At 60.6% G+C, this 136,148-nt stretch overlaps 5 protein-coding genes and 3 long non-coding RNA genes across 18 annotated transcripts in view; 5 read left to right on the plus strand and 3 right to left on the minus strand.

The window, feature by feature from the left end:
• Positions 1-29,815: 29,815 nt before the first annotated feature.
• LOC120886789 (uncharacterized) lies at positions 29,816-37,328 on the plus strand. The gene is made up of 4 exons (XR_013439352.1): positions 29,816-30,015; positions 30,384-30,541; positions 34,187-34,285; positions 35,194-37,328. It is a non-coding gene; the product is annotated as an uncharacterized LOC120886789 (long non-coding RNA).
• LOC144377974 (uncharacterized) lies at positions 30,511-39,656 on the minus strand. The gene is made up of 2 exons (XR_013439353.1): positions 38,150-39,656; positions 30,511-32,256 (listed from the first exon to the last, which is right to left on the minus strand). It is a non-coding gene; the product is annotated as an uncharacterized LOC144377974 (long non-coding RNA).
• Positions 39,657-45,495: 5,839 nt separating this feature from the next.
• Inf2 (inverted formin 2) lies at positions 45,496-72,272 on the plus strand. 5 transcript variants are annotated; one of them, XM_078051035.1, is made up of 23 exons: positions 45,496-45,914; positions 56,331-56,730; positions 57,820-57,935; positions 58,002-58,161; positions 58,588-58,621; positions 59,593-59,734; positions 60,331-60,472; positions 60,651-61,475; positions 62,009-62,154; positions 62,229-62,290; positions 62,698-62,800; positions 62,965-63,050; positions 63,459-63,559; positions 64,651-64,721; positions 64,795-64,902; positions 65,300-65,370; positions 65,583-65,703; positions 66,012-66,176; positions 66,367-66,469; positions 66,576-66,734; positions 67,197-67,838; positions 68,332-68,388; positions 71,488-72,272. In XM_078051035.1, exons 2-22 carry the CDS (start codon positions 56,340-56,342, stop codon positions 68,385-68,387), a joined length of 3,804 nt encoding a protein of 1,267 aa, XP_077907161.1. In that variant the 5' UTR covers positions 45,496-45,914; positions 56,331-56,339; the 3' UTR covers position 68,388; positions 71,488-72,272. The 5 variants fall into 5 exon arrangements, with proteins under 5 accessions (XP_077907161.1, XP_077907160.1, XP_077907162.1 ...); XM_078051034.1 differs by lacking the exon at positions 45,496-45,914 and adding an exon at positions 46,479-46,633; XM_013362582.4 differs by lacking the exon at positions 45,496-45,914 and adding an exon at positions 54,770-54,789.
• On the minus strand, positions 60,123-76,428 carry LOC144377973 (uncharacterized). Its single transcript, XR_013439351.1, has 2 exons — positions 76,243-76,428; positions 60,123-60,510 (listed from the first exon to the last, which is right to left on the minus strand). It is a non-coding gene; the product is annotated as an uncharacterized LOC144377973 (long non-coding RNA).
• An 83-nt stretch (positions 76,429-76,511) lies between these two features.
• On the plus strand, positions 76,512-94,711 carry Adss1 (adenylosuccinate synthase 1). Of its 3 annotated transcripts, XM_078051037.1 has the most exons (14): positions 80,886-83,521; positions 83,680-83,736; positions 84,983-85,085; positions 87,878-87,940; positions 88,382-88,432; positions 88,737-88,803; positions 89,369-89,476; positions 89,592-89,673; positions 89,766-89,892; positions 90,368-90,522; positions 91,545-91,669; positions 92,429-92,526; positions 93,732-93,881; positions 94,351-94,711. In XM_078051037.1, exons 1-14 carry the CDS (start codon positions 83,174-83,176, stop codon positions 94,401-94,403), a joined length of 1,587 nt encoding a protein of 528 aa, XP_077907163.1. In that variant the 5' UTR covers positions 80,886-83,173; the 3' UTR covers positions 94,404-94,711. The 3 variants fall into 3 exon arrangements, with proteins under 3 accessions (XP_077907164.1, XP_077907163.1, XP_040130306.2); XM_078051038.1 differs by lacking the exons at positions 80,886-83,521; positions 83,680-83,736 and adding an exon at positions 76,512-76,703; XM_040274372.2 differs by lacking the exon at positions 83,680-83,736 and having other exon boundaries at positions 80,888-83,521.
• Positions 94,712-99,641: 4,930 nt separating this feature from the next.
• On the plus strand, positions 99,642-104,966 carry Siva1 (SIVA1 apoptosis inducing factor). 2 transcript variants are annotated; one of them, XM_078051043.1, is made up of 4 exons: positions 99,642-99,828; positions 101,769-101,963; positions 102,597-102,753; positions 102,926-103,272. In XM_078051043.1, the coding sequence occupies exons 1-4, from the start codon at positions 99,711-99,713 to the stop codon at positions 103,032-103,034; spliced, it is 579 nt and encodes a 192-aa protein (XP_077907169.1). In that variant the 5' UTR covers positions 99,642-99,710; the 3' UTR covers positions 103,035-103,272. The 2 variants fall into 2 exon arrangements, with proteins under 2 accessions (XP_077907169.1, XP_005334695.1); XM_005334638.5 differs by lacking the exon at positions 102,926-103,272 and adding an exon at positions 104,802-104,966 and having other exon boundaries at positions 99,644-99,828.
• A 5,613-nt stretch (positions 104,967-110,579) lies between these two features.
• On the minus strand, positions 110,580-129,236 carry Akt1 (AKT serine/threonine kinase 1). Its single transcript, XM_013362580.4, is given in 14 exon segments — positions 110,580-111,467; positions 111,695-111,797; positions 112,874-112,961; positions 113,249-113,463; positions 113,572-113,700; positions 113,768-113,893; positions 114,127-114,195; positions 114,845-114,910; positions 114,986-115,117; positions 115,420-115,567; positions 115,915-116,021; positions 116,023-116,027; positions 118,204-118,332; positions 129,096-129,236. Coding segments are annotated over 14 exon segments (1,443 nt in total). The 5' UTR covers positions 129,142-129,236; the 3' UTR covers positions 110,580-111,387.
• A 6,739-nt stretch (positions 129,237-135,975) lies between these two features.
• Positions 135,976-136,148, plus strand: part of Zbtb42 (zinc finger and BTB domain containing 42) — a 4,194-nt gene continuing 4,021 nt past the window's right edge. The window contains exon 1 of one of the 4 annotated variants that reach the window (XM_078051041.1): positions 135,976-136,148. This exon is cut by the window's right edge and continues 1,863 nt beyond it. The gene's annotated coding sequence lies outside the window, so the exon portion shown is untranslated. The other 3 variants (XM_078051040.1, XM_078051039.1, XM_078051042.1) reach the window with 3 other exon arrangements.

A 136,148-nucleotide genomic window follows, 5' to 3' on the forward strand; every position in this document is an offset into this window, starting at 1 on the left:
AGCTGCCACACCTCCCTTGGGCTGACCGGCCGGTGCGCACCCCATCTCCCGTCCTTGCCCATCGCTGTAACCGTTGTGTTCCTTGTGACCACCAGCACTTGGTCAAACTGGTGCAAGAAACTGAATCTTATGCTGCACATGATGTAGACTAATTTAGATTTAACCAGCTGCTTGCGTGTGGCTAGTGGCTGCAGGGTTTACAAAGCAGGCACAAACCTGGTCTCTTCAGCAAATGACACTGGGAACGCTGCCTTCCACACAGGAAGGACTTGCACATTAAATCCCAGCTGGTTAAAAAAATGGGCAAAGGCTCTGGAAGGAGGCATAGGAGAGCCTGAGTATGGCACTGACCGGGAGCAGTCGCTTAAACCATAAGATCAACAGGCCTAAAGGAGCACATGAGTGAATCTGCCTAGCGGCAACTATCAAAGTCTGAATGTCAAAAATGTACCACTAACAAAGAAAAAGACCTGGAGAAATCTCAGTAGTGCCTGTGGATAATTCAAAATCGGAGTCCAGAATACCTAGGAGCACCTGTAGGAATGCAGGTGAAAAAGAAGACACAGACAGCCCAGGTGGACACCTGAGCAGAGGGTGTGGGCCAGGGTGCTGTGTCCCAGCTCCTCCTGCTTCTCTCCCTCGCAGGGATGCCCCCTCCAGAGGACTGGCCTCTGGCCACCTCCAGCCCTCTAACTCCTCAACAGACAGGATGGTGGGCAAGAGACGGCACGGCCCTTCTCAATGTCCATGATAGAACCAATTTATTATAGGGCTGCAAGGCACAGTCCCTGGGCAAGCTGCCCAGGGGGAGTGGAGGTGACCACAGAGTGCCCAAGCCACACACTCAGGTAGGCCTAGCCCGGCCACCTTCCCTCTGACAGGCGGAGGGTCATCTTCCCAGTGCCCACGGAGCCCCAGGTCCTACTCACACCGCTCCCTGTCTGCTCGCCCCCGACACCCCAACAGGAGGAGCCAGCAGGTACGTCCAGGAGGGGAAGGCAGGACGGCCCACCTCAGGTGAAGGGCTGCCGCACCACTGGGCAATGCCCGCAGGAGAGGGGTGCTGTTCCCAGCCAGGGCGAGCCACTTGCTCTGGGGTGCCATGAACACAGCGGTCATCTTTGACCACGCCAATGCCAGTCCTGCTGGGCCTTGTCGGCGAGTGCTGGACACGGCCTGTCTTCAGCCAGCAGCGTCATGGGTGGGATGCCCCCTCTGCCAGAGCGCCGGCCCCAGGCACCTGCTGGTCTCCTGGGTACACACCTGCACTCAGGTGTGAAGGTGTGCGGCCCCCCCAGGGCCAGCTTCTTCCCAGGGGGAGGTGAAGCTGCTCTGGAGATCACAGGGTCCAGCGCAAAGCAGCCTGATGGTGGGCCACTGTGCTGGCGGTCAGGCTCCCGAGGAAATGGCAACAGCCCGGGGCCCAGGAGTCGAGGCTGCTCTGTCTTAGCCCGAGACCCTGAGGAGCCAGGAATGGGGCCCCTCAGTGGAGACAGCCAAGCCCGAGGCCAGATCCACAGAGACCTAAGTGCACGGCCACTGGCCTCCCACCTGCTGTCCTGCTGCCTCTGCAGCCCATGCGGCCCCACCTGACTGTGGGCACAACCTCCCCTGAAGCCAGGCCTCAGGCTGTGCCCAGCAGGATGGCCACTGTCTCTTCCCAGCATGGAGCCTGCCTTGTGACCCCTGCGGGTCCTTGACAAATCCAGCCCAATCCCTTTAGCCTGTTAGAGAGCCCGGGAAATGGCACCGTTGGGAGGACTGCGCTCGAGGACAACCAACAGGTGGAACAGCTGCTGCAAGTTGTCCCCCAGGCTTTCCAGGCAGCCAGGGTGCCTACTACCAGGACAGAGCCCCACACCACCCCTGCCTGTGTCCCACAGTCCCCAGGCCACATAGGGCTAGAGGGCTGGCCAGGAGCTGTCCTTGCTCCTCCCACCTGGGGGGCCCTGAAGGCAGACAGGCCCCTGCCTCCATCTCCCCCCTCTGAGTGCCCCCCAATCACATCCACCTAGGACAGGACCAGGACCTGCCCCTTCCCTTCTGCCCAGCACTGCAGCTGCACTGAGCCACGTCCTCCAGCCCAGCCTGGCCTCCCTGCCCAGCCACCCCCTGGAGACAGAAGGAGCTGGCTCCAACTGAGCCCCTAACCATGGCCCATGGCCACTGTCCACATATGACAAGGAAACCGAGGCTCAGGGAGGTGACTAAGCAGCAGTCCAGCCTTGTGACCCCCAAATCTGTGCCCCTCGGGGGAGAGAAGATCAGGGCAACGCCCCCCCTACAAAGGGCAACTTGCACGGAGGCTAGGCCTGGCGAGCAGAGGCACAGGCCTGCCCAGCACCTCCCGTAGCCCACTGAGCCCACAGGGACGAGGAGCCCCCACAGCCAGCCCAGAGCTGCCCCAAGGGGGCCCAGAGAGCCAACGGCAGGGCTGGGACACCACACAGGGGAGTCCGAAGGAGCCACTGTCCCTCTGTGGGACCAGTGGGACCTGGGAGTCCAATGACACCTCTAGGTGAGTGTCTTCCCTGCAGAGGCTCCTTCTCCGTGGGGACAAGCCCGTCCACACCAGGATTTACTGCCCTCTAGGGAGGCGGAAGTCCAGGAGGAGGGGGCTGCAGTGGGCCACCTCTCACCCTTGGTGACCCAGACGGCAATCCAGGAAGAGATTCCGAAATATTCTGAAGACATTCCCCTGAGATGGACTCCAGACAGGTGAGATAAACCCCACAGGTGGACAGTGATGGGCTCTGCGTGCCCCTCAAACCCAGTGGCCTGAAGTGGGACAAGGTGTCAAGGCTCAGCAGTCACCAGAAAGAAGGGCACACCAGGGGTCTGGCATTCCAACACCTCAGGAGCCCCGAGGGCTGGTCCTGGTGCCCGGAGGGACCTGCAGCTGGAGGGCCACGACATGCCCAGGTAAGAAATGCCTCCATGAAGACACGGAGCCTGCGGAGACCACCCGCCAAACCAGAGGTGCTGGGCAAGTGGGGGGAGCAGTGAGGTGGCGGGGCGGGGCCTCCCCTGCATCCTCAGGTGAAGGGCATCAGAAGGCAGAAAACCTGGCCCGTCCTGGCCAGGCCAGCTAGGACATGGCTCAGTCCCCGGATTGCTGGGCCCTGACCTGAGAGGAGAGGGCTTTCCAGCCTGTGGAGAATGAGAAAAGGGGCTCCGGTCAGCTAGGCAGAGTGCCTGGGCTGCCTGCCCCTCCTGAGGCACAGTGGCCCTCAAATGCACCCCACCTGCCCCCCACTGACCCAGAGTACACAGGTCCCAGCCTCGGCTCAGCCCCACCCCTTGCAACCCACCCTCTCCCCTCCCCACCTCTCCCTGCTTAGTTCACAGCAAAGCGCTGTAGACAGGCTTCAACCAGAGGCGCCTCTCCTCTGAGACTGGGTGGAAGCCGGGGTCTCCTGCAGGGGTCTCCTCCGGGCTGGCAGGGATGTCCAAACACGGCAGAGAAGGAGCCAGCCATCTGGGGTCTCTTCTTACGGGACCACTGATCTTCCTGAGCCCACCTCTCGCAAGGTGTGCACACACCCCACCTGCCGAGGGACCCTTGGGGCAGCCAGGCAGGGAGGGCCCAGGAGAGGTCCCTGCAGGAGACAGCTCAGCAGGGCCTCAGGGGACCGCACAGACTGCCAGGGCTTCCGGGCCAGCCCTCCCTGTGACATCAGGTTCTGGGAAGGGCCACTGCACCATGGCCCTCTCCTGCGAAGCACTGAGTCCCCACGTGAGGACGCCCAGGCCCACAGAGGACCTGCACTGAACGTTAGCCCCCCAGGAGGCTCTGCAGTGACCCACGCAGGAGACCAGCAGCCACTCGGTCCACAGCACAGCGCCCTCCCAGGACGCGCGAACTCCATTGGGCTTACCCGGGTGCACAGCACGGAGAGGTCAGGAAAAGTGTGGAGTCCTGCCACGTGTGGGTGGCCACTCCTGGCTTTTCTCTCCTGGGGACCTCCGGCTATTCTGCCCAGCAGGGGAAGCGCCACCTGCCCCGTCCACGCACAACCCCGACCTCCAAGGGACGCAATGGCATGGGCCACTCTCCCTGCCAGGATGCCCTCGTGGGCTGGGTCCTTGTCCACCCAGACTCCCCCCAGCTCCGAGCTGCTCCCACAGTAGTTCCCAGGCCGAGGGTGGCCAGGCCCCACCTCCATGGACGTCCCTCCTCCCCCACCCGCAACGAGAACTGCGAATCCTTCACACGGCGCTTTGGTTTAATGGTGCACACGGGCTCTCTGAGCTGCTGCCTTTTATTTTACGACTAAATTAACATTATATACACAAGAGCACGTTTAAGACACACAGCACAGGAGCGGGAGGAACCGTCACAGGGGAGGGGATAAATTTTTACACACACTTGTCTCTGGGCCATTAACAGGACGTGTCCATCCGTCTTTCGCGCTGACCTTTATTCCCAGCCCAGTGCTCTTGGCCACCGCTCGGGCTTTTCCGGCCCACTAATTTGCCCGTGTTCAGGATATATTGAGTTTCATAACTTTCATATGCAAATAAAAAGCCCTTTGTTATCTCACTTAAATCATTGAATAATTAACCAGGTCAAGCCCCACCCCAAGCACCCCATTCCCGGCAAGTGAAAGGGTCAGCACCTGCCAGGAGGACTGGCCCCATGGACTGCCCCCACCCCAGAATGGCAGGGGTCCTTACCGACCCCAGGAGCCCTGGGGCATCCACAGCAGCCTGGAATGGGACCACGCTCCGGGATGTCTCTGAGAGGCCCTTTACCCAATGTGACCCCAGATGTCACCCCCCTGGGTCTGAGAGAGACCACTACAGGCTCTGGGAGACCCCTTAAGTGACAGGCAGGAATGGGAGGTGGGGACAGAGGCCTGTCCACTGGCATGAAAACCCACAGGCCCTTGGAGGGCCCCATGCACCCCTCGGCTCCATGCGCCAGCTGCACCCCAGTACCCTCCTCGCCTCCCTCACCCCTGCAGCCCTCCCTTCCAGCCCCTCCCTCGCCTCCATGCTCTGACCCCCTTCCATCCGTTCTCTCTCCCAGCTGCCCGAGGCCCACCCTGCTCCTGGGCCTTAGAGAGCACAGGAGACGCTGAGGCGGGTGAACCAGGCCCTCGACACCAAGAGCTCCCGCCCCGTCCACGCACACTGCAGGTCTCCACAAGGGCCCAGGTGTGTGCTGGAGAAAGCTGGAGGAATCTGGGACACGGTGCCAGGCCCTCGTGTCCCTGCCTTCGCGGAGCCCTGGGCCCCACGGGCACAGCAGCCAGAGCCTTCCTGGGTGGAAGGCGCTTGCTGACCCCTCAGGGACTCTTCCACCGTCCCTCACCTCCCTGCCTGTGAAGAGGTCCCACAGTTTTCCTGCTTTGCAGGTGAGACGCGGGGGTAGAGAAGCCCAGGGCAAGCCGCAGGCGGCCAGGGACAGCGCAGGCCCTGCCCACTGCCCTGTGCAGACCAGGAAGGAGGTCTCTGAGAGCCAAGCCAACACCAGAGGGCAGGGCTTGGGCCAGGATCGTCACTGCCTGTCCCAGCTGAGTGACCAGCAGGGACCAGACCTGAGAGGCCAATCCAGGTGTTGGGGTGGGGACGAGAGGGCACCAGGGACCAGAAGAGGGCACAGGTGGGGTCCTGAGTGGTCTGGCCACCTGGGGCTGGGGTCCCAGGCGAGAGCTTCCAGGCACAAGCTTCCTAGGCATGAGCAGGTGGGAGACAGTGCCTCTTCCTCTCCTCATAAGGACACCAACCCATCATGGGGCCCCACCCTCAGGGCCTCACTGAAGCCCATCACCTCCCCAAGGCCCACCCCCAAATGCCATCGCACTGGGGGTCAGGGCTTCCACAGGCAGCCCCCTGCAGGCCACGGACCACGGTCAGGGGAAGCCAGCGGGTGCCACAACGAGGCCCAAGCTCTCCAGGGCAGACCAGAGGGGCAGCAGGTGGAGGAGAGGCGGCGTCTGAGGGCCTGCCCCGCGGCAGCGATTCCATCAGTCCTGACTACAGGAAGCAGACCCATGGAGGCTGGGCCAGGGGGGCCGTGCAGGACGCCACCTCACCTGGTGCCTCTCCACAACAAGTTCCCACCAGAGGGGCAGCACTTCCCCAGTCTGCAAACCGGGCTCATGAATGATCAAACCTGAGGGGAGTCTGGACCAGTTGGTCACAGTGCAGGTGGCCTGGGACCTCAGTGGGGACAGAAGCCAGGGACTGTATCCCTCAAACTGTGGGGTCGGCCCTGCCTGTGCGTGGCTTGTGCAGAACTGAAGCTTGGACCACAGTCGAGGGAAGCAGAGGAGTCTGCACCCACCAGGTGACACTCTCCGGGGCATCAGGCCAGATGGGACTTCCCCAGTGGGCTGGACGGCCAGGGTGTCCTGTCCAAACCCTGAGGGTCACCCGAGGAAGGAGCTCTGGCTGTGACCCCAGAGACTTCCCAACATGTTTTGGTCAGACAGGGAAACCCCAGTGTCACACACCCAGACAGGTGTCAGCAGCCTGGCGGGGAGCCCGAGGGACGTGGGCGTCTCCTTGGGAGCACAGCACCCTAAGCACACTCCCAAGGCCCAGGGAATGACTCTAGATGGAAGAAACAGGACCCTGGTGACACAGAGTTGAAATCCGACTGAGTTCTGAGAGTGAAGACATTTTAGGATCACCTTAACTCACTATTCTTGCTTTTATTTCCCTTTTTGCAAATGCTTAAGAGCAAGCTCTGATAACAGGCTGTGATCACGTAAGTCTGCGGAACCACGCTTCGTGGAACGCACAGCCTCTCCGTGACGAAGCATCGTGACATGGCTTTACTGGCAGCATTTTTTCTTTCTTAGAGGTTCATAAAACAAGTGTGCACCTTACAACCCACGGCATTCAGCAAAGTGAGAAGAACAATGCCACAGTCCCGTGTGCTCTCTGCAGAGAGCAAAACAGCTCCCATTCCATCAGTCCACCAGAGAGCCACCAAGTCCTCTGGAGGGACTGAAGGACCAAAGTCCCACTGGTCTCACAGACACAGGAACGGACCACACAGAGCCCCGCACATACCTGTAATCCCTAAAGCTCTCAGAAGGCCACAAATAAACGAAGATCCTTTACTTGGTAAAACAGTTTCCCAAGACGCTCAGGAAACACCAGACATGAGGAGCCTAAGCCACAATCTGCAAGATCAGAAGTCAGACAAGAACGTCCCTTATCACCCCTCTGCTGATGCAATCTTGAAAGTCCCAGCAGGCACCACAAGCCAAAAAATGAAGGCAGAGGTGTGAGGATGGGGAAGAGAGAGACAAAACTACTGAGACAGGGCCATCTCTGCAGGAAATGCAAACAGAGCAGCGAAGTACTGGATCGGGAACAGTGCAAGGTAAAGCTGCAGAGCTCGATCCTCGTCCTCTACGCCAACGGGAGTCAACCAGAAATGAGCCCGTAGTCCAGACAGCAGCCAAGCAATTAAGTAGCTGCCGATTAAACTACCAAACAATGGCCTGGATTTTCAGGGAGAAAATGTTGGAGCTCCGGGAAAAGGCTGAGGCCAGCAGCAGAGAGGAGAAAGTGCCGTGATGGGGTGACTCGGAACTGTCACCCACCACTGTCCCCAAGTCTCTAGATTAAGGCCATGCAAATCAAAGTTCCCGCAGGCTTTTTTTTTTTTTTTTTTTTTTTTTTTTTTTGAAACTCAACAGCCCCATTCTAAGCACGTTGTGGAAGAAAAAAATCCCATGAAAGCGAAGCTGAGCAGAAACAAAGCAGAGAAAGGGCTGGCTCCCCAGGAAGACGCCGCGCTGAGCCGGGGCAGCTGAACACGGGAGAGCACAAAGCCCGTGGTGCCCGAAAGGACCAGAGGACTCGGAGGAGGCCTTGGGGAACTCGTGGAGGTCGGGTGACCCCACGAATCCAGGGGGCCCTCAGCGTCAGGGAAAGTGGATCCTCAGAGGGAGAGAAATCAAGCTAGGTCCTCATGCTGTCCCCTCTAAAGAGCTGGCTGCAGGTGGAGTAAAGGGAAACAGGGAACCTCCCCCTGGAAGGAGGAGGAGGAGGGTTCTTTTGTGGACAGGGATGAGTGCACCTCCCCCTGGACACAGAAGGTCAACCAAAGAGGGTCCAGCCGCAGAGCACAGGGTGGGGGGAGCCTGAGGACACAGTCACTGTCCCCAGGGGTACCCACCAATGTCAACATGCCCACCCCCCACTCTGCCAACTAGATCTTACTGAGGCACACATGACTGCTAAACTCCAAGAGGGAAAGCTGGAGGCTCTGGCTTTGCAACTGGGGGCAAGGGTGGTGACCGTGGGGACTTTGCAGGTGTCCTCACAGGTCAGCAGGAGCCACTATCTGGGACTTGGGTGCAGATATCAGGCAAGCACTGGCTGGAGCCACCAGCTGGCAAAGGGAAGCTCCTCGGGGACAGACTCAAGTGACAGGTTCCAGCCCCCTCCCTAGAGACCCCACATCCCCGCCACCACCACCACCACCAGCTTCAAACAGGTTCTTTGAGGGGGAGGAGAAGCAATCTCCTTCATATAAATGTTTAATTGGGAATAAATATTTATGAGGCTCTTGAAGGACAGGGCTGTGGGTTTAATAAATATTAACATGAAATGGGCCTCCCCCTCCTCCTGTGTTAATACCCCTGTTTGCATAGCATGCATTATTCAGGGCCCCTCTGCTAGGACACGGTGTGGGACCTGCCCCCTTCCTCCTGGCTTCCTGGGAGAGCTGCCCCTTCTTCCTGGCTGTGGAGGGGATTGCCCAGGTGCGAGGACAGGAAGCCAGGACTGGCTGAGGACTCTGGTGGTCCTGCCCTAACTCCAGGACGCCCACCCCCCCCTCTCTCCTGGGCACAGACACTCCCGCTGGCCCCAGAAACCAGTGTCCAGCCAGAGTTCACCAGGCGTCCTCTCCCCCAGGAGGCTCCCAGCCTGTGGCCCCCGCCACAGGGGGGGGTAGGGGGTAGGCAGCACCTCTTCCCCCCGGAACCCGCAAGAGCTCCGTGGCCCGGGCGCCCACCGGCAGGCGTGAGGACCCAGTTTCCCGAAAGCTCTGGGTCGGACCAAGCACCAGAGACTCCCTCCCAGGCCGTGGGCGGAGCTCTGGCGACCCCGTGTGGCCAATGTGGGCACGACCTCCACTGCGTCTGGACAGCGAGGACCTGGATCCCGCCAGGCCCTAGCTCCGCCCATAACCACCCTGCCCAGCTCCCACAGAGAACCGTCCCGGCCACGCCCATGCGGAGGGACTGGTCCTCAGCCCGGATCCGGACCTACCTTGCAGGGATTACGGGGCGGAGCACTTATGGCCACCCCACACTGGGCACAGGGAGAAAATGTTGGAGCTGTGGGCACAGGACTGGCAGCCTGGCAGCCCAGACCTACCTCTCCTTGGCTCAGACCCCCCTCTCTATGCCCCTCCCAAAGATGGGATGCCAAACCCCTCTAGTGACGCCCCCAGTGACCAGGCCCAAAGCCCTGGAGCCCTGCACTCCCCACAGAGTGGACTGCCGTGGGAGGGCCCCAGCGATGCCACCCACCTGGGCCACACCTCTGGGTTTCTTTGCCTACCCCATCCCTCCATCTGCCAGTGCCTCCCTGGGCCCCACCAATGCCCAAGAGGAGGGGGAAGCAGGGAAGAAGCCAACGGACCACCCAGAGCAGAGCACCCCACACTGGGAGCTGGAGGTCCCCAGAGAGGCCAGCTCTCCTAGGGCTACGTAGACCACCCTGCGGGCTGCTGCCTCCAACCCAGCCAGCCTAGTGACAGACAGGGGCTTGGGACCCCGGCCTCAGCACAAGGCTTGGGAGGTGAGCCATCCCGAGGGCAAGGGGACTTCCTGGTGGTCAAGCCTTTGGGTAAGAGATTCTAGGAGCGAGGGGCCAGTTCCCAGTCTTTCCCTAACCCTTGCCATCCCTCCCGGCCCCAGGGGTCCCAGGAGGAGGCAGGCTGAGACAACAAGGAGGGGACACCGGTAGGGCTGTGGGCACAGGACTGAGGTCCCAGGGCTTCTGATGGCCCCATGACCCTCCCTCCCACAGCGCCACGGGAGACTGCCCTTCTGGCCTGGGAGAACTGTGCTTGGGGCTCCGCTCCTGACTATACTGCCCAGCCCAGGCCCTGGCCCCAACCCCTGGGGCTGCCACAGTCCACCCCCACCTCCTCTGCAGGCCCCTCCCTGCCCAGTGACCTCCACCCCACTCCCCCTGGGGACCTGCCCAGCCATGAGCTTGTCACCACCAGGACCCTAACCACCACCTGTCTTCCTGCCCTCCGTCCCTCCACCCTGCACTCAGCAGGTGCAGACCTCCTGAGTCCCCGGCTCTCCCATGAGGCATCCCTGCAGCCGTCTTCCTCCCCTGCCCAGCCCCGAGGCCCAGTGCCATGGTCCAGGGAGGCACAGGTGTGGTGCACGGGAGGCTGACAGCTCTGGACCTGAGGTCAGTGCGGGGCCTGGCCTGGCCATCTAGGGCATTCTGCATGGGCACATGACCCAAGCCTGACCAACCGAACCTTCCTTGGGTCTTGGCAGGAATGTGGGAAGCAGGGGATGGTAGAGAGGCCCAGGTCCCTGAGATGGGCACCGGGGACCAGCCATGGCTACACCTGCCCTGCACAGTGGGCCCACACAGAGGCACCACAGGGAGTCCTGGCACACTGAGGCTTGCCAGCAGGTCTCCCTGGCAGGACCACAGGCCTGCGCTGGGGTCACACCCATCTCTCCCTGTCTGGGCTGTCCCCTGACCCCACCTTCCCCCTGTGCTTTCTCCAGCCTGTCCCTTCTTCCCAGGTCCAGCCCTCGATGCCCCTGCTTCCATCCTGGGCCATGCCCTGGCACCCCTGCAGCTGCGGCTCACAGCCCCACTGCTGATCCTGCGGGACACACAGAGCCCCTCCCCACGTGCAGCCCCCAGGACTCCCAGAGCCTCCAGGGCTCATGGACCTTCCTGTTTGGACCTTCCTGGCTCCCGCTTGAAGGGCATCTGAAGCCCACCAGCCACCCCCGGGGTGTGTGACTTCTGGGTGTGTGCCCAAGACCCAGTGCTCTGGGGCCTGCTCTTTGTCCTCTGAGGTCTGGCAAGGCTGCCCTCTTTGTCCCTCCCAGGAGAGGAACTTAGGCTCAGAACAAGGCTGCCTGCCCAGGGAGGCCACAGGCAGGAAGCAACCGTGATTGTTCTGCAGGAGCTGCACAGCCGGCCCTCCCCACTGAAGTCCCATTTCCTTCCTTCCTGAGGCCACAGCTGGGCTTTGCATCCAGTCCCACCACCCTGCCTCGCCCAGCCACACTCTGGGACACTGCCGGGACCGTGTGGGGCTCCACCTGCTCCCTGCCGTGGGAGTCTGCTGGGATCCACTGGGAGGGCCTGGGGGAGAACCAACCCTGCGGCACACAGTCTGGGGCCAGGGCAACTGTTCCAGCACAAGGCCGTTCTCAGGGCCTCTCCGGAGCCAGCCCTGAGCACTCACTGGGCCTCCCTGAGCCGGGGGCCACGAGATGTGCTGCTCTGCGCCTGCTGGACAGGCTGAGGGCCGCAGACCACCGTGCTCAGCCGCGCCTGGTAGTCAACCTGGCTGAGTCAATGGAACCGCCACCTGGGCTGGTGTAGGGGCTGCAGCTGTCCCGAGTGAGAAGAGCCCTGGAAAACTTCCAGAAGGGCTTGGGCCGTCTTTGTCTGGGACAGTTGGGAGGGGCAGGGCTGACTGTCTGAAGTGTGGTGCTGCACAGGGCTCCAGACAGGAGGGTGCCACCCCTCTGCCACCCCAGGTACTCCCCCACGGCCACAGCTCAGGCACTGCAGGCCGAGGCCTGGCATCCACTAATGGAGACCCACAACTCAGTATCCCTCACAGGGTCAGTCCTCCAAGTCTGGCTCTGCAATCACTGGTGCTTCCGGGGGTTCAGGGAAGATGGTAAAGGTGAAGAGAGTTTCTGCTGTTTGCAGAAAGTCCCTGACTCCTGGTTAAAATATCTTTATATTTTAAAGAGGCTGTCGGCAGGGAGCGCATCTGCAGAGCTCCCACTCAGATCTGCACTGCAGAGTGGGAGGGGCTCCACACCCCCACACCCCCCAGCCCCTGGGCTCTGGCAAGCTGGCCCTGGGGAGCGGGGGAGGTATGGTGCCCACCCCAGGTCAGTGCAGAGCACTGGGAAGATGGGGAGGGACAGGGCCCCAGGCTGGGGAGAGCTCCCCAGCACAAAGTCCTCCCCATGGGCCAGGCCCTCGACATCCAGCAGCCCCGCTTGCTCTGGAGAAGTAATGGGCCTAAGGCCCCAACCAGGGAGGTCTCCCTGATACGTCTGAAGAGGGAGAAGAAGAGACAGAGCCAATGGCGGCATCCTATCAGATGGCGGATTTCAGCGCAAAAGCATGCAATGGAATAAGCAGGATGTTCCTTCAGATAACGCACGCACCCCACCCATCAGCAAGCCCTAGGAGAGGTGTGCTTTGACCAGACATTGATCTCCAAGCGGAGAGCAGCCCCTGACCCCCGTGAGCAGCAACACCTTGCGCACCCCCGGACAATGCACACAGCCAGCCACTCCACACCACTGAGGAGGAGGCTCTGCACGCAGGAACACCAGAGCCGCAGGACAGGACGACCTGAGGGTCCAGTGGTCCCCAGCAGTGCCACGGGCATGGTCGGGGTCTCCAGAGAAACAGAGCCAACAGGACTGTTACAGTCTGGGTGTGAAGCGTCCCCCAAAAGCTCACGTGTGAGACAGCGCAAGAAGGTTCAGAGGGGCAAGGATTGGGTCCTGAGAGCCTTAAGCAATCCGTGAGATTGAGTGGGAACTGAAGGCACGTGGGCGTGGCTGGGGGGTGGGCATTGGGGTGTGGCTGGGGGGTGGGCATTGGGGCGTGGCTGGGGGGGTGGGCATTGGGGCGTGGCTGGGGGGGTGGGCATGGGGCGTGGCTGGGGCATTTATTTGTATCTGGAGAGAGGAGTCTCTGTTCCGTCTGATCATCATGTGAGCTGCTTCTCTCCACCACACTCTTCTGCCAGGATGTCCTGCCTCACCTGGAGCCTGCCGTCACTGGACTGAGGCCTCTGAAGCCACAAGCCCCTAAATAAACTTTTCCTCCTCTGCAGCCATTCTTGAAGTCACAGCAGCAAAAAACCTGACTAAAACAGGGACGGGTGATGTCCTGGTCAGTTTTCCATAACTGCGACACCTGACAGGAGTTTTATTGTGGCTCCCAGGTCCAGAGGCTCGGTCCATGGCCTGCTGACTCCACTGCTCTGGTGAGAAGGAGCGCCCTGGCAGTGTGTGGAGCGTCCTGGTGTGTGCAGGAGAGCTGGGAAGCACAGCGAGGGGAGCCAGGGGGCCAAGATAGAATCCCCAAGTCACACCTGGTGACCCACCTCCCCCAGCCACCTGCCTTCGGTCACCACGCAGCCCAGTTGTCCTCTCAAATTGCCGACCCATCAGATCCACCACTTATGAGGCCACGGCTCTTGTGACTGAGTCCCTTGTGCCTAGGACACCCCTGCATTCACACGGGAGCTCTGAGGACACCTCACACCCAAACCACGGGGGGCACAGACGCACTCGCAGGGGAGGAACAGTCAGCAGGCCGGAGACCCAGGAGTCCCCGGTGCAGTTCCAGCCCGAGGCCAAAGGCCTGAGAAGCAGGGAAGCCAATGGTGAGAGTCTCAGGCTGAGCACAGGAGAGGGTGGAAGTCCTAGCTCCGGCAGACCTGCAGGGGTCCCTTTGCACGGCCTCTTTGTTCTAGTCAGGCCTCCCACTGCCTGGACAAGGCTGCCCACCTAGGGGACAGCAGTGTGCTTCGCCCTCCTGCTTGGAGAGACTCCCCAAGACCAGCCCAAAGCAGGCCCCTCCCAGGGATGCCCCCACCACCTTGTGCTCAGGGACCCACACAGCCTGGCCCTGGCAAAGCTTTGTAGCCACCCCAGGTCCCAGTCCCATGAGAGCCAAGCCCAAGAAGTCCCTGCTGGTCATGGATGAGGCCCCAGCCCTCCTCCCTTTGCTAGCCAGAGGACACCCCAGCTCCACTGTGGCACATGCAGGTGGCACTGGGCATCGTGTCTGCCTGTTCCTCAACTTTCTTTCATGTTTTGTCTCCTAAAGTCCTTAAGGAGCAAAATCACACACCGTCTTGGAGGAAATTAAATTTAGAAATTAGATGCTAAGCTTGGCAGGGACCTTGGCGGAGCCCCAACAGGGCCAGCCTGACACATCCGCTGAGACCACATCACACTTATTAACCTCGTGCTCCAAAGCATATGGAGAAAAGCTGCCAGAAACACAGGGGGGCGGGTTCCTAACCCACAGTCACAGTGGGAGACTTCAATGTACCTCCTCAGTAATTGCAGATCAAAAAATGAGTAAAGGAAGAGAGGATATCAATAAAACAATTAGCCACGTGCATTAATAGGCAAACAGGACGTTGCACTCTACAAAGGAAGAAGGCAGGTTCCTCTCAAATACCAAGCAAACAAAGGACACGGGAAGGACCCAGAAAGCCCGAGGAGGTTCCAAGAGGGCAGCCTGCAAGCTGCTCAGCGAGCACAGTGCGCTAAGTCATGCAACTTACAGAGACCTCACCTCGGAAGTTCTCGCCTCTAGTCAGCTCAGCATTGCCTCAAAGACAAGCCCACACTTGCCCTCCTGTGCCCTCACGGCCAGGTGGCGTCTGCCTTGTGTCTGTGGAATGAGGACCACGCTGTCACACACTCTGCCTCTGGAGAGGACAGGCAGCAAAGCTTCAACATGCACAGCACAGGGGACACAGAGGGTGCTCAACAAATGCTAGTGTGAGACAAGAAGCATGACCTTCTGGATGTCTCTGACTCAAGGAGGAAATGCAATCCCAGATTGCAGGCTCTTGGCCCAGGGGTTTAGCCAAAGCCGCTCTCAAAGGACAAGGTGTAACCTTAAGGAATTCAACAGGAAATAAGGACGAGTGAGCCCACGCCTGCATTCAGGAAGCCTGGCCAAGGTCGCGTTCGCCTGGACGGAGCCGCTTCCCTCCCTCCACCTTGGAGCTGCGTCTCCTGGGTCTTTATAAGGAGCCCGTGTTGCTCCTGCCTTCCGGAGAGCAGCAGCAGGCTATTCCTGCTGCAGTGGGTCCCAGGCCCACTCGGCCTGCACGAGTACGCTTTCTGGTCCACCCCCCGCCCTTCCCAAGACCAGGGACGCTGCAGGGCAGCTGGCCTGAGCTGGGCAGCAGGCATGCGCCAGCCACTGAGGCCGAGGCTGCCCGCCCTCTACACATTGTCCTCATCTTCTATTAGGAAACTTTCAAACACAGAAAAGTTGAAATCACAGCACAGAGGCCACCTCTCCCACCCGGTACATGGAGTCCTGGATCTGTCCCCTCGCCTCCTGTCCCCACTGGCCTCCATCCCTCTGCTGCTGGAGCTGCTGCTGCTCCCCTGAGCCTTGCAGGTGAGTCATGAGCTGGGTCAGGGTCCGTGCGTGCTCACCATTCTCTTTTCACTTGAAGTAAAATCTGCACGCAGCCAACGTCATTGGGCCACAGCCAGCTTGAGGACAGGGTGCTGAGGGAGAGGAGCCATCACAAGAGCAGACAGCAAGTCCACTCGTGAAAAGTCCAGCACAGGGACAGAACGTGGATCTGGGTCGTCCAGGGCTGGGGGACTCAGGGGCGGGGCCAAGAGCTCTCCTGAATGTCCTTAAGGAAAACTGCCCACCCTGGCAGCCCACACCCTTCACCCCAGAACATCCCTCCCACCATCTCCTAGTCAACCCCCCCCCAGGCAGCCATGGGGTGACTTTGGCCCTGTGACTTCTGCTCAAGGGCTGATTTTGGCCATTCTGGAATTCCACATCACAGCACTCCACGGGGGTCTCTCTGGCATGAAATGTCTCTTACTTCGAGAGATGTCTTTGAGATTCATCGGTGTTGTCCTCTGTATCATCAGCAAACACTGACCTGCTTTCAACCACATCGGATCTGTCTTTTAAGAAGATCTAAACCGCAGGCCCGGGGTGCCCGCTGTCTCCCACTGTAAAAGGCGATCCTGAACAGGCACCAACCTCTCTTTTACCTCCTACGTCCATTCCACTTGGCCCACAGAGTTCTGAACCAATGTCTATGCCTTACACCTGAAAAATATTCACTGACTACTCCTCAAACAGCTATCGTTGGGACCAGCTGAGGGTCCCCAGGGTTCCTGTGTTGAAATTCAGCCCCCACCTGAGGTAGTGGGGGTGCAGAAAGAACCGACTATGGAGTTGAGTTCAGAGGTGGGGCCGCGGGGCGATTCAGACGGATAAGGGAACGGGTGGGGCCCCACGACTGAACCTGCAGGCTTAGGAAGAGGGGACAGAGAGAAACACCCTCGCGCACTCTCCCCTTCTCTTGCGGGGTGAGGCCCTGCACCACCTGCCGGAGCCTGTCAGCAAGACTGCCCCTCGGCCTGGCCTCCCCACCTGGCACCTGGAGTCCTGGATCTTTTCCTTCAGACGTGCCCACTGTAGGGCGGGGGTGAAGCTCAGCCGGAGTGCTGCCTGGCTTGTGCAAAGTCCTGGTTCAGTCCTCACCCCGCACTAAAAGGGGAGGGAGTTCACCCAATCACTGTGTAATTGGCCACAGAAAACAGAGCTATGAAACATCAACTACAAGTGGAAATGCCACTTCCCCGCTTTCTGATCCCAGGGCTGGGACTGAATCCAGAGCTCTTGATGGGGGCAAGTGCTCTCCACGACACCCCCACCCCTCCCTGCCTGGCACTTGGATTCTTTACCTCCTTAAGCTCTTTGTTAGTCCACATTTCTCTGCCAGATTTGGCTATTTTTACAATTATCAGCTCACAACTCGTCCAAACCACAATTTGGATGTAAATGATCTATGTCATACGTTTTGACACAAAGGTATTATGCACAAAAAGCCCGTCCCCGTGGCCCTCCCGCTGCCGACGGGGCGGGTGGGGTGTAGCTCACGTTTCCATGGATGAAAATTACTTATTGTTAAAAAGACACTGCTCAGCATCCAATTTACTCCTACTTTGGGGTTTTCAAAGATGTTAGCACCAAGCAACTGGTTCACATAAACGAGCACAAAGGGACAAAAGGAGCTTTGTCACAGAAATTCCAAAAACCACAGAGATCCATTATCAGAAATTACAACAGTGGTCAGCTGATGTGCAGGGCCATCTGCCTGGGCGCCTGCGTCTCCCACTGTCCACAGCGGGCTCTGTTGGGCCCCCAGGTAGGGGCAACGCCCCAGGCCGAGGGGCCTGTGGGCAGTCTGGACACCCTTTCACTGTCCGGCCTGGGGAGACCGGGCCCAGGGAGACCCGGCCCAGCTGCCCTGGGACAAAGAGGAGCGGCACCGCCTCTCACCAGCAGAGGGCGCACAACACCTCCAAACGAACTGGGGCCGCGCAGACCGGCTCCTGTATCTGCCCAGGCTGGTGCGGGGACAGAGGGCGATGCTGCCACCTGCATCTTGGGTTCCAACAGGAAACCCTCCTGCCTGAGTAGGCGTGGGGGACTCTTACCTATGTGAGCCCCCAAACCAGACCAGAACTTGGAGGCACCCTCATGTGACTGGGCGCCCCCATACCCAGCAACTCTGCCTCCAGGGTGGGGAAGACCAGCCAGCACCCCCAGCCTAGGTCTTGGGCCTGGAACCAAGTCTGTGGAGAAGAGCCAGGGGTGCCTGGGCATCATGGACACCCTTTCTCCCTTCTGAAGGCGGCTGAGCACCTGCCCCTGCTCCAGGGGACGAGGTCCTGGGCCCTCACAGGGAATGGCTCAGGACCCTCCCCTGGGGATGGCCACACCCAAAGCAAGCCCTGACTTGGACAGTAGGAGCTGGATGGCCTGCTGCAAGTAAGGCTTGCCCCCAGCCTATGCCTAGGCACTCCTTTTGTCCCTTTGTGCTCGTTTATGTGAACCAGTTGCTTGGTGCTAACCCTTATGTCCCCTGCCAACCCACCTGTGACACAAGGGCTCAGCATGATGCCCAAAAAGAGGAGGGCCCAAGATGCAGGTGGCCCTGGCTGCCCTGCCCTCCCCTCCCCTCCATCTCAGCCCAGCTCTTCCTGGAACTCACCTCCCAGGCCCCAGCTTCCCCCTCTGCAGAGCAAGGGTGTGGACGGCTTCCAGATGGAAGACTGGACCTGCGGAGCCAGCCCAAGCAGGCCATCAGAGCAGGGCATTTCTGGCCCAGGACACCCCAGGGGCCACCAGCACTTCTTGCTCTCCCTCAGTGATGTCACTCCCAACCTGTTGACTGCCCTCTGACCAGGCTGGGCCCCACACAGCCCCAGCTTCAGCTCCTGGGCAGGGAACAAGCCCGGGGCATTGCTGGCCTCAACCTGAGGATAGGGGCCCTTCCTCCAGCCCCAGGGCATGTTCAGGCTGCCAAATAGGCCCCGGGCCCTTCCTGCTGTCCGGCTGGAGAACTGGCAAGGAAGCAGTCTATCAGGACTACCATGGGCTACTGCTGTTAGGAAAGTCTTGGTACAGACATCACACCTGGCTTGGGGACCAGGAGGCTTCGGGGCACTGTCAGGGTCAGGAGAGGCTGGCACTAGCCTGGGCCCAAGTGAGGGAGACAAGGCAGAGTTCACTGTGCAGGAAGAGCTCCCCAAGGCCCAAGCTCAGGAGGAAGGACACCCCTGGGGCAAGTGGGCAGAGGCTGGGCCAGCTGTGAGGTTTCTGCAGGGCTGCACCTCAGAGGAGGGTACCCTGAGCAGCCAGAGCCCCTTCCACTCCAGAGGAGGCTTTTGTATCCAAAGGCACAGGGGCAGATGGCCTTGTAAGTCAGCTGACCACTGCCAGTCTTGAGTGCCTCCAGAGCCCTGACCACCAGGCCCACCCAGAGCATCACTCAGATTGGATTCGGCAGTGCCCAGAGCACACCCAGGAATGCAGGCCTGTCTGTTGCCTTAGCTCCAGCCAACACCTGGCTTGTAGCTGCCTGTCTGCTGGCTTCTCTGAGCACAGCTGGAAAGGGCAGACAACCCCTCAGGGAGTGGCAGGGTGAGCACAGCTTCTCCCCAGAGCTCTGGCCCTCTTGTTCATGGTGGAGTCAGAGACCTGGGGAGAGGTCTAGCAGCAGAAGGTGGGTGTGAGAAGCCAGAGGGCAGGATTTGCCAGAGGCCCCCAGCCCTCTCGAGATAATGAGAAGGGGAATCCCAGAATCAGGAGTGGACAGAAAGTTCCCTGGCTGGGAGGCAGAACCTGGGATCCCAGCCCCACCCCTCCTAGCCCATCCACCTGTCTGCACCACAGAAAGGAGGTGCACCTCGCAGGCCTGCTGAGCTCAGTGCTCGCCCTGGGCCTCCTGCCTGTGCTGACATCCCAGCTCACTGTGGAAATAAAGGCCACAGAGCCCAACACAGAAGATGAGGGGCATCTGCTGGTCCCTGCTCATGTGCAAGACACGCCTCAGCCAGGGGTCTGCAGGGCCTTACCCGGCTGAGCCGGGACCGTGGCCTGGACAGCCCACCTTGTCAAGGGGGGACTCTGGGGACTCCTGGCAGGCAGGTGTGGGCCAGATGGGAGGCTGACACCAAGGGGGAGGTCAAGTAAGAGCAAGGTCCCTAATGGCCCAGGAGTGGGGGACAATCGGGGCCAGCCACCTCACAGGGAGGCCACATGAGGGGCTCTGGCTGGGAAAGGCCAGCTGAGGGGAGTAGGACCCAGGCAGGGGAGGAATGAGGAGCAAGAGCCACTCCTCAGCCACGCCTGGGAGGACGGCAGGACATTGGGACGGCAGGACAACGTCCTAGAGGCAGAGGCCAGGGGCAGCCAGGCGACGGGTGTCAGGAAAGCCAAGGCCCAGGTGGCCACTGGCACAGGAGCTTCCTGACTGTCCAGAGCAGCAGGGCGTGCCGTGCCCTGACCATGGGCTCAGCTCTGCCCACACTCCGGGAGGCCCTGGCTGCAGTTAGTGGAACATGCACTTTAAGAGCAATCTGGGCCTCAAGGACGCCTGGGCTCCTGGGCTGGTCAGTATCTTCAGGCAATGTGAAACCACTCCTCATGCTAAGGTGAATGACCACTGTCCAGTGCATTTGGAGCCCCGTTTTACCTCCTGCACCTGCGTCCAGTACTTGGGACTGTGTCAGTCAGCGTCCTCCAGAGGAAGAGACCCAGGTGCGGCTGCAGACGGCGGATTGATTAGATGTCTTACACCCCACGACGGCTGGAGAGCTGGAGGAGCCCGGAGCTGGGGCCCCAGATGGACCAAGATGTAGCCCAGTCCAGTACCAGAGGCCGGGGGTGCCTTGGAGAACCGGGGGCCAGGGTCCACTTGGGAAGAGTGAGGGAGCTGGAGTCCCACGTCCTCCCGGGTCCCAGCAGCAATCAAGAACCCGCTCAGGAAGCAGCGAGCTTGCTTCTTCCTCTCCCACCTCCTTCCCACCAGGACCCCACCCCCCTGGACTGTGCTGCCCACACTTAGGGCAAGGCTCCGCCTCAGTTTGCAGTCCTGCCAGCCAGCTGTCCCTAGAAACACCTCCCTGGGTTTTCAAGTTCGAGGCCAGCTGCAGCAACTTAGTGAGGCCCTGAACAACTTACCGAGACCCTGTCTCAAAATAAAATATAAAAAGGGCTGGGGATGTGGCTCAGTGGCTGAGCACCCCTGGGTTCCCTCTCCAGTACCAAAACAAAAGTGTGGGGGACACACCCTCACTGATACACCCAAAGGCCTCTTAATCTTAGGCATCCCTTAAGTGATCAAGTTGACAATCCAGATTATCCACACCCATCCATAACGCTCCTGTTCCCCAGATTTCCCCGAGAGCCCCCAACACGGGGCAGTGCCTGCACTGAACTGTTACCCAGCACTTGTTCCCATACCTGCAGGAGAGTCCTCTAACCTTGCCATCCTCCTGCCTCAGCCTCCGGCGTGGCCGGGATGGCGGGCAAGGGCCCAAGACCAGCTGTTCATCCACATCCTGAAACATCTCCCACTGTTTATTCGCTGTGTTGCCCCTAGTTTAGTATCTAAAAGGTTTTCCGTCTTGCTTATTTTTCTTCCCCAAGTTCGATTCTGTCTTACGTTAATGCTTCATCTGCCCCACCACTGTTGTTCCACACCACCTGGACCTGGACCTTGAGAACCAGCCCAGGTGCTGCTGGGAGAGCAGAGCACAGCACAGGTAGCACAGGTCAGGGAACCGCCCCCCCCCCAGGGAGGCGGGGTCCTGGCTCCTGCAGCCTGGACCAGAAAGAGGGGCATGTTTACTGCGGGGACTCTCCCGGGCTGCCTGAGCCTGGTTTACCTCAGGTCACGCCAGGTGCAGCCCTGGGCCGGTCTGGCTGTGAGCCTGCCCTGTGACTCCAGCTCTGCATCTGTTGGCGGGCTGCTGGGAAACGAGGCAGGGAAATCCAGCAAGCGCTCAGGACGGTGACTCACGACCCAGCAGTCGGCGCTCATGACGGTGACGACTCAGACCCCGAAGTCAGGTCGGGCTGAACCCACACCAGTCTTCAGGGCCTGGACCTGGTTTGAGGTGCTGGGCTTTGTTTTGGTGTGGGCAGTGGCTGAGCCCAGGGACCTCAGTACCCGACTGCCCGGTGCCTGCTCACAGTGCCCTGGCTGACTGGCATGGCTGGCAGAGGTGAAGGTGCCCTGGAGTTGGCTGCCTGGGCTTGGCACAGGGGAGCCTTCACGTGGGGGCAGGCAGCCGCCAGTGGGAGGCCGCCGCAGACTGGCTCTTTCATCTACGTGGGTGCGTAAGTTTGGTAAAAACTGAAACTTAAAATAGAAAAGGGAATCGAAAACATAAGCGAGAAACAGCAGGCTACCAGAAATTTTCAGACAGATTAAAAAACAGAACTTCTAGACATTAAAAAATACACATTCTCATTGAAATTAAAAACTCATTCGTCGTCACCGCGAACTCATTAGGATGAGTACCAAAAAAAAAAAAAAAAAATCCAGAACCTGACACACGGTGGTGAGAATGTGGAAGAACTGGAACCCAGGCCACCATGGGAAGCATCACCGGGCGGCACTCCCATTTCCACTCAGCCAGGACTCCCTGTGAGCCGAGCCGCAGTCCCACTCTGGAGACACACCCAAAAGAACTGAGAGCAGGGGCGTGGGCAGGCGCTCACACCCAGGTTCACAGCAGCACTGCTCACGGCAGCCAGAAGGTGGCCGCCACCCTAGTGTGCCAGAGAGACACGGTGGATGAACAGTGAGCGGTCCAGCCACACAGTGGTACTCATCCCTGCAGAGGGAAGCCTTGTCACGTGACCCAGCATGGTGAACCTTGAGGACACTGTGCTGAAGGCAGGACAAGTGGACACGGGACTTTAGAAGGACAAGTGCTACCAGACTTTACCCACGGGGAGTTCCTGGAGCAGCCAGGGCCACAGGCAGAGACAGGACGTGGTTGCCAGGGGCTAGGCAAATGGACGGTCCCACAGCACAGACGCCAAGCCACTGTGAACGTGTGCACCCCCTGGTGTTGGGGGGAGGGTAGGACTGAGGAAGCCAGGCCTGAGGCACCACCCGTGACGGCCTGGGAAGGGACTTGGGGAAAGAAAACAGGAGGCGGTGTGCGGGTCGCCAGCACGAAACTCCGCATCAGTAACTTGAGGGCTCTGGGGGAGATAGGTCCAGCTGCTGGCGAGCAGCGCCCCACAGGACGGAGGGCGTGGCCAGCCAGCTCCCCCACTGCCCCTGAGGCACCAGTCACTGGCTATCCTCAGATTCCAAACACAGTGACCTTGTTAAGACAGAGCACAGAACCAACCTCCACTTCACATTTTGAGGGAAAAAACACTCAGTCTGGTCAGAGCCAAGAAAGAGCACACCCAGCAGAGAGCAGCCCTGCAAAGGCCCTGGGGCCAGAGAGGCACAGTGGGCTGATGTCAGCACCCTGGGGGCAAAGGAGACGTGCAAGATGCAGCTCAGGCGGCTGGCCCAGAAGGCAGGGCCAGGCTCTGGGGGCCAAGGTCCAGCTTCCCCACAAGCAAGAGCAACTGCAGGCTTCACCTGCAGGGAGGGGAGATGGGACGGGACTGAAGTGGAGCTAGTGGGCCAGGTGAAGGAAGGAGAGCAGACCTTCAGGCCCTTGACGCAGGGCAGGGCAGGGCAGGGGTTAGACTGGACAGGTTCAGGAAGGATCACCACCCCTGGGAGCCGGGGAGGCCAGGAGCAAGGCCCGGCTGGCTGAGCTGAGCGGCAGGCTCATCAGCTGGGGTGGAAGCCCCTCACTGGCCTCTCCAACTGTGTGCCTCTGGTCCAGTCTCACTTGCTCCTGCAGAACCGAGGGGAGGCGAGGGCCAGGCAGACGTCCTGGAGGACCTGGGTGAGGCTGAGCTGGGGTCTGCAGCAGGCAGTGCTGAGCCAGGGCAGGTGGACACCAGAGAGAACAAGAGCAAAGGGGGGCAGAGGAGGCGGTGGTGGGTCCTGGGAGCTGGGTATGCTTCCAGGGAGGTGGGGGGCATCGTGTCCCTGAAATCCACATCTGGAAGCTGCTAGGGCAATCTCCCACCGTGGGCCTCAGAAGCAAGGTTCCTCCTGCTCTGTCCCCCCTCCTGTCGCTCACCCGCCACTCCCCCGAGGCAAGCCGTGGAAACTAGAATTCCTCTCCCCAAGATGGTCCTGGAAAGCAGAACCTGCTTCCCCCAAACCAGCCACAAAACACAAACCACTGCCCTAACTTTCCCTGCCCTTCCGGGTAGGTCCTACCCCGATTATAGGTCACAAGACTGTTTCCAGAAAGGGCGCCTCCTGCCCGCCACCCAAGGGAAGAGGGGCACAGAGGACCCTGAGCACACCAGCTGGTCAGGCCCACTGAGCCTGAGGGTGAAGTGGCAGCCCCTGGCCTTCAGGTCCCCAGGTCCCCAGTGCTCCTGGCCTTGGCTTTCAGTGAGCTGCCTTTCGTCACAGAGGTGTTGGCGTGACCCTGTATGATGGACAGCACAGGGCCAGCTCCCTTTTTGCCCCTACAGAGCTCAAGCCCCCATGTGGCCATATTTGGGGACAAGTCTTCAAGAGGCAATGACAGTCACAGCAGGGCACGAGGGCGGGTCCCAATCCTGCAGTACAGTAGCCTCCTCAGGACCTGTGAGGCAATGCTGTGGTTTAGCCGCCGCCGCCGCCTGTCTGTGGCGGTGTCACAGCAGCGGGGTTGACTGGCAAGGGGGAACCGAGAGTGTGGGGGCCGTGACACCCCGAGGGCAGGAAGGAACAGAACTGCAGCCTGCAGAGAACCAGGAGACAAGGGCACGGCACAAACCCGTGTATCAGCAAACAAGCATTTTCCTAATGCACACATGCACTGCCCAGACAGCTGCCCCCGGGCCTCAGAGGTGCCCCCCTTGGCTGCCACACTGTCCCCACACTTCTCCTGGACCCAAGCAGGACTTTGCATGGAAGTGAGCTGAGCGACCTGCTAAGATGGATTCTTTTTTTTTTTTTTTTGTCCTGTACAGGGGATTGAACTCAGGGACATCAACCACTGAGCCACACCCCAGCCGTATTTTATATTTTATTTAGAGATAGGGTCTCACTGAGTTGCTTAGTGCCTCTCAGTTGCTGAAGCTGGCTTTGAACTCACGATCCTCCTGTCTCAGCCTCCCAAGCCTCTAGGATTACAGGTGTGTGCCTCTGCGCCCAGCTGCTGGGCTGGATTCTGAGGATGCCACACTCATTCCTCTCACCCCTCTGGACACTCACTCTGGCACCCCAGCTCCACACTGCAGGGAAGCCAAGCAGTCCCTGGAGCCTGCAGAGACAGGAGCAAGGCCCTAACCCCAGCACAAGTGAGTGAGCCTTGCAGAGAGGCCCCGCCAGCCCCCACCTGGCTCCTCCTCAGGACTCTTCCTCTTGCAGCACTCAGGCCTGTCCTGGAAGCCTGGGCTAGGTGCTGGGGCCTTCCCACCACGCCTGCACAGCCTTTTGCCTGGCGGATGGGGCACCCCACTTACACAGTAGGAGGTCAGCCCTGGAAGCCAGGGGGTCCTGCCGAGGTGGTAGGGGCCCTTTTGCAGCAGTCTGAGCCGCACCATAGGAACACAGCCCCAGTGCCTCCCCTCCAAGTCCTCCAAGTCCTCCTGCGCCCAGCCCACCCCCAGCCCACCCTCAGCCTCCTCCAACCCCGCCTCCCTGTCTGTTCTGGGAACAGAATCCTCTGCTGACCGGTGGAGCAGGAAAGGAGGTGGTAGAGATGGGTAAACTGAGGCAGAGGTCGTGGGCATCCTCGCGGGTCCCCAGCCTCAGCCTCTCTCTCCTTGCACCGGGCTTTACAGGCTGCTGCAAAGCCACCACTGGCTCCGCGCCCCTCCGGTCCCTGGGCCTCAGTTTCCCGGGCAGGAAGGGCGCCGGGTCTCTGAGCCTGGGGTCCGGGCTCAGCGGGACACCACCCAGACGCCAGCCAGTCTCGTGCGACGGAAAGGCCCGCCTCGCTGCCCTCCTTCCGGAGAGACTCCGCCCGGCGGCGGCGGGTGCTGGGACTTCCTAGGGGGCAGTGACCCGTCGCCTGTGGGCGGAGTCCGGCGGGTCCCCACGCCGCCGGGCCACGGCGTCTGGGCGCCACCCGGACCCGCAGCTCCCGCTCGGGCTGCGAGGCGGCCTCGGGCCCTCGGGACCGTCCCCCGGACCGACTCGCTGCGCAGGCCGCGGGTTCGGTTCGCAGAGATCTGGGTTCAAACCCGCCCCCGCCGCGCTCGGGGAGCGGCCGCCTCGCAGATCCACGGCTTCCCCTGGAGGAGGAAGAACGGCCCCAGCCGGAGTCGCTGGAGGTCGCTGGAGCGGCGGCGTCGCCAGGGGAGCACCGAGTGTCCGGCTGGCGCTGCGGGGACTCCCCTGGCGGGGGAGCTGGGGTGGCCAGCGGAGGCGGAGGCCCAGCCGCTCACCCTGGGCTCGCACTGGCTCCAGCCACCCGGGGTGGAGCGCAGACCCCGTACGTCCTGACCCCGTCCCCGCCCGGGTCCGCAACCCCACCCCGTCCCTGCCCCCACCCCAGGCCTTCCACGCCTGGGTCCAGGTCTTGCATCCTACCATGGGGGGACAGCAAGCCCCTCGCCTGGGTCATTTTCCAAGTCGTCTTAGATGCTTTTTGACCTGTATTCCTGGATGTAAAATCTAGATGACATTCATCATTTTCTTTAAAAGTGGAAAAAAAGAAATAGGAGCCCGAATCACATTGAGTATTCTTTCTGTCCACTCTGCTGGAATTATAGAATGGTTGCAGGGGGCCACCCTCAAATGGCAGGGCTCCTCGGGGTGTGCCTCTCCCCACAGCACTCCTGGGCCTGGGGGAAACTCCTCTCCCCATCAGGGGGCCCTGCCAGCCCGAGGCAGGCGCTCCCTGCACACACTCTATACGGAGCCCTTTTAAAAGTCCTCCCTGAGCATCTGATTGGAATGCGAAGGTCCTTCCTGCTGGCTCCCCATAGATCTAAGGGGTCCTCCTGGGAGTTCAGGAACCAGTCAAGGCACATCCCATGTGCATAGATCACAGGACAAAAAGTATTGTTCTTTTCAAGTGATACATTTGTGACTTTTTAAAAATCTGGCAGATAGGGGCAGGTGAAGCCTCCCTCACAGGTGAACTGTTCACCAAAAATCCACCACAGAAGTACATTTGGGGGCGGTAGGTGTAGACGTGGTGCTTGTCTAACAGGTGTGAGTCCTGGGTTCCAGCGGAGCACTGCTAAACAATAAAAATGAAATGAAATGAAAACAAATTGGTGATAGCCAGGGCCTTGGGGGCAGAGAGGGAGTGGGTGTTAAGACAGGTGGAGCACAGGAGACTTGGGGGACAGTGAAACTGTTCCGCATGTCATTGGAATGGGGACAGTGACACTATGCCTGTCAACATAGCCTTACAGCAAAAGGCTGAGCCTTACTGACAGCAAGTTTAAAGACCTAGTAAGAGGTGAGGGTCCTAGGAAGAGGGCAGGCTATGGCAGAGAATCTCACAAGTGCAGGGAACAGCCTCCCAGGGGCGCCAGGGAGGAGCTACCCCAAGTCTTTTCAGGAACGAGTAGAAATTGAAAACTGAAAGTGAGGCATGCGGGCTAGCACTGTTGCCTCCTGTAGGGTGGGCCACTGCTGCACTGGAACTCGGCAACAGGTGGATGGAGGGCTCAGGCCCCTCCATTGGAGAGGGAGATGCAGATGACCAAGGTAGGGGCAAGCAGGGTCCACGTGGGATGGACTAGAGCCCGAGACATTGGCGCCAATTCATGTTTAGTCTAAATAGACAGATGGTCACACAGAACTACATATAGACATGTGTTTACGCAGAGCTTAGTATGAACACACTGTCTTACTCCGTTTTCTGTTGCTGTAACCAAATATTCAAAGCAGGGATCTTTATAAAGAAAAGAGACTTATTTAGCTCATGGTTTTGGAGTCTGAAAGTCTAAGATTGGGCCACCATGATGAGCCACATCAAGCACATGGGGTGGCCTTGCTTTATGACCTCTTGCTCTCATGAGAACAAACAGGGGTCTCTAAGAACCACATGCTCCTGTGACCTACTCACCTCCCACTAGAACCCACCTCTGAGGGGTGCCAGCTCTGGCCACCACCACCTCTCAGGCTCCCAGTGTGTGAGCCTGTAGGGGACACACACAAACCACACCTGCACCCAGATCTGGGTGTCTAACCAGGTCCTCCAGTGCCAGGAGCCAGGGCTCCCTGGGGGGATGGCTGGGGCCAGGGCTGGGCCAGGAAGTGCACAGGATGAGCCTGCAGCTTCTTCAGAGCCAGGAAGTAAGAGCAGCTCCAGCACCCAGGGAGGGGGTGTGTCAGAGGACGCGGGTGCCAGTGAGATCAGGAGCTCCCAGCGGCCAGAGCTGGCCCAGATGGTACCACAAAATAAATAACAGAGTACTGGATTAAAGCTCCAGTGGAGAATGGGTACCCACGAGTCCACGCTAACATAAATAGATGAGCACGTGGCAGGAGGCAAGTGTCCAGGTAGAACTCCAAGTAAATCTGTGCATGCCTCCAGGAAGGGCTCCCCTGGGCTGGACGGAGGCCGTCCTTCCACAGAGCACAGTGTGGGGAGGGCAGGGCGTGGCTTCCCAGGGAAGACGCCTCTGCCAGGCCCCCAATAGACCGCGATTGTCCTGTTGGTAGGCTGCCCCCTTGACATGATGTGGTGAACATACCACTGCCCATTTGCCTTCCTCCAAAGACCTGTGCCCCCGGCTCACCAGGAGAGAAGCAGGCCCATCCCAGAGGAGGGGCATCTCACAGGCCCTGACCAGGACTCCCTCGAACAAAAGTCAAGGGCAGGAACATCTGAGAAACTGTCTTCTGGATAATCCAGTGGAGACAGGGTGACTAAGTGTCACCAATAGAAGGCGGCCCAGAGTAGACAGTCCCATTCTACAAGAATAAGGGCTTGGAAAGATGGGTGGGACCCAAGGGCCACGTGGACCTGCCTTCCCTACTGCTCAATCCATATCCAAATTCAAATCCAAATCCATAACCAAACCGTAGCCCCCAGTTTGAGTGTTACACATTTTTCAAGGAATTTATCTATTTCATCTAGGTTTGGGGGTTTATGATTTTAAATAAACACATTATTCACAGTACACCTCTAGTTTTTCATCTTTTCTTTGTCTGTATTCATGGTACTGTGGATGGAACCCAGAGCCTCACACATGCTAGGAAAGTGCTCTACCTTGGAGCTACATCCCTGGCCCTTTCAATTTCTATGTATTTTGTGACAGAATTTCACAAAGTTGCCACGCTGGTCTCAAACTTGCAATCCCTCTGCCTTGTTCTCATGAGTCACTGGGATAGAGGCATGTTCCTCCACCCCTGGCTGAATCTGTTGCATGTTATAACTTTCTTTCTAGCACTACTCCAGCCGGGTCTTGCGCGTCTTGGTGTTGCAGAGGGTTCTTAAAATCTCGCAGGAAGGATTGCAGATAAGTTGCACGTGGCAGCAGGAATTTGGGAAAGTGAGCATAAGAGAAATCAGCATGTAGAACAGGTGCCGAATGGCCTGGACCATCTCTGAAGGGAACGGCCCTTGGAGATTTGGGGGCTGGAAGGGACTTGGGCTTCTTTGATCTCGTTCTGTTCTCTTGGACCCCATAAGTGGCTGATTATCCCTTGGGGTAGCCTTGAGCCAGTTTCCTATGTGTGGGCCATGATGACCCAGTCACAAGGGGTAGTTGTGACATGATGTTGGTAATAAGGGAGGTCCTGGTGATCTGGTCACAAGAGACTGTGGTGACATGGTCTGGAGCCTGTCATTCCCTTAGGGATTGTAAAGTTCAGACGCACTGGGAGGTTCAGACGCACCAGCCTTGTGTTCCTGAAGCTTGTCCACGTCTACAAGGTCCCCCATGATTTTAAGTGATCGTTCTCCCAAGTCAGGCTCCCCCTGGCCAGGGTCTCACCTGTCCAGTAAGTCTCCCTCTGACCTCAGCTGTGACTCGTGGGTCTTCCTGGGGCTTCTCTGCAGGTTACTGGCCCTCTCTGCCCTTCCCCTGCCCACCTGCCTTGGCTGGCTGCCTATCTGACCTGGGCATTTGTGTGCTGTCATTTCATTCACTCTTGCTCTCCTCCCTCACTTCCTGTCTAACCCTAACCCTGTGGGGACAGCAGTGCTGCTGTGTGTGCCCTCACGACAGTCCTCCAAGCAACTGCTGAATGCTCCTTTTATTTTCCTGGCTTACACAGGGGGAAACAGGCCCAGGGCCACAGCATGACTTCCCGGCGCCCCAGGTGCCGCAGCAGCCCAGGACTTGACCTGACTGCACAGCACCTCCTTCCCTCCTGCCCCCTCTCGGGTGGGACCCAGGCCTTTGTGTCCTTGGACACCTCCGGCAGCCTGGTGGAGCCCCTTTCACAACCTGGCTGATAAGCACCCCAAATAAAATGCACCAGATTACAAAGAAAACCAGTGATGTTGAAATCCAGTGACCAAAGCAATACAAAGTCCACTTGGTCATACAGTGAACAGTGGCCTCTCCCGTTAAGGTGTTGATCAAGGCCCAGCAGCAGGTCCCAGGGCCACCTCAGTGTCGAAGCAGGAGCAAGAGTGAGGCCTCGGGATGGCACAGCAGTTTCCTCCTCTGACTTTGAGAAAATACTAGCTTCCTGCTGGCATGGTGGGTGGCAGGCTCCATGGTGCTGCCCACTCTGGCCTGACCCTTGCTGAGCAGCACCTGATCTGGGGGGTGGGGGGTGACAAAGAAGCAACGTGTCTCTGAGTGCCAGGGCACAGGATCCCCTCTTCAGGATGCTCCAGCTTGGTACCCGGCCCACCCTCCCTTCCCTTCAGCCTCTGCCACCCGACGGGCACTGCTCCCAGCTTTACTTGCTCCAAACAGGTTTTTGGCGTAGGTTCTGCAAGAGAAGCTGACATGACAAGATCCCAAAGGCTGCCCTCTCCCATGGGTGCTGCCTTATCTGCCCTAATGCTGTTTTCCACATGTATCCCTGGCACTTATTACAACTTTTGTTTTATGTATTTCAGCAACCGTGTCTGCAAACCTAATGTCGCAGGAGAAGAGGTGTCTCTAAAGGAGTCCCAAGAGAGAAAGGAGCTCATTCAGGACCAGCGGGGGTCTTGGCTTATGTGACAGAATTTCAGCACGTACCAGTCAAAGGCCCAAACAGAGGTTTATTGAGGAGGTGAATATGCATTCGGGAGAAGCAGGGCATCTCGAGGGTGTGAGATGCATCTGTGGAACTCTCAGTTTTTCTTTTCTTTCTTTCTTTCTTTTTTTTTTTTTAAGGAAGCCTGGTGAGGGTGGGCAGGGAGAGACGTGGAGGGAGGATCTCGGTCTGGTGATCTCAAGATGGGATCTGGTGCTGGGAGGTCTTCGTCACCGCATCAGTAGAAAGCACTGGGCAGTCCCCTGATTTACAGGTGTCTTCAAATGCCGTATCTCATTTTTAATAATACATTTTTTGGGGTGTTGGTTAACCGTGCACAGGTAGATGCACAGATTGCAGGCATTCGGGAGGAGCAGCCTGCAGGGACTACTCTGGAGCGGCAGGCCTGGACGGCATGGGGACCCCTGGGCGGGGTCTTGTTGGGCCTTGGTCTCCCTCTGGCCTGGTCTCCCTCTGTCTCACTTCTCCCTCGCTGGCTTTGCCGCAGGTTCTGTCCTGCGACTGGTCCCTTCCTGACCACGCTCCTCCTCTTCTCCTAGGCACACCTACCACTGGGCTTTATTTTTTCGTGCGTATTTCAAGTTCCTGGTCCATCTTGTCCAGCAGCCGTGCCTCATCCAGGGGAACTTTCAGCTCCTGTCTTTCGTGGCCTGAGACCTGGGTGCCCTGCCACAGGGAGGGCAAGGGGAGGGGGGTGTGCCCCAGGATGCTGACTCCAGCCAACCCCCTCGGCGCCTCCCCTTTAGCCAGGAAGGGCTCCCCATGTTCGCCCCACACCGGGGGCTTGAGGGCAGAGGAGGGAGGAAGGAGGTGCCAAACTGGACCTACAGGTACCTTCCTGCAGGAGCGGGAAGGGGAGTGGGCACCGAGGCCTGCTGAGTGGGCAGGGTGCTCTAGGAGACCCTCCTGGACAGTGCATGGGGTCATTGCCACCATCCCACAGGATACCGGGAAGGCATGGAGAGAGACACGGAGAAGGGCCCCTGGAAGGACCTTTCAGGGTTTGGAAATGAGGTGTTCCTCCAAATCTCCTGTGTTGGTTCAGGAATATTCAGAGGTGAAATTATTGGATGATGAGAGCTGTCACTTAGTTCATCCTAGTTTGAACGGACTGACTGTGGTCCCTGCAGGCAGGTGGGCCACAGCTGAAAGAGGGGGTCACTGGAGGTTTGCCCTGGTGTACTCTCCCTGAAGCCCCTTCCCCTGGCTCTTTCTGCTGTCTGGTCACCATGAGGTGAGCAGTACTCACCCTGCACTGCAGGTTCTGTCTCACCTGCAGCTCAGAGCAATAGAATCGACCACTGTGGACTGAAACCTCTGAACCCCCCAGCAAAAATACTTTTCATCCTCTAAATCGGTCTTGTTGTGTACTCCGATCACAGTGGTGAGCAGCCGACTACCACAGAAATCGCTCTTGTCGGGTGTTTTGGTCATAGCAACAAGAAGCAGACTAGAACAAGAAGTCAGTACTGAGAAGTGGGGTCTTTGCTGTGACTAATCTGACCATGTGGTTCAGAGCCTTTGGAACGGATTTCCAGAAGAGTTTGGAGAAGCTTAGAAATGCAAGCTGGGGAAGCTTAGAGTGTTATAAGTGGAGTTGAATGGGTGATTCTGGTGGGAGCTCCGAAGACCAGAATGCAGACAGTGAAGACTGTAAGACTGCTCGGGAGGTGGCACAGGGCAACAAGGATCGTATTTGGAACTGGAATAGAGACCACTCTTGTTCTATTCTGGAAAAAAGATTTAAAAAAAGAAAGAAATTCATCTACATTTTGCCCATGTCCTAAGACTTGTGAGGCTGAATTTCAAAGTGAAGGACTGATTAATCGGGCAGAGGAAATTTCAAGGCAGCCCAGCATTTAGTCAGCAGCATGGATTTTGCTGGCAGCTTTTAGCCAGGTTTACTATGAGAACTGGGAGCAGAAAGCAGAACTGAAGGATTTTTTACAACTTGCAATTTGATCAGAAAAGTGTGTGTAAACATGGGGACAAGAGGGTGTAGTTGTTAAAGAGATAAAGCCCCTTAAGAGATGCTGAGTATTTTGCCCAGAGACACTAGGAAAGATGGCTTGAGGACATCTCAGGAATTTATCAGACCATATCCATTGTAGGGCCAAGCATATAAGAAGGAAAAGTCCTTTGAGAAGAGATCCTGGAGGCACCCTGTGTGAGCAGAATCCTCTCACTGTGCATGGTGTCCAGACACTCAGAGGCCCTCTAGGCAGGGTGACAGGGAGCCCAGCTCTGCTCAAGCTGCAGCAGACCTTGGAGTCGTCTGCTTGGTGCTGCTTCTTCAGGAATGCAAAAGGCTGGAGTTAAGGGGTCTTGGGAGGCTCCTACCAGGTTACAGTGGAAGGTCCGGGAGGTCAACCAAAATGTAGTGGGTGAGAGCCCCTGAGAGGATGACATGGGAAGCTGTGGAGGTGAAGCTGAAGCTGGAAGGGAGGCCCAGGAATTGAGAATTACCAGTCATGTGCCTGTCTGCCAGGAGAAGCTGCCGGCCGTGGGGAAAGCCAGGCTACAGGAAAGCCCGAGTGCGCTACGACCAGCGAGGCCAAGGGGCAGGGCTGCCGAGCCCTGGGAGGGCGCACATCTGCCCAGTGTCAGGTGCTGTGCAGGCATCCCAGGACCTGTTTGCCCAGCTGGGCTTTGGTTTGCACTGGTCCCCTCCCTTCACCCTATGCCTTATTCTCCCTTTGGGAGGTACCATTACCCTGTGCCACTGTGTATTGAGTGTAGGTGACTTATTTTTGCATCTTTACAGGAGATCATAGCCACAGTTTGTCTTGAATGTCCCAGCAGATTTAGGACTTAGTCTTCCGAGGAGTACTGGAAATATTAATAGAACTCCTGAAGATGGACTAAATGTATTTTGCACCGTGAGATGGTAATGACTTTGGGGGGACCAGAAGTGGAATGTTATAATTTGGGTATGAGGCATCCTCCAAAAAGCTTAAGTTAATGCAGGAATATTCAGAGGTGAAATGATTCGATTATGAGAGCTGTAATGTGGTCAGTCCATCCTAGTTTGAGTGGACTGACTGCGTGATACTCCAGGCAGGTGGGGTGTGGCTGGAGGCGGCTGCCCCGGGGGTGAATCTCCCCTGGCCTCTTCCCTGCTGTCTATCTGCCTCCCATCTTCCCTGAGCTGGGTAGCCTCCTTCCTCCACATCCTTCTTCCATGAAGTTCTGTCTCACCTGGGCCCAGAGCAATGGAGTCAGCCCGTGGGGGACTGAACCTCTGAAACTATGAGCCAAAGTAAACTTTCCTCCTCTTAGTTGATCTTGTCAGGTGTTTTGGTCACAGCAACAAAATCCTGATGAACACAGGACCAAACACCAATACGGGCACCAGGACCATTGTCCTCCCAAAGCACACACAAAAATGCACACACAAGCACGCACACACAAGCACACACGCACACACAAGCACACACACGTGCAAGGCCTGCACAGCCTTCTCAGGCCTCCTGGTGTTTTACCTGTTCCAGTGCACACAGCAAGACCCGAGAGAACCCGGGCAGTGGGGAGATGCTGTCTGTCCAGCTTAAGCAAGCCCGGGTACTCATAAACTAGGTGAATGTTCACAGTGAGCTAAAGTACCATAACAAAAGGCATCTAAATTTTCACCCTGACCAGAAACTAATTCCCTCCTCGCAGGTTCTCCAGTGGCCTGTTGCCCTGCTGCCCCAGCCCAGGTGGATGTCCTCCCCCATTTCCTGCCTGTGAGGAGACGCCATGGCTGTTAATGCCTGAAATGTGAGCCCTGCAGAGCCAGAGGGAGCCTGTTGGACCTGGGGAGACCTGGGGAGGGAGGAGAGGGCCACAGTAAGGAGCCTGAGAAGTAAGGGAGCCCTCCCCGGGGTGTTGCTGACGCTCCGCAGGCCATGTGCACCCAACCCCAGGGCTGGGTGTCCCACCTAGCTGCCCAGGTGGCTGAGTCCCGGCACCTCTACGGCCCCAGACTGATGCCCTCCCCAGCCCTGGAGCAGGACTGTGCCCCACCCCCACCTGGCCAGCTGCCACTGCTGGTTAGAGGTGCTGCCCAGCAGCTGAGAGGCCCAGCATGGTCCTGAGAACTGGCCAGCATTCAGCCAGCATCTCAGAAAGAAAGGCCTTGTGTCCTTGTGAGCCAACCTCTGAATGTGGCCTGCTGCCCACTCCTTGTTACAGGGTAGAGGGTGTCCTTGCAACAAAGAGGCCCAAAGGGCTTTTGTGACCCTGAGCCAGGTGGAGCTGCAGGAGGGGCAGCGTCCCCAGCTCACAGAGGTCTGCAGCAGGGCCTTTGCCATCTCCCCAACATGTGCCTGGCTCAGAGCTTGTGCTTGGAGCCACCTGGAGAAAGTGCCTCTGGGGCTTCGGTGAGCAGGCCGAGGCACGGGGCCTCCGGCCAGGAACAATCCACGTCCGGGTGTCAGAGGTCCAGGCGTGCTAACACTCACACGCCTGAGGCCTGCGGGCTTTAGTGCAGGGAAATAGTACCTCAGAGACGCCTGGTCACAAAGATGCAGTCGTTGATCTAAAACACCAGAAAATATAGGCCAAGCAACCAAACCCTGAATAACCACGAGGGTAGCTTCCCTAATAGGTACCCAACATTAGAGGGTGCATAAGCCCCCCTCTTTTTCATCCAACAAACTACTTACAGTTGGAAATTTTCTTTCTAGGGTTTTTCTTCCAACTTTCCAAACAGCAGTGCTCAGCTATCCTGCCACCTTAACATTCGAGCACCTTCTCAGCTGTCTTGAGACTGAGGCCCGGGGCTCATCTGTGGGGTTGGTGATGTGGGCTTCGGGGTGTGGGATTCATTGTGCGGGTGCAGTCCCAGGTCCCACCCAGAGACTGGCAGTGTTGAGCGGCCAGAGCTTTTCCATTTTACCTGGGCAACAAGGTGCAACTCTTGGGTGCTGACCAGAAGGCAGGTGAATGAGCCTCTACAACTAAAACCTATGCCCAGGTTTCGGCTTCATATGGGAAAGGGTGGCTCCCCGAGGAGGCTGCTCCCCCAGCCCCAACTGAGGAGCCAGGCCCACTGCAGAAACCTTCCCACCAAGCTAGCTTCAGAAGTGGGGGGGCCACAGGGCAGGTGGAGAACGGTCCCGGAGCTGGCGGCCCACTGCCCGTCTTTTGCGGGGACATTTGCCCCTTGGGGTGTGGGCTTGGTGCAGGCAGGAGCTGCAGCTCCAGGGAGAGGAGATCAGCCGTGCTTCCCACAGGCGTGGAGGTCAAAGAGGCAAACTTGGAGACTCCAGGGGCCTCGGGTGCTGAGCGGACCCCCATCCCCCTCCAAGACCAGGGTGAAATCTTGACCCTGCATTTTGGGAAGGTGAAGGCTCCAGTCTGAACGCCTCGGGGCTGCCCAGCTCAAACCTGCCCGGCTTCCAGACCAGCTTCGAAGAGGCCAGTCCCTGAAGCAGGCAAGCCAGAGGAGGAAGACCCGTCTCACCAAACTCTGACCCAGTCCTGCCCCCAGGCCAGCTGGGATCCAGTCCTGCCCTGTCCACCCAGCTACTTCTGAGGTTTGGGTACAGAAATGACTCCATGAGACCGTCTCCTGTGCAAATCACAGCCACAGTTGCTGACCAAACACAGGAGACACTCGCCAAGGGGCCTGGAGAGGGCCTGAAGCCAGACCCTGACTGTGGGGACAACACTCGGGAGGAAGGATACCAGGGCAGCTCCCTTGGTGCCAACCCCTGACAACCCATGGGATCCCTGACTGGTAGAACCAGAGGGCAGAGTTTGGGGTGACCACAGCAGCCTGGAAGTGAGGGGGAAATCCATAAAAAAGAAGGCCACAGGGCCAGGTGCAGTGGCACATGCCTGTAGTCCCAGCAGCTCAGGAGGCTGAGGCAGGAGGATCGCATGTTCAAAGCCAGCTTTAGCAAGAACGAGGTGCTAAGCAACTCAGTGAGATCCTGCCTCTAAATTAAAAATACAAAATAGGGCTGGGGATGTGGCTCGGTGGTTAAGTGTCCCTGAGTTCAATCTCTAGTACCTGCCCCCTCAAAAAAAGCCACCGGGAGGGATCTCCAAATCCTGCACTGCAAACTGCTGAAACCTCTGGCTGACCCTGGAGCTGAGCTGGCCTGGGACAGAGTCCAAGCAACCCGGGTCGCTGGGCCGGGATTGCACCTGCCTGCCATGTGGGCAGTGTCTACAGTAGAAGTTCATTGGGTTGGTTGCTGGGTAAAATAAAGTAAAAATAATGTTAAGTGGCGGATAACAGAGTCCTGATGTTACCGTAAGGTCTGGTTTTGCTGCAGGGTGGCCAGGTATTCGGAGACCCGAGTTGGTGAGAAGCAAATTAGGTCTCACTAGGATAAGCTTCCTGATCCCAAAACCAGAAAACAGCCTCACAAATCCTGATACATTTTGTTTTGTTAGTTTGTTTTTGTTTTGTTTTCCAAAATAGGAAAGCTATTTTTCTGTGCTGCTGGTCTAGCTGCCACTGACTGCATATCGTTGGGCAAGTCTATTAGCCTCTCTGAGCCTTGATATCTACAAACGTAAAATGCAGATACTAATACCAAATTCACAGGATTTTCATGAGGATTAAATTCAATTATTAAATTTCAATTTTAAATTATTAGTGGGCTGGGGTGGTGGCTCAGCGGTAGAGCGCTCGCCTAGCATGCATGAGGCACTGGGTTCGATCCTCAGCACCACATAAAAATAAATAAATAAAAATAAAGGTATTTAAAAAACAAAACCTTTTAAAAATAAATAAAATGAAGATATTTTGTCCACCTAAAACTAAAAAAATAAATGTTTAAATAAATAAATTATCATTAGAATTCTATTCTTAGTTTCCAAGTGCCTAGAGAGGGAAGAAGGTGTGGTGGGCCTGGGTAGCAGACTTGGCCCCAAAGGAGATCACAGACCTGCAGTCAGGCTGCTCCCAGGGCTCAGCCTGGGGCTCCAGGGACAAGAGACTCTGTGGCCAGGAGGCCTCCCACGACAGGGGACACCTGGGCTGCACCCAGCGCTGTCGGGTGCAGGCTGGCATCCTGAGCTGTACTGAGCTCAGGGAAGCCCTGGGGGCTCTTGGGCTCCTGAAGTGAGCAGGAGGGAGGCTGGGGGCTTGTCCCTAGAAGAAGTGCCTTCCTTCCTGGTCCTGAGGAGCCTGGGAGGCCCCTCCCATGGTCTCAAGGGGCCCGTCAGGGGGCCAAACCCAGAGCTGCTTTGGAGAAAGCCACCCCCAGGCCCCCGGGAACTGGCCTGAGTGGGCCCTCCCTTCTCCCTGTCTCCTCCTCCTTTCCCTCCTCCCCCTTCCTGCTTTCCCCAGGAGGCAGCTGGCGGGGAACCTGCTTCCTCGTCTTCCTTCTTCCGGAGCATGACTCAGTCCACAGCTGCTCACCCCCACAGGCAGTATGTCCCCCAGCAGGGGCCTGCTGGCCAGAGTCTCCTAGCTTCTGCCCACACCAGGGTCTCCCCAGATCCCCCAGCAACTCCATCTGGGGAGTGCAGGGCCGCACAGCTGAGGGTCCCCACCAGGACCTCCCCAGGCCTGGGTGGAAAAGGGAGCCTGAGCACACCCCCCAACCCTGGTGGCTGAGCTCCTGGGGGACCCCTTAGGGCCTATTCCCGTCATGCCCTGGAGGGCAGTGCAGAGGAGAGTACCTTCAGGGCAGGGAGGCTCTGGACTGGGCTGCAGCTTCTTCCAAGGGACACAGTGGACCTGCTGCTTCCACCCTCCCTAGTAGGGGGAGGAAGGGTGCAGGGGAAGCCCAGGGACAGCACCAGACAACACGGGAGGCTGGGAAGCCTGGAAGTTCCTGGAGCAGGCGGCCAGCCAGGGCGGAAGGCTGTGGGAACCGGGCAGGGCAGCCTCCACCCGGCCCTGGAACCCCGCCCTGGAATGCCCCTGGGGACAGACAGCAGGCCCTGAGCCAGGGACCGCTCCCCTCCTGCTCAGACCCTCCCTGGGGGCCCCCACCCCAGCTTCTCTCTTCTGGGACCCACCTCAGTCACCTCCTCCTCTTTCTCTTTGCTCTGCCTCACGGGGGACCGGGCACCCCAGGCTGCTACTCAGCACCTCTGTGAGCTTGGGCTGTGGTCAAGGCCCCACTTCCAGTCCTACAAGATGAGACCCCTCTGTTGTCCCCACCTCCTGCCTCTGGACTCCAGCCCTCCCATGTCCTCAGACAACAGCCACTGAAACAGAATCAAGGTCAAATTCCCTCACCCAGGGCCACGGCAGCTACTACGTGGTGACGCTGGGAGTGACTAGGTTCTCTGAGGCTCTCTTTCCACTTGAAAGCCCACTAGAGTCAGGCCGTGCAGGGGTCCAGGACCCTTGGCTCCATGGTTGATTGAACAAGACACCATTGCCTGCAGGCCCAGGTGGGCCTCTGTGCCCCACAGAGGTCCCCCAAGAGCTATGCCAAGGGCTGATGTCCAGCCATGACCAGGCTCCTCCCTGGCCTCTGACAGCAACTGCCCCAACTGTCAGCTTGGGCTTCTTCATCTGTACATGGGGACGATGAGAACCCTGCCAATTGCCCCTGGAGACCTGCAGAGTTGTGGGGAAGGGGTGGGGTGCAGGGCACCCACCTCCTCTAGGGGTTGAATTGCCACTCCAAGGTGCTGCCTTGTGCCGTCCAAAGCCCAGACCAAGTCACAACTGAGGCGCCATCTCCAGGCCTTGAGTGAAATCTTTGCAGGGCCTGGCTCTCTGCTGTCTCTGCCCGATGCAGTTCATGGGGCTGTGAGCAGCTGGCCCCGGCCACATGGGCGAGTGTGAAGGGCAAAGTGAGGGTCTGACTGCGCCGCCCACATAGGACCAGAGGCAAAGTTCCCAGTGGCCTGTGTCTCTGGTCATGTCTGGCCTTGGCCGCGAAAGGGCAACAGAGGAGCCAGCCATCCCTGGAGGGACCCCAGCAGCTGTGGCTCTTCTCCAGGGGTCATGAGCTGAATGGGGGACTGAGGCCGCAGGGGAGGGCAACAAGTGGATAAGACTGACCCCCAGGGTGCCCAACTCCTTGTAAATTTCCATCTGACTCATCCTTGCCCAAACCAGCAGCTCAGCACGGCCAGCGTCCCTGGACGTCCACTAAGTAGACTCCCTGTGCAGAGATTCCTCCGCAGCCTCATACCTACCTCCTTAGCTCAGTCCCCACCATGGCCTCCCCACCTCCCCACCCTCATCCTCTCAGCCTCTGGCCACTGCTGGTGGGCAGAGCTCCCATAGCACAGGCAGAGCTGGGCAGCGGTCAGCACCCTCCCCAGCCCCCACAGCCAGCTCTCCGAACTCCAGCTGCAGCTCCAGGGAGAGGGGATGAGTCAGGTCCCAGTCAGAGCCTCACAGTCAGAGGCAGCCACACAAGCGGCCCCAGGAAGGCCAGGCTCCACCTGCAGGGCCATGGGAGTCCTGGCTGGAGCCCTGGACACTCAGGGAGGTGGATGGGGCTGGACCGACACCAGCCAGGGGAAGAGAAGCTAGAGTCAGTGAAGCAGGGTCACCATTCAAAGAGTTTGCCCCGTGGGCCCCCCACATGGCAGGCCACTCACAAACCCCCACTGGAAACTCCAGGCAGGCCAAGGACACCCAGCAGCCACTGAGTCACTCTCAGCCACCACCCGCTCCAGGCAGGCCCTGGAGCTGGGCGGGGGCAGGGGTGCAGGAGGAAAGAGCCCTGGGGATAAGCATTCCTGCCACTGCAGACCAAAGGGTCCTCTCCACACCCCACTGTAACATGGGCGGACAGATGCCTCTGTGTCCTGCAGATAAAGACGACATAAAATGTGCAAAAAGAAATAAAGAATGTTCCGGAGACAGCCAGCCACAGGAAGCCTGGCAGCCTTCTCCCTCACCTCCCAGACACTCCATGTGGGATGTGTGGGGATGCTGTATCCCATCTGGGCTCAGAGCTGGTGGGGGCGTGCAGGGAGGACTCACTGTGGAGGCTCAGTTTGGCTCAGACCCCCACGTCAAACCCACGGGCTATGCATGGGAATCCCCAGCCACCAACAGTGCAGAGATGCCCATGGCCAGTTACTGACCAAGAGCATCCTGGCAGGCTGGCCAGGCCCCTCTCGGGGCCTGACTGGCATTCCATTTTGCAAATGTAGCCAAGGCTGGGGCAGCGCTGGATGAGAGGAAGTGAATGCCAGCTGGGAGGCTGCAGGGGACATGGAGCAAACGCGGAGAGCCACACGTGTGCAGGGTCTGAGGAGAGGGGCCCCAGCCCTGGACACCAGGGTGGGATGGCACCATGCAGGGCATGGAGCTGGGCCTGGGGTGGGGGTGGGAGAGAGCCACGCAGGCTGCTGCAAGAGGAGACCCTCCACCTCCTGCCTCGCCTCTGCACACGGCCTCCCCTGAGAGTGCAGGTGCAAGGGCCTTCCACGAAGGTGAAGGAGCACAGGTGGCTGAGCACAAAGCAGGGCTCACCCTGATGGGAGAACAGGGCACCTGGGGGCCTGAGCTGAGTCACCGGGGACGAGCAGGGGGCTGTGGGGCCTGGGAGCCTGAGCTGGGTCACCTGGGGTCAGCAGGGGGCTGTGGGACAGGGGGCCTGAGCTGGGTCACCAGGGGCCAGCAGGGGGCTGTGAGGCCTAGGGGGCCTGAGTTGGGTCACCAGGGGCCAGCAGGAGGCTGTGGGACAGGGGACCTGTGCTGGGTCACCTGGGATGAACAGGGGGCTGTGGGGCCTGAGCTGGGTCACCCGAGGCGAGCAGGGGACTTTGGGGCCTGGGGACCTGAGCTGGGTTACCCGGACCAAGTGAGGCCCACCAGCTGATGGGCAGCAACCCCTGGAGTCTCAGGGTGTCCTTGAGGGCTACAGGGCCTGCCTATCCAGGTAAGGGAAGAGTGCAGATCAGGACTCAGCCGTTAAAGAAGTGAGGGTCCATGGGGCTGGGAGCAAGCTGGACGAGATCGGTCTTATCTACCCCCAATCTAGCAATAAAGCTGAGGTTGCGTAAGAACTGTAAGAAGCGGGTGTTACTCAACCTAATTCAGGCGCCCATTGTGCAACCACCCAGATCTTAAGAGATGGCCTAGGTGGCAGATTGACCAGTCCAGGACAGCGGTAGCCATCACAGAACTCCTGCTTCCCTCCTGGACAGTCTAGTGCAGATGTGGAGAGAAAGACAGCTGAGCCCGGGATTAACTGAGCTGAGCCCGGGATTGCCTGAACTGACGTCACCGCGCACACTGGCAGGTGCCCAGATCACTGACACCTTCTCCATGCTAGAGAAACACAGTGTGTCCATGGGTGGTTCAGTGTCCCGCAGCCCAGTTGGAATGGAACTCAGGCCTGGGCCAGGAGGGCACCTGCTGCCCATGGACCCCAGGATGCTCCATAGGACAGGGTCTCGGGGCCCGCCTCACAGGCTGAGAGCAGACTTCAGGGTGTTCTCCTTGGTATCAGTGCTCCTGGTCCAGCTCAGTCACAGTAATAGATTTCGTGATTTTAAGTAAAAAGAAGAAACTAATTTAGCCCTCTTTGTAGGTAATATTAAGATTCTTGAAAGAACTTGAGAATCGTCATATTTAAAGGTTTGTTCCATTAATTCCACTGTCTGAAGTGTTAATGATGCAAATCACATACCTCATGAACACACTGGAAACTGAAGAGGAGCCACGCTGAAAGTCTCTCTTGGAACTTACTGGATTCCCAGCAGAACAGTAAGATGGTAAAACAGACCCCAGGGCCAGTGTTGGAAGGGTGGCAAGGAAAACGTCGCCTTAACAGACTGAGGCTTTGTGCTGGAAACCCAGGCCTGGCTTCTCAGAGTGCCTGGGTGTGGCCGGGCAGAGAGGGCCAGGCAGGGGCACTGAGGGGGGCTGAGGAGAGCTGGAGTGTGGAAACCCGCCTGGGATGGGGGGTGCCGCAGGAAAGGCCAGGACCTGCCGGGCAGTCAGGAGCCCGCTGACAGCCGCGGGCCGCAGATGCAGGAGCGTCCATTCCACATCATCACTGCAACCGCCTCCCCAGAACCCTCCGAGGCCTGGTGCCTGGCCTTGGCTGTGTCGACAAAACAGTCCAGGGCCCAAAACCACCAGCAATGAAACTGGGTCCTCCACACCTCACGGGGGACCCCAGGCAGGTTCCAATGCCTCAGCCCAAGTGCCCTGTGGTGTCCTGCCCAAGCCTCTCTGCTCCTGCTTTCCAGCTGACCCTGCTGAGTTACCTGGCAGGGCGGTTAGGAGCAGGTCTACATTCCTGCAGAAACCAAGCCTCGGGGCTGGGGGACTCAGGCGCCTCTCTCTGCTCAATGTCCCCAAGGAGCACACATTCCACCTGTGCACCTGAGCCCCACCCCCAATTCCCAGCACAGGGTGCGGGCACAGCAGCTCCCCACTCCTCACTGGCAGAAGCCCTTCTGGCAAAAGATGACAGGGACTGCCCAGACTCAGTTGCCCATCAATAAACACATGCCCAGCGACTCTCGTCCTCACTGCAGTTGTGGTCCCTAGAGTCCCTGACTTGGCACCGATGGAGCCATTGCTCCCAGGGTAGGCTTCTGGGAGCCTCTGATTATGAGGTTCCTCCTCCAATCAAACTGTCCCCTTGTTTTATGTGTCCCAGCTGCAGACGCCTAACGCACATGTGTGTCATCACCATAAACATGAGCTCATGCCCCGACCTAGCCCAGCACACGCGTGTTCTCCATGAGTCACAGCACAGCCTGTCTGTGCTTGGGAACGCCAGGCAGCACCTCAGCACTGTGCCTGGGGCCACTTGAAAAGCAAAGTCACCAAGAAAAAGCACAGATATATATATATATATTTTTAAGGCACTAACTAGACCAAGAGAGGGCCCTTCATACAGGGTGAGTGCAGGGCAGAGCGGAGAGCGGCCTGGCTGGGCCCCAGGAGCACCTGCCCAGCGGGGGCTCCAGCCTCCACGGATGATGGCAAAACTCAGATACTTGATCTTAGGGTTACAGGTACGCTTTAGGGTTACAGATAAATTAGGTAGGCAAATTCACAAATACAGAACTAGCAGGTATGAGATGCTGCTCTCTGTGTGGGTGACATTCAAATGAGGAGTACAGAGGCTCCTGACTGAGCCGAGCCTTGACTGACAGCTAAGGGACTGACTGTTCCTTCTAAGAGCAGCTGCGTGGTCCCAGCTTCTGCCTCCCCTTCCCCAGACCACGGATGACCCTGAGCAAGGTCCACCTGAGGTCAGCCTCCTGCAGCCGGACACTCAGCTGCTCTGAGGGTCAATGGAGTACAGGAGAAATGGGGGAGGTGGGCTGTGGGTGATGAGGGGTGGGTGGAGGTGTTTTTAGTGACTTCACTGTGTACCACACCAGAGGTCATCTCAGGGCACCGGCGCCAGGCAGAATGAGAGATTTGAAAAGGAAGACTGCGGAAAGCTTCTGGGAGCCAAGCTGACAAAGGAAACGAAACTCCCGCCAGGCTGTTGCTGGGGTCCGAGTGGGTCCCGGTGGCGCTCTGGCCTGTGGACAGCCACCTGCAGCACTCGGGTCTTCCAGCTTTGCACAGGTGCCACTCGGGAGGAAGGTTCCTCTCGGGGAGTGCCCATGCCTGCCTGCCTCTTTCTGGTGGCTCAATCTGCAGCCCTCGGGCCTCTCCCCCTCATCCCGTCTCAGATTCTGCTTCCCAGCAAGAGGAGGGGGAAGCTGCCTGCAGGCGCAGTGGCAGGACCACCCCCATGTCCTCCGCGTGGGCAGGCATGTGGCCTTGCCGGGGTATGGGCAGCTCCTGGGTGTTGGGCTGTGTCTACCTGCACATCTTTGGGATCTGCTGTCCAGAGCTGTGGGCAGGCATGTGCATACTTCCAGCTCTGAGGACGGCCCCACGCCCCAGGTGGGGAGCTGCTCACAGACATGGCTTCCAGAAGGAACTTCCTGAAGTCAGGTGGAGCCCAATATGCTGGGCAGTGGCTGCAGGAGCAAATGTCTCCCTCCCTCCTCTCTCTCTCTCTCTCTCTCTCTCTCTTTCCTGGGGATGGGACCCAGGGTGCTCTGACACCAAGTTATAGCCCCAGCCCTTTTTTGAATTGTTTTTATTTCGATACAGGGTCTTGTTAGGGTACACAGGCCTCAAACTTGGAATCCTCCTGCCTCAGCCTCCCAAGTAGCTGGGATTATAGGTGTGCACTACTTCTGAGTCCACACTGGTCCTCGGGTCAACCTCAGGGATAGGGAGCAGCTCAGGATGGGGCTGGGAGGTACCCAAGGTGCAGAGGGTTACAATTGAGCCACTGGAAGAAATGGGAAGGCCCTTGAATGTCTCAGAAAATCAGTGGTCAAGGTAGGTAGAGCCCCAGAAGCTGACTCCACAGCCCTGGACATGTCAGTCCAGGCCCAAAGTCCAAGAAAAAGCACCCTCTGGTTCCACAGTCCTCACCTGCACTCTGCCAAGGTCTCTGACCCCTGACCCCAGCTGCCCACTACTCACAATATACAGATACCACACAGGGACTTCCTGGTCAGCCAACCCTAGGAACTTCCTCAGTCTCCCCTGTTGACCCCAACTCACCTTGCTTCTTCACCCTGCTCAGACCTAGGGGGGCCTGGCCCAACCCTGGGACCCTGGGCCTAGCCACCCCCGCAGGCAGGATCAGGGACGCAAGCCCTTGGCAGAGCTGCCCTGGGGAAGTGGGCCCAATCCTTCCCCACCAGGGTAGGGTCCTCACATTGAGCGTGCTACAGAAGATCCTGGAAAGGTGGCCCAAGTGCTGCTGCCTGCCCAGCCAGAGCCCCTGCCTGTGTCTCAGAGGAGCTCAGGTGGACAGGCGCTGGCTGGCAAGGAGGGGAGCCTAATGCCAGTATCTCTCCTGCGCCTGGACTGTGGCTAAAGGCCACATTCCTCCTCTGGGTCAACAAACACACCCACTGACAGAGCACTGCAGCCCGGCGCCAGCACTGGACATGAGTCAACTAGCCTGCCCCTCCCCCCACTGGTACAAGGCCAGGCCACCACTGAGGTCCCGGCCTCCCTGCCCCCAGGTGGGACCACACCAGGACACTGCTGGGGCCCAGGAGACAAGGAGGCCAGAACTCTAGCTGGGGGGTGGTGGGCAGAAGGTAGGGCCTCCGCAAGGACTCATGCATTCCAAGAATGGCTGAGTCCCTGCACAGGGAAGAGCCAGTCAGTGCTGGCCCTGGCGGCTCCCCTGGGCTCACAGGGCACTCAGGGCTCTCCTTGGGCAGTGGCTGGCAGACAGGCTGCTTCTGTACTGGGGCTGAGCCAGGGAGATTTCCAGGGCTGAGGCTGCTGGGACTGGGAGTGAATCTGCTCCAGGAGTAGACATTCAGAGACCGGGAAGGATGGGGGAGTATGGGGAGCACCCAGAGGGCATGCCATCGGCTGCAAGGTTAGGAAGCCAGCTGGACTCAAGTCTGAAGAGCCTTCTCTGGCCCTGGGCTGCGCAGTTCCCTCACAGTGGAGAGTCAAGGCCAGGTGAGGGGTAACCCTAATCCACGGTTCCCATCCACCCTCATGCTACTGTGGAGGTACCACTTTACAGCTGGGAAAACTGAAAGCTCAGCAGAGTCACAGCCCAGTCTGAGGTCACCGGAGCAGGTTCTCATAGAACTGGGGGTGGGGGGGGTATGCTGTCCATTCCCAGAGGGGACTGCCTCTGGACACAGGTTTGACAAGGCTCTCCTTTACCCAGAGGGAGAGCACCAAGGAATCCCGTCCCTCTGCCTCCGTGGGGTGGGCTCGCCAGAGTTAGGGCTATCCGTGGGAGTGGACCTTGAGGATCCTAGGAGGGCGGGGGAGTCGCGGGGGAAGGGGCAGGCAGCTGACAGTGAGCTCCGACTAAGGGGACGAATTCCCGCCATCTCCTACCCAGGTCTGCGCCCACCCGGGATAGGCTGGCCGGGTGGAAAAGGGGCCCCTCCAGGGCGTTCTCATAGGCGCTCGGGGAGACCCCTGCAAGCTCCCTCCTCGGGTGCAGCGGGCGGGGCCTCCCCGGCGACCCCACCCCAGCCCGCCCCCCACGTGGCCGCTGGAGGGCGGGGCGGCGCCTCCCTTTCCTCTGTCGGGCCCCGCCCGAGCCCGCGCTAGCCGGGTCTGACTGTGCGGAGCACCGCAGTGGGGCCGACTGCCCGCGGCCCCCGACCCGCCGGGACCCAGCGCCGGCCGCGCCACCGCCCCGCCGGCGCCCCCACCCGGTAAGTCCGCAGCCCCCGGGCCGGCCAGGACCCCAGGGTAAACTGAGTCCGGGAGGAGGCGGGGGCGCTGCGCGCTTGGAAGGGGACTCCGAGCCCCCGCGGGTGCGCCCCGAGTGATGGCGCGGGCCCGCGGGGCGGCGGGGGACCAGTTCCCGGGGTGGGGACTTGGCGCCCCTGGCCTCGCTGTTCCGCGCGCCCCGCCCTGGTCTGCGGCTGGCGCCGAAGTGCGGCCAGAGCGCAAACCACCGGCGGGTGGCGGGCCACGATCCGCTGGGCCTCCCTGGGGCAAGCAGTTCCCGCCTCGAGGCTGCCACATCCTGACCGTGAATCAGCCACAGTTGAGAGAATAAACTTTAACTCCGGTCCCCTGCCCCGTGGCACCCCAGGCGTGGGCGGGTCTGCGGCCGCGCCCTGACTGCTAGGTTTCTAGCTGCCCCTGCTTGCGCTGGTGGGTGCTGCCCCGCCCTAGCACACCAGCGCCTGGCCTTGGGGAGTGTGCCCTCTCACAGTTGAGATTGTTGGGGGTGGGAGTGTTTTTATGCTCCTCTTCCTAGGCAGGGACCCCAGGAGTGATCATGACTGTGCATTGCCCCAACCCAGCCCACAGCTGACCCTGGGGAGCACAGTCCCACAGCCAGGTCTTTCTGATCCTCCAGCCACCCAGGACTCCAGGCTGCACAGTGGCAGCACCACACCCCAGCTGGTCAAACCCAGAGTCGGAGTGGCATGGGTGCCCGCACCCAGGCTGGAGTGGGGAAGTTCCCTTCTGTCATCCTTGTCCCTTGCTCTGGCAATGCCATGGGTGGGACCCTGCCTCTCTGGGTCTCAGTTCCCATCTACACTGAAGAGTGGGATCGGCAGCTGAGGCACAGATGTCCTCCCTGCTGCCCTGCAAACCTCGCTCAGGGAGCTGCCCAGGGCAGGGCCTGCAGGAAGTGAACACTGTGGCCTTTGGTTGCAGGGATGGGGTCTGAGGCTTCACCCTGCCCTTGTCCCCTCAGGTCATCAGCAACTTTCTGTTAAAAAAGTCAGTTTGGCCCCCAGAGCTGCAGACACCATTGCCTGGTCTGCCTCCCAGCCTTCCCAAGAGCTGGAGCTCCAGACTATCAGAGGCCCCTGGCAAGCAAAGGGCGAGTCTCCAGGAGGACTGAGGGGCAGGAGGGGCTGCCCTCCCTCCGTGAACCCGCCCAGCTGGCTGCTGTGGAGGGCTCTGCTCTCCAGGACCTGGTAACTGGTAGGGCAAAGAGTTAACCCTCGTCACCCCCCCACACTTTGTGGGGGTGCTGACGCCTGTCAGCTAATTGCACAGGCTGTGTGCTCTGGGACTGAGCCTCCTACCTGAAGTAGACTCCGCCTGCCATCAAAGTGCAGTTGTTTCCAGGTTGGGAAAGTTTCAGGGTCATGAAGGCCACAGGAGGACATGGGATCCTCTGTAGCTTGGGCCAGGTGGAGCTTACCAGCCCTGGGTGGGGCAGTGGGTGCTGTCTGAAGCAGGCTCAAGCCCCAGCTTTTTGAAGTGCCTTGTCAAGGACCCCATGGTGGGAGGGATAGGGCCTGATTCTGCTGCCTGACCCCTCCCCTGCTTTGGTCTTGCATACAGCAGGAGTCTAATAGGTGGCCACAGTGGACATGGCCCAGTGGACACAATGCATTGAGGAGGGCATGCCCACTTCTGTGGACAAGGCCAGGAGAGCTGGGTGGCAAAGGCCAGCACAGCTAGTCTCTGAGGGGCTGTCCCTCAGGAGCACCCAGTGTCAAGGACAAGGAGGTATCGGGGTGAGTGTCAGTCACTGGAGGTGTGAAAGCAGGCCCAAAACATGTGGCCTCCTGTTAGAGGCCTCTACCCTGCCGGCTCACTTTAGTGAGGAGACTCTTTCCCCCAGGTACTCAGACAGCCTGAGTTCCCAACCCGCTCACAGCTTCGTCTGCCCAGCACCTGCGACCTCCAGCTGACCACCAGCTGTACATGAGCCAGGCAAGGAAAGCAGGGGCAACTTGGCCTGTCCCCCACGGGGGCTGTTGCAAGAACTCTCTTACAGCCCCTTTCTCAAGTGATTAAGTAAAGATCAGTGCTGGGTGCTGCCCAGGTTTCCCCTCTGCCTCAGCCCTGAAGAGCTGGCCCAAGCCTGGCCTGTCTTCTCACCACTCATGGCTCCTGAGCGGTGTCTGAGAGCTGAGAGAGTGGAGGGAAGTGGACCGGCCTGCCATATTCCCACTGCTCCATCTGGCCCTCGTGCCTATCCCATGAGGTGCAAGTACTTCAAATGCTGTCCATTTCACGGGTGAGAACACTGAGGCAGAACCATTGGGTTACAGACTTGGGGTCATCCTTTCTGGCAGGAGACACTTACAAAGCCCTGTGGGCATCTGCCCTTGTGCCAGCTGCCCCAGGCCCTGGAGCTGCTGCTTTATCGGGCATTGGGGTCATGGTCTGGTGGGAAGACTGAAGCCAAGGCCCCTCTCCAGCGCTATCTGAGGACAGAATGGCCATGGCCTCTTTCTTGTTCTATCTTCCCAACCCCTGTGGCTTCTCCCAGCTGCACCCTGCTACAGGAAGCAGGGGTGGGCAGGATAGCAGAGGGGGTAGAATGGGACTGGGAGAGTCTGGAGTAGACAGCCAGGCAGGGCTCTGCCAGCCTCTATGCCCTTCTTCTTGCTCCCCTGGTGTGCTGGCACCCAGGAGACCAGGCTGGGCCCTGGCCAGTAATGGAGGCTTCTGCAGAATCCTGGGGCAGGTATCCTGAGCAGCAGGCCTCCTGCCAGCACGTGACCACAGCTCTCTCCACTGCCCCTTCCCTGAGCTGGAGCTGCTCTGAGTTCTCCAGGTCTAGCATGAGAAGGGAGGGGAGGGTGGCCTGGAGAGCTGCCCCCCTCCCCTGAGGATGTGCCCTGGCCAGCCTCACAGTGGAGGCAGACATCTCCCCAGGCAGGGTGTGTGGCCTGGGCTGCCAGGAGGCCAGTCTGACCAGGGCCCAATAGGGAGCCCTTGATGGACAGAAGAACAGCCAGAAAACACTTGGGGAGCCGGAGGCAGGGTCTGCTTTCCATTTTGCAGTTGGTGCCACTGAGCCCCAACATCAGAGCTAGTGTGGAGACCCATCCCAAGCACAGTGGGTCAGAGAGCTGGCAGGTGTCCTAGCTGGACATGCCCGGTGGCAGCTTCCCCCAGACAGTCTGGCATGTGCAGCAGGGGCTTCTCCATGCTGAGCTTGATCTTGGTCCTTGTCCAGTGCTGGACATGGCCTAGAAGTCAGCCTCCGGCTGCATGAGAACATCTTCATGGCCTCAGTCTCCCCATCTGTGCCTGGCCCTGGGCTGTGGCCTCCACGTGCAGCCTGCCTCCCCCACCTTCCACGTGCCTGTTGTCCCCGTTCTGCTCCAAGTACAGCTTGGCACTGCCGCCTGCGCCCAGCAGCAGGGGGCAGGCTGCTCTTCACTGGCCCAGGCGCTGCCTGTCCCTGCCTGTCTGCCTCCTGTGTGCACAGATGTGAGTGGCTTGAGAGCAAGATTCCTGGGGGACCTCAAGCTCAGAGGGCCAGGCAGGAGAGCAGGGGCTTCTGGGCCCAGGAAGTTGCCTCTGGGGGGTGAGGGGTGGGCACTGAGGGCAGTGCTGGCCGAGCCAGCTGAGGGCAGGAGCCACAGGCCCCTGGAGAACACCCTGCCCGTTTTACAGACAAGAAAACTGAGTACAGAATCGGCTGGCTTTCCTGAGGGCCTGGCACTGACACTTCCCCAGGATAACAGGCATGCCACACCCATGCCAAGGATCTCACTCACCCAGTCAGTTCCAACAGGTCCCCTGGTGCTGGCTGTGGAGGAGCAGGGGCCTGGGAGACTAAAGCACTGTCCCAGCTGACTCCTGGTTGTCAAGCTGGCCTGGTCTTTGGGTGTGGGCAGTCAGAGCATGGCCCTTTGGTGCACTCCAGTCCAGGAGTGGCTTTGACATGCTCCTACGTGTGGAAGACGGGAACGGGAGTCCAGTGGGCCGTCCAAGGCACCTGTGCCCAGCTGTAGGCCCCTTTGTGCCTGGAATCGGAGCTGAGTGCCTTCCCTGGCAGCCACCCTCATGCTGGGGGCTGCAGGCCGGGCCCCTCCCGCTCCCAGGCTGCCTTTGTTCTCCCTGCTCCTGGGGGGGTGGCCTGGTTCTGGGACACCTTGGGGGGCTTGTGGAGCGCAGGCTCAGGACCGGACATCGCGAGGCCCAGAGGAGCACTCAGCAGTCAGAACCCGAGTCCTGAAGCTGGCCATCCCTCCCTGGGGAGCATCGAAGGGACCGGGAGGGACAAGTGACCAGTCTTGGGGAGAGGACCCAGCAGGCATCCTGGGATGAGGCTGGGGCCTTCAGGCTGCCTGCCCCATCCCCCATTCAGCTCCTGTAGGTGGACAGGCCTGCGGCACATCAGCCCAAGGTCATCCCAGCACTGCCGCCTGCAGGGCCTGTGCAAGTCCCTTGGCTTCCTCATCTGAGCCCAAGAACCACACCCCTGCACTCCACAGTGCTGATGGGGCCCAGCACAGAAGGTGCTGCTGAGGGTGAGGACCTTGGACTCCAAGAGTCCCTGACTGGTGGCCACCGTCTTTGTCATTACCCCACGCCTCTCTCTGGCCCCAGACTCTATACCAAAACCCCCAGAATGTTGGAGGGGCCAGGCCCTAAGCAAACACCCAGTGGCCCTACTCTGTGCAGCTGGGGAGACTCAGGCCCAGAGGGACCCCTCTGGTGACAGTGCAAGTCTAGGGCACCCTAGCCCTGCTTTATGTCAGAGCAGGTGGAAATGGAAGCCCAGCGTCCTGGCGTGGAGGCCTCCGCCCTTCCTGTCCTCCTAAGGCGAGCTGAGTGAGCTGAGCTCAGGAGGAGGGGACTCTGAGACCCCCCCAGCCCCTTAATAGAGTCCCAGACACACAGTGCTCAGCACAGGCAGCCCTGTGCCAGACCCTCCTGCCCGGGCCCAGGCCAGGCATCGCCCACCGGGCCCCAGCAAGCACTTCCTGTTTACTGTTTCTGTTGGCATTCAGCAGGTGTCCCAGGGACACGTCACAGGCATGTGGGTGAAATCCTACCCAAGGCTTCTTGCTCCTGTGATTCTGGCTTTGGATTCAACACGGCCAGGAGTGCCTTCCGCCCGCCCCCTCCTCGGACTCCCTTTTCTGGGCTGCACACCTCAGTGCTCCCCAGGGCCCTACTGCCCCAGCCTGCTCCCTGGCCACCGCCACCTCCAGCCCTATATGATCCACGGCCCACAAGGCAGGTGACCCCACAAGGCAGCCCTGTCCCCAACGGCCTGCAGCCTGATGGGAAGGTGCTATACTTGCTGGGTCAGGCTCAAGGGAGCCCAGATTATAGTTAAGAGGGAAGTTGACGGGGTCGCAGCAGGACAGACTCAGCTCTGGGGGCTGCTCCTGAACTCCAGGGAGCTGCCAGGAAGGCGAGCAGCTATGGAGAGCTGAGGGTTGCCAGGCAGTGGAAAAATTTGGGCTTTTGGAGGAGCTAAAAATACAGTGTGGCAGCCCCTGCTGCAGTTCCGGAATCCCGCTCCTGCCATGCTCTCCGCCCACCCCTGGAAGACAGGCTCCCTCCTTCACCCTCCCCACGCCTCTGCTGGATCTAGGCCCAGAAGCATGCCAGCCCCCACGCTGGTGCCAGCAGGCCCCCTCAGACCTGCCACCCCACCCCAGGCCCCCCTCCCGGGCCTCACGTGCCCCCACTGCATTGAGGTCCCCAGAGCCCCTTGGATTGTCAGTCCTTGCAGGAATGGGCCACAGATGGCAGCACCCACCTCCCCAGTGTCCAGGCTCAAGGGCCAGCCTGCTCATGGGGAGCCTGATCAGAGCATGTCGTGGATCTCCAGGCCTGGTGGGGCTGGGGACCCAGGGACCCTGCTGCGGGGGTGAGGGAGCTGAGGCCCAGAGGCTGAAGGGCTCACCAGGTCCCCCACAGAGCCAGGATCCCCACGGTGGCCTGCTGGAGGCCAGGGTAATGTGCAGGCCTCCTGGCCACTGTGCACAGCTTGGTGCCCACCTGGGCAGCCGCCCCTCTCTGGCCCTGTTTCTCCATCTACTCAGCAGGGGCTGGGTAAGTGGTGTCTGACCTTGGGGGCAGCATTGGTCCTGCTCTGCATGCCCCAGCTCAGCCTGACAGGTGACTACCAGGCAGGGGCAGTGGCCGCCTGGCTTCCGTGAGCAGCACAGTGGCCAGGCATGAGGGAGGCTGGCAGGCGTCTCCATTCTGGACTGGCCAGGCCCAGGCAGAGGAGGCAGACAGGAGTCATACCTGGGAGGTGGCCCAGGGCCTCTTGGACCTCTCCTCCAGAGGGCAGGGTGGGCCCTCAAATCTGGGATGGCCCTCACAGGGAGGGAGACCAGGCCTTTGGCATCGTGGTCTGTGCTGTGCCTGGCCCATCCCAGTGGAAACCCTTGTTGGTAGAAAAAGCCACTGGGAAAGAACCACAGTGACCCCAGCAATGTGGAGCTGGAGTCCCCAGGGCTTCAAGCACTGCACCTGAGGCCCTTCCACTGCGGTTCACTGACTAGAAGGGGACTCTGGGGGCAGAGGGGACCTTTCTCGGTGCCCTGACCTTCAGCGTCCCAAGGGGCTGAGCCTAGGTGCTCGGGCCCCGCAGAGCTGGGACCCTGCGGAAGCTGTGGGAATGCAGATTCATATGCCCCGGGGGAGGCCATGCTGCCACCCCAGGGAGTCTGAGCTGAAGATAGTCCTGGGTTCTGGCTTGTGCCAGGCCATCTGGGACCCTGACTCTCAGCCTGAGGACATGTAGGGGTGGAGGGGAAGGGCCAGGTGCGTGGAACATGGCTGGTAAGCCCAAGAGGAGCTCTGGAGGCTTCCGAGTGTTCCACATGGCCTCGTGACATCTGTAAACTGGATTCTCCTGCCCCGGTGCCCATGCGCAGCCCGTGGGGGCCTGTGGAGGCTGCTTATTTGGAACCATCTGTGGGGGGTCAGCCGCCACCTCTTGTGCCTGTCAGGGACCTGAAGGCAGGGAGGAGAGGGAGAGAGCTTTATAGATTTGTCTGTAGAAAAGAGGGACGCCTCGGGGATGCGCTGGTGGAGGCCACCTGAAGAGGGGATCCTGCAGCTTAGGGGTCTGCCTTCCTCTGGTTGGTTCCAAGTTGGAAGCAGGTGCAAAAATTATGGAAACTGTCAATCATTAATCAAGTCCCAGCTGTTGGGGCCAATTGCTGCCAGGTTTTGTTTGACATTTGGACTGGTGGCTACAAATCGTGGGTGGGAGTTCTGTCCATCAGTCACCATGGTCCCTTTGTGTACCCAGCTGCATCCTGCAGAGCTGGGATGTTTCCAGGAGGACATCCCTGGTCAGGGCCTGACCCTATGAATGGGCCCGTCCCCCATGAGATTTGGCAGCTTGGCCAGTGTCAGAGGGAGGAGTGCCCTCACCTTGCCTCTGGGTGTCTGGCTGAATTCCCTGTCCCAGCTGACCCACACCCAGTAGACCCCTGCCCCAACCTGCTGCCCCACATAGGGCCAAGTGGGGCAGTGTGCAGCTCAGCCCCAGGACAGGGCATGGGGCCAGGACACAACCTCCTGCCCAGGTGCTGCCCCACAGGCTGAGGGCTCCTGTCAGTTGGGGTCTATAGGGAGAGAGCCTGAAGTCCTGAGGATGGTGGGTGCCCAGGGCCGGGAGGGTCCAGAGCACCCTGAACTTTGGTCTGACAGCCTGGAGCCTGGTGGGTCAGTTCTAGGTGACTGCTATCTCTGAAAGATCAGGTTCCCCTGCACCAAGGGCCCCTGGGGCTCCTGGCTGGAGAGGGCACCCTGGATGCCAGAGGCCTGGCCTGGGAGGGTTCACACTCCGTCCGTCCCACCCAGTCTGTGCCAAGGGGACGGCAGCTCTGGCCAATGGAGCAGAGGATGGGTGGGGAGGGAGGGTCAGTTCTGGGAGCCTCCTCAGGGTGGGGGGAGATGTGCAGAGGCCGGCAGTCTTGCTCCTCCTGGCTCTGGAGCCCTGGCTCTCTCGCCACCCAGAGGGCTCTGGGAACCTGAGGCTGCCCGGGAGGGCCGAGGGCCGAGGTTGGTGGAGGCCACCTGAAGACGGGATCCTGCAGCTTAGGGGTCTGCGGTGATGAGAAGCCTGAGACAGGAATGGGTGGGCAGAGGCAGCCGCAAGGTTTTGCGCATTTGGGTAAGTGGACAGACGGAGGGAGGACGGCCTGAGGGCCAGGCCTGGGGGAGGGCGCGGGCTCCCCACTCTGAGGCCCAGCATAGGACCTAGATTGAGGAGCTGTGGGGCTGGTATCCACCCAGACGGCCCCCTCACTGCCTGTAGGCCAGGGGTGTCCACACCCACAGCCCCTAGGATGCTCCAGCCACCAGATGTCCAAGACACAGATGAGGAAACTGAGGCTTTGCTAAGAATGACTGAGCAGAGACCTGCTGATGGCCTGAGCTGGGTCCACATGCATAGGACAGCCCTCTTGTCCACACCAGGTTCCTGCCAGAGGGGGCCCATGGGCCCTGCAGGGCAGGTGGATAAGCAAGAGATAGGGACTAAGCAGGCTGGGTGCTCCCACGATGCTCACCAGGACAAAGCCCAGCAGGGCCCCAGGGTGAGGGCAGGCACTGGGACCCAGAGCTCCCTCGGCTTACTCCTCCAGTGTGGCCATGGTCTCCTGGGTGGTCCCTCTGGCCTGGGGTCTCCCCTCTAGTTTACTGGGTGAGGGAGTACTTGATGCGAGGCTGCACTGGACATTTAGCAGACTCCAGGGTCACCAGCTGTGGGGCCGTGGGCATGTAACCCTGCCTCCCAGGGGCTGCCTTGTTTCCCCCACCCAAACCTGGCCAGTGTAAATGCCTGCCACGGGAGAGGGGACAGCTGGGGTCAGGTGGAGGGTGCAGGGAGAGCCTGGGGCTTTGGAGGGGTCTGAAGCCCTGGGGCCGTGTTCCACCAAACCCTGCCTCCCACTCCCTGCACCACACTCTGGTTCTCAGGGGCTAAATATAAGATCCAGCCATACATGGTTGCATGAGGGCCTGGGATGCCCCTGACCTTTGAGGCCAGTCTCTGGGGACTACGGTGGGGACGGCGTCACAGCCAGCTGGACCCAGGCAGGGCCAGGGGTGGGTGGAGGTGAGAGCAGGGTGGTTTTGCCTGTCCTGTGTTCTGCTTTGGGGAAAGGTCTGGGCTGCAGTCAGCCTGTTGCCCCTGACCAGGTGCACCCCATGTACCCAGCGTCCGCTCCTCACTGGTGTGCCCTCCACCCACCAGAGGCTGCCAGGCCTGGGGAGACTGGCCTGGCGGGGCTGCTGCCTGCTGGGGGCAACTGGAGCCCTGTGACCCACCCCTCCTCCCAGCCCTGCTGCCAAAGCTGTAGGCGGCCCGGGAAGCACCCAGAAAGAAAAGGGCGCTTTGTTGTGTCGCTGCCACTGCCCAGTGCTGTTCCAGCCAGCCTGGCCACTGCAGCCCATCAGGATCCAAGTTCTGCAGGGATGGCAGGTCCTCTGACCCTGCTCTGAGCCTCAGGTCCTCGTGGGAATGGGGGACTCGCTGCCTGTGCAGGCCCAGGGGAGCCCTCGATGAGGCCTTCCCAGCTCCTCAGGGCTTGAGCTGGAAGCATGAGGGGAAACTGAGGCAGCGGAAAGTGGCATCCCCATGCCATGGTGACAGCTGGGCCCTGGCCTCCCCTCTGGCTGAGCTGACGGCCCTGTCCCTCTTGGACCCTGCAGTTTGGCAAGATGTCGGTGAAGGAGGGAGCACAGCGCAAGTGGGCCGCGCTGAAGGAGAAGCTGGGGCCGCAGGACTCGGACCCCACGGAGGCCAACCTGGAGAGTGCCGACCCTGAGCTCTGCATCCGGCTGCTCCAGATGCCCTCCGTGGTCAACTACTCAGGCCTGCGCAAGCGCCTGGAGAGCAGCGATGGCGGCTGGATGGTGCAGTTCCTGGAGCAGAGCGGCCTGGACCTGCTGCTGGAGGCGCTGGCCCGGCTGTCGGGCCGTGGCGTGGCCCGCATCGCGGACGCCCTGCTGCAGCTCACCTGCGTCAGCTGCGTGCGTGCCGTCATGAACTCGCAGCAGGGCATCGAGTACATCCTCAGCAACCAGGGCTACGTGCGCCAGCTGTCCCAGGGTGAGCCAGGCCTGCCCAGGTGACGTGGGCGCAGCCCCTGGCTGCCAAGCACAGGGCAGGCCACCTCTCTCCCTCCACCACTCGCACGGGGTTGTCCCCGTTCTCCCTCCGCCCTGTGACTCCGTCAGCCCTGTGCTGGCTCCACCCCTGGCTTCAGGCCCTGGTTCTCCCAATGTCCACCTGAGTGGCCCCCACATATGCTCCACCTGGCTCCAAGCCCGTGGACCTTAGCCATCGCAGCCCCATGTCTGGCCCACTCCTGCTATTGCTGTCCACCTCTCAGCACCCTCCACAGCTCTCCACCCTGCTGTCCCCCCTCCTGCCCTAGAGGGCTTGTCCTTCCTGGCAGGCAGAGCCTGGCCTTGGCCTCTTGTGCCTACTGCTTCCTGCCTTGTGGCCCCAAGGGCTGCGTGTGCTTCATGTTCTGGCCCCAGGGGGTCTCCGCAGGCTGTGGCCAGAGTTCATTGTGGCCCCTGTGAGACACATGGCAGTCTCTGGGTCCTCTGTCTCCCAGCTGTGCTACTCCAGGGTGGCACTCAGGCTCCAGGGACAGTGGGAACAGCAGGGGCCTGTGTGGTGAGGAAGCCAGAGGCCACCCATCGCTTGTCCAACGTAGGCCCACACCAACCTCAGCCCCTTCTAGGCTGGGCCCAGCTAGCCTCTGTCAAGCCCTGTGGCCTGTTCTCAGCAGGACGGAGGAGAGACCCCTCCGGACCTTTCCCAGCTCTGGAGATGGGGTGGAAGGCAGAGGTTCAGGGGAAGAGACATCAGGCTATCTGCTGGGAACACAGCTGGTACTGAGCTCGGGGAAAACAGCCCAGAGCCAGCGGCAGGGGCCATCCTAGTCCAGCCTCATCTGACCCTGGGAGTGCTAGGGTCACCTTCCCCTTCCTCCAGGTGGTCTGGGAGGCAGGTCACCTTGGCAGGCAGAGCCCTGTGCCAGCACCTACTGTGGGCATGGGTGAGCACACAGCGCCCCCTGGTGTCTATGTGCCAGGCCTGGAGGGAGATCCCCCTGGCAGGCAGTGCCCTGAGCAAGGCTGGCCAGGGAGGGTGGATAGGGGACCCATGAGACACCCCCATCTGCAGCCCTGGACACGTCCAATGTGATGGTCAAGAAGCAGGTGTTTGAGCTGCTGGCCGCCCTGTGCATCTACTCGCCTGAGGGCCACGCACTGACCCTGGATGCCCTGGACCACTACAAGGTGAGTGCCGGGCTGTGGCTGGGTGCAGGACCGCCCCAGAGCACACTGACCCCACCCTCCCTGCAGACGGTGTGCAGCCAGCAGTACCGCTTCAGTGTCATCATGAACGAGCTCTCTGACAGTGACAACGTGCCCTACGTGGTCACCCTGCTCAGCGTGGTCAATGCTGTCATCCTTGGCCCCGAGGACCTCCGTACCCGCACCCAGCTGCGGAGCGAGTTCATCGGTAACTGCCACCCAGCCTGGTACCCTCTGCTGCCCAGGGCTCCTGACTGCCCTCCTTCTGGCCAGGCACCTGGCAGGTCTTTCCAAGAGTCCCCTGGGCCAGCCCAGCCCGGGCCAGGGTAGGGGAGTCTCCTGCCACCACTGTGCCTTTAGTGGTCACAGGCCTCAGAACTGGACATCCGTCTCCGTTTAGAGGCTGGTTGGGCAGCAGAAGGAAAAGGGTAGTCTGGTCCCTAATTGCAGTCCTGCCCACTCTGGCAGTGACCACTGAAGGAGTAACATGGTGTAGCCAACATGTCACCCACCTCTGGAGCCTCAGGACCCTGATGTCCTGTGAGCCGGGTGATGCGTGCAGTGGGGTGAATGGGCAGGAGACCTGGGGGACAGAGGCCGCCTCTGAACCCTCTGACCCCCCATCCCTTTCCAGGGCTGCAGCTCCTGGACATTCTGACCCGACTGCGGTGAGTCCCTGCTGTGGCTGGTTCTGCTGGCCTCCCCTCTGCTCCCCAGACCGAGCCCACCTTCCCTGGTGTCCTAGCCTGGCCCTAACAGACCTTAGATGGCAGAGGCAGCTTCCAGGAGAAGCCCAGTGGCCTGCCCCGAGGCCGGGCCTCAGGCTGGCACCCGGTACTCGAGTAGCCAGACACAGTGCGAGACGTGACGTTCGGGTGGTTCACACCGAGCCCAGGGATCCCCAGGAGTCACGCTGGCAGCCTTTCATCCCTCCTCTGAATCAAGTGTGTTCTAGTTGCCGACTCGGAATCCTACCCTGCCAGACCCACCTGGCCAAGAACCCCCATCTCAACCTCAGGACTCTACTTACTGGACTCCCACCGGGAAGCCAGCCTGAGGGACTCAGCAGGGCCTGGTCCTGTCAAGCTAGCCTTGGGCAAAGGTCTGCTGAGTGGATGGCAGGCCAATTTGGGGGTGAGGGTGGGGGCTGGCCTTGCCTGCTGAGGGCTTTGCTCATTGGCCAGGCTGAGCTGACTGGCAATGCCTGAGCCCAGTGAACACTCAGGCCCTCCTGCTGGGGCCAGAAGCCCCGCCCCCTGCTCCCAGGTAGGCTTGGTGGACCTGCCTCAGGTGTGGTCTTGACCACACCCTCCCATCCTCCAGAGGAAGTCCTGGCTCTACCCTGCACTTAGCCCTCAGGAGAACGTGAGCTCCATTTATGAGGGGTGTGGAGATGCCCAGGTGGGCAGCCCAGCAGGTTGCGAGGCTCCAACCTGAGCCCACCTCTCAACCTGCTACCCCTGGCTGCCGTGGCCACATGTCAGACACAGGGATGTCCAGGAGACTTGCCCAGTGTCCTCGGGTCAGCAGAGTAGGAACAGATGTGCAGCGGGGCCCTGGGCCATCCTGTCTTGCGTTCCTGGGGAAGCAGGGCTGATGGGAGCAGCAGGTCAGCTGGCCCCGGTCCCTCCTGCCCCAGAGACCTGGAGGACGCTGACCTGCTGATCCAGCTGGAGGCCTTTGAGGAGGCCAAGGCAGAGGACGAGGAGGAGCTGCAGCGTGTGTGCAATGGCCTCAACATGAATAGCCACCAAGAAGTCTTTGCATCCCTGTTCCACAAGGTGTGTTTGGGCTGCGCATGGGTCAGACCCTCCTGTGACCTGGGCAGTAGAACGAGGGTCACACTCCAGGGGGCAGCAAGGGATGAGGGCGCAGAGGTGAGGCAGAGCCCAGAGCAGGCAGCCTGGGAACAGGGTTGGGGCTGCAAGATCCAGAAGGATCGGTTCCAAGGGCCAGGGCTGCCCTGAGTTGACCATGCCATCCTGGGCCCCGGCTCGCTGGTCACTGTCAGAGGACTTTAGGGAACTACAGGGCCAGTTGAGAGTCTAGGAGACTGGGTCTGAGAGCACCCAGGCCCTCCTTCTAGCTCACTGACTCTGCACCACCCAGAAACATCTGGAGACATTTTTGCTTGGTCACTACTAGATAGGGCCTGCTCCTGGCATCAAATGGGTGAAAACCATAGATGCTATTTAATATCCCATAATGCACCCAACAGTCCCCAGAGTCACCAGTAACACAAAGAACCCTGTCTCTGAGTTGCTCGTCACTAGGCCTTCAGCTATGTGAAGGGGGTCAGTGGGGACGGATGCCCTTGGCAGACAGGCAGAGGAGGGCACTGCCACTGACCTGCCCTTTGTCGGCCTGCCCCACTCAGGTGAGCTGCTCTCCAGTGTCAGCCCAGCTGCTGTCAGTGCTACAAGGCCTCCTGCACCTGGAGCCCACCAGCCGCTCAGGACAGCTGCTCTGGGAGGCCCTGGAGAGCCTGGTGAACCGGGCCGTGCTCCTGGCCAGTGATGGTGAGCAGGGGGTGAGCCAGGCAGGCAGAGGGGTCGACCTGGTGGGAAGAAGCAGGTATTAGACCATGTGGGGAGGCCCACCCTGACCCCTAACCCATCCTCTGTCTGAGGGAGGTGGCCTCCTTCTGTCTCTGTCCCCAGCCCTCTCTCTTAACCCTGGACATCTCCCCTGCTGCAGCCCAGGAATGCACCCTGGAGGAGGTGGCTGAGCGTCTGCTGTTCAGCAGAGGGAGGCCCCGACCCACCTCCCTGGACAAGGCCCACAAGAGCATCCAGGCCAACCTAGGCCAGAGTCCAAGGGACAGGTCCCCCCAAAACACTGCTGCTCCCCTGGCTGGCATGGAGGGCCAGCAGCAGGCCACAGCTCCTGCCCACCAGCACCCAGTTGGCCTCCAGAGCACCAGTGGGAAGACAGCCCCCCAGCAGCCAGCACACTCCCCACCCCCACCCGCACCGCCCCTCCCCAGTTCCAGCCCTGGGCCCCTTTCACCCCCACCTTCCCTGCCAAGCCTGGAAGCTGGGTCTCCCCTCATACCCCCTCCACCTCCATTGCCAGGCCTAAGGTCAACGTTTTCACCCCCAGCACCCCCTCCACCCCCACCTCCTTTGCCTGACCTGGGGACCACTCCTTCCCCAGTACCCCCTCCACCTCCCTTGCCAGGCCTGGGGACCACGCCTCCCCCAGTACTGCCCCCACCCCCGCCTCCCTTGCCAGGCCTGGGGGCCGTGTCTCCCCCAGCACCCCCTCTGCCACCTCCCCTGCCTGGCTCCTGCGGGATCTTGCCCCCACCACCTCCTCCACTCCCCCCACCACCGCCTGGAGGGGGCTGGGGCCCTCCTCCACCTCCAACTCTGCCTGCGGGTGGCGTGGAAGAGCTCATTGTGGCCCACGTGGACCACAGCCTGGGCTCGGCCTGGGTCCCCAGCCACCGCAGGGTGAACCCACCCACACTGCGCATGAAGAAACTGAACTGGCAGAAACTTCCGTCCAACGTGGCCCGAGGTGAGGCTGCGGAGCCTGAAGGCTGGTGCCATACGAGAGGTGCTGGGGAGGGGTGGTGCACCTGCATTTGCCCACTCTTGCATGGCCAGGGCAGCCTGGGTCCTGCTCGGGCTCAGTTTCATGTGGTTTGGTGTGGGGCAGGGCCGGAGCAGGGCAGAGGCTTCCTTTGAGGTCCCTCTGGTCCTGTGGGCAGTGTGCATCTCTGGTGCTACAGCCCATGCTCAGCCCTGTGCCTGGCACCCTGGGGCCTGGGGTGCTGATGCTCGAGGAGGCCCAGGCCAGATAGGGCAGGTCACCTACCATGTGGATACATGAGTGCATGTCCACATACATGCACAGAGTAGAATAGCAGCCAGGGGTCTTCCTTTGCCAGGCACTTATTAAACGCCTGCTGTATGCTTGGCCTAGGACGGCATCTAGGCAAGGTACCCTTGACGGCCCTCAGAGGCCTGGCCCACCTGGCCCTGGCCCCCCAGACCTGGGAGGGGGTGTGAGCTTGATGGTGGTGCCCCTCTCCTGCCCCTCGCCTGCAGAGCGCAACTCCATGTGGGCGACACTCAGCAGCCCTGGCACAGACGCGGTGGAGCCTGACTTCTCCAGCATTGAGCGGCTCTTCTCCTTCCCCGTGGCCAAGCCCAAGGAGCCCACAGCTGCCCCAGCCAGGAAGGAGCCCAAGGAGGTAGGCATGGGGCAAGGATCATCAGGGTCCCCCCATGTCACCCCCTGGGACCCATTCATGTGGCGGTTTTCCAGGTCACTTTTCTTGACTCCAAGAAGAGCCTGAACCTCAACATCTTCCTGAAGCAGTTTAAGTGGTGAGCCTCTCCAGCCAGCCCGGCCGGCAGCGCCCTCTGCGGGCTACTCTGGGGCAGTGCATGCTCCTTCCTCAGGGCAGGAGACCCTAGAGGCCACCAGTCCTGGCTCTTGAGGAAAAAGGCCCAGAGCATCCAGGACTTTCCCCCAAGGTTATGGACAAGCTGTGGCCAGTCAGTCACATGGTCCCGCCTCCCAGCCCAGGTTCTTCCATGCTGCAGCTCAGGCACTGGCCCCTGCAGGAGCTCACTGGGTGACCCTGAGCTGTGTCCACCCACCCCGACTCCTAAGCAGCCCTCTGGAAGGGGGATACTGACAGGGAGTGAGCCGTTGGACCCTACCCTCATTATCACGTGACCCTGGACAGATGGCTTGTCCTCTCTGTGACCCCCTCCCCTCACCCCTTCAGCTCCAACGAGGAAGTCACCACCATGATCCGGGCTGGGGACACGGCCAAGTTTGACGTGGAGGTTCTCAAACAGCTCCTGAAACTACTTCCAGAGAAGCACGAGGTGAGCTGAGACCCTGGCCCCCCAGCAGGCAGGCAGGGAGGGTCCCAGCACCTCTCCGCCCCAGGCGGTACTGCTGCAGGTGGTGGAGGCTGGGAGCAGCCCGAGGCCTTCCCGAGGAGGAGGGCTGGCGTGCACACCTGCCCACACGTGGTCTCCTCTGGCAGATCGAAAACCTGAGGACATTCACAGAGGAGCGAGCCAAGCTGGCCAACGCCGACCAGTTCTACGTCCTCCTGATGGACATTCCTTGGTGAGTAGCCTGCCCAGAACCCAGGGAGGGAGAGGGCAGAGGGGCCCTGGGGCAGAGGGGCCCTGGACAGCTGGCTGGCTGCCAACGTCACTCCTGCCCCACATCCCCCACCCATTCCCTCAAAGAGGGGGCTCTGGGGCTCCCAAGAGGACCAGGGTCTTCCTGAGAAGGCATCTCCAGCCCAGGCTGCCCTGGCTATAGGGGAATGGGGTCTTTCCCTAGGCCCCTGCCTGGCCCCACCTCATCCTGGGGCAGGCCCTAAAGAGCATGTGGAAGGGTCCAGGCTGTGGGACCCCTCCTCTGCCCTGCCCACCAACTCTGTGCCCAGTGGACTCTTAGGGCCCCCACACTGCAGAGTCAGACAGGCTTTGGGAGCCCCCAGCCTTGACCCCTGCTCTGCCCGGACAGCTACCAGCTGCGGTTGGAGTGCATGCTGCTGTGTGAGGGCACGGCCATTGTGCTGGACATGGTGCGACCCAAGGCCCAGCTGGTGCTCGCCGCCTGTGAGAGTGAGTGGGGCTGGGGAGCCTGGGGACGGGCCTACCAGCAGGAGGGGACAGGAGCTCCTGCTATAGGCCGAGTTGTGGTAGCTGCAGAGGGCCCATGGGGTGCCCACCCCCACCTCACCAGAGACCACCCTGTCTCCACTGCTGCCCCCACCAGAGACACAAATGCATCAGACACACGTGTGCACGCAGTGTCCTGCACACACAGGCACAAGCGAGGGCAGACTAATGCATGCACACACACACACACACACACACACACACACACACACACCTCAGACACATACACACGCACACACCTGTCAGACCCCCACACACACCTCAGACACACATACACACATGCACCTGTCAGACACACACACGCACACACCTCAGATGCATACCCCACACACACACTTGTCAGACCCACACACACCTCAGACAAACACACACACATGCACCTGTCAGACACATGTGTGAGACACACACACCTCAGACACATACACACACACCTGTCAGACCCACACACACACCTCAGACACACATACACACACTCATGCACCTGTCAGACACATACATGCACACATGTGTGAGACACACACGCATACACCTCACACACACACGCACATGCACACACCTGTCAGACACACATGCAGACACAGGGGCATGTGCAGACTGCCACCTGTGAGGAATGGGCAGGGGTCTGCCAAACCACAGAACAGGGACACAGGTGGGACCCGATGACCAAGGCGCAGTGGACGTCCCCTCCCATCTCAGCCACTGAGCCAGGAGGGCTCCCTGCTGCCCAGAGGGGAGCTGAGAACAAGGGCATTGAGGGTTCCAGAAGGTTCCTCCCAGTACCCTGGTGGCCCTAGTGGAAGAACAGGTGGTGGTCATCTGTCCCAGGGGTTGTGAGGGTCCAGAAGACCTCTGCCCCAGAGCCTCTGAGTTGATGGTGAAGGGCTCATGCCCACTGAGCCCTGCCCCGTGTTCTTCCCCATGTTGGGCTGAGCTGGGGCAAGGGGCTTGAGGGTGGGGAGGGAGGAACAGACCCCACGCCAGGGCACCTGGGGCCTGGGGCCTCTGTGCCCTCCTTCAGCCCTGCCCGCCCGCAGGCCTGCTCACCAGTCACCGGCTGCCTGTCTTCTGCCAACTGATCCTGAAAATCGGGAACTTCCTCAACTATGTAAGTCAGGGACCTACCCCTCTGCCCTCTAGGCCCCGGAGTGACAGGGAGACTCACTCCCGGTCCCTCCCAGGGCAGCCACACCGGTGACGCTGATGGCTTCAAGATGAGCACCTTGCTGAAGCTCACAGAGACCAAGTCGCAGCAGAACCGGGTGACGCTATTGCACCACGTGCTGGAGGTGGGCCCCAGCAGGACGGGCAGGCTGGAGTGTGCCCCTGCCCAAGCCCCCACCCCAGCCTTCCCAGGACTCCCTCCAGCCTGCTGGAGCCACGCCACGGCCCCTCCCCAGCACGCCTCCCTCCTGCCTTCCCGGTGCCAGGATGGTCCTCCATCCTGCCCCAGGACACCCACCCCTTTTGGGAGTGAGGCAGTCCCAAGGCAAATCACACCTGTCAAGATCATAGCCAGGCCCCAGGGAAGGGTCCAGAGGCCCCAGGGAAGGGTCCAGAGGCCCCAGGAGGGCCCCAGGGCTGAGGACTTCCTGGGCCTCATTGCTCAGAGTTTGAGCTGGGGCAGGGGCATCCCCAGGTACGTGGGGGGCCAAAATAGGGTCTCATAGATGCATCCTATTGCAGGAAGTGGAAAAGAGCCACCCTGACCTCCTGCAGCTGCCCCAGGACCTGGCACAGCCCTCCCAGGCCGCAGGGTAGGCAGCTCTCCCCAGCCCGAGCCCTGCAGCCCAGGCCAGACCTCAGCCCTGAGCTCCGGTCCCCACCACGAGGCACCGGCGGGCCGGGTCTCGGGCATCTGGAGTGTACGAAGCCTAAGGCCCCAGTAGGGTGGGCAGGGCCCCACAGTCGCAGTGTGGCTGGACCTCAGCTATCCCCTGAGCAGGCCCAACCCTTTGACGCCTTTCAGAATCAACCTGGAGGTCATCCGCTCCGAAGCCAGCACCAACCTGAAGAAGCTTCTGGGGACGGAGCGGAAGGTGTCCACCTCTGACCCTGAGGTGCAGGAGCAGTATGCCCAGCGCCTCCAGGCAAGCAGGAGGGGCCCTGGGGCTGGCAGCCAGGCTGCCTGGTGGGTTCCCGGGAGGCTAAGCTGTGGGCAGAGCAGAGCCCAGGAGGCCTCCGGGGAGGGTCTCGGGCTCCTGGCTTCATTTCTGGGAGAGAGGGGCCTCCCTGACCCTGGGCCCCAGGCACCCAGGGGTGCACAGCGCCCACATCGGTCCTGGGCTGACACCTGTGCCTGGAGGCTGTGGCTGCCACCTCCTGATGCAGGGGGGTCCCACCCTACCCTTGGGCCCAGCCTGGGAGCCCTGGGTGGTGACCAAGCCCCTGCCATCAGGACAGCATCGCGGCCTCCCAGGCTTTGGACCAGGTGTTTGAGGCCATCGAGCAGAAGAAGCTGGAGCTGGCCGACTACCTGTGTGAGGACCCCCAGCAGCTGTCCCTGGAGGACACCTTCAGCACCATGAAGATCTTCCGGGACCTCTTCACCCGTGCCCTGAAGGTGAGCCAGGAAAGGCCCTGGGCAGAGTTGCCCTTCAGTCCAGGGGGTGTGGGTGGGTACAGCCACGTGAGCCAGCCTGGCCTGTCCCTTGTGTCCCCGCAGCCCAGGGAGGGGGACATGCCCACCGAAGGCTCACAGGGTGACTGGGGGCTGGAGAGTCCGGCAATGGGGCTCCTGTCTGCCTGCACAGGAGAACAAGGACAGGAAGGAGCAGGTGGCAAAGGCGGAGAGGAGGAAGCAGCAGCTGGCAGAAGAGGAGGCACGGAGGCCGCGGGGCGAGGATGGGAAGCCTGGTGAGGCCTGGGGGGGCAGGGCCAGGTGGGGTGCCTCCCCCCAGAGCAGCGCCCCGGGCCTCTCCTGCGGCTGAGAGCAGCTCTCTGCCCGTCTCTGGCTCCTCAGTTAGGAAGGGCCCTGGGAGGCAGGAGGAGGTGTGTGTCATCGATGCCCTGCTGGCCGACATCAGGAAGGGCTTCCAGCTGCGCAAGACGGCCCGAGGCCGGGGGGACAGCGAGGTGGGCAGCAAGGCCTCAGCAGAACTCCTGCGGGCCACAGTGCCAGGTGAGACCCTGGCCCTCCTCCTCTCTTCGGGTTCCCAGGGGGCACTGGAGGGAGGGGACAGCAGGGGGCAGCTCTGACAGCGCGGCAAGGAGGCTGCCCGGGGGTGGGTGCATCTGTCCAGCCTCTGAGCAGCCAGGAGACATGGGGGATGGTGCCCACTGCGTCCCTGGGGCTCGGGGACCTGAAGTGGTGGGACAGGCAGGCCTCGGGGAGAGGCCCCCATTCCCAGGTAGCCACCTCAGGATCTGGGGACAGGGGTGGCTCCTGTGGCCCCTGGGGTGCCCTCTTTTGTCCATGTTGTGGGCAGAGTGAGGATGCAGGACCCTGTCTAGCCTGTGGGAAGCCACACATGGGGACCCCTGAAACAGTGGAGTTTAAGGAGTCAGATGTGCCTGGGGGTCAGGAGGGCTGTCCAGGGAGGGGCTGGGCTGGCCCTTCACTGATGCGTCCCTCCATCTACAGCAGCCGCCAGTGACCCTGCCCAGGGCCCCCGTGAGGACGCCAGCCACCCCGCCCCTGAGCTGGGCCTTGATGCTGCTGCAGCTGGGAGGCCACAGGGCTGGGACCTGGCGGATGCTGTGACTCCCAGCCCAGGGCCCGCCGGGGAGGAGGGCAGTCCGCGGCCCTTGGAGAGGCGCTCCTCCTGGTACGTGGATGCCAGTGACTTCCTGGCCCCCGAGGACACGCTGAATCCCCAGCCCTCCGAGGGGGCCTGGCCAGTGACTCTGGGAGACACCCGGGCCCTGAAGCCCCTCCAGTTCTCTGGAGACAAGCGCCCCGGGGCTGAGAGTTCAAGCCAGGACGCGGAGGAGCTTGGAGGCTTGCAGGGCGTCCACCAGGCCAAGGCGCACGGCACAGGCCAAGGACCAGAGGACACAGCTATCCAGGGCCAGAGTGCTGGCCTCCCTGCCACAGGCCCTGGTGGGGACGAGGATGAGGAAGACACAGCCCCTGAGTCTGCACTGGACACATCCTTGGACAAGTCCTTCTCCGAGGACGCAGTGACAGACTCCTCGGGGTCTGGCACCCTCCCAAGGTCCCGAGGCCGGGCCTCAAAGGGGACAAGCAAGCGGAGGAAGAAGCGTCCCTCAAGGAGCCAGGAAGGTAACTTGGGGCCAGGCCAGCGCAGGTAGGGCTGCCGGCCTGTGGTCAAGCTCTGCGCCCCACAAGGGCCTGGCCTCTCCCTGCTGCCAGCGGCCCCTCTCCTGTCCTCTCCAGGGGTGCTGCAGGCGCAACCCCACCCTGGAGAGAGTTGAATAGTCTTGGGCACACCGCCCGGGGAAGCAAGCCGCACACAGGCGGGCAGCTATGGGGGCCTCTGCTGACAGGTTGCTGCTCCCCTGACCCACTGACCCTGCCCCACTCCCACTCCCACAGGGCCTGGGGGCAGGGCAGCTGCAGCCAGAGGCTGTGCAGGGTGGACTGGTGTGTAGCTGCCTTGGGCTCAGTGGCCAGAGAATTGGGGCACTGGACCCCAGTGGCACATGGTCCTGGGGACGTTGGTGAGGCTGGCCTGGTCCCGCGGCCCCCAGATGCCTCATTCAGGGATTCTCCCCTGTGACAAGTGCTGAGAGTAGTTTCTCTTATTTGAAAGCAGAAGTTGCCCCTGGTTCTGACGCTAATGTAACAAAAAGACTGTGTGCCGTCCAGTGAGGTATGTACATGCTGGCGCCTGTGGACTAACGGTGGCAGCGGGCGCTGGGCCTCAGCCTGCAGGATGCTAACCCTGGCCTCCCTCCAGCCTCCTGGGCGTAAATGCCCAGGCCTTGGTGGCGGGCTCCTTCCCGCCTTCCCTGCCGGGGAGGGCCAGGCTGCCTAGCCCCGCTTTCCTGCCGCCTCCTCTGCTAGCACAGGATGCAACCTCAGAGCTGGCCCAGGCACTCAGCCTCGAGAGGGCGGGTGGACAGCACCAAGCCGGGCTCCCTTCAGGACTCTGGTCCCCCGGGACACAGTGCCAGGTCTTTGGGGGTGGCCTAATCTCCCGGCCAGCAGAACAGGCTGAGGTTGCTCCTACCCCACGTCTAAGCCCTAACTGCTGCCCGCTAACCTGCAGCTTTGCTGAGCCCACACCTTCACTCCAAGTCGGCACCCAAGGCTGAGCCTCCCAGGTCCACTGCAGTCCTGCTGTGGCCCAGGTGCTGGCCAAGCACACTCCCAGGGAGGCTGTAAGGAGACCAGGATAGTGCCAGGGGCAGATACTGTCCTTGCTAGGGACAAGGGTGGACAGGCCCCCTCTGCCCTGTGGCCAGGTCCTTGAGACTGCAGGCTGTTTAGGTGCAGTGTGTGTCAGTTGGTCTCCAGGGCCCACATACGGACAGGACAGCCAGGGCAGTGGATGTGCCCAAGAGGCTGAGATGCAGCTCGAGCAGCCTGGCCCCCACGGGTGCCTGGCCTATGTCTGAGGGAGGGCAGAGAGCCCGGCTAGCCACGAGCTCCGTGACCTCAGCTGAGGGGCCATCACCCGCAGCACTGCTCCGGTGGCCACATCTGGCCACGCTGCACATGGCCAGGCCTGCTGCTCGGGATTTAGGCTCTGGGTGGGGTCTGCTGTGCAGTGGCCAGACCAGTGGAGACCAGAAGGTGTGCTTCTCTTTACAGTCAGTTGGCCCTCGCTGCTGGGCCCACCTACGCTTGGCCCGAGCCTTTGCTGCCTGGGGCTACTCTCTGAGCTGGGCTATCAGGTCACCCGGTTCCCCTCAGAGGCTAGCTTGTGTCCTCACAGCTCTTCTCCCAGCTGCTGCCCTGGCCTGGGGAACAGTGGGAACATGTAGTCTGTGGGCTTGGAGGGCTGGCAGTGACACGTGGCCCCGGTCCAGTGCCACCCTGGCTCAGTCTGCACCTGCTTCATTTCTGTCATCCCCCCAGAGAACTACCATCTGGGTGACCGGGGCCCCAGGAAGAAGTCCTGCCCTTCTAGTGTCCCAGCTCTCTGGGAAAATGTGGCCCCGACAGGACATGGACAGGATCAGGACGACAGTGCCCTCTCCCAGAAGTGCAGAGGCGGCAAAGCCTAGCCTGGCCAGCCCTGTGCTGCCCCCCGCCAGGCGGGAGGGCCGCGGGAGAGTGTGGATGGCGTGAGGCTGCCCTTGCCACCCAGTGTGTCAGTCAGCATTTTGCTGCTGTGACTAAGGGCCTCCAGCAGCACAACTAGACAGGGGGAGAAGGCCATCTGGGGGCTCACGGTTTCAGAGGCCTCAGGCCAGAGACAGCAGGCCCCACTCCTCGGGGCTCAAGATGAGGCAGGACGTCATGGCCAGAGAGTGTGGCCCAGGGAAGCAGCTGACACGTGACCAGGAAGCAGAGACTCCTCCTCCAGATACAAAATAGAGACCCAAGGCCACGCCCAGGGCCACCTCCCAGCCACAGCGGCCACTTAGTCACCACTCAGTTAACCCCACCAGGGGGTTGACTCTCTGGCTGAGGCTCCCCCAGCCCTGTCACATCTCCTCTGACCTTCCTGCATTGTCTCACGTGGACCCTTGGGGGACACCTCACTCCAAACCCTAGCACAGGGACATCTGCCAAGCATGGGGGCCCATGGAGCACCCTAGACACCAGAGCAGCTAGGCAGATGCGGCCCGTGTCCCACGGCACCTCCCAGAGGGGGTGTCTGGTGTCTCTGGAGGCGAAGTTCTGTCCGGAGCCAGGGTATTTGGAGTCACTACTCAGTGCCCTCCGCTCCGTAGGTCCTGCCTCTTGTCTCCTCTGATGTTTTGGGAGATCCTGTGGCTCTGGTGTGTCCGGGTGGCCTCCCCCGGTGGGGACAGGAACCCTAGCAGAGGGCGCCGGGAGGGCCTAGGCTCTGTGTTGATGTGACGCTGACTCGTGGCTGAGGCGGTGGTGGCCACAGACCTCCCAGGATGCAAGGCTACAGCTGGGGTGCCACCAGAGCCACACGCCCCTTGCCACCCTGCAGCAGGGTGCCCGTCGTCTCTTCTAGGTCTCCTCCCCTTCCTTTGCTGCCTCTGACTTCAGTGCAGGGTGCTCCACCAAGCCCGGCCCTTTCCTGTGCCTCTGGGTCAGCAGCCCCCCGTTCTCTGAGCACCCCTCTGAGCCCAGCCTGCAGTGCCCTCCCGTCTGGTTCCCTGGGGTGGGAGGGTCCTGAAGTCCCCCTGAGTGATTTTACCTTTGCTCCTGCTCACTGGCTCTTTTGAACATTGGGTTTTCAAACCCAGGTCCCCCTGAGGAGGCCAGGGTACTGCCTGCACCCTGTTCCAGGGTGGCAGTAAGGGAGGGCTCTTGGGATAGCTGAGTAAAGGCCATGGACAGGAGCCCAGGGTGCTGGGGACAGGGCACCTGTGGGGTCAGCAGGGAGGCGGTCCAGCTGAGGGGACAGCTGGCACTGAGCCCTGGGGCTCTCGGCGTGCAATGGAGAACAGGCAGGACAGAGTCCAGCAGAGGGACCAGGAGGGGCAGGCATGGAGGGAGCTCCAGGTGGGATCAGTGAGTGTGGACATGGGGGAGCTGAGCCACGTGGTCCCATCTCAGCAGAGGATACAGCTCAGGGCACCAGGCCTTATGGAGACGGGCCCTCCACAGGTGCCTCCTGCTCACATCATGTAGGTACCTTCCACCTGGATAAATTTTGCTGCCCCAGGGAAAGACCCTGGGGTCAGAGTGGACCTGGGATACATTACTCAGTCCTGGCAATGGTTGTAGAGGAGTGCAGGGGCCTGGGACCCTGAAGAGGGCACCCAGAGTCGTCCCCAGCAAGGTAGTTTCTTATGATGTCATTTTCTCTACCTTTCCACAGGCCTCAGACCCAAGCCTAAAGCCAAGTGAGAGAGCCCTGGCCAGCCTGGGCACAGCAGCGGGCAGCTGGATGTAATGTTAGAAATGAATGAAGCTTTCCAGGGCCAGGCTGGGACTGAGCCCCTGAGAGTCAAACCTCCGTGCCTTGCCCAGCCAGGGCCTCCGGAAGCCTCCCTGGGTCGTCCTGGCTGGAACCCGCAGGCACCCATGCCCTGGGCCCGCCCTCTCCCCCTGGGCCTCTTGCACGCCCACCTGGTGATCTGCTCTTCAGCCACCACCCAGCCCTGCACCTGCATGTGCCACAGTGGGCTCCTCCCATCTGCCTGCATCGCCTCCACGGCCCTCGGGGGCTGGGCCCCTGTAGTGGGCACAGCACCCCTGTCCAGCCTGCCACTGCTCAGCTGCTTTTTAACTGGAATGCTGTCCCCTGAGGCCTCACTGCTCCGAGGCAGCTGGCTTGGGGACGGTGAGGGGGCTCCAGGCCTAGGGTAAGGTGGGCCCTGCTGTGGGCAGGCCAAGGCCCCCTCCGTTTCTGGCCCCTGGAGGTAGGGAGGGGTCTGCCTATGGACACAGCCAGGCCTACCAACCCTGCGCTGGGCTGGCCCCAAAGGATGGGGAGGGTCCACCTGCGCAGCCACATGGTGGATCTCAGCAGCTGCTGGGGGTCCCTCAGTATCTGCCCTGTGAGGGGCAGCCCGGGCCTCCTCCCACCCCCAGGTGTGTGCCGAGGAGGCTGGAGGCCAGCAGGGACTCTGACCAATAAAAACCAAGCCTGGTCAGCTGTGACCTTGTGTTCCGAACCATGGGCTGGGTGGAGGGGTATTTACGGTGCGCCCCATTGTCTGACCTTCCCAACAGCTGGGGGGGTGGCGGAAGGAAGAGAGGGGCAGGCAGATGGAGGAGTGGGTGGAATAGCAGGCGGGGCAGGGGGTGGTGAGCAAGGTCTCTGCCCTGTGGAAAGTGCAGCAGGAGGTGGAGCAGAGGGGGACAGGGCTCTCCCTGGTCCAGCCTGGAGTCTGCTGCTCTCCAGGGCCTCCCTCAGGTACCTCGCCCACTTATACCTGAGGGAATTTGGGGCCTGAGGGCAGGCACCCCCTCAGCACTCTTCCTGTGGAGAGTGGGCGGAGGGACAGAGGGAGGGGTGGCAGGTTGGGGGAGTGCGGGGGTTTGAAGCAAACACCTTCCAGATTAAATTTTTTAAAAATTAGGGGCCGGGCTGTTGGTCAGTGTCAGAGCACTTACCTAGCACACGTAAATAACTATGGTGGGCAGTCCCTGACCACAGCAGTGAGGCACTGGGTTCGATCCTCAGCACCACATAAAAATAAATAAATAAAATACAGACATTGTGTCTATCTACAGCTTCAAAATATATCAGTGCAGCAGCCAGCCATGGTGGCCCATACCTACAATCCCAGTGACTCAAGAGGCTGAGGCAGGAGGACTGCATGTTTGAGACCAGCCTGAGCAACTTAGCAAGACCCTATCTCAAAATAAAAACTAAAAAGTGTTGGGGAGGTAGCTCAGTCGTAAAGTGCCTCTGGGTTCAATTCCAAAAAAAACCAAGCAGGCCTGGCTGTGAGCTGCCCCGGTTGTCAGGTTTGCTGGGCCGGGGCCTGCAGAGCCAGCTGCACACTTGAGCAGCCATCGGGCCCGAGCACCTGCACCCAGGCCCCTCAGGTCTCCTGGTGAAGGGAGGCAGGCAGGGTGCCCTGTTGCAAGGCTCCTTCAAGCTGGGCCATGCCCACCCAGAAGGGAACAAGTCGCAGTGCCTCCCAAGCCACTGCCCAGGCCCTCACTTGGAGGCCTGCTGAGCCAGATTCAGCCCTCCCTGCCCCTCAGAGCAGCTGTTGTCCATCTGCCCTTTGCCCAGCCACCTGGGTTTAGCCAGTTTCTCCCAGAACTTCCCTGGGCACTGTCCAGAGAGCCTGTCCAACACGGGCAGGCCACCACTACCTTGAGATTGGTGCTAGACTTCTGCTTTCCTTGAGGGCACATGGCGGTTCTCCTCGATGGCCAGCAGCAGCCCTCTCTGCTTCATGGAAACGTGCATTGACATGTTCACTCCAGAGCAGCTGTGAGGGCCTGGGGGCCCTGGGGGAGTGGGAAAGCAGGCCTGCCTGCTCCCCCATGGCACAGGACAAGGCCCCCAGGTGGTGGGCAGTCCCTGACCACAGCATGAGCCAGGCATGACTTGCATACTGCACACTGTGCCCACTGTGAGCACTGGCCGTCTACAGGACCATGAAGCCACCACCAGCAGGCCTGGGGTGCTTCTGGAGAGCCCAGCTTTCCCATGAGCAGGCCCCACCAGCTTCCTATGCCCATGGGTTTGCCTCTGCTGGACATTTGTGTGAGGGAGGTTGGACATGACCTTCTGTGGCTGGCCTGTTGCCTGTTTCCGAGGTTCACTGTGCCATGGTGCAGGCACGTCGCAGTCCCTGGCTGCCTTGTTCTAGGCTCCAGACCGCGTGCCTGGTCTCCACCCATCCGTCACTTTTGTGAAGGACGCAGCTTGGCACGCTGTCCTTGTGTGGGCTGTTTTCTCTGCTCGGAGGTACATCCCAGGGAAGAGCAGCTGGATTTCACTTTTTAAGAAATGGCGAGCTGTCTTGGGAAGCGGCTGTGTCTTCCACTCCCGCTTGCGCTGTAGTTTTTAGAGAGCTCGACTCCTCCCTCCCTCTGTCCCCCACAAACTTCCAAAGGTGCCAAGTATTGGACTGTGTGCCCTGTGGGGACCCCACCCTCCTCCTTACAGGGGCGGGGAGGCCGTGGCCCACAGTGAGGCGCCTCCAGGGCCCTGTCCTCAGTGCCCTCCCCCCACATCAGCTGAGCGGGTTACAACCAGGGTGAACACCAACCCAGTGGGAGCTGGGTCCCTGCCTCAGAGCCAGTTCATGGATGCTGTGTAGGTGCAAGCATCTTTGTGTGTCCTGGCCACCATCTGTGACATCGTTCCGTGGTGGCCCTTGGGCCCACAATGTGGTGTTGAGGCCACTTGTCTGAGGTGAACAGCTTCAAGGCTGGGAGTCCCCGGCTTTGGGATTGCTGTGGTGCCCACTGTGGTGACAGGCCTGCTGGGGGGGGGGGGGAGTGTTCTAATTTGGGAAGGGCCATGTGACTGTCAGGGCCTCAGCTGTGGGGCCTGGACAGGGCTGTTTTTAGAAAAGCCCTGCCCCCCATTCAGGCCCATGGCTATTTATAGTCTCAGGCCTGGGGGAATCTGTGCCCCAGGCCAGCTGTTTAAGCCCCCATGATAGGGCCATCAGGGTGGCTCTTGATTCCTCTAAATCTTGACTCACACCTACTGACCCTGAGCCCAGGGTCTCCCCAGTGAGGAGAGCTAGTGCCCCAGTGGGACAAGGGCAAGCACCCTTTGTCTAATGTGCGTTTAAATTGGGCATTCACAGGCCCAATTCCTCTCTCCTGGACACAAAGCCCTGGCAAGTGACCCCGGTTTCCCCTGATAAGGCTCTGTCCTTCCTGTCTGCTGCACCCCCAGCTGCACCCCAGCCACAGTGCAAGGTGGGTCAGCCTGCAAGGTGGGTCAGCCTCCCTGGAGGGGCCCTCTGCCCCGCCTCACCACTGCCCTGGGCTGGAGCAAGGCCAGGACATGCGGTCTATGTGGAAAGGCTCAGCTCTCTCCTGGGAATGTGGTCTCCCAGTTCCAGGCCCCCTGACTGCTGCCCCAGGAGGCATTCTCACCAGAGCAACCCAGGGACAGGGAGTGTCCAGAGGGACCTGCCCCGGCAGGAGCAGGGCAAGGGCAGCTGGTGCAGTCTATGTGGCTGGGAACAGGCTGAGGGTCGGGGCTAGGTCTCCAGGGGGGAGGGGAAGAAGAGCGTGGAGAGGCCACAGGAGGAGGAAGGCAGGGGCTGCAGCACTCTCCTATTCTGGGACAAGCCAAGGGTCCACATCCTTCCTCATGGACATTGTCCAGTCACCCTGGACTCCTTGCCATGGACCTGAGAGCCACCTCAGGAGCCCAAGGCCCCTGGCAGCTCTGTGAGCCACATCCACAAGTGAGCCAGTCAGCTTCGGGCCCTTTTGCACAGGGAGCCCCCAGGGAGAGAAGGAAGGCAGTGTCTCCCAGGCTTGGGCCCTTTCGAGGCCCCCTCTCCAGCTCTGGGCTAGCCTCCTCCAGGCCTACAGTCACAGGCCAGCCCTCCAAGCTAGGTCCACCTGGAGCCAGGTGGAGGGGTGTGAGCAGTGCACCCAACCGGGCGCACAGGCGCCAGCAGACCGTGGCCAACGCTCTGGGCCCTCAGTCCCTCCTCTGGGAAAGGAGGGAGGTCTGGTCTGGGGGCTCCTGGAAACCTAGGCCCTACCTTGACGTGGTGCACATCAGGGAACCCTGACAGCGTGGTCCCTCTACCCCAAATTTGGCTACTGAGGGCTGGGTGCTGCAGCCATCTGCACGCTACAGCCAGACCCAGCGCAACAGTGCCCCGGGCGGGTACAGTGCATAGAGAGAGGGCGCCTTGCGCGTCTGAGAGAGGGCGCCATGAGCGTCTCTCCGGGACCGCTAGGGGGCGCGCGCCCGTCCGAGGATTCTGGGGTTCACGGCGGGCAAGTGAGGCAGGGAGAGAGGACCCTCCAGGTGCGCGCGAAGACACAGCCCCGGCTGCAAACCACACTCGAGCCCAGTAGGGGAGGCCCACCGCCGCAGTTTCGAACCCTGAAGTCCTGGGCCCGGCAAGTCCGGCGGGGCGGGGACGAAGCACAGCGATCCCGGCTGCAGGCAGGAAAGGCTCACCTGCGAGGGTCGCGCGCGGGACACCGGTTTCCACTGTTGTGTGTCGGTGCGCCTCCGCCCTACCCACCACCCGACGCGCTCCCGGGCAGCGGCGACCAAGGAGCGGTAGTTGCAGCCGCAGGGCCGCAGGTCACCGCGGCGCGTCACCGCGAGCGCCCGGACCCGCCCCCGGCCCGCCCCCCGCCCCGGGCGGCGGCATTTAATGGCGCGGGCACGCGGACCGCGGCGGGCTCCCGGGCAGCCCAGCGCAGCGGACGAGCCGAGCCAGCATGTCGGGGACCCGAGCCTCCAACGACCGGCCCCCCGGCGCGGGCGGCGTCAAGCGGGGGCGGATGCAGCAGGAGGCGGCGGCGACCGGCTCCCGCGTGACCGTGGTGCTGGGCGCGCAGTGGGGGGACGAGGGCAAAGGCAAGGTGGTGGACCTGCTGGCCACGGACGCCGACATCGTCAGCCGCTGCCAGGTGCGGGCCGGGCGCCGGGTCCCTCCCCATCGCGCCCAGCGAGCCCCTCCCCCTCCCCGGGACCCAGACGGACCCTGTTCTCCCGTGCTCTGGCTGGGTCAACTTCTTGGATTCCTTCCCTCCAGGAGCACCTGCTCCAGGAGCGGCCCCCACCCATGCACGCACGCACACACGCACCCTTGCGCACACACTCAGCCCCCTCTTCCACCTGACACCCTGCCCACTCCCCCCTCCCCCGCCCCCCCCCCCCGCCCCTGGAGGTGGCCAGAGCCAGAGCTATAAATACAAGTCGCTGAGTTGGACTCACCTGATCCTCAGGGGGTGGGGCATACCATACCTCCTTAGAGGGGACGACCCAGCTCAGGGTGATTCCAGGGCCCCACGACATCCAGGGTCCCTCCCTAGGACACCCCTTTCCTCATTCTGGAAGGAGCCATCACCTGGGGCCCATTGACATCTGGGTCAGAGCTGGCTGACCACACAGGGTCAGTGCATGGCTAGGAGAGAGAGCTGCCTGTCTGGCAGGGAGTGACCCTGGTGACTCAGCCAGGCAGAGGCAGGACACAGACTGAGCCACTGTCCTGTGGAGTGGCTACCAGTACTGATCTGAAGGAGAGTTCTGGAGGGTCCTGCTTGCCATGGAGGGAGGGGCCACAGCCTTCTGGCCAGGGTGACCCAGTGGCTGGTGGTGCCACAGAGGCCAGACACAGGCTTTGTCCCCTGAGGGCCTGGGCGGGGCCTCAGCCAGCTGCGCGCTGCTCTGCCTGAGTCTGTTCTGACAGTTCTGGAGGCAGTGGCCACCACTCTGGTCTCTGTGGGTCCCTGCCTGGTGCTGTGCTGGGGCTTTGGAGCCATGCTGCCTGTGGGCTGTGTCCAGCACAGAGGGGTCAGCTGTGGTGCACATGAGGGTGCTGCTGACCAGGTGGGGAGGAGGGCACCTGCTGGAGCTCCTCCCCCGTTCTGTTGACTCCTTGCTGAGCTCCAGGCATGCCTGAGCTGGACCGCCTCCCCAGAGCCTGTGGGCTCAGAGCTCTCTGGCCATACCTGCATGTCAGGGGATGGGAAGTTCCTGGAAAGTTCTTCCCAGGGTCGGGGAGACCTCTACCTCTCTGCTCCAGGCCATGCCAACCAAGCCCATCCCTTCCCCCTGTGGGCCTTAGGGGCAGAGCGGCCCTCAGATCCCCACTCCCTCTGCACTGCACATTCTGCCCCTGGGCATGTGCCACAGACCCTTGTCCCCCTACAGCCCGGGTATAAAGTGGTCCATGGCTCCGAGGGGGCCCCAGTCCCAGGGCCCCGCCTGTCTTTGCTCCAGTGGTACCCAGGGTCCCTCCATATAACTCGCCAGCCCTGGTCAGCCCCATATGCTGCAGTGGTGCGAAGACCCTGCCAATCTCAACATAGTGTCTGTCTGGGTGGCTGCAGGCTCTGCTCTTGGCTGTGGAGACAGTTCTAAGAGCAGGTCCCTCTGCCCTGCCACCTGGGTCAGCAGACCAGGTCCTGCCCACTCCCATCACTTGACAGGATGAGCAGAGTCCAGAGCAGGCTAGACCCTATCACCTGAATTTGGGGTCAGTAGGTGCCCTCTCCCCTAGCTGGGCCTCCCTCGCTGAGGAGTCCTGGACTCTAGCAGAGTGGGAGCAAACAGTGGAGCCAGGACCCTGTCTCTTCCAGCTCCTAACAGGCCACGAGGCAGGGCCCTCGCTCTGAGCTCCTTTACAGGTGGGGAACCGAGGCCCAGAGAAGTGAAGAGTGACGGTAACGCCTCTTTGGAGCCTCACAGCTCTTGCCACAGGCCCCCCTGGTAACAGGGCCTGCTCTCCTGCCTCACCCCCACGGAGAAGGTATTGGACCTGGGAGTGTCACTCCAGGCCCCTCCTCTAGGCAAGGCCCGGAGCCCTTTCCCCTGGGGGTCTGGCCCCCAGCTCGTTGCAGGTGTGCAGTGACCTGGCTTCCTGCATTTGCCTCTCCCCTTAATGGGGCTCTTTGCCTATTACCAGGCTCCCCAATGTCTCCGTGTTTCTCTGTCCCAGAGGACCACCTCTGTGGGGTCACAGGCTGGCAGAGTGAAGGCCAGGCCAGAGGCCCACAGAGGCCACCCTGTGCTTAGAGTGTGCAAGAGCCAGAAGGGGATGCCTGAGGCCAGACCTTGCCATGGACCCCGGGTTTATGCAGGAAGGGGCCAAGAGAACTGGGCAGTGAACGCATATGTGGTGGGCAGAGGGCCAGCCTGTGTCCCTGCAGTGAGTTGGCCAGGCTGCTGGTTCCTTAGGTTCCAGGGGGTCACCTGGCCTGCAGCCCAGTTCACCCTAGGTGGCTGCTTTGTCCCCAGGGCGGCCCTGGCCTCTGGAGGGTGCAGGTGCTGGCTCGGCCTCTGCCAACACTGCCCAACAGTCCGGTCTTCAGGTCCAGCTCCCACACATTACTGTGTGCCCACCTCACTCTGAGATCTGACTCTCCGCCTGCCCAGTGGTGGCCTGGGACTGCCCCAGGCCCCGCAGCTGTCCTGCTTCCCTGCTCAGTTGTTTGGGGCCTGCAGTCAGAGTGTGTCCTGGTGGACCAGGGGCACCCATGGCACCCAGCGCCTCTGGCCTTAGGCCACACCCACCGTGTATCTTTGCCTTGCAGGTCCTGCTCTCTGCTGGGCTGCTGGTCCCCAACCCACCCACAGCCCCCGCATTCACCATGAGCAGCCCCACCTCTGCTGCATGGCTCTGGGCCTCTGGGACCATGGCACCCTCTGCTCGCTGCCCCTCGCTCCCTCCAGGCCAGGTCTTTCTGAGCCAGGCTGTCCTGCTCTGTCACAGCCTGGGGCACCAGCTGCCTCTGGTGCTGGGGCTCCTGCTCTCTTCCCCGGGCAGGGACATGCAGGGCGTCCCAGGAGCCCCTCGGTACCTCCACCTGCCTCCCTCTTTCCATGTCCCTGCGTTTCCTTCTCCGTTGCTTGACCAGCCTCTCAGCCCAGCTGCCCCCTCGGGCGGGCTCACGGTGAGGTCTCCTGGCTGCACCCCAGCGCTGGCCTGCCCTTGCTCTCTGGATCCTCCCTCCGTCCCACAGAGCCTTCCTGTGGGTGCGGGGGCTCCCTGCCCAGGACTGCTGCACAACGTCCCTCCTGCAGTGAGCAAAGGCACTGGGACGCCTTTGTCTGGCTGTGGGGGCTTTGACCTGGTTAGCACTGGGAACTCAGGCCCCTTTGCCCTGGCTCCTGCTGGGGTCACTCTCCAGGTAGGGCTGGCGGGCTGGGGCCGTGTGGAGAGCTGGCTGTGTGTGTTGGGCCGTGGGACCCCGGGTCTCCCCCGTGTGTCCTGAGGTGCAGCGGTGCTGGTCAGAGCAGACATCCCAGGCACTGAGGGGCCTGTCCTGGGGTTTGAGGGCACTCTGGAGCTTTTCCCAAGGGGGTTATTGGAAACAGTTTGCTCCTGGGTGACCTGGGAGAACAAGGGCCACAGCCTTGAGCAGGGAACACCAGGGGTTGCTTTCAGAAGCAGGTCTCTCCCACCACCTGTGGTCACTGAGCCACGGCAGAGGCCCTGGGAGTGGCACCCACCTCAGCACACACCCACACATGCCCACCCATACCCACAGAGCCTCCCCTGCTGCCTCCAAGGAGGAGGTGCTGGCCACAGAGGGGTGTCAGTGTTCCCAGTCGGAACAGAGCGGGGGTGACCCAGAGCTGGGAAGGTAAGAGCCGGGTGGCCTAGGAGAAGGGCCCCAGAGAGGTGCCACAGGTGGTGATACAGGTATGAAGCCTGGAGGGCTTCAAGGGAAGGTCAGCACCAGGACAGTGGGCAGCAGGAGCAAAGCTGGGGAAGTTGGGCCATGTCTAGCCCCAGGCTTCGCTGGTGTGCGGGTTCGCAGGTGGCAGCCCCAGGCAGCAGGAGATCATGAATGCAGGGCCCAGAGGGCACCTGGAAGGGGAGAGCACGCAGGCGCCAGGGTTGGGTCTCGGGCTGACGGAGCCTTGGGCTCCAGGGCAGCTGGCAGGGGCCGTGCAGCCCTCGGCTCCAGGATGGGTAGGGGCAGAGTTGGGTGTCCATGTTGCAGGACCACAGCCTCCACACATAGGGCCTGCAGGGCCTGGACCTAACCTCTCCACACCTCCCCAGCCCGCCAGCCCTACCTAGAGAGTGACCCCAGCAGGAGCCAGGCCCCCTGCACTGCAGGAGGAGCAGCAGTCAGCAAGGCTCAGTCCCTCTATCTGTCCAGGAGGGAGACTCCTGACCACCAGGGACTCCTGACCACCAGGGACCAAGACACTTTGAGTGACTGTCCAGCTGGGCAGGGGACAGGAGGTGGACATCAGTGTTCATAGGGGCTTCAGAACTGAGGCTCCACCCCAGAGGGAGAAGGCCTTGGGAAGGGTCTAAAGGGACTGACCATTCTATGATGTCCAGTCGACTCCTCAGCACCCCTGACCCTGGGCCCCTGGCCTGGTCTCGAGTGTAGGTCACTACAGGCAGGTGCTCTGGGCCACCATCAGCATGCTCCTGAGAGCAGGGACTGTCTCCTCACCTGGCAGACGGTGGGAGGCACATGGGGTGCTGGAGACGGCCACACCTCTGGGAGCATCGTTCATGCCATAGCCATGTGACAGCACCCCTGCAGTTGTGCAGTGCACATCACATGGGACCATCTCTGGCCACCCACAGCATGATCCAGCCCATTGGCCATGCAAATCGCTCCTCTCCCAGGGCCAGTGGGCCTGGGCTTCTGATCTGCCCGCAGGAGATGCAGGGAGTATCTTAGGTGAACAGAGGGTTCTGCAGAGCCTCCTGGAGGACCCTGCACCTGAAACTCAGGTACCTGGGTTCCAACAGGCCACAGCTGCCTCCTGCTCCCAGCAGCAGACAGAGCAGGGCAGCCACTGGGCATCTGCAGAAAGGGGCCAGCTGGCTGGATGGCAACCCAGGCTGCAGGCAATGTTCTGAGACGCTCAGCCTGGCTCTTGTGTCCATCAGTTACTCCTGAGTAGAAGGAGGGTCCGAAGGAGGGCTTGCCCCTGGGGCCCCACACTGGGAGGGGCTAGGAGTAGAGACACATGCTCCATGCAGATGGTGCCCACAACACCATGTCCAGGGGCCTGGTGTCCACCTGACATCAAGATCCCAGTGGACCCCCAAGGAGGGGGACTGGGCAAGGGGCCCACCCAGGGCTGGCCCTAGTGTCTCAGTCCCTTCTCAATCCCACCAACTTCCCCAGCTCCCTGGGCAGGTCAAAGCCAAGTCAGGGCTGCGGGCTGCGTTCTCTGTCCTGCACACGAGGGCCCTGCCTCTGCCCGGCCCCAGCCTGACTGATGGAGGTGTTAGCAAGACACTTCTGCCCATCTCTGACGCCCAGAGCCGCCCACGGCCAGGCCCAGTCCTCCTCCAGGGCTGGAGCGTGGGCCGCTTGAGATGCCGTTCGCTCCCCTGGAGTGGGAACGCTGAGCCCAGGGCAATGCGTGCTTGGCAGCTAGGCTCCCCTGGGCCACCGTGCTCATTGTCCCACCTCCTCACAGCAGACCACATGGCTGCCAAACTGGGCTGCAGCCCAGAGCGGCCTGTGCAGGGCAGGTCTGGATGCCCCGACCCGCCTCGGGACTGGTGAGCCCACTGTGCCCAACCCTCCCTGGCCCCTTATGCCCGGCTGTCCTTGGGTGCCTTTTGTTCTGGGAAGCCCAAGACAGAGGTGGGTCCTCTTGTTCCCAACCCCACCAAGTGCCCCAGATGAGACCCTGCCTGGTGAGGGGAGGGGACACTACCCCACTACACTGGGCTCCACATGCAGGGAGCCCCCATGTGCAGAGGCCTGGCGCTTGGTGTACTGGGCTGGCTGGTGCCCCTCAGGAGTGCCTGTGCTCACGCCTGGGCCCCGCAGTGGGCATTGCCCCGGGTCATCTGATGCCAGCTGGCCCATGACGCCTGTGCTATTCCTGGGAACCTGTGTTTACCCCCAACACAGGCGGGCACACGTCATCTCCATGTTCTTGGGCCAGCTGAAGAAGGCCAGGGAGACAGGGCACCACCCAGGGTGTCTGGGCTCCCTGGCCTCTAGCCCTGGTGGCCTGCAGCCCTTGGCCATCTCATGTCCCTGGAGGCCAGCCAGCCCTCGGGGGAGGCCGTGTGTAGCAGAACATGCCAGTCCTGACTGCGCCACAGATTTGCCTTCTCTGGGGACCTTGGCTTCCCCAGCTGTCACAGGGACCTCCCTGCCTGCCCCCAAGTGGCAAGCACCCCAGTGTGAAGGTGGGGGACACTGTGCCTGCCATTGGGGGCAGAGAAGGTAGGCTGGCCCCATCCTGATGGACTCGCCCCACAGGCCTGGGACAGGACCCGGGCCTCCTGAGGCCCACAGGCAGAGCTGAGGTCCCCAAGCTGCCCCTTCCTCCCCACCCTGCCACCCGGCCTCTCATCCCCTGCCTGCAGGCAGCCCCTCTAGGTCCCTCCCTGTGTCGTCTCTGTGGAGGCCCACGCAGACCACCTCCAGCACCCATGCCTGCGTCCCTCTTTGTCCCTCTTGCCCTTTCCCCACGGGCACTCTGGGGCCATCGTCATCTGCTCACAGAGCCCTGGTCAGGTCAGACTGCCCCCCCCACATCTCCCAGGGCTCTGCTGGCCAGGGACACTGGGGAGGGCAGAGCCAGCCCTGACTGGGGTGCCCGCAGTGCCTTGGCCAGGTCGGACGTGGCTGGGAGGCTCCTGATGGTCCTGCCCTGTGGGCATGGGCGGCAGCGCCAACGTCTGTTCATGGGCCTCGGGGCAGACCTGACGGAGCCTCACACATGCATCGGAAAACCTAACTGGTGTCAGAGGACCGTGTGGGGGACTGGCTTCTGGCAGGTGGGTGTCAGACAACTGCTGAAGGTTCCGGCCCAGGTGGGGCTTCGAGGAGGCCCTGGGATGGGGAGGTGGCTGAGGTGTGTAGCTCTCCAGCTCCCTCAGGACCAGCTCTCACCTGGGGCCTCGGGCATCTGTCCTCTCCCTGGCCTGGGCTAAAGCTGCAGATCCGCCCAGTGCATCAGGAGGAACCGTGGCCACCGTGCTCATGGGGAGAGGTGAGGGCCACTCTCCCTGCAGGTCTCGCCTGGGCGTCTGCTCGGCTGGGTCGTGAGGGTGGAGGACCTGATGCCCCTCAGTCCCATCAACTGGTTGCCCCCTAGCAAGGCAGAGAAGATGGGGTGTAGCTGGGAGGGAATCAGGGTCCCGCTCCTCGGGGCTGCAGTGCCACTTGGTGGCAGGAAGCAGGACGAGCCCGGAGCCTCTCTCCCAGCTGATGCTCACCAGGCCCCTGCAGGTCTGAGCAGGTTCTCAAGAGGCACCAAAAGGTTCTCAAGTGCCTGTCTGTGCAGGGGACCTGCTTTGGGGGCAGCACACCATCTCAGGAGAGTATTCTGCCTGCCGGCAAATATGTCCATGCAGGGTGGGCCTCCTGCCCGGGGTTCAGACATACCCCTGTTGGACAGGGGTCTGCCAAGCCACCCAGTGTGGGTGACAGTCTGCCCAGACATGGCAGAACTTTGATAGCACCCCATCCCAATGGGGCCTCTTTGCATCTGCAGCACCAGAGGCCTACCTCATGAGGACCTGGGACATGGGGTCAGGGGCGGAACCTGGGCTGTGCTCCAGGGGCTGGTCAGTGGCAGGATAGGGGCTGGAACCTGCTGCCTGGTCCTACCTCCCCCACCTGGTGCCCACCCCAGCCCCTCGGCCTGACACCGGGTACTTTCCAGGACAGGGCTCCTCTGAGTTGCTTCCCTTGTATTCTCAGGTGGGAGATGCCAGCCAGGGGGAGGGCCACTGCTGAAGGGGACAGGTTGGGCCTGTTTTTAGAGGGCTGGGCCTTGGTCCTCACCAGAGGAGGCAGCACATGGGGTGGCCTAGAAGCTGAGGCCTGTGCTGAGCCACCTCCTGGAGCCCCTGGGGCCAGCCTGGGCCAGAGCCTCTCCCACCTGGGATGGCAAGCTGCCCGGCCCCTGAGGACAGGCCGGGTGGTCACTGGGAAAACCTGGAGAGCGGGCTCTGTGGTCAGTGCAGAGGAAGGACGGCCCCCTGCAGAGGCTCATCCCACGAGGGGCAGACGCAAAGGCCTGACTGTCCCAGGAACAGGGCCACCAACCCGCCCAGGCCCCTCCCCACGTGTCAGAGTGGCTGCTGTGCTAGGCTGCCCCAGTCCCACCGCCCGGGAGTCTCCTCCCCCCCCCCCCCCCCCCGGGGATGGCGCTGGCCCTGGAGTGAGGTGGGGTGCTGGGCAGCCCCCAGGGTCAGTCCTCAACTCCTGCTCAGCCGTGTCTCTATTCCCAGGGGGGCAACAATGCTGGCCACACGGTGGTGGTGGACGGCAAGGAGTACGACTTCCACCTGCTGCCCAGCGGCATCATCAACACCAAGGCCGTGTCCTTCATTGGTGAGTGTCCCCAGGAGCAGCCCACACCTGCCTTTCACAGGCTGTGAGCGTGGGGCCCAGGAGCTCAGCATGCAGGAAGGGTGGCGGCCACCTGCCCCCAACGCAAACTGAACTGGGAGGTAGAGTCAGTGTGGGTGCAGGGGCCTCTGAGAGGGGCCTGGCCTGGCCTGTCCCCAGGGCCCTGCAGCCAGAATCCTGGCACAGGCTGGGCCTGCACTGGGGCGGGGTTGCAGGGGGTCACTGAGCAGGGACCCCTGTGTGCTCCCGTCCCTGGCACACGCGGGGCGAGTGTGGGCGCTGCCTCTGTGTGTGCAGGGGCCCCTGCTGTGTGAGGTGTGGGCTGTGTGGACAGCTGTGCTTCACTGGCCCTGCCCGAGGAGCTGCTGCTCCCGCCGCTGACTGACCTCAGCACTGCCTCCTCCTGTTGACCTTGCTGCAGCCACCCAGGACCTTCCAGTGCCACCTCAGTCTCCACGACTCTGTGGCTCTCCCTCTCTTCCTTCCTGCCCCCTGGCCAGTCAGAGGCGCCCAGTGTCCTGCCCTCTGCTCTCAGCCCCTTCTTCTCCCTTTCCTCCCGGCTCTGCCTGGCACACTTGGGACTCAACTGACCGCCAGCCCGGTCAGGAAGTGCTGTGTCTGTGCCCAGTTGGTGGTACAGGGGCCTGCCACTGTAGACCAGCTGGGGAAGGAAGACCTGGCCCAGGCGGCCGTGAAGGGTCAGAGCCCCGCCAGAGCTCAGAGGCTCGGGCCTCTCCCCAGTGCAGCCCTCATGTCTGTCCCTTGCCGTAGTGACCATCCACAGTTCACACCAAAGAACCCAGAGCACAGTGAGGTGACCGCCTTTCTGTGTCCCAAGCCCCTGTCCCCAGCTCCCAGGCAGCTGTGACATGGTACCAACCTGCTGCCTGGGCAGTGGTGCAGGGGACTGGCTGCCAGCCTTGCTCTGCTGGGCACCGGGCTATGCTGGGTAGGAACGAGGCCTAGGAGCCACGGCCGGCCCAGGATGGCAAGCTGCCCAGCCTCTGAGGACAGGCCAGGTGGTCACCGGGAACACCTGGAGAGCGAACTCTGTGGTCAGTGCAGAGGAAGGACGGCCCCTGCAGAGGCTCGTCGCACGAGGGGCAGACACAAAGGCCTGCACCAAGCCCTTCCCTGGTGACACTCCTGCCTCTCACATGGCTATTTTGAGATAGTGGCATTTAGGTGACCTTCTGTGCTCCCTGTGGCCAGTCACTCCCATCTGGACAGGGGTCAGCCTCCCTTGGCCAAACCTGTGCCGCAGTCAGCCCCATATCACCAGCAAAGGGAAAGGAGTCCCCGGGAAGGCAGCCTCGGTCTCCACTGTGCCTCCTCCGGCCTTGGAGAAGAGGGCTCCAGTTCAGCACCCCCAGCCCACACTCTACCGGTGTGCTGTGTGGCCTTGGGCAAGTCACCCTCCCTCTCTGGGCCTCTGTCTTGCCTATGTGGGACATCTCTGTTTTACACGTTGGGAAGAGCATGTCTCCGGGGGAGGTGCCGCTCTGCTCCTGGGGCACGCTGGTGCTGCGTCCCTCCCAGGCTCTGCTCCCCATTTTCATGCCATTTCAGTAAAATAACAGCCAGACTGAGGAGTGATTGGCACATCATAAAGCACAGCTGTGCCACACCCCCACCTCAACGGCAGAGCACCCTCAGGCCCCAGGAGCCGTGGGGACAGTGCCACCCACCCACGCAGGCAGCCTGACTGCAGTGTGCTCACCTGGCCCCGGGGGCTGCTTCCACTGGCTCAGACACGGTGGTCACTACTAGTGGTTCTGAATGACTCTGAGTCTCCGAGCCGTTGGAGGGTCACAGCAGACTTGGGAGGCAGGGACGGGTTTCCTGATGCCCTGCGCTCGAGCAGACTGGCATGTGCCCGTGGCTGGGGGTCAGGGGGAGGGGGGCGCGCTGGCTGCCCGAGGGCAGCTTCTGCTGGATTCTGTGGGCTAGGATGTGTGAGGACTCACCGGCACAGCACCAGACAGGGCCGCAGCCCAAGCCCCTGCGCCCTGCTCAGCACGCCTTCGCCCGACCCTGGCTCTGCCAGTGTGCACCTCATGCCTTTGCCTTTCCTGGTGACTGAAGATGGGGTTCGTTAAGTTGAGCTTTGGGGTGTAAGTGCCTTCACCAGCCCCGGGAGTGGCACGGGGCAGCACGGCTCCGGCTCTGCTCCTGTGCAGTCTGCGTTTCAGGGTCCCCGCGCCCTCTGTGGCTTCCTGGCTCCTTTCTTTGTGGTGCTGAGTGACGTCCCGTGGCCTGAATGTGCAGTTCGTCCTCCACTCGCCCACTGAAGGACACCGGGTAACCTCCAGGCTCTGTGTGGGTGGGTTTCAGGTCCCAAGGAACACGACCCTGTGAGCACCATGCCATCCACCCGCAGGGCCTCCTATTGCCCCAAACTGAAGCTCTGAGACCTGAAACCTGCCCACCCTTTCCCCCACCCCTGGGAGACGCCCTCTGCCTCTGTCCCTGCGCTGGTCAGTGCAGGGACCTGCTGGTCAGTGCAGGGACCTCCTGGGATGGGAGCCTCTGGTTCCCGCGCAATAGCATCCATCCAGCTGATTGCACTGAGCATCACACCAACGGCCGCCGTGCGGTGAGAGGCTTCCTTTCAGGGCTGAATTATAGTCCGTGTGGGGCTGGACCATGTGGCTCATCTGCCCATCCCTGGACAGACACCTGGGCAGCTTCGGCCCCTGCCTGCTGGAGCAGAGTGGCTGTGGGCAGCGTGTCTCAGGGTCTGCAACGCGACCCACCCTGTTGGTGTGTTGCAGGCAATGGCGTGGTCATCCACTTGCCCGGCTTGTTTGAAGAGGCAGAGAAGAACGAGAAGAAAGGTAGGCTGGGTCCCTGAGGCCTGCCCGCCCACGCGCATTGGGCCAGCAGGCGGGGCAGCCTCTCCAGCTGGGCCCCGTCTCTGCCCATGCAGAAGGCAGGGTCCTCGCCCAGTGGGCAGCAGCTGGGCAGCCTAAAGGCCTGCTTCAGGCCACTGCCTCAGCGTCACAGGCAGGTGGACGCTGGAGCCTCAGGCTCAGGAAGTCCAGGAAGGGCGGCTGGAGCAGGAAGAGCCCTGGGCCTGCAGGGTTGTCCTCCCAGAGCTCAGCAGGGGAGAGGCAGGGGTCAGAGTGGTCACCTGCTGCACGGTGTGGGGGACCCTCTTGGCCTCTTGGCCACGTGCTCACCCATGGATGGCTGGGAGTGCTGGCCGACTTTGGCACTCCTCACCTGAGTACGGTGCACCTGTGAGCACAGCCAACCTGTGTGCCCTGTCCCCACAGGACTGAAGGACTGGGAAAAGAGGCTCATCATCTCTGACCGGGCCCACCTGGGTGAGGTTCACACTGGGGGGCTGGGGGGGCTGGGGTCCCACCCCCTCACCCCGGGAGGCCCCCCTCTCCCTCCCTCGCCCCTGCCTTTCTCAAAGAGTTTGAGCGGGAGCCAGGGCCAACCCATCTGCAGACAGGGGACTAGGGCACAGGCAGCCTGGGACTCAGGGACTCTGGCGTCTACTCCTGGCCAGGGTGACAGTCACACCCAAGCCCTCCCACGCCCTCCCAGTGGCCACCTGCCACAGGCGGGCCCCCCTGAGCTCTATCCTCTGCTGTCCCTGCCCCCGGTGCCTGCGGCCTGCAGTGTTCGACTTCCACCAGGCCGTGGACGGGCTTCAGGAGGTGCAGCGCCAGGCGCAGGAGGGCAAGAAGTGAGTACCCAGGCGCAACTGCTGCGGCCCCCATCCCTCAGCTGGCGGCCTTGGGGGGCATCCAGTCCCAGGGGCAGGATGCCAACCAACTCAAAGCCACTACAGAACACTAGGCCATCCACCTCTCGGGCCACACCCTCCCTCCCTTTGGTGGCCCGAGGGAGCTGAAAAGAGCCGGCCATCTGCCCAGCCAGCACCACTGTGACACCAGAACCCTGTCCCTGCACACCCAATGGCCACACACACATCCACTCAGAGATGTCCATCAGAGCCGCGGACTCGCGGGGCCATGGGGGTGAAGCACCCGCATCCTGCCCTGGGAGATGATGGTCTCACTCGTGTGCTGGCTCCCGGGGCTCCGACTGGCCTGTGTGATGCATGGACACAGGTGGCCCATGCAGTGCCCCGTCCAGGAAGCCAAGGTGGGGTGCAGGTGGGGTGGCCAGGGCAGAGGGCACTGCTGGGGTGAGGGGGCTCAGCACACTGCCCAGCAGCCCCAGCTGGCTCTGCAGGCGGCAGCGAGGGTCAGCGGGGGCCTCAGCAGCACGGGATCCCCGTCTTTCAGCATCGGCACCACCAAGAAGGGAATCGGACCAACCTACTCCTCCAAAGCCGCGCGGACGGGACTCCGCATCTGTGACCTCCTGTCGGACTTTGAGGAGTTCTCCACCAGGTGCCTGCACGTCTATGCCCCGGGCCGGCAGGGAGGTTGGGGGGCACACGGATCCAGGCAGGGGTGCGGCTCCCCGTGTGGACCGTCAGGGGTCACAGCGAGGTCACTCGTGCAGATTCAAGAACCTGGCCCAGCAGCACCAGTCCATGTTCCCCACCTTGGAAGTAGACGTGGAAGGGCAGCTCAAGAGGCTCAAGGTGACCCTGGGGCCTGGGCAAGGCGCCTGGTGGGAGGCCCCGTCCCATGCCATTGCTGCCTGGGAGCCTGGCCTCACCCTCCGCACCCGCAGGGCTTTGCTGAGCGGATCAGACCCATGGTGCGCGACGGTGTGTACTTCATGTACGAGGCGCTCCACGGCCCCCCCAAGAGGATCCTGGTAGAAGGCGCCAATGCAGCCCTCCTAGACATTGACTTCGGTGCGTCCCCCTCGGAGCCGCCACCCAGGGGCCATGCTTCCTGACAGGCCTTGTGTGCGGAAGCAGGTGGGGGTGAAGCAGTCACACCCTCAGGCTGCAGGGCCACCCATGCCCATGAGTGAAATCCCTCATCCCCCGTCCCCTAATTTCAGCTGGGAGAGGAAAGAGGGAAGGGCTGAGCTAGAGATGAAGGAATTGGCAGCCAGAGGCCAGGAGGGGGACCAGGGGCCCTGCAAGGCTGGGTCCTTTCTGTCCCTGCTCCACAGGGCACAGTCTGCCACACTGTCGGGCAGCCAGGCCGCCTCAGTCTCACCAGACTCCTATGTGAGCCACATGGCCCAGCACCCAGTGCCCATGTAGGGCACTGCCCCAGGACAGCCCCACAGACCCCTGGCCCTGTTGACCCTCTTTGTGGAGAAGGTCTTGGGCCCCAGGCCCGCAGGGTGAAGGGCAGCCCCAATCCTCTGTCTTACAGGGACCTACCCTTTTGTGACTTCTTCCAACTGCACGGTGGGTGGCGTGTGCACGGGACTGGGCATCCCCCCGCAGAACATAGGTGACGTGTATGGAGTGGTGAAGGCCTACACCACCCGCGTGGGCATCGGGGCCTTCCCCACCGAGCAGATCAATGTGAGTGCCAGCCCCAGCACTAGGCAGTGGAACTGTGTGGGGAGCCACAGGGACCTTGGTTGGCCATGCCCGACCCCCCAGTGGGCCCTCCTGTGGCACAGGCAGGGCTCCTGCACCATTTCAATGGCAACAGCACTGTGGCCAGAGTGTGTGTGTGTGTGTGTGCATGTGTGTGTGTGTCTGTATGTGCGCGCGCGCGTGTGCACACGTGTGCACACATGTGCACCCACCACTACCCCGGGAAACTTGTGAGGCCCATGGGCAAGTGGGGGCACCTCAAACCCCTCAGAGCACCCTCATGTTGGTTAGCCACCCAGCTCAGAGGGACACCCATGTCCTCTGGGCCTCTCCGGGGTTTGGGTTATCTCTGTCCTTTTCTGGGCCTCATCCAACTTGGGTGTCTGTCCACCAAGCACAGGAATCAGGGCTGAACGCACAGCCCTCTCTCCACCTCAGAGCACTTCTGGAAGCCACGGTGGCTCCGAATCTGCAGGAGCCACTGGCCTTCCTTCCCTAGCCTCACCCACCTTGGCAGGGTGGGATGACCACAGGCCTCATCCCAGAACAGGGGTGGGCAGGAGCAGGTGCCCACGAGAGCCAGAATTGGGGAGCTGTGGCTCACATGCAGAGGCAAGCAGCTCCCGGGTGGGCAGGGGCATGGAGGAGGAGATAAGCACACCCCCTGCCCCCAAAGTCCAGCTGCAGGACCAGGCCCCTCGCATACCTGCCCTCGCCCAAGCAGGAGGGAAGACGGCCGGCTCCTGGCCTTCTGGAGACAAGGTTCTCCAGCCCAGAACTACACTGGGCAGCAAGGCCCGGCCACTGCGTGCCCAGGTGGGGCTGTGGCTGCCAGGAACGTGGAGGTGTGGGGCGCATTGGCTGCCTCGGAGGCGCCTTCAAGGACTGCCGGGTCAGGAGGAGGAGGAGGGCAAAGGAGGAGCCGGCGGACAGGAGAGGACACACGGCTCCTGTCATGGTTCCCATCGTGGCTCCCGTGGACAGTCTTCTCTGTCCTCGTGCAGGAAATCGGAGATCTGCTGCAGAACCGTGGCCACGAATGGGGGGTGACCACGGGCAGGAAGCGGCGCTGTGGCTGGCTGGACCTGATGATCCTCAGATATGCCCACATGGTCAACGGGTTCACGGCGTAAGCAGCCCCTCCTCAGCTCGCCAGAGCTGACTCCTAGGAAGGGCGCAAACCCCTGATCCATGGGAAGGCCACCTGGGAAGCGCCAGATACCTCTCCCCCACGTGGGTGGATCCCACAGAGGGGACCTGAGTGGGACCTGAGGTTAGGACCCAGAGCGCTGCAGCCCCAGCTGCACAGCCTTTGGGAGAAGCCTCTCTGGCCCTGAGGGAGAAGCCCAAGGGGCCCCTGCTGCCAGCTGGAAGGGCTGCGGGCATTTTCCCAGGGGTGCAGCAGTCGGGGCAGGGCAGCCTCCAATGGTTCTCTGTGAGGACCCTGAGGTTCAGTTGCTCAGGACCGTCTCCTGGGAACAGAGGCTTGCTGGACCGAGGGTTCACTGCTTCATCTCCAGTTTGGCAACACAGGCCAGGGTCGTGAGCTACCTCCAACCAGGTGGAAAGGTCCCTGTTGGGTTCAAGACTTAACCAGACTTAACCTAGCTCACAGGGCTAGGACCCCACACAAGCCATGCTGCAGGCCCCAGGGGGCAGGAGGCACAGGCAGAGGGAGCTCTGACCGCCAGAGAAAGCTGAGATGAGGGGAAAGGGGCTCCCCGTGGGGACACTCAAGGAAGGGGAGCGTCCTTGAAAGGCCAAGGCAGGGTACAGCCCTGAGATGGGCTTCCTGCCCCCTGGCCTGTTCGTCAATCACATTTCTTTGGGGATCACCCGTCTTTATTCTTAATTGACAGTCTGCTGATGTCTCTTGGTTTTTGGACAGGCTGGCCTTGACCAAGCTGGACATCCTGGACGTCCTGGGTGAGATCAAAGTCGGCGTCTCGTACAAGCTCAATGGAAAGAGGATCCCCTACTTCCCAGGTACTGGAATGAGCCACTGTTTTTCAGTCCATTGGGACATCTGTTTGGCTTTGATGGAGGCAACCCGAGGTTCCTGAGACCGAGGGGTTTCCTGGCTCAGTGGCAGAGGGCGGGCTGCTGCTCCCCAAAGACCCACGTCCTTCCTGGCTTTTGTCTTTTGCGGGTTCTTGGGGAAGCCTGGTCAGGTCTCAGAGCCAGGAAGGAGGTGGGTCTTGACTGCAGTGCCTTCTGGTGGCCTGAGAATAGCTCAGGGGACAGGACTGTTTCTGACTACCTACAGTCATTGCCTGGGGACCCTGGGGACCCTCAGTCACTTCGGCAGAGGAGGAGCTCCTCCAGGAAGGGCAATGCCCCATGAGTTAGTGGACGTGAACTGCTCTGGAAAACTGGGACATGGAACTGGCCCTCTCCTCAGCGAGCATGCCTTGTGGCTAGCTGTACTGATCTGGCTTTTCGGTGCTGGGGAACCCAGGCTGGGGGAACGCGCTCCACCACCAGGCCCTGGTCCTGGCTGGAGTCTGAGGATCTCCTGGACTCCGACTGGGCATCCCTTCCTTTGGAAAGCATAAGGGGTGTTGCTTTCCTGGGTTCCAGTGCCCATGGTCTGGAAGGCTCCCCTCAGCCTCACACCCAGGGTCATGCTGACCTGCTCTTCCTTAGCCTCCTCTGCAGTGGCCGGGGTAACTGCCCCTTGCTTACAACCTCTGAGCAGACCTGGGTATGCATGGAACTGCCCCTTGGCTACAGGAGCCACGTGTGTCCTCAGGGCCCTCCTGGCCCTGTTGACCCCTGACCTTTGAGAGCATGTAGCTTGGAGGCTGAGTCTCCTCCTGGTGCTCAGGGCTCTGTGCACAGTGAGCAGCAGGACTCAGGAACCCTTGGTGGGCACTCATTCCAGTATCTTCCCGAGTCAGGGATGGCACCACCTTGGGCCATGGTGTCCCAGCACAGAGCAGGTGTCTCTGTGCCTGAGGCTTGATGCTCCTGGGCAGGGGCACATGTCCCTCAGGGTGCCTCCTGCCTCAGAATTCAGATTTCCAGGTGGGGCCTCATTGAAGAGCAGTGCCGAGTGCGAGTCCCCAGTGGGTGTGCCTTGGCCTGGAGGGCACAGCCAGTGTCTGCCCCCTGCTCTTCCCCCTGCCCTCACTGACATTGCCCTGCAGTCGTCAGTGTCCGAGGGACCACTTTGCCCGTGTGTCCCCCAGCTAACCAGGAAATACTTCAGAAGGTTGAGGTGGAGTACGAAACACTGCCCGGCTGGAAAGCAGACACCACAGGTGCCAGGAAGTGGGAGGACCTGCCCCCCCAGGCCCAGAGCTATGTGCGGTTTGTGGAGAATCACGTGGGTGTGGCAGGTGGGTGCCTGAGCCCCCATGGCCACCCTTCCCTGCACCCTGGACCTCAGGTGCCCCAGGGGCCTGTGTCCCAGTGCAGGGCCTGGAGGCTATAAGACTCCTGCCAGGTGCAGTGACCAGGAGGGTGTATCAGATGGCAAGAGGGGAGGGGCCAGAGCTGGGGTGGCTCCTGGGACACCTCACTTCAGCAGCAGTGGCCAGGGGTAGCCCCGTGACTCTGCCAAGAACAGCTGCCCCAGATGCAGATGGCCACTAGGCATGTGTTAGCCCCGTCCAGAGGGTTCTCGCCTCGTGGCAAGCCCTGGGAACAGGCACAGGCTGACTGAACCGCCCACTGTGTGCTACCATTGACGCTTTCAGTCAAACATTTCCACTTAAATTTCCAACTTTGGAATATCAATTTGGAGAAAAATCACCCCACTGTCAGATGACTGACACATGTGTTGTAACCACTCTGCTGTCCTTCCAGTCAAATGGGTTGGCGTTGGCAAGTCCAGAGAGTCCATGATCCAGCTGTTTTAGATGAGCCGACCCGGGCAGGCCACAGCAGCCCCTGTCCCCGTGTGAGCCGCTGTAGGTGTCACAGCTACACCATCCACAGAAACAGGAAAATGGGTTTCTGCACTTTGATTTTCTATTTAAGCCTTCAGCTCAACCCACTGAATTCTGCGATGGTCTTAATCATCTGCAAGTGAGCTCCATGTACAGTTTTTAAGATTCTGCTGTTTAAAATGAGCCTAAGTGCTTCAAACAGGGCCCCCGGCACACTGATGTCACATGGTGTGTCCAGCTGGAGCCATGTTGCAATAAACACATCCCAGAGTCACTGAGCAGTGGTCACTGTGTGCTTGCCTTGACCTTGTCCTTGTTGCTTTTCAACACTGAAAGGCACCTACTCCCCATGACCAGCGTCCAGATGATGCAGCCTCCTAAGAGAAAGGCTCAGTCAGTAGCTGAGAATGGCTGCCACTACCAGCAGGCGCTCTGAGACCCCAGGAAGAGGCAAATGGGCCCAGGGTTACACAACGCACAATTCACTGGGGACTTAGAGACTCTGGCAGCAAGTCAGGGAAATCCCACATCCTAAGGCAACAGGCTGGAGTTTACTTGCTAAGCTAGACCATGCCAGGCCATGGTCACCTGAAATGTAGCTTTTCTCAAAACCTGTTAACATGTCCAGCATCAGTTAACAGTGTGGATGTCAGGGGCCCACAGTCACACTGGGCTGGCTATCTGAAGGACGTCATCCCACAGGGTTTGGGGTGGGGCCAGGGTAACTGGTGGGCAAAATGGAACCCCTGCAGTCGGGTATCACAAAGCTAAGCCAGGTATATGCTCAGAAAACAAAATGGAGCAAGCTCATGTAGGATGGACCAAGTGTATTAAATGTTTTTCAAAACTAACCAACTACGTTGAGGATGAAGTTCAGGGGTAGAGCATTTGCCCAGAGTGCACAAGGCCTAGGTTCCTTCCTCAGCACTGCAAAAAAAAAAAAAAAAAAAAGACAAAATTTCAAAACTAACTACCTAAATGAATTACACTCTAGGGCTGCTACCCAGCTAGGACCCACTAGATAATCCAAGAAAGATAATCACACCCGCCCGAGAGGGCAGTGGAGCCCAGGGGCAGCCCCTCTCCACTCCAGCTGGGCAAGCTTGGGCACAGTTCCTCCAAGCTGCATCCAATGCTCAAACACTTCTTGACTGGTCTGAGCCTTCCAGTACTGACCATGGTCTCTACCCACAGGGGCGCCAAGTGGCCTCCTTCGATAATGTTTCAGAGTTTGGGGTACATTTAGAAAAATAACTGCCCTCTGATATCCTTCCTGTGGGCAGGGATTGCATGGAGGGACCCAGAGTCTCCCAGGTGACTCCTGGGACTAGTTGGCACCAAGTCAGATGGTCCCCCTGCTGAAGGCCACCTGGGTTTGCTTTCCAAGACTTCAACAGTCCAGGAAGTCCTACAGGCTTGGCCTGACTGGCTCACTCCCAGAAGACACCAACTCACATGACAGTGGGCTCAGGGCAAAAACCCCTATGACCCCAGGCTCACCAGCAAACTCCCAAATGGTACCAAGAAGGACCTTCAGGGTTTGAAAGGAAATGGGAAATGCCAGTGTGGCTACCTCTCCACCTCTTGGCCACTTGGTGGCCTTCCTGTGCCTTCCTGGTGCTCAGCACACAGCCATGGGAGGAGACAGAAGCAAACCCAGTTCCTTGGGTTTTCTGGGAATTTTTTTTCCTTCCACAATACAGCAGGAAAGGCAAAAGGAAAGAGTTTTCCAGCAGCAGATATTTGGAGGGTTTGGGATTTTTGCACTTTATATAGACAACACAGCCCTAGGGCAGACAGTATAGGCTAGGTCTCTGTTCAACGCAGGGGTAAAAGAAAAATCAGTGACTCGATGGCCACGTGAAGCTTGCAATTTCCTGTTACCTGGGCACCCACCTTGAGTGCAAGCTGCACCTCACACCAGAGGCAGGGCTCAGGCACCCTGAGTCTGTGGGTCCCTACCTCCTCCCAGAGTGGTCCTCAGGGTGTCCGGCCACAGCTTTCCCTGAAAATGCCTCCCAGACCCCCCCCCCCCCGCCCAACCACTGACGCACACTGCTGTGGTGCCTACCTTCAGTCCCAGCAGGTGCCTGGGACCTGGCGCCTGCCAATTCTATTACTTAGAGCTCCCTGAAAGACCCTGCTTAGATAACACCCTGGACCCCAGTAGACTCCCCCACAGGTCTTGCTCTCAGGCTCTTGCCCATGTGCTGCCTGGCCATATGCTGGATAGCTCCCACGGGTGCTCGCCAGGCACCCTGTCTCCTCTCTTGGATCTGGGAGGACTGAGCTCTTCTATCCTTCTCTCTGTTTTGTTGAGCAGCCTCCCCTGTGTTCCTCCCAAAGCTGACCTCCCATCAGGGCTGTCCCAGAGAGGGCTACCTTGGCAAGCATAAACTGGACACAGGTCAGAGACAGAGCTACAAGGACACTGTAACAAGTTTCCTGTGACAGGGACACAGTCATGGGTCGGAGACTCTGGCATCGGGTGTCACCAGGACAAGGAAATACCCTGTGAAAGGCTCCCAATAAATGTTCATGCCCAGGTCAGGAGCCTGGTCAAGAAAGGGCTAGAGATCATGGCCACTGTCCAGATGCCCCCTCAGAACCAAACCAGGGGAAACTCGTGATGGCCATGTTCTTTAGTAAGTACATTCCCTAGCACTTCTGAAAGCTGCCAGCTGGTTTAGAAGTTAAACTATATCTATCAGCACCTGGGCATCTGTCCCCCATCCTGGTCCATGATAGGTGAATCTGGGTGTCCAGAAAAGGCCTTCCATGCACAGGCTGTCCAGAGCAGCTCAGCCATTACAGCCAAGGCCTGGCATCAGCCCAGGGCCCAGTGGGGTGGGCAAGCAAACCAAGGTTCTGCTAGACAGTGAGACACTTGGTGCCAAAAGGAACCAGCTGCCCACAGGTGCATGAAGGTGGGGGCAAAGTTGGAGTGCTGAGAAGTAGCCGGACACAGAGCTTCAGAGCAGCAGTGCCACCCTAAGGGATGGGACACAGAGCAGAATCACTGCTCAGGGTGAGGAAGATAGGATAGTTACGGGATCCCAGTTCTTTTATTTTAATGTAAAGGCCACTCCATAAAGTTAACCTGTAGAAACATTCCAGCTAACTCCTTCATCCTGGGGTGATGGGAATAGGAGGAGGTCAGACCTGAGTTAAGGCTACAGCCTCAAGAGCTAACCGACAGCCTTTTCCAATGTTTGTGTAGCATGGATTTTGACCATTGCCTCTACCCAAAAGCCATAGAAGCCCCTAGACTAGTACATGAAAGTGGCAATCTGCTGAGGTCCTCTCTCAGCTTGTGGGAATTCTGTGTCTTTTGTTCTCACTTAAATAAATCCTATTCTTTTATGCTCACTCTTCATCTGTGAATTTCATTCTTTGAATTCAAAAGACAAGGACCAAGAAAGAAATTGGCAGTGAGCTTCTAGGGTTTGCCATTAAGAGCTGCAACATACCACTCCACAGTAGTGGAGAAGAATCTGGTTTTGCCAGCTGAGACCCTTGAAGCATCCCCTGCTGTGATTAGCTCTAAGGCTAAAATGGACTTTCTCAACTGCAGAGGCCTGCAGTTTAGGCAGACCTCACCCCCCAGCAGAAGCAGAGAACTGAGTTTTGTCCCAAACTCAGGTTGAGCAGATACATCCAACACTTAATGCACCCTCAATGAGTGGTTCTTGAATCCAGACTCGACTGAAATGGAAGAGCTAAGAAGATTCTCTGTCGCTGCTTTGCATGTATTTACTATGTTAAAGATTCTATGGCAGTTTTGCAGTGGAGCATTCCTATAGCCCCAGAATCTGGAGGTTGAGGCAAGAGGATTGCAAGTTTGAGGCCAACCTGGGAAACTGTCACATCCATAGCCCAGCTGTGCCAGTGATAGGTTTTGGGAAAGCCGAATAAAGTACCCAGAAACAGCCTGAGAGCCGTGATCGCTGGGGAAAGCTGACAGGAGACTAGTCTGCTCTAGGGAGAGTCCATGGCCACAGGCTAGGTCAGCAGCTCCTCCACCCATCACTGCACTTTCTCCCCAGGGCATTTAGTCCAGTGGTGTCAGGCTGGATGAGGGACACGAGCTTTTCCCCAGTGCCCCATTCTGGACCCATCGCCACTCAGAGAGGGTCTCACGTTTGGCTGCAGAAGCAGTGACATCATCAGCATGACGTTGCTGAGCTTGCTAGGATGACACGGAGCAACGCCCTGGCCCCCATGCAGGAAAGTGGCTTTCTACAGATAACCCCCTCTGCCCTGGTGCCCAGGGTGCAGGAAAGAAAGCCAGCGTCCTCCAGGAGGACGTGCATCTGAACTAAGCAGCCCAGGTGTTTTACTGTCCTCCTTTGCTTTAGGGATGATAAAGAGCAACTTAGCAAGATCCTATCTCAAAATAAAGGGGCTGGTTGTGGTGGCATATGCCTGTAACCCCAGTGGCTCAGGAGGCTGAGGCAGGAGGATCACCAGTTCAAAGCCAGCCTCTGCAAAAGCAAGACGCTAAGCAACTCAGTGAGACCCTGTCTCTAAATAAAATACAAAATAGGACTGGGAGTGTGGCTCAGTGGTCAGTGCCCTGAGTTCAATCCCAGGTACCCAAAATAAAATAAAATAAAGGGATGTTCCTTGGTGATGAAGACTTGCCTAGAACGAGCGAGGTCCTGGGTTCAACCCCGGACAACAATTAAAAAAAAAAATTCAAAGAAGAAAATAAATAAGTCCTAAGGCAGTTTCAATCGCCCTTCCCGGCGGCCGGCCTGCGGAGCCGTTATCCTTCCGATGGAGAACTCGGAGCAGGCACTACGCCCTCACACTCGGGGCTGGAAACAGAACCGCCACCTGCCTCCCCAGGGCTTCCGGGCCCGCTCACTGCGCCCGCCGCTACCGCCCCCGCCCTTCCCACGCAGCGCCACGCCGGAGCCACGCCCCCGAGCGAGCGTCGGCCTATCCGCGCCCTATCGCCCAGGAGCCCCGCCCTGCCTCGCCTCTGACTTAACACAACCCACCGGCCTCCCAATTTCCGCCCCTGAGATCCCGGAGTACCCTCGGCCTCCACCTTGGCCTTTCCCGCGCCACTGAGCTCCGCCCCCCTCTCGGCCCCCGACCTATCCCGCTCCGTGCCTCTCACTAGCCCCGCCCCCAATCTCTTACTAGCCTATCCCGCGCCGCGCCGCTTCCTAGCCACGCCACGCCCTCGCCCGGCGGTTGGCGCGCGGCTGTGACGTCGGGGTCAGCGCGTGGCGCGCGCGGCGGTCGGCGTCCTGTGGCCCCGCGGCCATGCCCAAGCGGGGCTGCCCCTTCGCGGACGCCGCCCCGCTGCAGCTCAAAGTCCGCGTGGGCCGAAAGGAGCTGAGCCACGGCGTGTGCGCCGAGCGCTACTCTCGGGAGATTTTCGGTGAGTGCGGGCGGCCGCGGCTTCCCCTTGGCCTGGCCCGGGCAGCGGTCCCGGGACCCTCCCGCCCAGAGCAGAGGGAGCCGGAGCGGGCGGGCAGCGCCGGTAGGGGGCAGCGGACACGCGAGTGACCCAGTGCACGCCCTCCTTCCCCCACCCTGCCCCCGCCCCACTCAGCGCCAAGCCAAGCCGGGACATGTCTGTCCCTCGAAGACGCGAGGGCCGGGAGGGATGGAGGTGGCACCGATGCACGAGCACGGGCACGGGGAGCAGGGATGGTCTCGGGAGGCCCAGAGTCGAGGCTGAGTCCTGGAGGGTGAGCTAGCCAGGGGGGAAGAGGCCAGGGCCCTGGAAACAGCGAGGCAGGCGTTCTGGGTATGTGAGGGCAGTGGAGGCGTGGGAGGCCGCCTCCTGCAGAATGCCAGGCAGGTTCGTGTTACTGAGCATCACTTTGGCGAGCCTAACTTCTGGGGCAGATGCAGAGTGGAATTTACTTTATCCTGGTGGTTGTAGACACAAAGTTTATACTCACATTGGCAGTCGGAAAACATCCTGGTTTAAGAGTTTAAGGGTTGCTGCTTGTGCCTTTGGGGTGTGGAGAAGAAGCCTGTGTTTGAAAAAAAACAAAGACCCCTTTCAAGGCCCTGGTTCTCCTCCTATGTCTGCAGTTCTGTGCCCTCTCCCTGGTCAGGGCTGCCACCTGAAATGCTTTTGAGGCCACACAGGTGATGAAACCAATGAAGCCAGAGACTGTGGCTGGACTTAAAGCATGTGCCCTTAACAACTAGAAACAGAAGAATTAAGTAGAATTGGAAGTTAAGTCATCTCCCTCTCTACATCCTCTCTTGGGATTCCTATCTTGGCCTGTTGGCAGGAGCTTGTTCCTCCTCTCTGGGTCAGGAGGGGTGCTGTGCTATGTAGTGTGGGCAGGACTGACATGCAGATCGAAGTCACATGGGATGAGTTCCAGGCCACAGCAACCACCTTAATCTCCACTTCAGATGGACCAGGAACCCTGTCCTCAGCATGTGACCCCCCCCTTTCCCACATTCTCACACAAATATAGGCGGAAGCACCCAGTTGGGCTGGCATTAGCCACTCCACTTGAGTTCCCACAGCCATTATTTGCATCTGGCATCTCCACTGGGGCCACGCTGGGCAAATTTTTCTGGGGACTGGTGGGTTGGCATTTGATTTTGTAAGGCTGCCTGGGTACCTTTGTGTAGCAGTGGAAAGCCACTGCCCTGTGCACTGAGCAGTCACTCCAGCTCTTAGGCATGAGTAGGTGTTCAAGACCTGTAGAAGGTTCTGGGGTCCTTTGATCAGGAGTTGTCTGCTGTCCTGTCTTTTTTAGTTGTAGATGGATATATAGCTTTATTTTTATTTATTTATTTTTATGTGGTGCTGCGGATCAAACCTATGGCCTTGACATGGGAGACAAGCACTCCACCACTGAGCCACAACCCCAGCCCATGCTGCCCTGTTTTGCTGGCCTCTCTGGAGGTGATGGGGATGTGCCCAGGCTTGCAGGCTCAGCTAAGCCTCTGGTTTCCCCCTACCTCCTTGGGGGCACCTTTTTGAAGAGTAGTGTTCTAGGGTGCAGAACTTCTTCTGCATGACACGGGCTACCTTGAGGATGGGAGTACAGGGGAGGAGAGAGGAAAGGGACACAAGCCCCATGAAGTGAGGCCAGCTGTGGTTGCTGAGAATGAGCAGACCAATAGAAGGAGGACCTGTGTGGGACACAGGTGGGGCTGTAGTGATGCTGGCTGCCGAGCCAGGGGAGACAGAGGAGGCCTTGCCTTTCCAGGGAGCAGCGTGAGCCAGGGTAACAGGGGACAGGCACAAAGAACTCCCTGTGCCATCCTGATAGGTCATAAGATGGCTGTTGAGGGCTTCATGGCTGCACAGTGTAAATTTGAGGAATGGTCTGTCTTCCCCAGAGAAGACCAAGCAACTCCTTTTCCACGGGGCCCAGGCCTGCAGGAACTATGTGTGGGGTGAAGGCTGTGCCATCGTCCACCTGCCAGAGTCCCCAAAGCCCGGCCCTACAGGTGTACCTCGAGCTGTAAGGGGGCAGATGCTGATTGGACCAGATGGCCGACTGATCAGGAGCCGAGCCCAGGCCCCTGAGGCTGGTGAGTGGCTGCCAGTGGCACTTCCTGTCTGTGGTGCTGCGGGTGGGCAGTGCAAGATAGTCAGCTCAGATGCTTTTCCTGCCTCACAAGCAGGAGTCTGACCCAGAGTCTGATACACAGGGCAAGTGGCAGAAGTTCAGAAGGATTCTGCTGGGAGATCTGATTATCAGGCCAGGAAAGGAGTAGGACTCACCTGGCCTCCTGCCTGCTTGGCACTGCCCTTCTCTGTTCTGTGGAGGTGGGAATGTCAGGGGTGCAGTGCTCAGACAGAGTCCCAGGCCCACCTGGATGTGTTCAGGGGGTCAGAGAGGGGTCCAGGACCCTTGGTTAAGTAGCGGGCCACACCTTGCAACACAGGAACACACCAGGTTCTGATAAAGCAGTCAGCAAGAAGTTCTGTGCTCAGTAGCAGGTGATGCAGCAGTAGGCGGACCTGCAGTCTCGTGGAGGGAGCACTGTGGATCTCTAGTAGAATGGGATCTGGGCACTGTGCTCAGCTGGAGGGTTTCTAAGGGATCCAGTGCCAGAGTGGGGCAGACTAGGTCAGTTGCAGGGAAGAGAGGTGAGCCCATAGCCCCTGTGCTCTTCCACTCCCCTTCCGGGCTGACAGCATGCTGTTTCTTTTCCTCACAGACCTGTCGGGGGCCACAGCCATCGCCTGTTCCTCATGCGTGCGAGCTGCTGATGGGAAGGTGGTCTGCAGCCAGTGTGAGCGGGCCCTGTGTGGGCAGTGTGTGCGCACTTGCTGGGGCTGTGGTGCAGTGGCCTGTGCCCTGTGTGGCCTTGTGGAGTAAGTGCTTTGGTCCATGGTGCTGCTAGAACCATGGTCACCATGCTCAGGGTGTGCCCACAGGGTAGTGGACAGGTCCTCTATAGGTGCCATCTACCATCACCTAGCAGGACAGGACATGATGACAATAAATGCCTTGTATAGCTTTATTTTTTTTTTTTCTGAACCGTAGTAGTTCTTTCTCAAGGAAATCCAGATTCACCAATGGTCAGTTCTCTCTGTGGCCTCCTTTCTTCAACAGCTTTGTGTCTTGGTCTTCTCGGCTCCACACTTCCTCATAGATTGGCTTCCTGCGTTGTGTGCTGATGTTTGAGGAACACCTGATGCATGGTAGCAGGTGCATGCTGCATGTGTGTTTGCTAGGTTATTAGCTCTTTAAGCAGGAAATGGGAAGTTGGCTTAGTCCACTGTGTGTGAGTGCATGCTGCTGCAGCTGGCTGGCTCTGGTATCCACAAGGTGCCAGGAGGCTGTTCCCACCCCAGCAGCTATGCCTATCCACTTGTCCTGCCCCTTCAAAAGACAGGTTCCCCCAGACATGCAAGTGGCTCTGAAGATCCGAACAAGCTCAGGTCCAGCGGTTTAAGGCTGTGTAAAACTGAAAACCACATGTCAGAGGGCATCTTTCCCTTGAGGTGCTCTTCAGTTGGGGAGACCTGGACGGCCCTGGAGAGGTGCTCTAGGGAGAAGTCCCAGGCCCCATGGCCAAGTGGGAGTCCAGTGACATGCAGCATTCAGTTTGGGAACTAGTGTTAGGCTAGTCCTGAAGCGGGTGCTCCTCCTGTGGTTTCCCATCCTGATTTGGGTCTTTTTCCTACAGACAGTAAACTGAAAGGGCAGTGTCTTTGTAGCCCTTCCCTGCAGGTCCGCAGGAGGTGGGCTGTCCACCCTCTGTTACCAGTGAATGACCTGCCCCAGGTCACTACCTGGAAGTCATGTCCCCAGGCTTGGATGCCAGGCCTACCCCACCCCTTGCAGTTTCCGCCAAACATGGCCCTGGATTCCCATTCAGGACAAGCAGCTGCAAGAGTGGCAGAAAACAAGGGCTTCTCTAACATGGTTCTGATGTAACTGAAATGCAGCTCAGCTGGCCGTCACCCACCTACCTGGTGGCCCCGCTTGGCCCCTACCTGTTCCGTTGCCTCAGGCTCACAGGCTGGCTGCTGGCGCTGTGTTGACTGCTGGCCTCTGGCGCCACTGGCAGATGGTCTGAGCACCAGGTAACCGTCAGCACTGGCTTTGCTGACGCGTTTTAGATGGCATGTCCTTACTTGCATCTTGGTTAGCACATTGTTCCTGTGTGTCCTTTGCATGTCCCTCCCAGTCAGTGTCTCCTATGACTGACTGGCTCCCCTTAAAAGTCTCATTCATTAGGAGAGAGCGCTGTTCCATGTGCTTCTGATGCGAGCCGTTGTGTTTTGTGAATTCTCACAGGATGTTGGCGGGGTTCTGGGGAGAGCGTGTCCTGTGTGAAACCCAGCTGGGCTTCTCAGCCTGTGTCACTCCAGCTGGCGCTGGGTCATGGCTTAAGCAGACTTACTCTCATGTTCTAGAGGCTGGAAGTCCAAGATCAGGGTGCCTGCAAGGTGGGCTCCTTCCGAGGCTGTCAGGAGAATCCATTGCAGGCCCCTTGGGGCATCTGGTGGCCGTGGCCGTGGCCGCATTGGGCTTTCCTTATGGTTCCTTATGGATGCTTATCTCCATGTGCTTTGATGTCCTCTTCTGTGTCTTTCTCCTTGTGTTACCTTCTCTGAAGGCCCCCATTGCTCTCCTATGGGGGGACCTCATTTTGACTGACTGCATCTGCTCTGCAGCTGGGAACAGGGGAAGGATGTGAGCCAGTTCCTGAAGACGGTGTGCCTGCATGCTGGGCCACCCCTGGGTGGGGGGTGTCCCAAACAGACGCTGCAATGTCCCTGCCACATGAGCCTGTTCCAAAGGTCTTATGCTTCTGTCCTGGGTTAGGACGGCAGGGGACAGGGAGGCATAGCCCAGGCCCTAACATAGCTCTCCTCTCTCCCCTACCCCCCCTGCCCCGGTGGCGGTTCAGCTGCAGTGGCGTCTGGGAGAAGGCCCTGTGCACCAGCTGCGCCATGTTTGAAGCCTGAGACTCCTGTGGACGGCACACACATCCGTGCTGAAGAGGGCAGGAGTGGCTTGTGTGTTGCATTTTGTACCCTGATGACAGAATCAAATAAACCCCTTTATATTTGCATGTGAGGACTCCTGTCATAGCCATCTGAGGGTGAAGCGTGGGGTCTGCCCAGGCTGGGGGGCATAACAGGTGGGGAGCAGCTGCCTCCTACAGCCTTGCAGAGTGTGCCTGCCCTCTGCATCAGAAGCTCCTACTCATCACCAACCTGGCGCAGGGACCCAGAGCCCAGTCTGATTGAGTGGTTTCCAGTGTACAGTGTCACCTCATGCTGGTGTCCCTCCCAGACTGCCCCCTGAAATACCTTGTCACATGCATGGCCAGGGCCCCAGGCAGTGTGACAGGCCCTGCCCTCCAGGAGCTCTCTCCAGCAGAGGAGGCATCCTAGCGATGCTGGGTTGGCAGTCCTTGCCCCGTTTTGAGCAGGCAGAGTTGCACAGGGCCAGGTGGGGCTGGGCATGGAGGATTGAGCAGGGCTAGAGTCATACAGGAAGGCCATGGGTGCTGGTCCTTGTGAATCCAAGGGCCTGAGTTGGTAAGGTGGATCACAGTGACACTGAAGCCCTGGGCTGGACTGAGGCAGGGTGGGACTGTGTGCTGGGAGACCCTTCACTTCTATGGGCACTGGGATGTGCTGGCCAGAGTTCAGGGGCAAGTGACACTGAGGAATGCTGGTGGTGAGCAGGTGACAGCTAGAGCCTGGAATGGGACTTGGGGCTGGAGCAGCAAGCAGGCTGCTGTGGCAGTGCCAGGTGGCAGAGGGGCCCACAGAGGGTTGGCAGCCTCTCCCTGGACATGGAGCACGCTGAGGCTGTTAGCCAGGTGCTGGCTATCCTTGTTGAGGGTGACCTCCTGCCATAGAGGCCCAGGGCCTTGCTGCCATGGCTTCTGTTGCTGCCTCGCCCCACGGCCCAGCTCTCTGCAGGCCTTGTTAGTTCTCCCTTCTGCATCCTCCAGCCTGTCTACCCGGGCCCCAAGGAATGCCATGGCAGCCATTCAGCCTCCATCTCCACTCAGGATGGCTGCACAGCCCCGCCACTGCAGGCCATCGCAGGCCAGCCGCTGGCCCATCTCTCCTCCACCCAGCCCCTGGAGTGGGCCTCGAATGTTCCCCCTTGGAACCCTCACTTCCTCTGCCTGGGGCTCTTCCTGTGGGCACCTGTAAGGCTTGCTCTCATTTCTCTCAGGTTTGGGCTCAGAGAAGCCTCCAATGTCTAGTTCACAGCTCCCTTCCATCACTCCCTCAGCCCCCCAGCTGTCCCCACTGGACATGACATGTGTACACCTATCAACTCTTCCTGCTGCAAGGGGTGGGACCTTCATGAAATGGCACCTGGAAGCTTGGTAGTGAGTGTCTGTCTGGTGTCCCCATACAGACACCAGGGACTGGCCTTCATACAACTCACAGAGAAGACAAAATGCCAGATGTGGCACAGCAGCCAGCACAGGAGAGTGACCCCAAAGAGCAGGGAACAAATGTGCAGAGCCGGCCGCCACCTGGGGTGGCACATGGAGAACTCAGTGGCCTGAATCGAGACAGCTGAAGATCAGCCAGGGCCTCTGGAGTTTGCACACTTAAGTGGAGATCACCCAGAGCATCCTCTCAAGGCCCTTTTCATACATAAGAGAGTCAGGAAGAGAGGGAAGCCTCGTCCTCGTGGGCACCAACTCAAGGTTGGAAGGCCATGTTCACCTGGAGCAGCTGCCCTGTGGAACCCACCTCACAGGCCAGACCTGGGTGGTACTCCACTGCGTCCAGAACAGAACTCCAGAGTGAAGAGGCTTTGTTTCAGTCCAGCATCCAGCAGAATGAAGTCTAGTACCTGGTGTCCATGGAAGAAAACATGCCCAGAAGCAGGACAGCAGTACCTATAGGGCCATCGCCAGCCAGGGGGACACTGGACTCCACCCCAGACAAGGGTGCTGGCGGCTCACTGCGCCCTCCTATTCAGAAAGCAGAGGAAGCTGGGGCTCGTGGAGGTGGGTGAGGGCGGCGCAGCCCAGGTGCCTCACTAGGCGACAAGTGGGGAGCAGGGTGGATACCGCGGAAGAGACTGCAAACCTGCAGGGCGCTGCAGAGCCACAGAAGAGCAGGGTTGGGCCGAGTGGAGTCCTGGGGCAGCCTGGGGGCTGGAATTGGGGTGGGAGTGGACAGCTGCTAGAAGAAAAAGTGGCTATAAAATGTCCCCATTCGTCAGAATCATAAACCCACTGATGCAAGAAGCCTGACATAGCCCCGAGGAAAATGCTACACACGTCATGAGCCAATTCCCTGAAACCAAAAGAAAAGGAAACTCCTCAGCAGCCAGAGAAGAAAGACACTGTATGCTGGGAGGATAAAGATGAGAACAGCAGCAGAGGATCGTTGGAGACCAAGCAGGCACAGTGGGACAACACAGTAGGACAGCACCATGACCGCTCTTCAGGCAGCCTCAAGTCCCCTGTGCTGTGCCCCAGGAGCAGACCATTGGGACCTGGAGAGCCAGTCTGCACTAAAGACACCTTGGGTGGGTCCCAGGCTTCCCTGTGCCACCCCACAGAGCTGCCTGACGAGGACCAGAACCACCAGCCCAGTGAACCTCTTTCTTTTGTGACTTACCCACACTGTGGTTTTGTCCCTAGCAACAAAATGGACAAACTCATTGAAAATTTTTGACAAAAATGAAAAAGAAATGCTTTTCAGACAGACAGGGGCTGTAGAAGGAATGTCAAAGAAACTTTCAGACAGGAGGAAATTGTACCAGGAGGAAAGTAGGCCTGTGTGAAGAGCCTGGCGGTCAGGGTGGTGAACATGGTAGGCTTCCAGGCTGTTTTAAGATCTCTGGGAAGGACAACCAGCCATGTGGCGAGAATGTCAAAGACCCAGCGCAAAGGCTACACGAGAACATGGGCAAAGGAGTTGAGTAGACTCTTTTCTGTAGAAGTGTCACCAGTGGCTGTCAGCAGAAGGTCCAGCCCTACTGACCCCAGGAAATGCCACACCTGTACTGCACACCTTCAGTATGGCCTTCACCCAGTGAGGAGCCTGTGCCCTGATGAGGGAGTTCTGATATCGCTGCCACACATGAATCTGCTGCGTCCAGTAAAGCCAGCCAGCCAGAAACTGCACAACCCACTTTGAGGCCCTGAGCAGTGGGACTAGCAGTAGCAGAAAGCAGACGCCGGGGGACAGGGCAGTGGGAGGTGCTGCTTGAGGGCCCAGTGTCTATTGGTGGAGACAGAAGCTTCCAGAGGAGACAGCAGTTTCTGCTCAACAGCTTCCTGTACTTGATGCCATTAACTGCATGTTATAATGTAAAATTTGTATCTTTAGCACAACAAAAATAATTTTTCAAAAAGCATTTGTTCAAACAAAAATGTATTTGGGATTTTATGATAAATGCAAACAACATTTATGATGACAATACTAAGGCACTAAGGCCAAGAAAGAAGTGGGAGTGCCCTGTTGGAGGTTCCCAGGGGCTGTGCGTGAGGGCCCAGGCACAGGCAGACACCTTGAACAGCAGGCCCAGCCTCGTCCACAGCCTGCAGCTGCGCTTTCTTGGTGTTGGGCAGACCCGTGTTCCACGGCAGCACGGTGTCCTGGAGTGAGATGCTGTTGCTGGGAAAGCCCAGAGAAGTAGGCCGGTAAAGACCAGAAAATGGGGTGATAAGGAAGTCATCCCAAAGGCAGAAAAGAAGGGACCAAGAACAGATGGTGCAGGAGTAGCAGGGTGGCATGTTTGAGCTCACCATCACCCACGTTAAATGTGAAAGTCCAAATGAGAACCTCAGCTATACAGGACAGAGGCCATTGGGCCTGTTTTTTGTTGTGTTGTTTTTTTTTTTTGTTTTGTTGTTTTTTTGTTGTTGTTGTTGTTTTTTTTTTTTTTTTTTTGTGTTGTTTTTTAACAAAAAAGAAAAACCTAAGCTGGGAGCAGTGGCACACACCTGTAATCCCAGCTACTCAAGAGGCTGAGGGAGGAGGACCATGGTTGAGGCCAGCCTGGGTCTTTTAACAAAACCCTATCTCAAAACTAAAGGCTGTGGATGTAGACAAGGGGTGGAGTGCTCTCCCTGCCTATGTGAGGCCTGGGCTCAACCCACAGAGCTGTCTTGATGGTCTAGAAGAAAACCGCTTGAGTGTCAGAGAACCAAGTTAGAAGCCAGAGGGTAGGATGAGCATGTGTCGTTAGGCAGATTTCATGGCGGTGGCATCCCAGGGAAATACAGGCCCAGCCCTTAGCACACCCAGCATGCCCAGCACATCCTGTCACCAGGGCGGGCACAACCTTTAGCCACACCTGCTGACACGTGGAAGTTCCAGATGCTAAGGCCACTCCTGTTATCTTCCTGTCCCTCTGAGCCTGCCTTGTGCTGGGCACAGGGAACCCAGCAAGGACAGCTGCTTCCTCCTGGCAGAATCTGAGTCTCCCTGGCTGGACCCTGCTGTGCAGCAGCCTCCTGTGTGGCCACATAACCCTGCCCCTCTCATCTGCCTTGCAATCTAGGCCTGCGCTGCCCCTTGTGAGGCCACCTGTGTCTTCTAGGAATTTCATAAAACGTTCAGCTCCTTGCAACCCTCCCACCACTGCTTCCCCCACTCCTCTGCCACAGACAGCAAGGAAGGTTGGGTGGACTCAGTGGGCTCTATCCCTGCCTTTGTTCCTTTAGGGCTTTGCCTGCCTGTGACAGGGACACAAAACAGGCCTGCTCTGAGTAGCAGTGTTCCCAGGGGCTCTTGTGGAAGGAGCAGCCCTGGCTGCAGCTGCCCCCTTTCCATATCACGTGAGCCACGGTGGTTGGGTTTTGCGCAGTGTGAGGGTGGCACGTGGCTGCTGTACTTTGGTTTCGTTGCTGCTCATGTGCAGATGTGCAACCTGGCCCTCCAAAATACAGTGTCCTCCCGCAGAGTAGCTGAGTTCTTACTGGTGTGGCTTGAAACTCAGCCTGGTGGAACCAGACCCTGAACCACCCAGAGAACTTGGGCTGCTCCAGACATGGCTGTTTGGCTACCAGAGGTCCACACTGTCACCCCCATCCCACCCCCAGTGAAGGTGGGACAGCCAGCCCTTCTCAGAGAGGGGCCAGCTGCCATCCCTGCACACCCACCAGCCTTGGGCTCTGCTTGTGCACATCTGCAGGGAGTCCAGGCCATTAGCCATGAAAAAGCAGAGGCTGCAGCTGCCTGTCCCTAAGAGCCACTCGTGACCTTGTTGAGGGTGCAGTTCTGCCAGGTGTCCACCAGGTGGCACCAACAGCATATCGGTCCAGCTGCTTGGACTCCATTGGTTCTTGATGCTCTAGCTGTGCCCCTCCCCCTGTAGCCTTTCCTGGCTCTGTCCTATCAAGCTGCTCCTAGGGGCTTCCTGGAGCCTTCTTGCACTGTGGCCCAGGTCATCACTGCAATTTGCTCCATCCTTCCTGGGAGTCCTGCTCTGCCTGATAAACAGCAGCAGGAGCTGGCAGGCAGCCTGGACAGCCTTGGGGGGAGAGGGTTGGGTACAGGGGAGCAGGAACAGTGCTGGTGCCCAGCAGCATCTTCCCTTGGAGTCTCAGGACAGTCACTGGGCCTCTAGCCAAGTCCTTGCACCCCTGAACTCACTGGGATGTGAGGAAAGGGCTCCTGCTGAGCCTGGAGTGCCAGCTTCCCTAGGCCACTAGCCCCACCCAGCCCCGGCAGAGCCAGCCACAAACTTGAAAAGCAATTTTTATTGAAGAGTTTGGAGGGAAAGTATCATAATAGTAAAAATGCTAAAGTTGACTGTTGTAAAAAACGGCGTGGTACAGCAGCGGGTGCCGTCTGGCCAGGGGCAGGAGGGCCAGGACACGGCCTGGAGTAAAGCATCTGGAAGGACAAGTGCTAAGAGACCACCTGAGTGGAGGCCATGACCCGAGGGGAGGGGGCTTTCCTGTCACTAAGATGAACCCCCGAGTGCCTCCACACAGCAGAATAGACAGCAACAACTGAAACTCGTTCCCCTGCCCTGTCAGGCCCACCCCCCAGCCCCATGTGGGGCCAGCTCCAAGGACCTCCTCAGAGGCACAGTCCTTGAGCTAGGGGCTGCCATGTGCCTTCCTGAGGGAATGAAGGTGCTCCCGGTGCCCCCAGGCCGGGGCAGGGGCCTGGTCCTTAAAGGCAGGTGATAGCCGAGAGGGACGGCGGTAGACAGGGCGGTGGCCAGACCCACAGGCCCACATTGCAGGGGGCTGCAGAAGTCTTTAATGTTCTCCTAGGGAATTTAATGTTCTGAGGGCCAAGGCCATATCTGGAGAACAAATCGGATGAAATAAATTAAGAAAAACTGCAGAAGAGTTTTCCTTTTGACCTGGCGGGGAGGCAGGATGCCATCCACAGCAGGAATATCCTCCCACCAGTGGAGGCTGGCATAGCTCCTCCCCAATGCGTCTGAAAATGAGACCATCAGATACAGATCGTCCACATGAGGCTCCTGGGTCCAGGACATCTCGCAGCACAGGGCTGCCAAGGCCCTCCTGGCGGCCCTCAGGCTGTGCCGCTGGCCGAGTAGGAGAACTGGGGGAAGTGTGGCCTGCGCTCGCTGTCCACGCACTCCATGTTGTCATCTGCAGGGCCACAAAGATGGCTCAGACCTAATGCTACCCATCGTGCAGTAGGGCCCCCACCCACAAGCCATGAGCCTGGCCCTCAGAATGCCAATTCCCTACCCTGGTCACTACCAGCCTTCAAGAGGAACTGGATGTTAAAGCATCTGAAGCCAATAAAGCCAGACACTGCTGCCCCAGGCAGAGGCAGTGCCCAGTCTGCCCTGGAGAGAGCGGCTCTCCCTCACCTTGGTCAGGCGGTGTGATGGTGATCATCTGCGCCGTGAACTCCTCATCAAAATACCTGGTATCTGTCTCTGATGTGACCTGGGGCTTGAAGGGTGGGCTGAGCTGCAGTGGGGGACAGGAAAGACAGGTTAGAGGCCTCCCTCCATTCCCCAGCAAACCTCACCTCAGGAGGAGCTGGACCCTCCCAGCGCCTGAGCTCCCCCAGGCAGCACTGCCATCCTGAGAAGGGCACGGCTCTGGGAGGGGTGCTCCTGGGAACCCCAACAGTAAGAGGAGGGACAGTCCTGTTCCCTCCCTGGCTATCATTTACTCAGGTTTTCTTAAGAATGGGGAAGGAAAGGGTCAAAAGCAGACTGGGCCAGGGCACCGGGTGAGCCTGCCTGCCTCTTTCTGCCCAGTGAGCACACAGCATTTGGCTGGGCAAGAACAAAGCTGGGAGAGGACCTCCAGTGGCCCCAGGGTCACAGGCAGGCACTGTCCTTAATCACCTTAGGAGAGGACTACCCCTAGAGGACTCGTGTGGTTTTGGGTCAGGGCTGGGCAGAAGGTGTCAGGAAGCTGGGCAAGAGCAAGGGACCCTGTGTTGCAGGGAGGACTGAGGCATGGGCCTAACCCATCAGTCACATGTGAACTGTGATGGGCATTCAGGAAGGGTATGCTCAGTGACAGGACCCATGTAGTACAGCCCTTCTGCCTGCTAGTGGACTCCACACTGCTGGTAGAGCCGGTGCTGTCCCCCACACTCAAGGGGGCATAGCTCTCCTAGCAGCAGCAGGGCCTGAGGTTGAACCCTGGAGGAACCGGTAGCGAGCAGGAGGTGCCACCTCAGCCAGCCCCCACCCGTGCAGCACTGGGGAAGGACCCTGGTACTGGCACCAGATGCAGTGCAGGCGAGGCACAGGGTATGTGCAGCTCCTCTGAGGGAGGAGGAAGGGCTGGGCCAACTTCCAGGAGGACGGCTGCTGTGTCAGACCCTCTGAGTGCAGGCCACAGAGGGGCATGGACAAAGCTCCTGGTCGCTGGGCCTCGGCAGGCCCAGTGGCCAGTGTGCCAATCAGCCACGCACTACCCTGTGCGTGAGGGAAGGGTACGCGCCCAGGTGGCTGTGCGCATGTGCAGAAGTGAGCATGCTCGCAGGGGAGGAGCCAGTCGTGACTGGTGCATGGGGAGCTTGGCACCTTCTTCTCATACACATCCTGCCACACGATGCTGGCAAAGAAGCGGTGCTGCATGATCTCCTTGGCATCCTCGGAGCCCCCGCCGAGCCTGCAGTGAGACAAGCGAGAGGCTCAGGCCACACTCAGCCGGGCAGCACCTCTGGTGGGACCCAGCATGCCCCTCTGAACAGCTGTGGGAAGCCCCACAGTTAGAGCTGCAGCAGGTTAAGGGCCGCCCCCAACCTGGGCCTGCCCCGCCCCTCTGCCTGGGCCTGTTCCCCCTGAGGACGCTGAGCGCAGGCCACAGATGGGCACTGTCCCACACTGTTGGGCACGGGTCTAGGCACACCTGGGGCGGGGCCAGGAGCAAAGCTGTAGCCAGGCTGGCGCCCTCACCTCTGCTTGGGGTCCTTCTTCAGCAGCCCGGAGAGCAGGGACTTGGCCTCTGGGCCCAGCGTGCGAGGGAAGCGGATCTCCTCCATCAGTATGAGCTCAAACAACTTCTCGTGGTCCTGGTTGTAGAAGGGCAGGCGGCCGCACAGCATCTCGTACATGACCACACCCAGCCCCCACCAGTCCACGGCCCGGCCATAGTCATTGTCCTCCAGCACCTGAACAGGGGCTCAGTGTCACAGCGTGCCAGAACACCGGAGAGGAGGGGCAAGAGGGTGGGGTGCTCAGTGCCATAGTACACACATGACATGTGTGGGGACACCCACCTCAGGGGCCAGGTACTCAGGTGTCCCACAGAAGGTCTTCATGGTGGCGCCGTCCTTAATGCCCTCCTTGCACAGCCCGAAGTCCGTGATCTTAATGTGCCCGTCCTTGTCCAGCATGAGGTTCTCCAGCTGTGCAGGGAGGCCCTGGTCATTGACGCCAAGCCCCACCCCTGGCTCCCGCCAGCCCGTGGCGCACCTTGAGGTCGCGGTACACGACATTCTTCTCGGAGTGCAGGTAGTCCAGAGCGGACACGATCTCTGCGCCGTAGAAACGAGCCCGGTCCTCGGAGAACACACGCTCGCGGGACAGGTGGAAGAAGAGCTGCGGGAGGGGAGCCTAAGGGGCGGCAGGAGGCTCCGCCCCACCCCGGCAGGGGAGGGGTCACCTCAGCAGGCAGCTACTACCCCCAAGCACCACACCACTGGAGCAGGACGTCTGAGGCCCCCAGAGGGACAAGCGCCACCCACGAAGCTCTCCCACTGTGAAGCTGGGCACCTCAGGCAGCAAAGCCATCCGTCTACCCACCCTTTGCCCAGCACTTCACCCAGCCCTACCTCGCCCCCATTGGCGTACTCCATGACGAAGCAGAGGCGGTCGTGAGTCTGGAAGGAATACTTCAAGGCCTGAAATGGAGCACAGCTGGAGCCAGGGCCTGACACAGGCCACCAGGCTGGGCCCAGGCAGCCAAGAGGCACAGGGCTTGTTTTAAAGATGAGCAATATGGGGTCTGGGTTCAAGTCCAAGGGAAAATTAGGGTCTCAAGTGGATAGTGTGCCAGGCTCTGGGGCCACCAGAATCAGGTAAGAAGCTGAGCGTTGGCTTGGGGCTTCTGGCCCTAGGCTCCCAGCTGCCAGGGCTGCCTTCCCATCTGTGCCCAGAGCAGCCTTGTCCGAAGGGAAGGCCCACTGATGACCAATGCTGAGCCTCCTTCAGAAATATTACAGGCCCCTGGTCATGTGCCGCTCCTGGGCCAGCTCCCCAGGGCAGGGGTACACCCAGCCTGCACCTCAACAGTGGTCTGCAGAGAGGCAGGGTGTGGGGTGCTTGGGGCCCAGGGCCTTAGCAGGGTGGAAGACCAAGGTCACCTGCTTTGCCTTCTGTGGACACTGAGCCAGCAAGCACTGCCCAGGCCCATACCAGGTGCCCTCTCACCCAACCTTCCTCTGGCCACATGTGAAGCCCTTGGGTGTGCCTGGAAGACAGGACAGCAGCCCCGTGCCAGTGTCTTCCTGCCCTGCCCCTCCCTGCCTAGGCAGGACGGCGCCCACTCACTGTGAGGAAGGGGTGCCTGGAGTTCTGCAGGACGCGGTTCTCAGTGAGTGTGTGGGCCACCTCGTCCTGAAAGGCAAGGCCAGGTGAGCACCCAGGCCACCCTGTCCCCTGTCCCTGGCCCATATGCTGCCCACCCCATACCTTGGCCACGATGACCTCCTTCTTCAGGATCTTCATAGCATAGTAGCGGCCTGTGGCCTTCTCCTTCACCAGGATCACCTTCCCAAAGGTGCCCTTGCCCAGTAGCTTCAGGTACTCAAACTCATTCATGGTCTGTGGCAGTGGGCAGAGACTACTCAGCACCCTGCTCAGCACCACCAGCCCCAGGGGCAGAACCATCTGCTGGACAGTGTACAAGGTGGTAGGGCCTGTATCACTCTGGCAGGCTAGGTGTGGATTGGGGCCCCACCCTCACACCTGTGGGCCTGTGGGACAAGTGGGAGGCCAGTGCTCACAGCAGAACTGGGCAACACCCCAGGCCCTCTGGCCACTGTCCTGACTTCACTTCTAACACAAGGGGGTGTCCAGGGAGGGAGCAAGGCCTCCTGTCAGCAGAGGCAGGGGCTGGGCCTCACCACGCGGTGCTTGGGCTTAGCCAGGGACACCTCCATCTCCTCTGCTCCCGAGTTATCACTGGGTGAGCCCGAACGGAAGTCCATCATCTCTTCCTCTTGCCTCTTGAGTCCATCAGCCACGGTCTGAATGGCTGTTGTCCACTCCTCCCTGCAGGGGCTCAAGTGAGACTTTGGGCACCTGCAGGGACTCCACCATGCATCGCCCACAGCCAGCTGGCAGTTCCAGCTCAGGCGGCTGTCTGACCCCAGGCAGAGCCCTGAGGGGCCACCTGGCCTAGACTGCACACATTCCAGGACACTGAGTCCAGCCCCAGCAGGATAGCATCCCCTCCCACCCTGTGTTCATTTCCAGCCTCAGTTTCCCCACCTATACCCTACAGGCCTAGGCTAGTTTGCAAAATGACCTCTGAGGAGGGCCATCTGCCAACCCAGGCATCCATCTTCAACCCTGGAGGCCACCTTCTGCAGCCAGGCCCTTGCCCTCACCCCACATACCGCTCCTCAGGCGTCTCCACATGGAAGGTGCGTTCGATGACCGTAGTCCACTGCAGGCAGCGGATGATGAAGGTGTTGGGCCTGGGCCGCTCTGTCTTCATCAGCATGGCATTCTGGGTGGGCAGGGAGCATCTGTCTGCACTTGACCTCCCTACAGTGCTGCCCAGAGGGACTAGGGCCCTATTCCAGCTGGGACACTCTACTCTGGAGCTGCAAGGCACCCCAAGAGGGTGTCCGGGGCTGTGAGGTCAGCCCCATACCATCGCTCCTCCCCAGTGCTTCCTGTGGTCTCTGAGCCCCAAATAGTGCCAGAGCCCTGAGGAGGGCAATGGAGGTTCGTGGAGATTGGGGCCACAGCCACCCTTCCTACCAGGCAGGGATCTCTTGCTGTTTTCCCAGCCACAGCTAGAGCACCTGCAGAATATGCTCATCTGCAGCACACACACCTGGAGCAGTTCAGACCTGGTGCACACACACCTGGAGCATGCACACCTGCCATGGCTGGATTGTGAGGGACACACCAGGCCCTGAGGGGTATGAGTGCTATGAGCAGAGAGGGCGTCTCACAGGACTCTGTGGGCAGGAGGGGCTGAGGGGCCAGCCCAGGGGCCTCCCGCATTCCATCGTCCAGGCCCTGGCAACGCAAGGGGCTGGCTGGCTCCACTGAGTGAGCAAGGGGCCGCCTGCCAGGCCTGGGGGCCGGGAAGGGGCTTGGGGCCCAGCCTTGGGGAAGGACCTGATCAGCACGGTGGGAAACCTGCCTGGGCCCTGTCATCTGGGCACACGGCCTCCTGCTCATTCCCAGAAAGCCTGTCAGTGGGAGGCAGTGCCCAGAGCTGGGGTCTCGCCCCGTCACACCAGATCCCATCCTCAGAGAAGCTCCTGGACGGGGGCTACAGCACAGCCACCCACTCCATGCTCTGCTGCTTAGCAGGCCCCAGAGGCTGGCACCGCCCTCTGTGTGCCACCTCCAGAGCCCCTCTCCTCTTCCCTGCCCTCAGCCAGGGCTGCCTCCCAACAGCAAGGCCCTGCTTTGGGAACCCAGGGAATATGGCCTCCTCCCCACCCCACAGAGGGGAATCAAGGAGAGCTTGCAGGGACCCTACTAGGGGATGGGGGGTCTGCTTCCTGGGTCTCTTCCCATATGGGGACCCACCACTGCAGGGCCAGCAGCTCGAGGAACCAGGAAAAAGGAAATCGGGGCTCAGAGAAATCTGATCCTGAAAAGGCCCCCACAGGAGGCCCCTCGACCAGGAGCCCCATAGGGCAAGGCCTCTGCTCCCTGATGAGGAGCCTCATCTGATGGTAGGGCTGCTGACATCCTCCCCTCGGCCCAGCGCCAGGCACACAGGAGGGGCTGGTGAGGAGCAGGTGGGGGTCCTTCCCCATCCAGCCTGGGGATGGCAACCTGTACATCTCCTCCTCCAAGGCCCCAGAACCCTGGGGACAAGCAGGGTGGAGGGGTTAGAGGACCCAGGATCCCAGGAGGGTGAGCGGAGCCACCTGGTGTGAAGGGTGACATGAGCAAGGGACCAGGGGTAGAACCCAGGTCTGGGGCATCGCACTGCACATCCAGATGCAGCCCGAGACGGATCCCAGAGACCTGCCTTGAGCCCACTGCTCCAGATGTCCCACAGCTGATCCCTCACCACCCACACAGTCACACCTGCATGCCTGGCCAGCACCCTGGGCCAGCCCCTGGGAAGACTGGGCCACAGGGTGGCCCCACGGGAAGCAGACCAGACCGGGAGGTACACCTGCCCCAGCGTCTCAATCACTGTGGCTCGTGTGGGCTGGAACCTGCAGATGCCCCCAGGAGACAGCCTGGAACAGCCTTGCCACCTTCACCCATCAGGAGGGTGGGACACAAGCTAGGAAGGCACAACAGGCCCCACAGGCCAGGGCTCTGGGGGTAAGGGAGGTGGTGCTCTCTCTCTGTGCCCTCCCCACCAGGGGGTATCCCAGTGGGTGCTCCTGGCTGCTCTGTTAAGCCCCAACCAGAGGAAGACCCAGTCTCCCCAGAGGCCAGGCTCTGTCCACAGGTGAGACCCCTCGTCCTTCCAAGCAAGAGTACCAGGGCTGGGAAGTAGTTTGGATGGCCTGGGCCCAGTCAGCATTGGCCTCTCAACAGTCCTACAGAAGGTGACAGGAGCCAGCTCTGCTAGGCCTGTTCCTAGGGACGACACAGAGGCCAAAAGAGGGCCTTGGCAGGGAGTTTGGTGGGCACAGAAAGCTCTAGCCCTGCTCAGCCACCTCATTCCAACCCAAGGTGGCCAGGGGGACACTTACGTGCCACAGAGAAGTTATTGAGGGGGGACTCCCTCTGGTCAACATCCTGGGGCCGCTCCTTGTAGCCGATGAAGGTCCCGTCATTCTTGAGGAGGAAGTATCGTGGCCGCCAAGTCTTGATGTACTCCCCTGTGGGACAGGGCTGTGAGGGTCTATGTCAACCCCCTCCTGGCCCCACCCCACAGGACATGTGCATGGGCAGCAGGCTGGGGTGGGCTGCTTGTGACAGCGCTGGGTCCAGGGGAGGCAGGCTTGCTGGCGTTTCAGGCCCAGGGCACCCAGACTCAGGGAGTAGCACTGATGGGGAAATGGGGAGGGGCCAGAGGGCACGCAGGGTCTGGCAGATGGCAGCCACAGGTGACAATGGCATGTGTGGCTGCCTACCACAGCCAGAACCTGGTGTCTGGAGGGGAGAGGACCAGCACCACAACCCTGGCAGAAGTTGATCTCTGTGCCGGAGTCAGCCAGAGGGGCAGAGCTGCCGACTGGGGGCATGGAGTACCCCTCAGCACCATCCATTGACCAGACCCAGGAGGCACCCAGAGCTGGACACCGTGGGCATCAGGACCCAGGCTGGGACTACTCTGGGTCAACCAGGTGCACGGGAACATCCCCCTCAAGTTTTGCAACATCAGCCGTAAGCAGGCGTTCACATGTAGGAACCAGAGCAGATGTCCTCTGTGAGCTCACAGTGACTGTCATTTTTCATACTGACACCCGGAAAAAATGTTTCATTTACATTTTGCCGAGCAAGGAGTCTGAAGAGCAACGGGGAGCTCACTAATGAGGCGACTTCTTCATCTGCAGGGACACTGGGCAGAGGGCAGAGGAGCCGGCCCATGGGCAGGGTCCTCCTGCCACACTGAGCTCTGGACGAGGGCACCTGGAGGGACGTGGGGGACAAGCAATGGCTCTGTCACCAGGCCATCTACCACTGGGTCCAGCAGGGTGATGCCTAGGTGCTTAGGCCCCCAGTGCATGGTACACTTGCTATGGCCAGGCACCCAGGGGACCAGGCTCCAGCCCATGGAGATCGTCTCCTGGGGTGTATGGGTCATAGAGGGCCAGGCAAAGGTGCTGCTCCTCTCCCCACAGCCCTGAGGGTCCTGGCCAGCCTGCCTTCTCTATCCAAGGCCACACTGCATCCTGGTGTTCCAGGTGGGTACACTGTCCTCCTAGTGCTGTGGGTTGGGACCCTCTGAGAGCCACTTCCTTCCTGCATAGAAGCCTGTTCCCCCTCGAGGCCACCCACCTGCCAGGTGCAGGCCGAGGGAACTCTGGGTACAGTGCACCCCCTGGGCTCCCCCTCCCTGTGGCTCCCACTACCCAGACACTGCAGCCAGACGCTCCACAAGCAATGCAGAGGCCTGGCCTCATTCTGCATGGCCTGAAGTGGGAGTGCCTGTCATGGGAGTGGCCCCCGGCCAGCCCCAGGGTGGCCAGAGCCCACTCTCAGGCTACACCCCCAGCCCGAGAACCTGTCCTCAGCACTTAGGAAGGGGCAGGGAGGAGCTCTCCGAGATGCTGTGCAGAGCTCACATGTGGGAAGGTACCTCCAAAGGAAGGAAAGATGTCACCCGCTTTTTGCTGGCCTACAGCTCACGTGGCCGCAGGGCAACTGCCAACCCAGCTCCAACACCTCTGGCCCTGGATCCCATGGCCACTTGGGGCCTTGCCTAATAGCCAATGCCAACGCTGGAGAATGGAGTCTGAAACCCCAGCAACTGGCCTCCCCCAGCACAAACCCCGGGCCAGCTCTGCCTAGGTCAGAGCACCCCACCTGCAGCTCTTCCAGGAGACCCTCCCTGTGGCCTCAGGGCGTGGGAGGTGCAGCAGGCAGAGACTCCAGAGATCAGGCAGAGCCGGCTGGGGGGCTGCACGCCCACCCCATCCTGCCCCTCTTACCCCCCACGTGTGCCCACCCACCAGCGCCAGTCTGGAGCTGTCGGCCCCTGATGGAGTGCCTCCCATCTCGCCAGCTGCCGCTCCCCAGGATGCTAACTGAGCAGAGAAGCTGATGAGCACCGCACCCGCTCACCCCGGAAATCCATCTTGATCCCACCACCATGGCCCCCCGTGTGCCCCACATAGCCCCCAGCACCACCCGGCACTCAGTGCGCCCGCCTGGCTCCCAGCCCTGACCCAGATCTGTCTCCTCCCAGCTAGTGCTCTACAGTCCCAGCCCCCCATGGCCCCTGAGCATCCTAGGACAGGAGGTTCTAGGAGCCAGATCTGGGGGTGCCCAGCCCCCCCAGAGATCTCAGGAGGGGCTCGGTATCCTCCCCTTCCCAGCTTTCAAGGCCCTGGGCCCAGGAGACTCGGGTGCGCAGAGGGACAAGGACAGGACCTGAGCAGGCCTTTGCATGCAGCAGCCTGACACGCAGGAAAACCCTCCAGAGGGGAGCAGGGCCCTGGGGCCAAGGCTCCAGGACACACACATCTCTTTCTTCACCCCACCTCATGTCCAGCCGGGCCATCACTCAGGGTGTCCACCAAGCCAGCTGCAGCATGGGCCATGGCCTGCATGTTAATGTGTTCAGCCCAGACAGAAGGCTAGGCCAGCAGCCAGCTCAGACAACAGCACTCACTCCAGGGCTGAGTGACACAAGATGGACAGGTGGAGGACATGGCTGCCCTTGTGGTCACAGGATGCCTGTGGAGTAGCACTTGCCCACCCCTGGGTCTCTAGTGCCAGATCCAGGCCTCTCTCCACCAGTCTCACCAAGCTCCACACACCAACAGGAAGAGACTGACCCGAAGGGGCCACCCTTCTTCTTTAGTGTCACCAGAGGTACGGGCACTCACCCTGGCTGCCAAGCTCCATACCCCATCACAGCTGCTGAATGTCTTGCACTTGGGTGGGAGTCCAGCCTGGAGGGACTGTGCCAGCCAGTGTCCTCCTCTCCCTGAACAGCCCACAGGGCAGCAGAAGGACAAGGTCCCCCAGCGAGCCCATGTTCCAGACAGATGTAAGGCAGTGATAAGCTGCAAGGCCAAGACTGCCCCTCAGGCTGTCACCCCTAGACAGGGTACCTACTGCTCTGCACAACCAGGGCCTTCTCCTGCTCTCCACTTGGGGGACGGCAAATCACAACAAACCCCCAGGCCCCGGGGCACCCCCAACAAACCCTGGAGCTCAGGAGGGACCCACAGTCCATGCCAGGTGCAGCGCAGCCTGGGCCTCAGCCCGGCACTGCAGCAGTTCCACTTCCCGTGAGCAGTCAGTCAGGACCCTATGCCAGCTGTGAAGACATTGTGGCCCATGCCCATCCCCACTCCAATGCCAGGACTCCTGGGCAGGGCAGAGGCAAGACCTCAACCAGCCTCCAGGATTCCCTAGAGCCTTCCCTGGAGGCAGAAGAGCCAAGGAGGGGAGGGGACCCCTGCTGTGCCCACCCCCAAGACCAGGTCCTGTCAGGCCCAGGGAAAGAATACACATAGCCAGCAGAAGTCCATACCCGCCATGGCCCGTGTACAACTTGGGGATCCAGGCACAAGGAGTTGGATACAGGGCAGGCAGTGTCCCCCATCCTCTTGTAGCCCCTAGGTCCCTCAGTATCCCTGAGGGTCAGCCCGTCCTGTGCTGAAGGCTGAGGTTCTGGCAGGCCAGCCTCTCCAGGAAGTCTCCTCACCCAACCTCCCACAACCCAAGTGCTACCATCAGGGCCACAAGGCCAGTGCTTGGGGAGAAGACAAGCCAAGGCCTGCCCTCTCCACGCTGGGCCACGGGTCCTAGGGCACCCATAGCCCAGGCCCCACCTGGGCCCTCCTGAGTTGCTGTGACTCAACCCTCCAAGCCACGCCACCAGGCCACCAGGTCCTGAGCTCCATGAACATCCTCTGAAAGTCCCCAGTTCTCGGGAAACTGCTGGATAAACACTTTGCCACAGCGGCGATGACAGGCGGCAGCTGGCAGGGGGCCAGGCGGCACCGAGCTGTTTCTCCACAGCAAAGTGAGCCCCAGCAGGCCTGGGGAGCAGGCGCCAGCTGACAGCGGGACCGCACGGTCCCCTGCCGCAGACACATCCATCGCCCACCGACAGCTGCCGGGCGCCCATTTACCTTCTCCAGCACACTGAGCAGACGGCCCTGCTGACAGCAGCCCACAGGCTATGTGTCCAGCCCTCGCTGCCTGCTGGCTGGGCAGTGGGCAGCACGGGTCATCTCCAAGGCCCAATGTACCAGGCCCCTGCCTGGGTCAGAGTCCCACTGTTCCTTATCCCAGCAGGGTCCACAGGCAGGTGGACCCTGTGACCACGAGCCAGAGAAGGAAGGGAAGAGGCCATGTGATCAAGGCCACAGACTCGGCCTGATACAGCCCAGCCAAGGGCACACGAGCTGCCCCCTGAGTGAGCCCTTCTAAAGACGGCACTTGGGGTCTGAATAGGGATGGGGCACAAGCATCCTTGGTCAAAAAGGTGTCCAGCCCCTGCCCAGCAGAGGCTGATGCTACACAGATCCTGGCTGCACCTTTCTCCAGCCGGAGATCCTGCCCCACTCTCCCAGAAAGCCCAGCTGGGTGGCAGGGGTCATTACGTCCACTAGCTCTCTACAGAAGAAACCAAGACTCAGAGGGACCCTCAATGTCACAGACATGAGCCAGAGGTGCAGTGGTGCACGCCTGCAATCCCAGCAGCTCAGGAGGCTGAGGCAGGAAGATCACGTGTTCAAAGCCAGCGCCAGCAACTTAGCAAGGCCCCAAGCAACTCAGGGAGGCCCCCGTCTCCAAATAAAATATAAAACAAGAGCTGGGGATGGGGCTCAGTGGCTAAGTGCCTCTGGGTTCAATCCCTAGTACCAAAAAAAAGAGAGAAAAAGGCAGATATGACCAAAGCCCCAAGTCCTGCTGGGACACACCCTGAGCTCCTTCCTCACAGGTCTCTGGTCTTCACGCAGGCTGGCAACAATGCACACACAGGAGGGAGAGGGGAGGGCGGGCCTGGCACCATTAAACCCACTCTTGCCAAGGTATGGCTGAAGCACGGGGCCCCTCAGCTCCTCCGGCCACTCCAGGGCAGCACTGCTGGGCCTGTCCTCCAGGCCCCCATCCCCCAAACTGCGGCCCCCAAACCTCCTGCTGAGCTGCAGCAGAATGCACACCAGGTCCCACCCACCCAGCCCTTCTCCCAGACCCCACATCCTCCAGGACACTGCACAACACCCACCCCTTGGCAGAAAGGGGCCATATTGGACCCCTATAGGACACAGCTGGTTCTTGTCCCCCAGATCATCCCACTCAGCAGTGTCCACGGCCTCTGCACTCAGCAGGCAGCCCTGCCCCATGCCCACCACCTGGCTTCAGGTCACCCCCATCTGGCAGCCAAACACCTGCCTGTCTCTGGCCACCCTACTTACTCAGCTGCAGCCCACTGACCAGGTGCCACCCACTCTGCTCTGGCCAAGCCATCCCTGCCTGCAGTCTGTGTTAGAACCCACACGCTGGGGCCTCCTGCCACCCATTCTACCTGCCTCCCCACCTAAGGGCGGCACAGCAGGGGCAGTTCACTCAGCCCACACAAAGGGGCCCGTGAAGGAATATGCTCTGGAGGGGCGGGGAGGACAAGGGGCTGCTCCTGTCCTGCTCCAGGAGGGGGCTCCTGCCCCAGCCAGTCCTGGCCTGGACCCCCACACAGCACCAGGCCCAGGGGCTCCGGTCCAGGGCCTGCAGGCCCCACACGAGCCCAGATGGGCCCAAGCAAGAGAGGTAATGAGGTTCCCAGTAGGACAGAGGACAAGGAGCCAGGATGGGGTGAGCAAGCAGAGCCACCCTGTGGGGGACAGGGAGCTCAGGAGGAGGGGTGGAGAGGAAGCCTGGGAGCCACCACTTCCCAACCCTGACAAAGCTTTGGGAAGCCTGAGCAGGGGCTGAGCCTGCAGGGGAGGCAAGGCGAGGGGACGTGACCCAGAGCTCTGCGCCAGCAGGCCACCCCCAAGCCCCACCCCCTCAGTGACAATGTCTTAAGATACAGACTTATTATTACTTCCCAGGGTTAGAGTTCCCCAAGGCAGGGGGACAGAGGGGCCACACAGCCTGAGTGGGGACAAGTGCTCCAGCAGGCAGGGTCATCCTGGCCGGGGCCTGGGGCCAGCTCTGGGCTAGGGGAGCCTCTGGGTGGGGTGTGCCAAGCGGGCACAGCAGTGGCCTTATGGCTGTGGGGCAGTCCTGGGCAGCGGGCAGCGGTCCCACTCCTGTTGCAGGAGGGCCCAAAGCTGGGCACTGGCCCTGGGCCTCGCCCGGGGTTCTCGGGAGGGGTGAGTGCCCTGCCAAGCCCCTCCCTGCGGCGTTTCTAAGAGCCCCCACTGAAGCCTTGATGAGAGGGGGTGGCCAGTCACTTGGGGGCTGTCCCACCACACTTCTGCCCCTGTGCAGGCCTAGTGTCCCACCTGCCAGTGCTCTCCATGCCGCCCTACAGGGTGGACAGCAGAGCAGGTCAGGAGGTGGCCCCAGGACCCTGCTCCTACTCACACCATCCTTCCCTGTGACCCCCACCATAGAGTCTGGCCCCCTACAGGACACCCATGCCCAAAGAGGACAGGCAACCAGGCAGCAGAAGCAAGAGCACTCCCCACTCAGAGCCACCAGGCTCATCGGCCCCAGGGCCAGGCTAGGCCATTGGTGAGTGACCCCACGCCCCCAGCGTGAGGCTGCCCAGCTTCCTCTTTTGTTGTTTGTGTTGAAGGGTGAGCGCAACACATTCACCAAGCAGGAAACGGCCCCGCACCAGCCAAGCCAAGGCTGCCGCCATCGGCCAAGCACCATGTCACCAGGCCCGTCCCCTGGGCTCAAAGGCTGGCACACGTTGCCTGCCTTCTCCCTGCACACCTACACATCTCTTCCAGTCTGTCCCCATGGCCAGCACATGTCCTCCTTAAGGAGGACACTTGGTGCTCACTGGTCAGGCCAAGGGCATAGCAGGGCCCCCGGGGAGCACCTATGGCCAACCCACACCTGACCCCAGGGAAACGGAGGCCCAGGGAAGCTGGCAGCACTGCTCACAGGTTCAGGGGCCTCCAGGGGGCTTCCCTCAGTGGTTCTGCAGAGCAACTCCCACCTTTGCACTCAAGCAGTTGACCTGCAACCCTTGCTGTGCACGCTGACACGGGTCACCCGGCCCCACAAACTACCTTCCACTCATGTCCGCTCAGCAAAGCTTCGGCCTCCCAGGAGAAAGGGAGCTGGGCTGTATCCTCAGGGTGCAGACCCCCGCCCACACAAGGACCCTGGGACTAGCTGACAGCATGGCCAGGGCCACAGCTGGGCATGCACGGGGATCTGTGTCACTGAAGTGGACCACTCTGCACCCCAGAGCCCCCAACAGGGACAACCTGTGCCAGGACCTCAAGACTGAACCAGAGTGGGTAGGAGGGAGACAATACCCAGGAGGCCCTCAGGGCCAGAGCCAGGCCTCAGTATCCCCACTATGCCTGAAGGGATCTGGGTCAGGGGGAAGGTCCATGCCAGGATGGGGCAGCCTGGCCCCGGGCAGAGGCCTAGCTTCCAGGCGTTAAGTTAAACTGAGGCCAGGCACATGCCTGCAATCCAGCTACGCAGGAGGCTGAGGCAGGAGGATGGCAAGTCCCAGGCCAGCCTGGACAACTTAACAGCAAGACTCTGTCTCAAAACAAAAATTAAAAAGGGTTGCAAGGGGCTGGGGATGTGGCTCAAGCAGTAGCGTGCTCGGCTGGCATGCGTGCGGCCCAGGTTCGATCCTCAGCACCACATACAAACAAAGATGCTGTGTCTGCTGAAAACTAAAAAATAAATATTAAAAAAAATTCTCTCTCTAAAAAAAAAAAAGGGTTGCGAACGTAGCTTAGTGGTAAGTAAAGCACTGCTGGGCTCAAGCTCAGGACCACACATACAAGAGGAAAACCCAGAAAGTCCAAATGAGGTCCCAACAGGCCTCCTACACACACCCAGGCATACACACCTTGAAGACCCACTCAGGCGACCACATCTGGGACAGGTTGGCTCCCTCTACCTCCACCCCATGGCCTCAGGCTGCTTCCTCTGCTGGGCCCTGCTGGCCCCTGGGAGACTGGGAGGTGCCCACTGGTCAGCACACACTTCTACTTCCAGAGTTCATCCTGACCCAGCCTCCTGGCCACCCTCCCCTCCCTCTCCTCATCCAGCCACCTGCCGTGAGTCAGGGACACTGAAGACAAGCATGGCCAGGAGGATGACAGTGGGGTCCTTGGCTGGAGGCTTGACCAGAGCGGCTGTCCACAGGGCAGGGTGGAGCGGGACCTGTCAGCACTGGGGCAAGGAGACAAAGGTGGCCCAGGCTTTAAGGGGACCACACTCCAAAAGCAGTGGCGCAGCCGGCCTGTTGCACAGCACAGAGCTCTCCTCTTGGAGGCCAAAAACTGGATGCCCTGGGCCAAGCCCAGCCACCTGCAACCTGCCCCAGGGTGGCTCCTGAATGCCTGCTCCCAGGAGCTCACCTGAGGCAGACCTCTGGAAAAGGGAAGCGGGCAGCACTGATCTGGCCTGGCCACCCACCGGGTGGTACTGCAGCTTCCTCCACAACCCACCTGGGGCTGCCTGGTTGGGCCACCTCCCCACGAGCTCTGGCCCTCAGCAGCTTGCATCCATGATCCTGGGATGGCTCCCTGTTAGACACATGGGGACATGGAGGCCCAGGGATGCCTGGCCAGCTGCAAGTCTGTCAGCAGCTCTGGCTCTGGTGTGGGTGATTCCGGCAGGCATGTTCTGAACACAGCCTGGGGCCACTCCCCAGAGATGGGTGCCCACCACCTCAGTGGCAAGAGAAAGAGCCTGGGCCTGGTCTGCAGACATGGCCGTCTGGCCCCTCATTTGTAGTAGGACACCCATCCACTCTCATCCCCACACCTACACAGCCCCAGAAGGCATGGTCACCCCACATGGGGCCAGCCCAGGTGGCCATGGTGGGCTGTGCCTGGGGACTTGGGCTGAGAACCAGTGTATTCCAGGTCCCGATGCAGGGGAGCCAGCAGAGAGGCAGACCCAGGCCCACCCTGGACAGGTCACTCCCAGGTGGCAAAGACAAGTGGCCAGGGCATCAGAGGGCTGGAGGACACCTGTGTCGCCCCCCTCCCCCACTAGGAGGTCCAGGGCATTCAGAAAGCAGGGCAGTCCAAGCAAGGGCCCTGGGCCAGAGCAGAACTCAGAGGGACCATGCAGGAAGGTGTGCAGTCTACCTCCCATGCCCGGCCACCCTGCTAGAGCCCATGCCCCTGGGCTGGGGCTAGAGGAAGACGAGTGGGGCTGGGGACAGGACCCTCTCCCCTGGTGTGGCTGGCACCAGGCAGCAGGGCCTGGAGGCTGCTGAGACTGCCTGGATGGTAACCCCCACTTAAAGGGTCCCCCTCCATCCCACCAGGACAGGGCGTCACAAGCAGGGGGACCCCCACAGACCACGAGCCCCCTGCACCAGGTCTCTACCCCACCCATTCCCACTGTGTAAATGGGGAAGCCAAGGCCCGAGGTGCTGGAGGTGCACAGAGCAGCCCCATGGGGTCTCTCGGATGCCCCCTGAGGCCCGCTTGCCTCCCCCCAGGTCCTTTCCGAAGGTACAACCAGAGTGGCAACCTGGTCACCAGGAGCCCAGGCCTCAGAAGTGCTCCTACCCAAGTCTGGCTGGCTGCCACAGGCCCTGTGTGACTGGGGCCAGGCACCTCCTGGGTTGGCCCCAAATCTAAGTCACTCAACAAGCATTCACCAAGAAAACAGACTGTTTGGGGCACAGAAAAGGGTCAGGGGTCAGGGCTATGAGATGAGGCAAAGGGTGAGATGTGGCTGAAGGGCCTGGGAAAGTAGGCAATGGCTCCATGGACCCAGGCCCAGCAACACCGACCAACCGAGCTCCAGCACACAGCTGACCACACCCTCAATCCCCACCTCAAGCCCTGGGCCCTGGCACCTCCCAGCCACCCTGCAGCCTCCTCCAGCAGCTCCCAGACCTGCCCTACTGGGGAGCTCCCGTACGTCCCCCAGAACCCTGCCTCATGATACCCACTTCCACCATGACTCCCTGTCTGGGGGGCCTGGGGCTGCCTCCTCCCCTCAAGACACGGGGTTCATCTGCTGGAGGTGGAGTGCGAGGAGTGGTGAGCTGCTGGCACGGATCGCCAGAACTTCCCGGGGAGCAGGTTTGCAGGAAGAGGAAGTCAGAAGGGGGCAGGCTAATGTCCGCCCTGGTACAATAGGGAGTGGCTTGCCCAGGACCCCTGGCTGTGAAGTCCACCTCCAGCAGGACAGAGGGGAGAACAGCGGGAAGGCGAGGGCTACACTCAGGTCTTATTCCCCTGCTCCTCGCTGGGCCCCTTGGGCAGCGTCCTTCCCCTGGGCTACGGGGCCAAAGGAGTGGGAAGGCGGGGGGGCGGCCAGCTCTGCAGCTCCAACACAAACAGGCCCCAGTCGGCCAGGGCCCTGGGTGGAGCAGAACCCCCTCCCCGGAGTCCAGGCCTCAGGTGGGCAACAGGCCAAGCCCAGCAGCCTGCCCTGCCCTGCCCTCAGGAGCCCTTGGGCAGTGCCTCAGGCTGCCAGCGTGCCAGGCCTGGAACTGCTGGGTCCTCGCCGCCTTCCAGGAAAGCCAGGAGGAAGGCTGGAGTGGCCTGGCGTGCCCCGCCCACCAGGCCCTGCCAGGCAGGGGCCCGAACAGCAGGCCCTGCACAGGGCCTCCCCTCCCACTCAGGAGGCCCACAAGGCTGTGACCTCCACACTGTGGCGGGGTGCTAGGTCCAGGAGCCTCAGGAAAGCGGCCCCTCCTCCCAGCTGGCCTGGCACAAGCCCCCACACCTGAAGGAAGCCCACAGGCCGCCGGCCCCACTGGCTCCAGGACCCCAGGTAGACCAGGGCTCACTCCCTGGCCCTGCCCTCCAGGGCCAGCCTGAGGGCAGGCACTGACCTCGTTTGTGTAGCCACCCCTCTTTCACGATGGCCACGTCGTTCATGGTGTCCGTGGCCCCTGCTGGCCGGGGCGGCCCAAGGGTGCAGATACGCTCCTCCAGCAGGCTCCCTCTGGGCTCTGGCGGCCTAGCTACAGCCTCTAGAAGAAGCAAACAGAGAGTGTGTGAGGGCCGTCTGCTGGGGGTGCCCCCCAAGCTCTCAGAGAGCCCCGGGGCCATGCTCCTCGCCACCTCAGCCAGGGTCTGCCTTCCCTGTGGCCCCTCCCGGCTCCCAGCCCCCATCCTCACCCACCCTCCTCTGCCAGCCTGCCTACCCCCCACAACACCAGGCCAGGCAGAAGCCCACGCCACTGGACACTGCTCTCCAAACCCATGTGCTCAGAGCAGCTGTCACGCTCACCTCCCAGGTCTAGGTGCAAACCACTTCCACCCCAGAAAGCCCTCTGGGGTATCCCAGCCTCCTCCACCTGCTGCACCAGCTGAGAGAACACCTCCTCCAGGCAGCCTTCTGACCCTTTCACCAACCCTGATGACGTGACCCTCTCTGCTCTCCCTGTCCAGGTCATTTCCAGTCACAGGTTGAGATTCCCCAGGGCAGGGCCCCGGGGCTCCTCCCTCCTGCCCCCACCACTGGGAAAGCAGAAATTCAAACGAGAAGGCAGGGCCAGGAGAGCAGCGGCTGAGCCCTCCAGGGTGAGACTGAAAACCTCCCCAGGCCCCTCCTAAACCACAGAGCCCCTGCCGCTCTGAATCTGGTTCATTCATTCAGCCAACATGTACCAGGCATCTCTGGTTTTGCCAGGCCCCGCACTGGGACTTGGGGACAAAGAGATGTTCAGATGGTCCTGTTAGTAAGGAGCACCCAGAGCAGGGTGGTTTCAGACCCATAATTACAGCATTCAGGAGGCCAGAGACGGGGAGGAGGGGCACTGAACAAGCCCCTGCCCTGCAGTGGCCTACCAGCCAGCCATCACCAAAGTACACTTTGCCCATTGATCCCACAGGGCCCTCTCCACAGCTCCCAAGCTGGAAGAACTCCTAGGCATCCCTCAAAGCCCCATTCCCACGTCACCAACTCTGGGCATCCTGGAAAAGAGTGCTCGGACACTCTTCCTGCCAGCAGCCTTCCAGGAGGGCACTCTAAAGACAGGCTCAGGAGAGGCCCCTGAGGACCACTGTGCGATGGATCCCAACACAGCAGCCCAGACACTGCCACAGGCCACCTCTCTGGCCTCCTGAGGTACAGGATAGGCACCCCCTGAGAGTCACTTTGCCTTAATTGTCTTAAACTAACTTGACACAGCAGGAAGGCCCTGCTGCCTGTGTCAAACGTCCCAACAGGGAAGACCACGCCTGGCCCTGAGGAACTCTGAGGAACTCCAGGTGCTCAGCAGGTCCTGCGGGAGTGTCAGGAAGCAGGACTAGAGGGCTAGGCCCAGCAAGGGCCCACAGGGGGATCTCTGGGCGTGGCCTGAAGGCAGAGCTGGACTGGAAAACTCCGATGTCCCCCACCTCACGCGCCAGGCCTGAGGCCTGCTACTGACAGTCAGACAGCTGTCCAGAGATGTATGTAAAAATATATCCATGCACACAGAAGTGTCCACACCAAATCAGAGGCATGGCCTCCGCAGGGACCCTGCCTCTGGGCTCTGTGGCACGCGCCTCACCATGAGGGCATATTGTTGCTATTATTACTGAAGTCACAGCATTTATAGAAACACAAGGCTCTGAAGAGCTCCCTCCCAGGACAGGTCTGTGAGTGGCATGTTAGGCTGGGGCCCCATCAACATGCCCCGCCCTTCACTTGGGTGAGGGGCTCTGCAGGCAAGACTGACCCTCTGCAACCAGGCCATGGGGGCCCAGGAATGGACAGGGGGTGGGGATCTGGCCACAGAGCATAGGCCTTAGTCCACCAGCTTACCATGGCCCAAATCAGGAATCAGTCCCACGGGACATGTCCACCAGCTGGCCCAGGATCCCAAATCCCTGGGGCAAGCCCCAGTGGCTCCAGGCCTCCAGAACCCACCCAGGGCAGGAAGCAGTTCCGGGCCCAGAGGGCCAGCAGTCCTTTGTGGGCTAACCTGGGCACCCTGCCCCCACAGACAACTTTTTGTCCACGGGGAACAAGGTCTCCCTCCCAGGTCCTCCCCAGGCTTGCAGGCCGCCCGGGGCGAGCCTTCTCCCGGCCCCCAACCACCCTTTCTGCCGCCGCCTCCCGGGCCCCCGCGCCCCGAAGCGCTCCTCTCCCGGCGCGGGCCCCTCGCGGCGGCGCAGCTGCCAAGGTCAAGGGGCGGCCTGGCGGGCGGACGGCACCCCGCGCTCCGCGCGGGCCTCCAGAGCGGCCAGCCTGCGCCCCGCGCCTCGCGCCCCACGCCCAGGCCGACGCTCGGCCACTTCCTGCTCGGCCGCCGCGGCCCGCCCGCGCCGCGGCCCTGCCGGGAACAAAGCGGCCCCGCCGCGGGGCAGATCGGGCGCGGCGCGGGCACTCACCGGGCCGCCGCGTGCGGGCGAGCGGGGCCTAGCCGGGCCGCGGCCTCCGGCGCCCGCCGCTCCGCATCCCGCGGGCCGGCGCTGGGCGGGGCCGGCTGGGGTCGCGGCGGGGCGGGCGCTGCTGGCCGGGCCTCGCGAGGCGCCGCGGTGCCGCCGGTGCGCGCTGCTCGCTCGCGGCCGCCTGCTCCCGTTCTCCGGGCGCGCTGGCTGCGCTGGGCCGGCCGCCCGCCGCCTCGGTCCTGAGCCACCGCCGCCGCCGCCGCCGGCCCGCCCTCTCCCCGCCCCGCGCCCGCCCCGCGCCCGAGCCGCCGCCCACATCCGCCTCCGCCGCCCCGGGCGCCCCCAGCGCGCGGCCGTCGGCCAGGGCGGAGCGCGCCCGGCGAGTGCGGCGGGCGGACGGGCGCGGCCCTCGGGTGGCCTGCGGCCAAGGCTGGGCAGTAACGGAGGCCCGCCGCGGGAGTGGGCCGGCCACCGTCGGCCTGTCCCGGGGCCACATCCTTTTGGGCCTCCGTTTCCTCGTTTATAAAGTAACCCGGCTCTCCTCTGCCCAGCTCCCACGCGCCCCTATCCAGACCTGGGTGGGGTGGGGGAGGTTAATTTGACTTTCACAATGTGCCCCAAGTGTGCACGTCCCTGTACTGGGGGCAGGGAGGGAGTGGCCACTAGTGTCCTAAAGGTAGGAAGGGGCGACTCAGTCATTTCTCTCTGCGCTGACAGCCACTAAAGCAGATGGAGGCCTTTGCAGGTGACAGAGGGAGAAGGGGGTCCACCTGGCAATCCAGCAAGCTGGATTCAGATGCCTGGATGAGGAGCTGTGTGCTGCAGGCAGGTTGTGGGGTCAGAGACAGCCCAGGATCTTTCTCAGAAGAGCCCAGCACCCAATCAGCAGAAAGGTTCCATCCGGTTTCCTGAGGGAATTACAGAACCTACTCCTGGCCAGGGGGTCCACCACCCTGCTCCTGCCTGAGGCCCAAGGAGATAATGACCCTTGGCAGAGGAACCAATGAGCTCGTCCTTGAGTGGTGTCTTTGGGGAGATGCCATTTTCACTTTTCATTCAAAGGTCAGAATTCAGCTGGAGGAGGCAGATTCAGCCCACCTTGCCACTAACACTCGTGGGTGCTGTCCCTGCCTCCTAGGGCTGCACCAGAGGACCCTCCCCAGGGAAGGACTCCCCTTGCACACCAGGGAGTGGCTCCTCCCTGAGGCTGTTCTGCTCCCTCTCCAATGCAGCTGACCCAGTGACTGCCTAACCCCAGACGTGGACTTGCCTGGAGGGAGCCTAGTGAGAGGCCCAGTATGCTGCTCAGACTGGATGCCCCCAGAACCTGGGCCTTAGATATCTGTCCATTACTCAATATATGTTGACCCTGGCCACAAGGTCCCCCAGGGCTGATTCTCTAGGCTGACCTCCAAATGGCCACTAGGAGCCATCAGGGCGCCCTCTTGTGGAAGCCTATGATTCCCTCTGCTCTCTGGGGCTGGTCTCCAGAAGGCCTCCCTGTCTTCTCTAGCCCCTTGGTCTGGCGTGGGCAGTTAGCCCATGCCTGCTGTGAGCTGTGCACCCATGCAGCAACCAATCCTACCTCTGTCTCTGAGTCTACCCTCCTCCCAGTCCTGGATCTCCCGGTGGCAGGGCCACCCTTCTTCTCTGACCTCCCAGAAAGAAAGCAAAGCCCTCTCTTTGGAATATCCCTCTCTCCTCCATCAACACAAATGCTGAGGAGAGGACCCAGCCCCATAGCTCAGCCTGGCTGCTGCTCTGACTGAAGTGCACTACAGCCAGCTGTTTCCAACAAAAACTGTGGCACTGGCCCCTGGAGAGCGCAGCCACCTGCCACTCCTGGAGCACGGACCTCCAGTCCTGTCACCTTCTGCAGCTGCAGGCTGTGCTGGCCATTGGGCAGGACACAGGCTGCAAGGTCTCAGCAGCAGCTGCAGGGCGGGGCCCTGAGGCAGCTCCTAGACCAGATGGTTGGCCTGAGTCTGGAGAGGTACTGCCCACACCACTGTCACCCCAACTAGGGCTCTGTGGTGGTGTCCTGTCATCTCTGTACCTGAGACCCAGCATGGTCCCCAGCACCAACTCAGTGCTGCCTAGACCAGCCTGTCTTTCAGCACAGGGCAAGCAGGGGGTACTTGAAGTTAGATCTTCTGACCTAAGAGGTGTAGGGCCTTCTTGCCACTGTCCCCTCCTCTTCTCTGGCCTATCCCTAGTTGGGCAGGCCATCCTGGTATTGCAAGCCTCCTTTTGACCATCTCTGCACTGCTATCTCTTGGTTCTGGAGGCAGAGCACAGCAGTGTCCAGTCTGAGAAGATACTGCTAGATAGCTGCCATGGAGGAGCTGGGCACGGCTACTTGACACTGAACACCCCTCTGTGCCCATCCATGCACCCGGCAGTGGACACAGCAACCTGGGCTCTGACACGGGAAGGGATGCACCTGACCACACTGCCCAGGGAGCACCCTGGAGAAGGCCAAGCAGGAGTGGAAAGTGACCTCAGGGTCGGAAGGGTCAGGGAAGACCACGCTAAGGAGGTGATCTCTGAGCAGAGATAGGAATGAAGAGGAGCCAGTAAAGGGCTCTTTGGGGGAGAACATTCCAGAACCTGAGTGACCAGCACTGCAGAGGCTCCGAGACCTTGCTGTGGCCAGGATCTGCAGTTAGCTTTCGCGAAGTCCCCTGCATGTGTTCTGCTTCCTGCTTTGCAGATGAGGATCTTCAGTGTCATGCAGTTAAGGCCTGTGCCAGGCTGGGGGAGCTTTGACTTAGGTGGTCCTGCAGAAGGTCAGACCTGGGCACACCCCAAGCTCAGCTGCTCCTGCTGGGCAGGGTGGTGGTAGAAATACTCAAGCAAATGGAGGGAGAGAGTGGCTGTCTTCAGGAAGGGGTCTTCTGAGAGGGCAGGGCTCTCTTGCCCCTAAACTGGTCTTGGTGGCTTGGTGCAGTGTGATACCAGGGTTCCAAGCTGCAGTTGCAGATTTAGGAAATAAAAATGCAGGACATCTGATCAAATTTGAAGTTCAAATAAATAAACAAGGAATAATTTTCTAGGACTTTCCTTCTCTTATGCTCTAGATCCTGGCTTCAGTGGACTCCAGCGCCTCTGGCATCCCCTCAAGCCCCCAATCTTCCAGGTTTGAACAAGACTCTGGAGCTCCTGCCCACCCCCACCAGCCAGGAGTTCTTCCATCTCACACTCCATCACTATGCCCTCCCCCCATGCCTGAGGAGAAAAGTTGGGGGCGCCCCATTTTCCCTATCCCACAGATAGCCTCTGTCCATCCTGCTTGGATACCTGGTGGAGACCCTGACCTTTGTACTCCAGGCCCTCTCCCAGTGCCACCTCATCCCCACTGAAGGCATCCTTCCACATCCACCCTCCACCAGCCCTGGTTGTGCCCACTTTGCTCTGTGCCCTCCACCCCTGGGCTGCCTGGGCTGCCTGGGCATTACAGGCTGGGAATTCCAAATGAGTCTGCTTGGATTGGACTCCGGTTCAGCGGCAGCACCTGCTGTGTGTCCCTAGGCACAGCTCCTGCCCTCCCTCACCTAAAAGAAGGACAAATAAGAGCATCTGATTAATGGGGCCCTGAAGCTGAACTAGGCACTGCCCAGAGTCCCTTTAGACCATGTCCCTGAGAGAAGCTGACCAGCCAGAAGTACAGCCCTCTGCAGGAGAGGGACTCAACCCCCCCACACACACACACAACTCCATTGCTGCCAGGCTATACCTTCTCCAACAAGAACCAGGTGCCTCCTCTCACCCTTGGACCCTGCTTTCCCTCTCCAAGTCTCTCCTCTTTGAGCACTTTCCTGCCTGCCCTGGCTCTGCTTGTCGTTGTGGCCTGTTCATGTCCCACCCTGTCTCCCCAGAGGTACCCAGTTCTATGCATCCAACCCATAGCTGAGCTCGCCTGGCCTCCAGTCTAGGGTAAGGACGAGGAATCCCCTGAGCTAGGTTACAGTGGGATCGAGATCCTGCTCAGCGCTTGGAAGTAGGGGAAATTAACTTAAAGGGAAGCTTCCTAGGAAGAAGGGGATGTCATCTTTTCAGGATTTATGATCTGCCTCCTGCGCCCCTCGCCAGCTCCAAAGCCAGTGCCTCCTCTAGGTGGCCTGAGGCCCGGGTCCCGGCTGTGCCCTCAGTGCCCAAGCGCGGGCCAAGAGAAAAAGTGGGCACCCCGAAAGGGTCCCTTTGCAGAGTAGTGCAGTGGGGACCCCAGGGGGAACGCGGAGACCGAGGCTGCAAGTATCGCGAGAGAGCCCCCCATTCTCCCTCCCACACGCCCCGCGGTGTCCCGCACCCCCTTCCACCGCAGCGCCCTAGCTGACTGCGCGCGGGACCCGCCCGGTGGGGCCGACAGGGAAGGGTGGCGAGGTGACCTCAGCGGTTCCGCCGCTCCGGGAAGTCGCCTCGGCCCGCCCCCTCCAGCCCCCGCCCAGAGTTTCGCTCTCGGGGCGGGGCGAGCGGCGGGCGGTGCCGGGCCGGCCAAGTTGGAGAGCGCCCCGCCCGGCGCCCTCCCGTCCCCGCGCCCTCCCCGCCGGGGTACGCTGTCC

The sequence above is a fragment of the Ictidomys tridecemlineatus genome, chromosome 5 (assembly GCF_052094955.1).
Source record: "Ictidomys tridecemlineatus isolate mIctTri1 chromosome 5, mIctTri1.hap1, whole genome shotgun sequence".
Classification (NCBI taxonomy): Eukaryota; Metazoa; Chordata; class Mammalia; order Rodentia; family Sciuridae; genus Ictidomys; species Ictidomys tridecemlineatus.

Coding starts and splice junctions, on each gene's coding strand:
- Adss1 (XM_078051037.1), top strand. CDS start 83,174: ATGCCTGCGTCCCTCTTTGTCCCTCTTGCCCTTTCCCCACGGGCACTC. Junction 90,523..91,544: donor TCCCCACCGAGCAGATCAAT/GTGAGTGCCAGC, acceptor GTCCTCGTGCAG/GAAATCGGAGATCTGCTGCA. Junction 93,882..94,350: donor GAATCACGTGGGTGTGGCAG/GTGGGTGCCTGA, acceptor CTGTCCTTCCAG/TCAAATGGGTTGGCGTTGGC.
- Inf2 (XM_078051035.1), top strand. CDS start 56,340: ATGTCGGTGAAGGAGGGAGCACAGCGCAAGTGGGCCGCGCTGAAGGAG. Junction 61,476..62,008: donor TCCGTCCAACGTGGCCCGAG/GTGAGGCTGCGG, acceptor CCTCGCCTGCAG/AGCGCAACTCCATGTGGGCG. Junction 63,560..64,650: donor GGTGCTCGCCGCCTGTGAGA/GTGAGTGGGGCT, acceptor GCCCGCCCGCAG/GCCTGCTCACCAGTCACCGG.
- Siva1 (XM_078051043.1), top strand. CDS start 99,711: ATGCCCAAGCGGGGCTGCCCCTTCGCGGACGCCGCCCCGCTGCAGCTC. Junction 99,829..101,768: donor CTACTCTCGGGAGATTTTCG/GTGAGTGCGGGC, acceptor TGTCTTCCCCAG/AGAAGACCAAGCAACTCCTT. Junction 101,964..102,596: donor AGCCCAGGCCCCTGAGGCTG/GTGAGTGGCTGC, acceptor TTTTCCTCACAG/ACCTGTCGGGGGCCACAGCC.